General features: G+C 42.8%; 1 protein-coding gene and 1 long non-coding RNA gene across 3 annotated transcripts; both read left to right on the top strand.

Moving 5' to 3' along the window:
- The first annotated feature begins 20700 nt into the window (after positions 1-20700).
- On the top strand, positions 20701-82227 carry LOC130087802 (protein O-glucosyltransferase 1-like). Its single transcript, XM_056254279.1, has 16 exons — positions 20701-20848; positions 21306-21396; positions 21506-21649; positions 21739-21874; positions 37816-37937; positions 38121-38180; positions 38258-38357; positions 45007-45065; positions 45184-45351; positions 53684-53911; positions 59537-59702; positions 59911-59999; positions 60386-60453; positions 60569-60647; positions 81838-81948; positions 82050-82227. The coding sequence occupies exons 1-16, from the start codon at positions 20773-20775 to the stop codon at positions 82198-82200; spliced, it is 1848 nt and encodes a 615-aa protein (XP_056110254.1). The 5' UTR covers positions 20701-20772; the 3' UTR covers positions 82201-82227.
- Positions 82228-87268: 5041 nt separating this feature from the next.
- Positions 87269-88126, top strand: LOC130087812 (uncharacterized). Of its 2 annotated transcripts, XR_008807401.1 has the most exons (3): positions 87269-87316; positions 87432-87483; positions 87616-88126. It is a non-coding gene; the product is annotated as an uncharacterized LOC130087812 (long non-coding RNA). The 2 variants fall into 2 exon arrangements; XR_008807400.1 differs by lacking the exon at positions 87269-87316 and having other exon boundaries at positions 87377-87483.
- Positions 88127-127567: the final 39441 nt, after the last annotated feature.

Below are 127567 nucleotides of genomic sequence, written 5' to 3' on the forward strand. Positions count from 1 at the left end.
GCATTGGGAAACGGCCTGGCTGCATGTCAGAACTGCTCCGACGACTCACCTGCTGCGATGCTAGACACACCAGAGCCCCAACAGCCACAACTGACCTGTCACAGGTACTTTGACAAGAATGCGTGCGAAGGCATGCCCACAGCTTACGTCGACGCTGCTCCTACAACCACGAGGGCATCCTAAAGGCAGGTGCAGGGGTACTGTGGGTTGACAACCACCCACGCCCACCACAACGCTTCAAACTGGGCCCCCAGTCATCCCAGTATGCAGAGGTGGCAGCCATTCTCATAACTCTGCAAATCGCATCGGCCCATAACGTCAGTGAACTTCTCATCTGCACAGACTCTAACTATGTCAGACTCAGTTTTGTGTGCCATCTCCCGATCTGGAAACGAAATGGTTTCAAAACAGCAAACAACAAGCCTGTCAAACACCAACACCTGTTCCAGGAATGTGATAACATCACAACAACACACGATGTCACCGTGTACTGGTAGAAGGTAAAGGGACATTCAAAACTGCCAGGCCTAGACAAAGACTTTAATGACCACACTGACGCCCTTGCCAAAGCGGGCGCCCTCCACGGTGAGCTGTGGTCTGCGCCAAACCCCACACCAACACCCGATGTGGCGGTACTAACCCGCAGCAAACGGCCCTTGCCTGCGACAGCACCAGCTTCACAGCCGCTATCGCTAACACCGCAAATTTCTAACAACGATATTGCGGATATGCAAGCCACAGACACTGCTATAAAGACAATTCTTGACCTCCTCTCTGACCCCTCCTGCCACCCTATCTCACCTTCAGCCTTGGCGGACGACTCATACCTCAGACAGCTACACAACTCCAGACATATGCTGCGTGTGAGGGACGACATTCTATGGTTTGACCCCGATGGCACCACACCGCCTAGGCTCGTGGTGCCACTGTGCCAAAGGGGGGTGATGCTAATGCACGCCCACAACACACCCTATGCTGGACACCACGGTACCAGAGCCACGTATGACACACTCAGACAGGTGGCATACTGGCCAGGCATGCAGCAAGATGTGGCAGAGTATGTGAGAGAATGTTTGGTCTGCTCTCAATTCCAACCAGCAAACCCAAATCACAGAGCCCCACTGCAACGCAGAGGAATCACGTTCCCATGGTCAGACCTCCAAATCGACTGGGTAGGACCCCTGCCCAGGTCAACAAGAGGCAACAAGTACTTTCTCACGGTGGTGTGCCAGTTTACCAAGTGGGTAGAGTGTCTGCCAGCACCTAACGACACTGCCCAAACAACGGCATACCTCCTGATGAACCACATCTTCTCCCGGTTCGGATTGCCACTAAGAGTCAACTCAGACAGAGGTACCCACTTCACTGCCGAGATCATGCAAAAGATCTGGAGATGTCTAGGGGTACAAGCTAGACTACACATCAGTCAAAATCCGAGATCATCTGGGCAAGTCGAGAGGTCCAATCAGACGGGGTCCACATGCTAAGGAAGTACGTGTCGACAAACCAAAAAGACTGGGATGTGAAACTCCCCCTTGTGCTGATGGCCCTCCGAGCCACACCGCAGGAATCAACACGGGTGTCCCCGTTTGAACTAATGACCGGGCGGCAGATGACTCTGCCATTACACCTGTTGTACCAACCAGGAGACCACAACCTCGTCACCGCCTACACCACGTTCCAGTACCTGGATGAGCTCCACAAACACCTGAAAACAACTTTCGCTTTCGCCCAGCAACACCTGAAAAGCAGCGCTGAAGGCCAGAAAGCATACTATGACCAAAAGGCATCTCACCACGAGTTCAATGTGGGCGACAAAGTCCTGTATTACATCTTCGCCCCGCCACCCGGGGGCTGTCAAAGAAGCTCCTGCCCCACTGGACAGGACCTCACGAGATTGTGAACAAACTCTCCCCCGTTGCATACCAAATCCAGCTAAAACGGGGACAGAAAGAACCAGTTCTCAAATGGGTCCACCGCAATCAGATCAAAAGACACGTGGCCACTAGCAGGAACAGACAGGGAGGGGCCAATGCAAGCTAAAACTCAACCGCCGTCATCACAGCGAAAGACTGTCTCACACAACCCGGGACAAACCTCGCTGACCTGTGCCTTTCTCTCTCCCCTGCTCCTCCATACCTCTCTCTCTCTTGCCTGTAATAGGATGCTGCTGTTGATCGTCCTCATGTGCCTTCAGTCGACCAGAGGCCAGCCGCCAGCCGACGTCATCTCACCAGGACCGGCCTCGGGCATCGTGTTGAGGGACCAACCAGGACTCCTGATCACTAACTGCCGAACGCACACACAGAAAGTGTATGTGCGACTCGGCCCCAGAAATGTCTACCGGGCACACTACCCAAGCTCGGTGGCACAGTACAGTTGGGCAGGTGCGCGATGGACAGAAGCCGCCCTCAACCACGCCGAAGCCGACGTCGAGCACATGCTGAGCCAACTCGAGAAGATGACCGTCACCCAAGCGGAATTGGGAGGACACAACAAACGTTCCAAACGGTTCCTGGGAGCGTTGCTCGGAGCCGCTGCGGCCGTGGGCACGCTGTTCAACATTGGCATGTCCAGTGTCAACGCCGTGAACATAGCCACGGTGCGACGACACGTGGCCGAAATCCAGACCGAGCTTCCACAGTTGAAAGAACAACTCACCACACAGAGCGAATCCCTGCGAACCATTGGCAAGACACTGAGAGGAACCGTGACGATCCTCAACACTCACAGCGTCATGCTGAATCAGACTGTGAGCTCCATGAAGCAGATGTTCACAGTTTTCCAAAATGACTTTGCCCAAACACAGTTGGTCACAGCATTAATGACCGACATGCTCCGAGAAGTAAGCTCCTCCATAGACAGCTTAGCTATGGGTCGGATCCCGCCATACCTGATACCCCTAAGCCTGGTACAAACCGTGCTGGCTTCCGCCATAACCACACCCATTGACCCGATCCAAACCCACCTTGCCTACTCCTTGGGCAGTGCCATTCCACTGTACGTTGACCCCGCACAGCGAGAGGTAGGCTTCCTCTTGAACTTGCCCATCATAGAATCAAGCCGAATCTACCGACTCAAAGACATTGTCAACGTGGGATTTTGGCAGAGCAATACCTACTTTAAGGTACGGACACCTGACGTGGTAGCCTACCACGACAGCGACCCTCAGCTGTACCTAGCCCCAAACCTGCACATGTGCACCCGCACCAAAGATATCCACTATCTCTGCCCTAGCAAACCATTCCTCAGAGACAACACTGATGGGATCTGCGGCCTGCAACATCTGGCCAGCGACGCACGTTGCCCGGCGGATGCTAAACCCCGCAGCCAAGTCACCGAGACGCAAGCCGAGATTGTGGGAAACCGATGGCTCGTTAACACCCCAGTACGGACAGCGACACTGACCTACGACCAACACGACACCGCTACGCGTGTCAACCTGCTGAACCAGACCATGTGGATCCAAGTTCCACGAGGAGCCATCCTCCACCTGGACGACCTAGCCTTGTACCACCTCCCTAGTGAAGAATACCAAGCCGAACTAGAGATTCCATCCTTCTTTAAGGATCGCAACTTCACCCTCGACCCAGAGCTGGAGAAATGGATTCAGGAAGGGGGGGGTCACAGATCGTCGACATCGCTCCCCTGGACACCGCCCTCCAAGCCTTGTCCAGAATGCCTATCCTGAACGCCTCACCAGTCGTCCAAGCATGGACCGCCGCTGACACTGCCGTGTGCATTTCAACGATCATCGGACACGCCCTAACCTTGGGCCTTGCCTACGTCCTGTACCGACGAGTCAACGAGATGCGAGCCTCTACAGCCAGGCTCACCCAAGCCATGTCCGTGGGGTTCCGTAAGACCCCTCGGAAAGAAGACTCCCCGCTAGCGAACGCGGAGGACCTCATAGAGCTGAGCCCTCAGCCCTAACCATCATCTGCCGAGTCCGACCTCCATGATTTACCTGCCATCTGACCAAGGCAATCGTGATGGTCCAACGAGGTCCACCCCCACGGGTCCTGTCGAACCATCAAAGGGGGAATGTAGCTATGGTCAGATCTGCCATTTTCTTAAACTGCTGTTTTTGCATTCTTCCCATTTAGCGACTGTGACAAAAAGCAGATGCCATCTGCCATTTTGATTAAATCACTGATTTCCACAAGTTCTTATCTCTCCACGCCCTGCTCACAAAGCAAATGGTGTTTGGACTTAATTGAATTACCGGTACAAGTGCCCCGTGGCGCTTTTCTCTAATGACTAAACAATACCCCGCTTACCACATTTGATCAAGACACATGACCAAAAGGCAGATCACGTGGAAGAACCCCTCCGAAGGTGACAAGACGAACATTGTCCATTCAGATAAGCGCACACACGTGGAAGCCCCTTTGGGGTTTTTCGCTTACTCACACAGAAGAGAATTGTGAGATTAGACAACTGGCCATTGTAGCCGTTGTTAAACTCATCAAATTCGAAGCACCCACGCTCACACGGGACTGGCCATCGGTCAATGAACTCTGGACATACATACATACGCCTGAACACCCATTTACACACACGAAATACTCTGAACACATGGGATCAAAAATCCCCTTTTGTAAATGTATAATGTTTTGTGGTTGTGTTTTCATGATTCCCTTGTTACCAAAAATGCATAACTGTAAGTTTATAATATGTAATCAGACTTGATATGTTTAATCACGAAAATCATGTATCGAAATCTTACTAACGCTATCGTGCGCGATATCGTTGTAATCAGAATAACCAAAGAAGATTGAATCAGCAACTCAAAATTTAATATGAGGCATGATTTTATTAATACCTAGTTTAAGAAGTATAGTGTTACTAAGTCGTTATCTGCTATGCACATGACCGGGAGGCTGTACCTCGGGAATCACAAGGTCTGCCGACCCGCCCCCCGGCAGCACGATTGGATCAGGCACGTGAAAAAGGCGTGTCCCTCGACCCTTCAAAATAGACCGCCACCTGATCCTCTGTGCAGTTTCCTACGCCAGAGAGAGATGCCTAAACTTTCCTGCTAAACTCCAGCCGGAGTTTTCCTTCTTCGTCGTTTTTCTACTTTGTTTTAAATCTAAGTTGCTTTCTTTCGATCTACCTCAGTTGATAGTTCGGTTTCATTCAAGAACGAAACAAGTTTAAGATTAATCGCCTCTCGTACGGGCCGCAGCTGAAGCAATCGCAAACATCTGCCTCCTACCGGAAGACGTGCCAGACAACGCCAACCACGCTGCCTTTGTAACACAACTCAACACAAAGGGACCGTGTTTAAATCAAGTAACGTACAAATCTCAATTAAGTGCTGCTTAAAGTTGTCTCGATTAATATTGGAATCCTTTGGGTCTCTGTTGAACTGTTTTGAACTGTTCTGTCATTCTCTCTCTCTCTTCTCTCACACTCACACACTCTCTCTCTCTCTCTCTCTCTCTCTCTCTCTCTCTCTCTCTCTCTCTCTCTCTCTCACTCTCACTCTAACTGTGTCCTTTTAAATACGTCATATTGCAATCCTGTATTAATTGTTTGTTTTGATATGCATATTATTTACTCCTGCGTGATTTTTAGTAGTCTATATAACCCTTAGTATTGTGTTATTAAAATTCCATAATCTTTGAATCGAATCTGTCTCATTGTCCCATGATTGAAGTCTCTGTAATATGTCAAAGATCTGTAAGTTACCAAAGCTCTACCTCGGTTAACTATTTTAAACATCTGAAAGTGCTGTATACGAGCAGATACTTCCGTGTGGCCAGCGGAAAGTATTCACTCGGTATACAGGCAGGTAATCTTGTGATATAAGGAAGTTTTCATCTCCGATTCGCAGGACGAACCAGGATGCATGACAAACTAATTTGGAATCACATGTAAATTGACCCTGACAATAAATCTGACTTAACCAAACCAAATATCAATAATTACTACGATCAATCGTGTTAATTATTCATGTATGGTAATGTTTAGTCCATTCCCTATTTGGGATAATTTAATTTATGTATGCGATTACATATTCATTATCTAATGAATAATATTCCCCATTTGAGTTAAATAATTTCCCCAAAACGAACTCATTTCCGCTACAATAGGCAGGGCTTACATGGCGGCAGGTCGGGCTGGTTCATGTCTGCACTCTATGGCACTCTTGCAGGCATACCAGGCCGACCTCCTGAAAGATTTGGATGAGGGGGAGGGGCCAACTCCTGAAGATATTGCGGAGTTAAGGAGAGCCACAGATCTGTCTCTTCGGGCCACAAAAGAGACGGCCCGCGCTATTGGCCGCTCTATGGCAGCTATGGTGGCCACGGAGAGACATCTGTGGCTAAATTTATCTGGCATGAAGGAAAAGGATAGATCCTTTCTGCTGGATGCGCCGCTTTCGCCTTCTGGCCTGTTCGGCGACGCCGTTACATCGGTCGTCGACAGGTTTCAGGAGGCGAAGAAACAATCTGCGGCGTTCCAGCAGTACCTCCCCCGTAAGGCGAAATCCAAATCGAGTAGGGTGGGGCCAAAAGATCAGCCCCAGCCATCAGCCGGCTCCTCACACCGAGCAGAGCAGAGAGAGAGCGTTTCCTCTAGAGCCCCTCCTCCTGGAGCTTGGCAACAGAGGAAACACTCTCAAAAGTCGAAGTCCTCCAACCAGAAGGGCGACCTGAGGGACGTCATTCAGGCTAGGAGGGCTTCGGGGAAGAGGTCCTAACCGAAGTGGTAGGACCTCTGAGGGCTGTCCCCTCCGCTGTAGGGCAACCGAGGTTGTTCTCGCAGCGGAGCCCTCTAGGAAACGATGTATGTTGCCCGCCGTCCACGACGCTTCGGGCCGCATCTCTTTCCAGCGAAAATATTCTAATAAAGAAAAAGCATCAATTATGGTCACAAAAGCCGTATCGACTACACCCTGCCGGTATTCCGCTTCAGGGAGTCGAGAAAGATGCTCGAAAAACACCAGAGGCCAGTCTCGAGAGGCTGGTACCCCTAGTAGATTTTGTAGAGGCATGGTATCATCTTCCCAACATATCTGCATGGGTCCTGCATATAATAAAATCAGGGTACAGACTGCAGTTCGCGCGCTGCCCCCCCAGGTTTTCAGGGGTAGTGCAGACTACAGTGGTTCCAGAGCAGGCTCAGGTGATGGAACAGGAGGTACAGACTCTGCTGCTAAAGGAAGCCATAGAACGTGTTCTTCCTTTGGACAGGGAGTCCGGGTTTTACAGCCGGTACTTTATAGTTCCAAAGAAGGATGGGGGGTTAAGGCCAATTTTAGATCTCAGGGTTTTGAACCGGTCTCTGAGGAGGTTCAGGTTCAAAATGCTAACCATTCCTGCAATCGTGAGTCAGATCAGGTCCGAGGACTGGTTTGTCACGATAGATCTAAAAGACGCTTATTTTCACATCTCCATCCTTCCATGTCACAGGAGATACCTGAGGTTCGCTTTCGGGGGCGAAGCTTACCAATATCGGGTTCTTCCGTTCGGCCTAGCTCTCTCTCCCCGCACATTCACCAAATGTATGGATGTAGCCCTTGCTCCACTGAGACTTCAAGGCATTCGTATATTGAATTATCTCGACGACTGGCTCATTCTGGCTCAGTCTCGGGAGATGGCAGTTCGGCATCGAGATGTCGTCCTTGGCCACATTCAGAAATTGGGGTTGAGACTCAATACAAAGAAAAGTGTGCTAGAACCATCCCAGTGCACGATGTTTTTGGGAGTCGTGTGGAACTCGATTACGATGCAGGCACGAATGTCTCCCGCACGTATCGAGTCAATTCTGGGGATGGTATCCAGGTTAAAGCTAGGCCAAGCCATCACTGTAAAGCAATTTCAAAGAATGCTGGGCCTCATGGCAGCGGCATCCAACATCATTCCTTTGGGCCTTCTACACATGAGGCCCCTTCAGTGGTGGTTAAAAACCAAGGGGTTTTCTCCCAAGGGAAATCCGTTTCGTATGATCAGAGTAACGCGCAGATGCCTTCGTTCTCTACAAATATGGAAGAAACCTTGGTTCCTGTCCCAAGGGCCAGTGTTGGGAGTGTCTTGTCGCCGGAAAACCGTTTCGACAGACGCCTCCCTCACTGGCTGGGGCGCGGTCATGGACGGCCGCTTTGCCAGGGGTCTGTGGCAGGACCATCATCATTCTTGGCATATAAATTGCCTGGAGATGATGGCTGTGTTCAGGGCTCTGAGGAGCTTCCTCCCAGACATCAAAGGTCACCATGTATTAGTACGATCAGACAATACGTCAGTGGTAGCCTATCTGAACCGACAAGGGGGACTCAGATCGCGCCCTCTGTGCAGACTGGCGCATCAGATTATTCTTTGGCCCCAGGGGAAAATACTGTCTATCAGAGCAATGTATATTCCGGGGGTTCAGAATCAGGGAGCAGACATCCTGTCGAGGCAGGGGCTGAGGCCCGGGGAATGGAGACTTCACCCAGAGGTGGTGAAGTTAATATGGGAGAGGTTTGGACCGATGGAAGTGGACCTGTTTGCGTCTCGAGAGACGTCCCACTGTCCACTTTGGTTCTCCCTCTCACATCCAGCCCCACTGGGGTTGGATGCCATGGTACAGGCCTGGCCGAGGCTTCGCCTGTACGCTTTTCCCCCGATCGCTCTGCTTCCGGGAGTCCTGGAGAGGGTCCGTCAGGAGGGCATCAGTTTACTTCTGGTTGCCCCAAGGTGGCCGACCCGAGTATGGTTTTCAGACATAATATCACTCCTGATAGCTCCGCCATGGCAGATTCCTCTGAGGAGGGATCTGTTGTCTCAAGCGGAGGGCACAGTCTTCCACCCTCACCCAGAGCTGTGGAAGCTGTGGGTCTGGCCTCTGAGGGGGTTCAGTACCTAGATGCTGGTCTATCAGCCGGAGAGGTTGAAACCATACTTAGTTCTAGGGCTCCATCTACTAGGAGATTATATGGCCTCAAGTGGAATGTTTTTTCCGCTTGGTGTAGAGAACAGGAGTTAGATCCAGTTAACTGCCCAGTGGCTTCAGTTCTGGAGTTTCTTCAAAATCGTTTCTCTGCGGGTCTCTCCCCTTCCACACTTAAGGTGTACGTGGCTGCCATTGCGGCTTTCCATGCACCATTGAGTGAGGGGCCTCTGGGGAGGCACCAGTTGGTCATTCGGTTTCTCCGTGGTACTCGGAGGATGAGACCGACAACCAGGTCCAGGGTTCCTACCTGGGACCTGGCAATAGTTCTTGAAGGGTTATCCCTGGCCCCCTTCGAACCTTTGCAGTCGGCTTCGCCTAAGGACTTGACGCTAAAAGTGGTATTTCTCTTGGCTATTACCTCACTTAAGAGGGTGGGAGATCTCCAAGCCCTGGCAGTGACACCAGCTTGCTTGGAGTTTGCCCCTGGCAGAGTAAAAGCTTTTTTGCACCCGAGTCCGGGCTATGTGCCTAAAGTTCCATCTAGTACGGCTCGGTCTACAGTCCTTCAGGCATTCCATCCTCCACCTCATGTGTCGGCAGAAGAAGAGAAGCTTCATTTGCTCTGCCCCGTCAGAGCTTTGAGCGTGTACCTTGAGAGGTCCTCTTCTTGGAGAAGGTCGGACCAATTATTAGTATGTTTTGGGTCACCTAAGAAGGGGCTCCCGGCATCCAAGCAGACTATTAGTAATTGGATTGTTCAAGCTATTACTGAGGCTTACAAGGTGCGCAACTTGCCTTCACCTTTAGCCGTGAGGGCTCATTCAACTAGAGGCATGGCTTCCTCTAGGGCCCTTCTTTCGGGAGTACCCCTACAGGAGATCTGTGAGGCAGCCGGTTGGGCTACTCCACATACTTTTATTAGGTTCTACAGTCTCCACCTTCCTAGTATGCCTGGTGCACACGTGCTTAGTCCTCGCTGAGTGCCTAGACAGTTTCACTCCGGGACAGGCCTATTCGGTGCGTGGCCTAGTGGGCACTCGTTCCCCAAAGAGTCGATTCTCGACGCAGTGTTAAGTTCCCTCGAAAGGGAACGTCTCGGGTTATGACTATAACCCTTGTTCCCTGAGAAGGGAACGAGACACTGCGTCGTTCTGCCACGCCCCTTAAGGCCTGAGAGCGGCTTGCTTCATCGCTAGGCTAGTTTGTGTTTGTTCCGGCGTAGCTTTTATGCATCCGGTTATGCCGTCACATGTTACGTCATGACGCAACACCAATCAGGATTGGAATAGTTTCATTCATACTTCAGAGGCGCACGCTAAGGGAGCGTCCCCAAAGAGTCGATTCTCGACGCAGTGTCTCGTTCCCTTCTCAGGGAACAAGGGTTATAGTCATAACCCGAGACGTTTTCCAGTCTTACAGATTCCCTCCTTGATCCCGTGGGTCACATTCAGACACTTAAGGGGTCACAGTAAGACGTTTGTCGTGATTGAGATATAACTCAACAATTGTCTTTGCAATGTCAGCATCTGTAGAAGCTCAGAGGGCTGTGTTCACCTGCAGAACACCTGTTCTCACCAGGGGTATGTAGCATGAGTCCAGCAGGTGGATGAGTGCGTTCAGGCTTTCTTCCGGTGATCCTGTGATGTGAGCAAAGTTCATATAGTCAATCTGGACCTTTTGACTTGTTCAGTTGACGTGTCATTCCTTCATGGAGAAACTTCCGTTTCCCTGGCACCTTCCCCATGATGATAATCTGTCCCTTCTTGACCAATCCTGTCACCTCCAGCGGTGCGGTTGTCTGGACAGACCTCAGTGGGTGAAGGGGTTCTCCTTGGCTTCACACTGCTTTGTGTGAGACACCTGAAAAGCATCTTAAATGTCCGCTTCACGATTGAACACATATGAACTTGAACTCCCGAAGAAATCCATAGAAACGCATAATACAACAAAACAAAATCATGTCATGTTCAATGTAAAATACCATGTTCTTGTCAGCAGGTGTGAATGGTACATCTGTCTCATATGTTTCTCATGGTCCCGAATGGTAAGTTTGTCTCATATTAAATATCCAATTCTTAAATATATATATATTTTTTGGTCTGAATTATACAAAGGAAATGCAGCAAGAGGTCAGTGTAATCAAAGCAATCAAATAAATGGTATGCATCAATACGTCTTGTAATAACAATAATAATATTCAAAAATAAAAAAAATATGAAGAATCACTGTTTGTTCAGGAATCTTCCAATGTAAGCCACTTATGCAAATCTAAGAAGTGACTTGGAACATGAATGGAGATTGTTCATTCCTTGTAACAGGTGTGAGATTGTGTTTGTGTGAGTGTGTGTGTGCGTCTGTGTGTGAGAGTTTGTGTGAGAGAAAGAGAGAGAGAGAGAGTGTGTGTGTGTGTGTGTGTTGTTGGCTAAGTCACAGTCAATGACAGGGTTGAATTGTAAATTCTGTAATTGTTTGAAGCGCTCACACTTCAGATCTATTAGTTATGATGTTTCTGTTATTAGTGGTTGTTGAGAAATCAGGGGCCCTCTGACCTTCCAACCACCCTAATAACAATCAGAAGTTTAAACATTCTTAAATTTAATAGCAGGTCTGCCTCTGCTTTAATTTTGTTTTTGCATCATTGATTTGTGACTGTAGCCATTCATATGTATATTATAGTGTTTTCCCATGAGTTGGCAGAGTGTTGTGAATAGCGTATGCTATGTGTGCCTCGGTCATCATGGGATCAGCTTTACCATCCTATGTGTGTGAAGCTATCTGGATCTGTTAGTGTGAAGATGCACAATAGATCTTTAGTGAAGTGACACTTTTGGACTCTATGTCATCTTTATCTTCTCATGATGTGTAGGGTTCAGTCTGAATAGACTTTGATCTATTCCAGGTGATGATGCTGTGAGGGTGTAGTGATGGAGGAGTGTGTTCAGTGTTCATGTTTAGGAGATGGGTGGAATCTACTGGATAACAATTGTGTTGCAAATTTTAGTTCCAGTTCTAAACTGGGAGGCCATGCTAATGTAGTGATGTGCTATTGTGAGATGTAAATGGCCTTTGAAGTGTCTTTTCACCCATCTCCCGAATCTCAGGTTATGTTCTAACAATCGTGAGGTCCGGCCGTCCTGGCATCCGTCCCCTGAGGAATTGCAGAAGTAAACCTGACAGAAACAAGTGCAGAGAGAACCACAGTTAATTCTGATGTTTTCAACAGTTTCAAATTCAGACATGTGGAATTCTTTTGCTTGCTCCATTATCATGTCCATTGCAATTTTAATTCCAGCTGTCACATGAAACCGAGTTTCATTGACCAGGTCTGAATTATTGCTGTTGTTTCAGTGCAGTGTGCGACACCTAAAAGCTGCTCTTGTAGTCGAGCCTTCACAGTCTGCTGTGTCACAGCATTAGAGATCCCAGTTTTCGGGTTTTACGTCAAGTTGCTTTCATTACAGCCAGATCTGTGGGCATGAATTATTTCATGGTGTCGTTCACACATTTGGTTAGTGCAGATCTCTAGTTACCTGCAAAAGGCTGTGGTCTGTCTGATGTTTAGTTCACACCCTCCTTCTAAATTTGGTTCCTTGATCAGTTGGCTATTACCTGTGCCACACTTCTGGGAGTGTTTTTTAAAGGCAAAAATTAATAAAACACACCTCCGCCCTTTTGGCACTGGATAGCAGGTCAACGAAATCGAACTGTAAGGATTAATGTCACACTTCTCCAATTAATGCCTGCTTGGCGATTACAATATAATGTATATTATAATTTGAGTTATAATACAGTTACATTATATTTAAGAATATAAATTAAATTATATTATTTCTGGTCTTCTGAAGAGTCTCTGCTCGTTCGCATGTGTTTACATTTGAATATGAAAAGGCTTTCTGGCTCAAGGCTCATAAGCTGTACATTCGCTGTTTCTCCTTTCTGTTTGCTAGGTTTCAAATACCTTTTCTTCTCATTTAGTCTTTTTAAATGGCCATTTTAACGTTTGATTATTCTTTTGAACTCTTAATTTTAGTTTTATCTGTTTAGATCAGGGAATCTATATCGCTCAGCGTTCCTTCTCCCAAGGCCGCACGGCACACTCCCGTCAGTTCCAATAACCAATTCAGAGGTAATTTGGCTAAATATCTGGGATCTGCCGTAATTCACACGTGCACAATCGAAGACATATTCATAGCCCCCTTGAATGCCACCTCAGGAACTTAATTCAATAATTTACTTTAGCACTTATCTAAAGTAACATTAAATTAGGACAGAGGTATTTAGACGTACCCAAATCTAGGTTGCAGCATTAGCTGATTCTAGACGGAAACTACCCGTCTCCTCATTCAAGTACACTTAAAATGGTATCGGATATTAGCCGTCGCTAATCTGACGTGAAAGATGTGGAAATATACGAATCCAATAATCTATGGAAAAAAAGTCTTTCAGAGTCATTCAGAATTAATTCAAACGTAACCATTTACAAATTTGGTATGCGAAACAGCTCCCATAGAGTGGAGAGGTAAAGTCTACGTTCTCTAAAGCTTTGAATATGAAAAGGTTTTTTGTTTCAGGATTAATGAGATGCGCGTTCGTGGTTTCTGACTTTCAAATTCATTGTGAATCACATTATAACCACATTCAGCATAGAGACACACGCGTTTAATTCAGTTCACACAGGATACATAGCCTAGAATACAACATCAACAGCCTTTACCTAAGTGTTCCAAATACACAAACAGTAAAGCAATCCTGTGTTTAAAGAATAAACTTACAATTAGCCTATGTGCACATATTGCACAAACAACTATAAAGTGTGTTCTATGAGTGCATTACAATGTTTAAAGCACAACTCCAAATTTGAAAATACAAATTATTGCATTATTGCTTTTTAATCCCATCTGTGTTAAAGTGGAAGCTTTCAAATGCAATATAGAGTTTGTCAAGATTAGTTTAGAGTATCATTCAATGTGGCTTTTGTGCCCACCGGTGGGCCGGTCACGCAAAGGGTTAAGCATTTCTGAATGCAGCATGGCATTTAGCATTTAGCATTAGCTTTGTTTAAGTAGCATGGGCAATACCGTACTAGCATTTAGCTTAGTCTCCTTTTGGAGGCAGCATGGAAAATAGCATTTAGCTTAGCCATGAGATCTGCTTTTAGCCTGTAAATCATATCATCCTGTTTTCCCAAATTTAGCTTTTTATAAACAATGCATCGATCTGCCTTTTTATTTAAAAAAATCACGTGTTCTCCGATTTCTCCGTTTACAAACTTAGATTTTTCTTTCTGTTGTTTGCCGATTCTCTTATTGTTGCTAGTTCATTTCAACAAAGCCAATACCACAATGGCGACAAACATGCGGCTGATTTGAAAACTTTTAAGCTGTTTTACAGCTCCTCATCAAGTAACGTTACACGAAAAACATTTGGAAGATGTTATTCCGATTTTAGGTTTCGTTTTTTGTTGCTTAGGCAAACAAGGATATCTTTAATCTATTAACAAGGGTTTTCATTCTTCATCTGCGCTGCCGCTTATCACGTCCTCACGTATTTCAGTTCCGGACTAAACAAAGGGCTTTCCTATACCCATAACAATGCAAACAACATTTTCTCAACACTTCTCAAAAGGGAAGAAAAAAATGACTTACCGCAGCGGCAGAAGAAAGTGAAGATGTTCAAACCTCGTTATGATTTTAAAATCCCCATATTTTGCTGGAAAAGACGTTGCTCGCGAATTCATCTGTTGCGATCACGTCCCGGGGGTCACCAATTTGTAAGTCCTGCTAATTCGATCCAAGGGCGGCATTCAAATTAGCGGTGAAGGTCTCAACGCGCGTTCCGTCTCTTCCAATGGCAAAAGGATTTTTTAATTAAATATAATATATTTTGTCTTATGTATTAACTCGTTTCATCTGACTCCATAGAATGAAAGTGTTTTAATGATATCTGTGCATCATTAAATATACGTTAATGTTTGACTATTCCTTTTAACTCCAATGAAAATAAAGTCAAAGTCTGTTAGAATAATCAAATATAACAATTTATTATGTCAGGTAAATGTATTTTAACAATTCCATAATCAATTGAAAGATAATCAATGCAAATCATCAAATGTTTTAGGATTAGAGAAATAGATGCAAACCCAACATGAACTACATGAGCTAAACCTCACGGGCTATCTGAAATACAGAAAAAGCCACGATCCCTTGCTGCATTCCATTAAATAGCCAGAACTTATTTTCAATGGTAATTTGCATTCAGGTGACACCTTATTTTGGGGGTAGGGGAGAAAGGCCATTTGTCCACCTTTCTTTGTGTGCCAGTTTCTCTAAACTTCTAAAAAACCTTATTACCTTTTGTTTTACTTATTTGGAATGAGACATCTGAACCAGCCACCCTGAGACCTTTAAAATGATACTAAACACAATACTCAATGATAATCATTCACATTAAAACCATACATATATTCTTATGTGAGTTTCAGGTGATCTGCAAGAGTGGGGGGAAGCTGTGTGTGTGTGTGTGTGTGTGTGTGTGTGAGAGAGTTGTTCACATGTTAATTTGCAAGCAAGGTCCTTTGTCTTCGGAGACCAGTGGTCAGATAATTTCTCTTTAACCAGTTTTCCAGTCTTACACTAAGAAACATTAAGAGCCTAAACAATTTAACACATGTGAGGAGATAGGGGTGCCTATCGCCATTAGTCAAGATAGTTGTCGTCCACTTATTAGATTTAGGTCTGTGGTGGCCTCGCAGGTTAGAGTAGGGCGCCGGGGTGTCTGGTCCGAACGTCCAGAACCTACATAGAATGTCATACGCACACACACAAATAACAGAAACTAGCAAATAACAGCTCCCATCAAGGCTGAAGAGAGTCTGAGCTCCTTATTATCAGTTAAGTATACCAAAACATAATGCTAAAACATTCACTCATTTGGGAGAAAAACAGATCACTGGCATTTACTCCCAAGGAAGGAAATATACTGGAAAGAATACATACAACAATTAAAGTTTGATAGTAACGCTCAATATAGCTTGACCATATGTCCAGCGAAGAATCATATGTGTCCACGCTGCCTTTAGGACCCTCTACTGATACCAGAGAAAGAGACAAACGGCCTTGTGGGTTACGTGGCCTTCGTGTCCTGCGTGTACTACGTGCAATCTCAAAGTAAGATTGGAATGCACCTAAAAGAAACTGGTTACTTACATCACATGCATTTAAGAAAATATAATTTCACAAGCACAAAGAATATAAAAATTATTATGTGATAATGAATATATTTGATTATTGATTTTTTATAAAGGAAGTATAACCATTCAAAAGGATATATGATTATAGATGTATTTGAAGAGGCAAGGGATTTTGACCAACCCTTCAACGTGCCAAGAAGAGAAGCGACCAAACACCTCCACGTTTTCCCTATTTAAATACAGTTACACGAATAGTGTAACTCGACCTAAGACGGTGACACAGAATAAAACGTTGCGCTTTTCTAAGCGTGTAAAATGGATAACTACATTGTATGGCAGAATACCATAGCAAGTGCTTGGGAGCACTTCGACTCGGCGCAGTAATATCATCTCTCGTGAAAAGTCCGCTCCCGTTGAAATGAGAGGGAGGAGGAGAGGGAGCGGGGGGAGAGGACTTTTCACTCGAGGCCGAGGTCCTCCACGGCCTTAGTAATGAGGCGGAGAAGTTCCGCGTCGAAGCTAGCCCGCACACCGCTCGACTCTTGCAGGGAAGGGGCGGGGTCCGGAATGGAGCCCGACCATCCTCCACTCTCTGAGGCAATGAGAGAACAGCTGTCCTCTTCGGCGTTGTGCCCGTCGAACCCGTGTTGCACGGCGGGAGAGGTAGGGCACTGGCCGGCCGTGATCGAGGTGGGGGACTCAGGAGGCGATGCACACGGGGAGTTAGCCGGCGTGCATTCGTCCACAGGGATGACCTCCGGGGCTCTCTGTGAACGGCGCTTCTTACGGCGCGGCCTAGACGAGAGAAGCAGAGGGGCGGGGTCCACGCTGAAGGTGGCTAGTCGAGCCTGCAGGGTCGACATAGTCATGGCGTCGCATTCCGGGCAGCCGCCCTTGGAAAGCACGGGGTCCGCATGGTTGAATCCCTGACAGGAAACGCACAGGATGTGGCGATCCCCATCGCTGAGGGCGGCTCGGCAAGAGCCGCACTTCGAAAATCGAGGCATTTGAAACAACGCCTCGGCTCAACGCCTCGGAGAAGGTGTGTTGCGGGGCGAACACGGAATGCAATAAAGGATATGGGCGACGGATAGCGCAGCAGGAACAGTGGTTGAAGCGGCGACGAGATGGCAGGCTTCTGGTCTGCGAAGCAGATGGCTCGTCCCGCTGTAGAGCTCGTCGACGGCGCAGGCTTCTCTGGAGAGTCAGCGATGTGTACACTTCGCTGAAGAGATGAAAAAATTAAAGAACACCCTATCTGGACTCTGCTTATATAGACATAAGCCACGTTCATTCTGGCGGGACATGACGCGCATGGGCGCCCGCACCCTCATTGGTGCTTATGTCACGAACAGTCCCTCGATAGGTTGCAGCAGTTGCTGCAGAGCAACAAAGCACGCGAGCCGCCTTGCCTAGGTCTGCTCTGTGCAGCAATGCATTTTAAATTAATGCAAAATTAAGGATAATTTTTTGGCTTCAGTATTCACGAGAAAAGGGATTTTCCCATAGCGTAAGCTAGCTTACGCAACACGAGAGTACTCGCGTAAGAGAACTAGGTCACAGGACTAAACCAGGGGGGGGGGGGGGGGGGACACAGAACATACATGTCACACAGTAATGGACAGTTATTTTGTATTTAAGTGAAAGAATGTGAAGAATGTGCTCATGTTAAAATTATAGATACAAATCTAATAATTTAGAGGTAAATAAAATTAAAAAAAATATCTCCCAAAAATTTTATTAAAAATAGAAAAAAACACTATGAAAATGAAATGATTTAAGCTTTCTGGACAAAAACAAATTTAATAAGTATAATTTTAAGGCTTCAGGTCATTCCCCCGAGGGAAGGATTTTTTACAGATACGGGAAACAAAAGAGATCAGGTGGCAGTAATGCAACATTTTGGATGCCAACTGCCGTAAAACACCAAGGAAGAAGAAGAAGAAGAAGAAGAAGAAGAAGAAGAAGAGAATGGAAGTGAAAAAGTAAACAAGATGGATAAAATTCGCTACTCCTGTCTTACTAACCCACCACACAGGCACGTGCACAGGTAGGGCTCAACCTGTGCAGAGCACATGCCCTTTTGAAGTGCCCTTTTTTTTGGTGATGTTTTTTTATTTATTTTATATATATATAAATTAATGCTATTGGTCATCCTTTAAGTCTATCTGTCTGTTTTAAAAATATTTAGCAAATGAAAGATCTTAAAAAGAGCTTCTGTAAATCATGTTCGATCCTCAAACGGTCAGTAAAGCTGATAACTCCGCCCACTCTATCGTGACTGAATGAACTGAAGCTCCGCAGCCGCCGCCGCACAGCAGACAGCAGCTGAACGAAGTTTTGCAAGGGTAAACAAAGATCTTGTTGTTTGAATAAGTACTAAACACGTTGTCTATAAAAGCTCATATTTTATTTATTTGATGTCTGACTAAGATATGTGGGACCTGAGAGAGAGGACTATATGCTAACATTTGCCATAGTCATAGCCAAAAAGCCTACACTTAAATAGCCTGTGCATACAGCAGCATTTCATTTTTTATAAAATGCGATTTTGACCATTGTATTTTACAACAGGAAAAACTGAGCGCCTATATAGCTATAACAATCTAGTTGGTAAGCTGTTGATGAAAATGTAATGATGCCGCCGGCGCCGTTTCCATCGGAGAATCATAAGCACATGTGCGCCCCCGCGCTGTTCGTACTGGAACTACACAAATCGACGAGTGATCCTCGTCACATATATTTCTAAGAAATGTGTTCTTTGATTTATGATTGCTGCTGATACACTTAATTTATTAACATTTAATCATGTTATGGTAATAATATTACATTATGGTTAATTCAAGGCTGTTAATATGGACGTATTCGCTGTCTAATTCTTGGATCTATAGTATTTTATATACTCTCCGGTCGTCCTCACATGTATAAATGTAGTAAAACATGGCTTTACTACAGTAATGTTGTAGTAGTAACTAAAAAAAAAAACACACATTACAGAAGATCACTGTGAAATCTTCATATTTTATTATCCATAATGTAATTTGTGATTTCATTCATTCCCAGGCTTAATTTATTTGATCCAAAATAAGCAAAAACAGTAATATTGTGAAATATTTTTACAATTTAAAATAACTGTTTTCTATTTGAATATATTTTAAAATGAAATTTATTTCTGTGGTCAAAGCTGCCTGTCATGTGATCCTTCAGAAATGCTTTTCACTGCAACTGTACTTTTCACACTATTTTATCATTTTTTTATTGCTGGCTTATTTTATGGGAAGTGTAGTGAATAAGAGACCTTCAAGAGACCAACATTGGTCCTCCACAGTGTCAGGTTTTTGCCATCAACTGCAACTGTGGAGAGATCCTTTTCAAAAATGAGGTTAAGAACCAACCCCGAAGCCTTTGCTCAGAGGAGAGACTAGACCTTCTCCCCATAGCCATAAAGAGGGACATCACAGTGAAGTCATAAACATTCAAGCATGGCTCACAGAAGGTTGCTGTTGTAATATGGTTTAAAGAAGCCTTGAAGCCCTGTATATCTATATTATCTATATTATTATTATTATGGTTGTTAATAATAGTGAATAAATCTAAAGCTTTTGAGACTATTATTTTTTTTGTATTGAATTTGTCATGAAGATGTGACCATTTCCTCCTTTTATGTAGGCTTACTAAATAATCTTGATATAAAAAAAGGGAGGGGGGTGCCCTTTTTCAGTTTCAGCACATGCCCCTAAAAAGGTCTGTGCACGGCCCTGCCACCACACCACACCAAGTAAAAAAAAAAAAAAAAGAGGGGAGGGAGAGGGAGAGGGAGGGGGAGAGAGGGAGAGGGAGGGAGAGAGAGGGAGAGAGAGGGAGAGAGAGGGAGAGGGAGAGAGAGAGAGAGAGGGGGGGTTAAGGAATAAATTGAAGGGAACACAATGTCAATATGCTCTCTAAATGTAAAAATATCGAGGGAGAAACACAGTATTAGCAACTTAGAGTAATACACTTTATAGAGGAAATCCAACTTCCAACAGATATCCATAATTTATAAATAATTTTTTACAAAAAAATGTAGCTTGAATACCTCTGCTCCCCACCTCTAGAATATGGAAAAAAAATATTTTTACTGTACCCTCTGATCACACCGCAAAAAAAAAGTGATGTTCTTTCTGTAGGCTATTTTTGTCTTGTTTTCCAGTGCAGATGTCTAAAGATTCTTACATCAAGATACATTTACTTGAGATAAAAAATTACAATATGAAGTCTTGTTTTCTGAGAAATTGATTTAAATGAACTGAGTTTGTTCATAAATATCTGCCTTTGGGCTAAAAAAATCAACTTAATTCGGGAAGTTCATATAACTCATTGACAGAAATTTGTTCTTGAAAAAAATTCACTTTTTTAAAATATTTTTCCAAGACTTCATTTTACATTTGCATCTCAAGTAGGATAAATGTATCTGCATTGTAAAATATTGATAGATTTAAGATTTTCTGCTCTGATTCAAGACCCTTTTAAGGCCTTAATTTGTGCAAAGGTGAATTAAGACTTTTTAAGACCCGCAGAAACCCTGTCATGTTTAGAGATCCAAAACACTACATTATATTTAAGAGCCGAGGCGGGGACTTTTAATATAGTGTCAGACCATACTAGTACATTGATCGATTTCTCCTCAAATCGAGCCAAGCACGGTTAATTGATGCAGAAAAATGGAGCTGCTGTGTCTGCTCATACCGTCTTTCTTTCTGTTGCTGAATGGACTTGAATTTTGTCTTTCTGATAACGGTGAGAACTTGAAGAATTTTGTTTTGATGCTGACAATTATCTATCTTTTGGGCGGTCGTTTTTTAATTTGTGAATCTTCATACTCACGTTACTTGCGTTTCTGTATCTGAGATATCTTAGCATTAGCGTCTCTGTAAGGTTAGACCCAGCAAATCTGTTAATTAATGTTTTTTGATATTTTCTTTTTGCAAAAAAGCTGAATTTCTTGTTTTAGTTGTCAACGGTCTGTGTCTTTAGGCTAAATATTTAATGAACAGAGTGTGTACAAACGTTATGATGATCACTGTGTGAACCAAGTTTTAAATCTCGAGACACGTAACTTGCGTCTTTCTTTCTTTCTTTCTTTCTTTCTTTCTTTCTTTCTTTCTTTCTTTCTTTCTTTCTTTCTTTCTTTCTTTCTTTCTTTCTTTCTTTCTTTCTTTCTTTCTTTCTTTCTTTCTTTCTTTCTTTCTTTCAGAAAAACGTTGGCAGTCATTCATCAGGTGGATCACAGAAGCCACAAATAATTACCAGCCATGCAGTCAGGAGAACTGCAGCTGTCATCTGAGGTCAGCAAATATAAATAGTATCTTACAATAGATTATCCATATACATGCAGCTGTACAGGTTGAAAGACTGTATAATGTAGACTTTCCTCCATCACGCTTTTGATTGCAGTGTCATGAAAGATGACCTTAGGCCATTTAAAAATGGCATATCTGAGGGGCTCATGGCAGACACAGTCCAAAGAGGTGTTGGTACGCACTACCAGGTAATAGGTAACAAGCTGTACAGAGAACAAAGCTGCATGTTTCCAGCAAGGTTGGTGAAGTGTAATTTTTTTAGTAAAATCATGATCCTGTCATGTGCAAATAGGTGTTGAATTTCAGACAATTATCCTTTCTTTGCAGATGCAGCGGTGTTGAGCACTTCATCCTAAAAGTGATTGACAGGTTGCCAGATTTGGAGGTGGTGATTAATGTGCGTGACTATCCACAGGTTCCTGGATGGGTTCAGCCAGTCTTGCCTGTACTTTCCTTCAGTAAGGTGTGTACCATGTACCCCAACAAAGTGCCTAAGAACAATCTACTTAAATTGATTTTATGGTATATCAGTAGCTTGACTATATTAAGGCATTTACTTGCATTACTTGTGACTCCGCCTTTAGATTATTAAAACTGATCCACTGAAACACCCCTGTTAAAACACCCCTCTTATTTGCTCCAGATATATTAAATTGCAAGGGCATCTCCTGTGCACAGCCCTCTTCAGGTCTCCCACAAGATTCAGGTCTGGGTTTTGGCTGGGCTATTCCAAAACATGAATCTTTATTTGCTGAAGCCATTCTTTTGTTGATTTAGATGTGTTTTTGATCATTGTCATGCTGAAAGGTGAAAGTTCTCTTAGCTTTCTAGCAGATGGCAAAAGGTTCTGTGCCAAAATCAACTGCTACTTGGAGCTATTTGTAATTCCCTCCTCCTCCACTAAACAACCAGTACCAGCTGAAGAAAAGCAGCCCCAAAGCATGATGCTGCCACCACCACCATGCTTCACCGTGGGTATGGTGTTCTTTTGCTGATGTGCTGTTGTTTTTGTGCCAAACCTACCTTTTACAATTTTGGCCAAAAAGTTCAATCTTGGTCTCATCAGATCATAACACATTTTTTTCCACTTGGTTTTGAGAGACTTTAAAACCAGGGTTGGTGTTGGGGTTGGGGTTGGGGTTGGGGGGGGGGGGGGGGGGGTGAGTGAATGCTCTCTGCCCACGCAAGGTCTCTCGCTCGCTCTATGCGGTTTGGAGCACAATCTCTGTCTCGCATGCACGCTCGCTCTAGATTGCGGGAGATTTTTAACGAATTTGCGGTATAACTAGTCGATCACGAGTGGCTCAACAGGTAGATCTGTAGATAAACTCATCTTTCAGGCATTTGACCGGCCGGGTTGACACTTCAGCGTGAGAAATCGGGAGTGTGGCGTGTGAGCTTGTGAAACCATTAAATGCGGGTGTCTCACGGCCAATGCGTGAGAGTTGGCAGCTCTGTTAGGCCGGAGACACACTGGCTGCGTGGCGTGAGCGTCTCAGCTGCGTGGCGTGTCCGTTTTTATTTCGGCTCCCATGTTAACAGGTTAGAGCTTGCACACTGTCTGCGTGACACGCGCGTCTCAGGCGCGGCATGAGCCGCGCGGAAAACGCGTGCATGCTAGAAATAGAACCGACGCCTATTTTTCACGCGACACGCAAGCGTGTTGAAAGCGTTTGCAGGCAAAATAGTATAGGAAAAGATGTTTATATGTCATTTTTTACACGAATACATATTAATAAATTACATTTTGATGTTTGAAAATCTAGGATTTGACATAAATTCAGATATAAATGTCTTTTTTTTTAATCCCATTATTTTTGCCTATATAATTTCATCCCATTTTATTTTTTAAACAGTCGAGTCCTGGTGTCCACTACAGAGGTCATAGCATATGAATAAAATATAGCCTATATATATTTTCATTTGTTTCTAATGATCTTAACAATGTGATTACATGAAAAAAAAATCAAAAAAATTCTTTGAAAAAAACTTTCTGGGCCTCAGGAGGATATAAAGTTAGGATAGGCTACCATAACATCGTGTGTCTTCTGAGTGACGGTCCAACATCAGGTAGGCTAAATATAGGCTCTTTAAAGCTACACAAAATTTGTAAATGTTATTGAAATAAACAGACAGCCGCATGTTTCCCTATTTTTCGGATTTTGGAAGATGCGTGATAAAAGTTGAAATTGTTGTCGTAAAGGCAAGAGCAACAGTAATCCAAATGTAGACTGGTCTGTCGGCGCCCTCCCTCTATGTCACATATAGCGAATATGTATTCGTGTACGCCACGCAGCGCCGCGTCAGACACGCTTCTGGTGTGCAAAGACACAGAAAACGCGATGCAGCCGCCACGCAGCTGACACGCAACAGAAACGCCACGCTCACGCCACGCAGCCAGTGTGTCTCCGGCCTTATCGTGTGGAGCTATGTCTACCGAGTGGGTAATACATCATACACAGTATCATAGAATTATGTCGAATTGCAATAAAGCAGTTTGTGTTTCTCGCTCGTTCTCGCTTCTCACGACACTTCTATTTCCAACTTACCGGGACGTTAGTCCCCATATTGCAAGGTTGGTTCCGCTGGGAGCAGCGGGGAAAGTCACCATTCTCTCCAGAACAGGTTATTGAACCATTCAAATTATTTCTAAACAGTTTTATTAAGTTGAAATAGTTGCCAAGTGCCCCTCTAAGAGATATTTTTAGCCGGGATTAGATATTTTTTAGTCAGAAAAGGCTTGCATCTTGCCAACCTGCCCCATTGCCCAGACAGATGGAGAATATGAGAGATCTGTGTCACCTGTAGGAAGCATCGGTACTTGGCAGAAACAGCAGCAACTATTTTGCAAGCCACTTGACAGCTTCCCTTACCAGTTTTCTCTTTGCCTTTTGGAGGGATGCTCTGTTCTTGGTTGTTTCTGTTCTTGAATTTTATAGTTGTGCCATACTTTCTCTACTTGTTAATTACTATCTTCACTGTGTTCCATGGTATATCTAGTGAGAGCACATTGATGCTACGTAAGCTCTTTGTGGCCCATGGCTCTTGTAGTAGTATGCAACCAAGAAGATGTCAGAAAAATCTTACAGGAACAGCTAAGATTTATTAGGAATAAATCAGTAATTTCAGGTGAAGCCAGGTGTGTACTATTTGATTTATTTTTATTTTGAATTAGGTGCAAAAGTTCTGACGTGATTTATCTTTGTTTTATTTTTTTTCATCACAAAAAACGTGTGTGTGTGTTTTAAAGCAGCTAAAATCTTTAAAAAACCCCCCACAATTTTGGCTTTGGTAATGACACCAGCATCTATCAATACTAAATCTATACAATAGGTGACAAATAACCAGCCTCAAAAGATAACCGAGTTGAAAGCAAATCTATTAAGAACACTGCATGAAACTGCTGTAACAAATGTGTTGCTTGTTTTCAAGAATAAATATAAATAGTTCTCAGTCCTCCATACTCAGTATACTAGTTTGTATATCACATGGTGCAAACTGGCACAATAAAATCAAAATGTAACAATAAAATAAACTTGTCGCTGATGGTACTTCTGGAAAAGTAAGCTGGTGACCTTGAATATGCTTTTATTCTTTTCTGTGGGTGTCAAAATGAGAAATAATGAAATGACATATAACATTAGCTGTTATACATCGAACAGTGAATGATCAGCATTTATTAATCTTGGTTTAGATTTAAACGACAAACAAATTGTATTAATTAATGTTTGAGTTAATATTAGTTTAATTCATCAAATAATGTTACCTTGCAAAACATGCATTATTTATAAATATAATATTTTTAGGTCAGGTTACCTAATGAATGTTGACGAAGGTAGCTTTATTGTAAAGTGTTATTGTAAACATTCATATTAATAATATTCATATTTTACTAAATTCAATTTAATAATATCTTTATTCATTCAAGCAAATTCAGTTAAAATCGCAAGTGCAAATATTAGGAGACCTAAACATCATTGGTTCTAGCGTGTGCGGAGGCAACACATTATTTTTAGCAACATTTATGACTTTTTTCATCTCTTTTGTAGGCAAAGTAATGCCAAATTTCTCTTCTACTGCCCTCCTTATTAATTACCTTGGGGCGTGTAGAGCAGGACCAGGCAGGGGTGTGCTGAGCCCACCCAAACGTCTGCTTTGCCCACCCAATTAGAATTTAGGCACAGATAGTGTTAATCTGTTTCTTACAATCTGAAGGGGGCTGTGTTCAGAAATTTGATGAAGGGTTGTAAAATGCCCCAACCAATCAAAAAAAATTAAATAAACTTTTGCAGTATTTCTCTTTTATTAGCTGAAAATAACGGCACGGTGCATCATACATTCAAGAGGCGGCTTCATGATTATGTATCTTCATATTTACTTGACTGACTGATATTTATCTTCATATTTAGGGATTGATTTTAAAATGTCTTTTGGGATTCTCTAAAATGGGTCATACCATTGCAATTACCTGAGCAGTTGAAATACACTAGAAAATGTCTAGGTTACGACTGTAACCTCTGTTCCCTGAGATGACACTTTGGGGAACGCCTCAGGCGTGACGTGTCAGAAATCACTATCAAATCACGGCAATCATATTGACCGGCGACAGCCCGTGAATCATTAGTGTGAATGATTAACGTGCGACCTGGAAGTATAAAAGGTCGCCTTGCAAACCTGGCAGGCCCCGAGGCATGGCGAAAGACGCAGTGTCAAGTTCCCTGTTCTCAGGGAACAGAGGTTACAGTCGTAACCTGGACGTTCCCTTTCGAAAGGGAACTCGCACTGCGTCGATGGCGCTTTGGGGAACGATATACCAACGCCACCATGCTAAGGGGTGGGCCTGCCATAGGCAGTGACAACTGTCAGAACCAGCAAGTTCAAATGAAATGCCAGAACCACTCACCCTCAGGTCACACTGAGCTGTCAGCATTCCCTACTGTAATAGCCCAAGCTATATGCTTCACAGGAAAACCTCCTTAAACTTTGTTTGATGAGAGGCATACCTAGGCCTGCTCAAGGGCCTAGGACCACAGCTTCAAACTAGAAGGGGTCCCTTCTAGGGAATGTGGCTAGGGAACCCTAAGGAACCCAGCCAGTCACTATTCAGGGGAACGTACCACCCAAAATGCCACCAGGACGGCCTGACCTGGTGTCACTTACATTGGACACTTCAGTCTGGCCACTTCCTTTCTGTCTGAAGACAAAGCCTCTGGACACTTGTCTTTAGGTAAGGCATCCAACCCGAGGGACTGCAAAGCTGGCAGTGAACCACTCGGCCCGGATTTCAGAGACGGGGTATCCTGGAGAGCATGACTCAGCATAGTGCTTACAACCCTTGCTAGCGAGGGGAGTTTCTCTGCTCGATCAACGGGTCTACCCAGCGCTTATGTTTCAAAGCACTGAGGAGGCCTGAGAAGGCCTAAGGACTGAACTAACTGGGAGGCTTCACGAGAAGCCTACGACCGTCTGACCAGACTCAGGAGGCTGAGTACTCATAGTGACCCTCAGTGAGGGGAGTACATGACCTGCCTGGTAGGCAAACCAGGCTGTAGGCTAGCTAGAGGTTCCAGGAGGGAGGCAGTAGCAGAAAGTGAACACTTTGGTCGTGCTAGGGCGCTAGGTAGCTTTCAGAAGCTGCCCGCTAAGGCCAGCTGAACTGATAGCAGAGCGGCCACAGTTGCCAGAACCCAGTATCACTGGGAAATCCACTCATAGGGAGGCCTGGTGAGGCCCATAGATATAAACACTAGATGTCGCCTTGGGGTTCTAAACATGCGTCAAAACCGCCGCCATCTTGGAACAGGGGTCTTGTCATAGGAAGTAGCTAGGTAACGCTGAATTCATGGATGATGCCGGACTTTTGTGCTGCGTATGGATGTTTACATTAACGAAATCTAAAAACCAGACAGCAAGGGATTACATTTCACAAGATTGTGAAATTTTTTAATTTTTTTTTAATTTCTCTGGGCTCTATAATAAATACATGTCTGACCGTTGGAACGAACCAAAACAACTAGAAAATCACATTCATGACGATTTATGGTGATTTTATTTCCGTAAGACCTTTTCCTACATTGACGCTGATGAGGGGTTCCCCTGTTTCAAGATGGCGGCTCTATTGACGCATTCGTTCCAATGAACTGCCGTAGCCAAGTCGACATCTAGTGTTTATATCTATGGGTGAGGCCTACTACCTAATAGCCAGTCAGGCTAGCTGTCCAGTTGCCCGTACTTGGGAACTCGCCTACCGGGAGGCCTGGTGCGGCCTACTACCTGTGTCAGTCCCCGAGCGGCCTGCTAAGGCCAGCTGTCCAATCCTGGGGCTCGGTCTCGGGGCGGCCTGTTAAGGGCGACCGCCTGAAAGTATCTTAGGTAAGAAACTGATTACCATGGACAGTAAGGTTGGGGACTGAGCTACATGGTGGCCTGATAAGGCCAAACGTCTGACAGTGGTAAATCCTATCTGGCTGGGGACTCGCTATCAGCGAGGCCTGGTTGGGCCTACTAGCTGATAGCCAGTCTATTCTGCTACAAGCATATAACGTTGGGAACCATACTACTACCAACACAAATATTGAGGCCACCGACACAAGGCCTAAATAAGGCTAGCTACCTGGTCGCAGCTATAATGTATGTCCCACAACGTTAGGACTCCCTTCCGAGGAGGCCTGTTTAAGGCCTACTACCCATCAGTGAGTCTACTGCCCGAAACACTAAGGCCAACCAGATGAGTTAAGCTGGCCTACAGCGCCCTCTTGGGGGCTGCCCAGTCAAGGAGGCCTGCGGAGGCCTACTACCTAACAGTGCAGCCTTCGTTGGCAGATAAGCTGTTTACACAGCACCTACATCATCCTGGTGCCTGAACACATTGCCCATGGCAGTGTACTCAGCAAAAGCGCAACACCCTTTAAGCAAGGGGAGTATAACTACGCCACTCTGCCTCAGTGGTGGCCCCAGATTGAGGGGCCTATCATCTATACGCATGGGCGTCAGCTCATGGCAATGCTCTGTCTTCAAGGGAGCGTAATTCAAAAACCGAAATAAAATTAAATTTAGAACTCTCCGCTCAACCCGAGCCAACGTGGTGTGAGGTAGATTGATACAGAGCTGAGAATGGAGTACTCATAACTACCCTGTATCAACGGGAGAGTAACAACCATCTGCCCCTGAGAATTTTAACTGGGTGCGTGCCTGCCAGTGTCTCTAGAGGTGACAGGGAATTTCCTGTGCCCAGCCTAGGGGAGTGGGGCTCGTTTGCAAGCCAATCCCATCGCTTTAGCTGTTTCTCAGCGAGCTGAGTGGAGCCTAATCTGGAGGCCCAAATCCATATTCTAGCTCTGTACAGCAGGGTCTGGCAAACAAAATGATCTCTTTGCAGCGCGAAAGACGGCCTAACCCTGCTCGAAAAGACCCATTGTACTGGGGAGGCCTTACTGAAGGCCTAACCCTAGATCTTTAACAATCATGCCTCTACTACCAACCTACATTACTTAACATAACTTAACACCCCCGAATGTAGAGAAGGGGGCGGGCCTTGGCCGAACGACTCCCTATTATGGGAGGAGGCTGTCATCTAGGAATGCTAAAAAGGTCTAAGCTCACGTAGTGAACGGCCAGAGGCAGAAATGCTTCAGCAGAACGCCTCCACTATCCCTAGTATAGCCTAGGCCAGCTTTTGAGGCGGCCCTAGTGAGGGCCAGCCTATAAGCATAGATCTACCTGAGGCTCAGAGGAGAACTAGGAAAATGTCAGACGGCCCCGTGGGCCGGGCATAAGATCTATCTGAAGCTCCAGCGTCAGTATCTAGAGAAAAATCTAATATACTCTCAAATAAAAGTATTATTACTAAGAGAGGAGACAAACTACTCTACCCTGAGGTGACTAATAGCCCGAGGGCTAAGACAGATGTGCTTGGAGAATAAACCAAGCGGCAGCATTCAACGTTACCATTTTTTAAAATGATGCTCTGCCGCTTAGTGCTCCGCTAACATTCCAGTAGGAATGAGCGGCGGCCTCAAAAAAGCTCTCATAATGAGAGGAAGCCTACGTTGTTAACATAGTTCACATCTAGAATGAGCGTTTGCACACCCTGTGAGTTCACAAAAAGGGAAGCCATCACATACTCACACATGAAGCCCATATTACTGGTGCTTCTCACTATCGTTCTAGCCACCTAACAGGGGGAACTTTTTTTTATGTACATTAGACATTGACATGACCCCATAACTCTATACAGGGAACGAGGTCAGTAGAGAGATACATTTTAGTGTTAGTTGCACACAAAAATTACTCTTAAAGAAAACCAACTCAGATCACCTGCGGTGTGCGAAGTGAAGACTCACCACACAGTTCTTTATGACCATGGGGTCTACCACTAATACATGCCTGAAAGAGGCACTCTCACTAACCAAGCCAAGGCGGGCCATCAGAATATCGTATTCCACTCATCATGGGCCCAACCTCAGGCCTGATGTAAGAAGCGCCTGGGGAGTCGTGGAAGAGGAGAGGGCTAAGCAATGTAAGATGTAAGAAGCGCCTGGGGAGTCGTGGAAGAGGAGAGGGCTAAGCAATAATTACGCCCTCAGGGAAGGTGATCCATCACCGATGCTGTATGCGTTTGTGCTGAATTACGTCCCTTAAATCGCACTTCCTGCGGGAGTCCCGCCTCTTCTGCGAACTACTCCTCCATGGAGGGTACAAGACTCGAGAGGCGACGCTGGATCTCTGGCCCTGTCTACCATGATGGGCCAGGTCCTCCCGCATGTCTGGGTGTGGAATGGGATCTCAGCGGTATGCAGGTCCTAAATGCAGCTGAGCGTGCCTTCGTCTCTTTGAACTTTCCTACCACCGCCTCCACGGAGGTGGCAAAAAGTTCTGAGGGCGAAACCGGTGAATCGAGAAGAAAGCCCTTCTCTTTCTCCCTGCTATCAGCCAGGTTTAACCACTGTTAACCACTCTCTCCGTGGCCGCCATCGACCGGCCTATAGCGGCAGCGGTTTGTTTAGTGGCCCGGAGAGCAAGATCTGTGGTGCGGCGCAGGCTGCGCAGCTCAGCAACCGTCTCAGGGGACATCCCTCCCCCCTGGTCAAGATCCCCCAGCAGATCGGCCTGGTACGCCTGCAACACCGCCATGGTGTTCCATGGCAACTGCAGCCTGACCGCAGCACGATCATTATCACCCACTGGCTCAGCATACACCGGGCAGAGTGGCTGAGAGGGTTCAGAATGATTATCATCCAGCAGATCCAGATCCAGCAGAGCACTCGCTGCTGGGCCAAGAGGAGAGAAATCCTCCACCTGCAGCTCACCCTCGTCAGCCGCCGGATTGTCTGAGAGATACCCCCCTCTCAAGATGATCGGCGAGCTCCATCTGGGAACCCCAAGATGTGAGTCGCCGCTCTGCCTCAGCACGAGGTCCAGATGCGAGGTCCCTTTTCACTCGAGAAGAGGGCTAGACGAGAGAGGAGTGTTCTCAAAGGAAAACTCTCGCAGTTTGCACAGGCAGCTCCCTCGAGAACTGCCTGTGCTTGCTCTTCACCCAAACAAAAAACGCACAGCTTGTGTGTGTCACCCGGCGTGAAGTATCTTGGGCACGGGTCCGCACACACAGCATTGTTTTGCTTTCTCTTTGCATTTCATTTTTCTTACCGTAACTGAAGCGCTTTCAGACAGAACAGTCCCTGAAGACGAAAAGATGATTGTCATGTTTGCAAAGGCGCCCTTTTATAATTCCAGGTCGCATGTTAATCATTCACGTTAATGATTCATGGGCTGTCGCCGGTCAATATGATTGCCTTGATTTGATAGTGATTTCAGACACCTGTCACGTCTGAGGCGTTCCCCAGAGCGTCATTGACGCAGTGTGAGTTCCCTTTCGAATGGGAACATCACTTATTTGAACGTGCATAGATAAAGCAAGAACAATGTAACTGTTGGCTATAAAATGCATATGCATAGTTCAGTTGAAACACTGCCCTGGCTTGGCTGTTATTGCTATTAAACTGAATGTACATGGTAAACTGTCTGCATAAATAGCAACAATGAAATAAGAATGTGCTGTTTATCTTTTAATCAGTTAGGGGCCATTCTCAAATAACATGTTCCCTTTCGAGTTTGGTTCTCTCAACATTGCGTCAGTAGCTGACACTAGGGGTGGGCGATATGGCAAAAATATCATATCACGATTTTTTCCTGGAAAATCACGATTCACAATTTATCACAATTCTTTTTCAAGTTGGTTTTACGATTTTGCAAGTGACTGAGCATTACAGCCAAACTAATGTCCCTATTTTAAAAACAAAGCCTTAGGTAACAAAATATAAAATAAAAAAGAATGGCTGACATTTAGGCCAAAGTGGCGAAGATAAAGATCTTTGTCATTACTTTCTTTGTTATTAAAAAAAATAAGAACAAAGATACATATTACTATTACACAATATGCAAATGAAATGAAAACAGTGAAATGAACAGTGCTTTATTTTTTTTCAGTGAGTGATTTTTCTATTTGTTTTGTTGTTTTATTAACATTTAAAGAGATAGTTCCCCCAAAAATGAAAATTGTCATAATTTACTCTCTCGAGTTGTTTTAAACCCGAATAAGTTTCTTTCTTCTTTTGAAAATGAAAGTTATTTTGAAGAATGTGGGTAACCACATTACTGTGGGTAACAGTTGCTGGTCCCCAGTGTATAGTTTTTTTCTCCTATGGAAGTCAATGGGGACCAGCAACTGTTTGGTTACCCACATTCTTCAAAATATATTTTGTGTTCAGCACAAGAAATAAATTAATACAGGTTTGGAACAACATTAGAGTGAGTAAATAATGACAGAATTTTCATTTTTATGGTGAACTATCCCTTTAAGGACAGGCGGCAGCATGTTTACTAATAGGCTACTGTCGCTTTAAGACCGGCACGCAACACATATAATATACACACATATAACACGCGCACCAGATTTTCTCTCAAATGTTTGCTTTCACTTTAGACATAACCAACTCTGTTTATGTAAACCTTGTATGTTTTTGACAGTATTAGCACAATGAGACTCTAAAGATAACTTAGTCCAGTAACCAGGCGCTGTTTGACAGGCTGTTAGTTCCTGTGAGCTTCGGGTGTACGCACTTAGAAAAGCGCACGTTAGAACAGCGCATCAGCACGCGAATTAAATGTTTAACCGGCAAGGCTTTAAAGCACATGCAAATAATGAACTTTTGTGAATTCAATTCAATTCAAATTTATTTGTATAGCGCTTTTCACAATACATATTGTTTCAAAGCAGCTTTACAGAAAGTGCATTTCAGAAATGTACATAGAAAAACACAGTTAGTTAATCATCATGTATTAATTTAGGGCATATTGCCGGCGTTGAGTCGTCTCTTCACAGGCGTCGAGTCGTCTCATCGCAGGTGTTGGGGCATCTGAAGTCTCCGTGAGAGGCTGGATACAAACTGGAGCTGACGAACGCTATTTACCTCGGGATTAGGGTCCCGAGATAACAGCAGAAAAGCAGATGGGAAATAATTAGCGTAGCTGCTGTTCATAATATTAATGCATTCGATCTGATTCAACAGTGGTATAAAAGGTAAGCATTATGTGAATGCTTGGCTGAAGAGATGCGTCTTTAATCTAGTTTTGAACTGGGAGAGCGAGTCTGAGCAACGAACAGTATCAGGAAGGCTATTCCAGAGTTTAGGAGCTAAATGTGAGAACGCCCTCCCTCCTTTAGTGGACTTAGATATCCTAGGAATGACCAGAAGCCTCGAATTTAGGGATCTTAAAGAACGCGATGGATTGTAGGGCGATAGAAGATCCATTAAATACACAGGAGCTAAACCATTTAGGGCTTTTTTCAGAATTGCAGTGTCCCGTACCTCTGCATTAACGTGTGATGTGTAGCAGAGTTCTGCACGGGTCCGATTTTGTAAATCCATACCCGCAGTGCTTAAAACCACATCCGACCCGTTTTCCGACAACAGCATTAATTAAAATCAGCACCTGACCCGACCCACTTAAAATAAAACCGAAACCCGACCCGCACCCGAAATAAAATCAGTTTAGCCTATCAGATTATAGACACACTTACAAAAATGTTTACCTTCAATTCTGTCCCCTTTGAAAAATAATGTTCGATAGAACTGCTTGGTTTGTTACCACAGTTATATGCGTGCCTCCTCAGCAGCGATGAAGTTCCACATTTGCGGCTATCCAACACGAAAACTTTAAGGCAGAGTTCTGAGAACTCCAAATTCCTCCCACACACTGGACTTGATTTTTGATGACGTATTGTCGACAACTTTACAATCTCCACTAGCTATTCTTTTCTTCAACTCCTCAGGATCCATCTCGATGACTGCAGGCAGATCGCGCGGTTGTGATTTTTTTTTTAAGTGAAAGTAGGCCTAGAGACTCCTGGGAGGGCGCGGGCACAAATAAACTGATATGTATTTTAAATTATTTTATCAACTTGAAATACAAGCATATTTTTGTAGATGTGTTCCTAAAAATATGCATATATTTTGACGTTTGCATGTGACTGTTTTAAACCCGTGTTTAGACCCGTGTTTCCCCCTTGTCCGACCCGCCCCTCACCCGTATCCGACACATTTGGATATTTTTCACCCGTTTCAGCAAAATTTGCGGGTCACCTGTCCGTGCAGGACTCTGTGTATGTGCGTCACATTACACAGTATGTTGAGACAGAGGCGCCAGAACTGCAACTGATAGAATGCACTGTAACACGATACTACGATATTTCTTTAAAAGCAGATTGTGGAGACATTTTAATCGTCCGCTATCAAAAATCATGATATCGCACACCCCTAGCTGACACTATGGGGAAATCACACCTTTTCTGTGTGAATACTGAAGCCCTATGAAAACTTGCAGACGAGAATTCGCCTGCCAATGGCGTACAAGCGCACAAAATAGAGGCGGGCTCCTCTGTTCTATAAGGCGCCGCTGAACGCCATTCCCTTCTTTCTCCTTCAGACAGATACACTGTCTTCAAGAAGCCATCTACAGCTCGCCTTTGAGGAATGCTCACCAGAGGACGGTGCCTGGATGGCCGCTCCCCTGTAGCGTTCCAGTAAGTATTTGATTTTTCTTTCAGATGACATCCGGACTACTGTTTTCTGCTTGAGCGTCGCCCTCTCAGAAACAGTGCTGCATGAGTCTGTCTGCTCTCTATCAGTGGTGGACCTCAAGGACTCCGGTGGTGAGTTCATGCCAACTAAGTGTCCGCGTTCCTCTCACCCAACCATTCCGGAAATAAACCTGGCTTCTCATGCTCCCTCCTCCGTGGTGGAGCTGCGAGCCGAGCGTGAAGACTACACTGCCCTACAAAGGCAAAAGACCTTAACTCGCTAGAGTGTGGAACTGAGAAAAAAGATTTTTAGATTTTTAAAGATTTTTAGTTGTCCCGCCGAATTAATTATAGGTAGGACACTGAAACTCTGGCAATTAGATGTTTAAGTAATGAAAATTATCTACATCATAAAATTTTGAGCTCAAACTTGACTTTTGACCACTATTTTAAAGTTACTGTACTCTGCCTTTGTATTGTCAGCAAAAAGTGAGAAGTCATGCAAAGGCAGTAACTTCCACATTATCAATATTTGGTTGCTGATCACCATTAACAAAATCATTATAGAACACCTGTATAAAATGTAGTGATCATGGCATTTATTTTGTATGATTTACAATTACCTAGCCTTCTAGTTATTGTGCTTTGGTTGCATTCTGGTGGCCCCATTAATACATTAGACATGACAAAATACCTCCATAGCGGTAAAGACTAAAGAGTATCTTCAAGTGGTACCGAATGGCATAAGACTTGCTAAACACGCGTTATAATGTAATGTGATGATCACGATAAAACAGATCCTCGCGCACATTCGACCCGGAGACTGGTTTATAGCGATGCGTGGATCTGAAAGACGCATACTTTCACAGGCGTTTTACCAAGATTCGTGTTCGAAGGTGTCACGCTCCGTTCACGAAAAGTAGCCTATGCATTGCTTGACCCCTTAGGACTCAGTAGAGCGCGTTCTGGACTACTTAGACGACTAATGCATTTATAGCACAACCTTCTGTGTTCTGCGTCTTTTCAGTATGCGTTGGTTTCAGCTGTCTGCCTTATTTTTGTGCGTGCACTTCGCTCGTCCCGCGGATTTATTCCGGACGCTGTGTTTTGTATGCATGCTTTTAACAGCTGTTCTGATGTTGTATGCACCAGCACTTCATTATGTGCTTCATTATGTTGTTTGCGCCCATATACCCTTGTTGCTTCATTATTATCACTCTGTGATATATTAGTCCCGCGTCGGCTCGACCGTGTAGGCGCCGGCGAAGTTTTGGCACTCTGCCAGCTAGATGCATGATTGTTTCAACTAGGTCCGGTACCCGAACTGGGTGAGGCGGGGCTTTAGTTTTTTGTTGTATTGACCTGCTTCGGCATGTGTAACATTTTTCTGTCAACTCTGCATATATCCTTCGCGGGTTAAGAGCATACTAAATGTTCTGACCGCATTAGTGCAGGACAAAGCTCTGAGGACATCAGAAGTTACAGGGACGGATGGTAGCTGTACAAAGTACACAGGCTACATCGTAATTTTAATGGAGAGTAAAACAAAGGCAGAACACCATATAAACTGATAGGTAGCATTTTTTGATAGAATTCCAGCACAGTAACTTCATATTGACGCGCGGCTAAACAAAGGCAGAGTGCCGTAACTCAATATGAGCGTTCCAAAACTAAGCCAAAGAGCCGTAACTGGTGTTACGGTGTTCTGCCTTGGTTTCTCATGGGCTTTTGGAAGTTACGGTTAAGACAAACCATTATTTTCTCGAAAAAACAACGTAATTGACTCAAGATACTTATCCACATGATAAAGGAGGTCTTGAATGTGCCAAAAATATCAATAACTCATTTTCAACCAAAAACGAAGTTACGGTCTTTTGCCTTTGCACGGCAGTACAGCTAAGGGTTCTCATCCCAGCACAGGTCCCACATGGCCCCTACTCTCGAAATGTGTAGCTCCCCACCTCAGAGCCGCGATCTGCCATGTAAAAAGCACAAATTGCTCCAGCTCCTCACTCATTCACGCATAAGCACCGGCTGTGCCGCTGTTTTTCAAATGGGTGTGTAGTGTTGCTTACACTAGCCAATGTATACATTGGTGCTGCAATCATTCATATAATGATGTTTTCAGCGCTCTTCCTCTGCACAGTGTTCTGTGCGACTTGTCTAGCTCTGCCTCAGCCCCTTGCATAGAGCCTGAGCTAGCTATGAAGATAACTCGTGGCCGAAACGCCATCTGTCCCCGACACGAGGAAAGTGCCTAGCATTGTACACGGGTCGACAGTAAAGTATAACCGCTCTCTTATTCCCATCACGGTTTTCCTGCCTATTGCAGGCATTGAGATCATTTGTTGTCTTTGTGCAATGGCTGTTCCGCTGTGTGGTGTGACAAAGCTAATAGACAGAATACAGAAGGTGCTTCTTTATCAGAACTCTTTTCTCTTGTACGATAAGCCCCTGCGGCAAGTATCATATAAAAAGCACAAAATGCTGCAGCCTTTGTCAGAATATAGGGAGGTGTGACATTATCTGCTGGGGCCTCCAAAGAGTTCTGGAAACAATACGAATGGGTACAAGATACATTTCTTCTGCCGGATGCCCCATTTTTAATGTCTGTTGTGCAAGCTCTAAAACGCCCCGGCGTTACGAATGCATTATCAGAACGCTCCCTGTTTGCAAAAAAACAGATCCTCTCGCAGTTTGGCCGGAGGACTATTTATCTCCGCGCATCTGGAGAATGCCTGCTTCCATATTCAGATCATCATGAGTGTTTCTGAGGTTGCTTTATGGGCACAGTGTTCCACTTCAGTCACTTCAAATGGACAAACTCTTTGTACATTCATTGAATGTTTGAACGCGGCTCTCTCCCCTCTAAAATTAATAGTTCATGTGCTAAATGATCTGGATGATTGACTGATCATGGTTCATTCAGAGAGTGTTTAACCACAGACTTCTGCTTCTCAACCACCCAGAATCCCCTGCTTAGGGAGTGGAGCTGGGTTTTATTTGCATGCCACCTTTCACAGGGGCTCTCCCAGTCTGTTATGTACACTCCCACTGAGTTCGAGCCGAGAAGCCTTGAGTTCTCAGGAAACACTCTGGCAGATCACACATTTGTCACAATTGACGGTTTTACATCAGTTTGGGTAACACACTGTCGCATAGCTGTGAACTTCGAAACAACAGCATTTCAAGTAACAAAATGACCAAAATCATGATATTGAACCACTTGAAATATAATATATACCAATGTTTTTCCAGTACCTGTATGCCGCACAACCCTACTGACGTGTATTGGTATAGTTCTACTTTTGTTCACTGTTTAGACACCAGACTACCAGGACATCATGTACCCTGCATGGACATTCTGGGAGGGAGGTCCTGCTGTATGGCCCATCTACCCCACTGGACTAGGCCGATGGGATCTCATGAGGGATGACCTGAAAAAGTTGGTAACAAAGTTAGAATATTTAAAGTCTCATTTCTTTTTAAAGTCTGATCTCATCCCAACATCTCAGTATATTATACAAATCCAGATTTAAGAATGCTTGAGAGTATACAGAGGATTAACTCCATTGTATTCATTTTAAGGCTATTAGATGTATTCTAATTTTTAGTTTACACTCTTCAGATCAGCTGCACGATGGCCCTGGAAGAAGAAAAGCCCAAAAGGATTCTTTAGAGGCTCTAGGTCTGTTGTGTCTCCATTATACAGTACAATGCAGAGTTGTTTTCAGCAAAGCTGATCAGTTTTTCCAATGTTTAAAGGACCAGTTCAGAGAGGGACCCTCTGATCCTTCTCTCAAGGGAAGCCCCTGACCTTGTGGATGCAGAGTACACCAAGAACCAGGCCTGGAAGTCAGAGAAGGTTTGTTTACTCTTTAATATACAAGGCATGTAAAATTAATCTAGATTATGTAGAATTAAGTTAAATTTGTGATGAAATGGAAGTAGCAAGAGATCTTGTGACAAACATTCGAGTGTTAAGGATTATCGGAAAAGAAAAAAAATGCAGGGCTTCTATTTATCGGTTGTTGGTTGGATTTTGAGATGTGGGCATTTTTACTCCAAAGTGGAGGCAGATGAACGTGAATTTGCTAGGACTGGTTTAAGAGAACAAAATTATTAGAAAAGTCCTGCATACGTCACCAGACAGATGTTATGACAAATGATTAAACTAGGGCTGCAACTAACGATTATTTTAATAATCGATTTATCTGTCGATTATTTTTTCGATTAATCGAATCGGATAAAAACAACTGAAAAACAAAAAAGCATTAATTTCCAACCCTTTATTCAAAAACAGAACTGACAGTGCAAATTCACAGTGCAAAAAATCTTTCAAAAAATCAGAAAGTGCACAAACGGGTTGCTCCTTGAACATTCCTGAGCTGTTAAAGGTGCATTGCGCAACATTTCATGTTAAAAATACCCGTTTTTCTAACCCATACATGCTTAAACAATTGCCTGATGGGCTGAATGAGCCCTTCTCTGATCACTGCGATTGCCTCTAATCTTGTACAGTAAAATAAATAAGAGGGATTCGGGAGGGAATTTGAGACTGGGCGTGACGGCATGCGCGTTCACGCTCACCTGGCTATGTCTGGCAGGTTTGTGTATTCGCCGCCATTCTCCGTATCAGCGAAGACAACTCGAGCGACAAAACTTTAGTCAACTTTCGACAAAAGTAGAAGATGGATTCTAAGAGACCGGCTTGTAGTTCATTTCAAACCCCAACGCAAACTCCACGTACGACAAAGAAAAGAAAACTTTTGTCTAGTGCCACCAAAAGGGCCAAATTGGAGTCAGACAGGCGTCGGAATAAGACGAGAGTCAACATCGGGAAGGCTTTCAACAAATGGAGAGATCTCCGGTCTGCTCTAGGGCTCAAACGGGATCCTCAGTTGGCTTAAAGTAATAACTTATATTGTTCATGAACGTGTTTCCATAATAATACAATCATACAGTAAACACATAACATGGAGATAGATAACTGTTCAACATGGAGATAGATGGAAACAAAAAACGAAGTTTTCTACTACCCCCGTTTTCCCCTCACACAATTTGTGTAAAGTGTAATTTACTCAAATGATTTTCCTTTCATATATTTAAAATGACTTGCAGATTTATAACTTTATTACCTCTGAAGACATTATGACTGTAAACAAAAGATTTGTGCGGCTGATGCTCCTTTGGTTATGAACAGCTCGTGCTCGTGCAAGCGTGCGTATGCGTGTGGTCCATGAGCCTGCACACCTCTGGTTGCAGTTTCGCTTGTCGCCAGAGGGGGCATAGTTCTGCAAAAACTCAGAGACTTGCGCAATGCACCTTTAAAGTAAAAAAAAAAAAAAAAATGGACTAACACAAAAAACATACACATGTATGCTTTACATATGCTTTTTTAAAAGCAAGTCCTCAAAAATATGTATATTTTTGTTTAAAGGGACCTGAGCTGTCAGAACAATAAATAATTTATAAAAAATAAAGAAAAATACAAATCAGAAAACTTAACAGGATTTGTTTGAACGTCAGAACTTGTTCTCTACACTACACTCACAGACGCACATGCTCACAAACTCTCACGACTCACACTCACAGACGAACACACTCACAGATGCAGACACTCACAAACTTGTGTTTTTTCTTTTTGTCAAATATGTTATTATCTTTAACAAAATGTTTGACATTTGACAAGCACATGCACACAAAAGACAAGTCTTGTGCAGTCGGATAATAGGTAATAATAATAGCAATAATAATAATTATAACAGAAGATAATATCTCTAGTCTATCCTAATATTAATTATAAATACAATGTATATAAAATATAAATGCAATATAAAATAATAAAAAAAACAAATACAATGGATTGACCACCTCATATGGTGTGTAAGGTAGGCCTATTTTGCAGCTCATCCTTTCCGAGGATATAGTGAAGTTTCTCTGAGTCATTTAGAGTTAAGAATGAAAAATTCAGGGCTGCAAATTTTGAAAAAAAAAAAAATAATTCCCTTGTAGTGGTACTTGGGACAGACAAGAAAGTGTTTTCATCTTCTGTCTATCTGATTCAAATCACAGTCTGCTAATTCAGTGGTAATAATTTAATTGTTGTTTTTATTTATATTGTTGTCATTTATCGAACTTCCGTGCCTCATATATAATAATTATATATTACTATGTACAATTTACTAATGCTCGGACACACTCGGTCTCTCTCGCGCACTGTCGCTCGCGCGCTGACACACTCGGTATCTTTCGCACACTGTCACTCGTGCGCAGACACACTCGGTCTCTTTCGTGCACAGACACACTCGGTCTCTTTCGTGCACAGACACACTCGGTCTCTTTCGTGCACAGACACACTCGGTCTCTTTCGTGCACAGACACACTCGGTCTCTTTCGTGCACAGACACACTCGGTCTCTTTCGTGCACAGACACACTCGGTCTCTTTCGTGCACAGACACACTCGGTCTCTTTCGTGCACAGACACACTCGGTCTCTTTCGTGCACAGACACACTCGGTCTCTTTCGTGCACAGACACACTCGGTCTCTTTCGTGCACAGACACACTCGGTCTCTTTCGTGCACAGACACACTCGGTCTCTTTCGTGCACAGACACACTCGGTCTCTTTCGTGCACAGACACACTCGGTCTCTTTCGTGCACAGACACACTCGGTCTCTTTCGTGCACAGACACACTCGGTCTCTTTCGTGCACAGACACACTCGGTCTCTTTCGTGCACAGACACACTCGGTCTCTTTCGTGCACAGACACACTCGGTCTCTTTCGTGCACAGACACACTCGGTCTCTTTCGTGCACAGACACACTCGGTCTCTTTCGTGCACAGACACACTCGGTCTCTTTCGTGCACAGACACACTCGGTCTCTTTCGTGCACTGACACACTCGGTCTCTTTCGCGCACTGTCGCTCGCGCGCAGACACACTCGGTCTCTCTCGCGCGCGGTGTCCAGTCCGGCGCCTCATAGCTCTGCTTCGCGCTCAACTCAACTTTTTTTTTGTACTCAAACATCTCCGCGACTTATTGATAGTCGCGTGACGCAACGAATCGATTATGAAATTCGTTGCCAACTTTTTTAATAATCGATTTTTATCGATTTAATCGATTCGTTGTTGCAGCCCTAGATTAAACATTATGAGGCCAAAACATGTGTAAAAATTAAAACATATGCATGGATAAATTGTTCACAATAAGATCAATAAAATGCATTTAGATTAGGGATGGGGCCGATCCGATCCAGTATCGGTATCGGGACCGATACCAGCGTAATTCACGTATCGGATTTTCCCGATCCAACCTGCGGAGATATCCGATTTCCATGAGCCATGTCTGCGCTTTAACGTTATCTGCTGAAATGACTCCAAATGTGATTCCCGCCGGCTAGTCTGCTAGCTGGCTGCAAACTGTGGAATGGATTTCCTGAACGGAGGCGCGACTCAATGAGACAGAGTTATGAGACACGCCTCCGCTCAGGAAATCCATTCCGCAGTTTGCAGCCAGCTAGCAGGAAAGCATTGAGCAGCATTATGTCCGCTGTGTGGAAATACTTCACACTGGAAACACCGCAGAGCAAGACAGCAAAATGCAATGCCGTAATTCAGAGAGGTGGAAGCTCCCTCACGTCGGTCAACACAACGAACGCAATCAAACATTTAAAAAAGCACCACGTTAAAGAGCACGAGGATTTTTTAGCCAGGGGGCAGAAAGACAACGGGAGCAGTTTTATTGATAGAGAGAGAGTGTGTGTGTGTGTGTGTGTGTGTGTGTGTGTGTGTGTGTGTGTGTGTGTGTGTGTGTGTGTTGCACACTGAGTCTGAAATTCGCGTCTGAAATTTTCGCACGTTAAAAAATAAATACGACCTCACGTTGTGTCAATCACGCTTGCACACTGCCACTGAAACTTTCGTCCGTCAAAAAAAAAAATCAAATCGGGTTCGATTTTCTGCGTTTTTTGCATCCGTAGTAAGCATTTTGAATGGAGTTTGAATGGTGTTTTGACAATTCAGAGCCACCGAATCACGAATACGAAAAGACGCATACGAAAATTTCGCACTTGTTGTGCGAGGGCCTTGAGTCCGAAAATTTCGAATGCGTTTTTCTGTATTCGTGATTCGGTGGCTCTGAATTGTCAAAACACCATTCAAACTGCTTGCTACGGATGCGAAAAACGCAGAAAATCGAACCCGATCCGATTTTTTTTATGACGGACGAAAGTTTCGGAGGCAGTGTGCAAGCGTGATTGACATAACGTGAGGTCGTATTTATTTTTTAACATGCGAAAATTTCGGACGCGAATTTCGGACTCAGTGTGCAAGGGCCTTCAGTGTGCAAGGGCCTTAAGATGTTTACAGTTATTGCACTTTTCTTATATTTCTAATATTTGACATTTTAAAACCTTGATTTGTTGATGCTACAAGAGCCAGTGTAATTGATTTGTGCTGTTCAGATGCACACTGTTTTATTGATAGTGTGTGTATGTAAGATGTTTACACTTGCACTTTTCTTATATTTCAAGACTCAAGTATTTGACATTTTGGGAATGTAATAAATATTGACATGACAACCAATTTGAAACCCTTACAGTTGCATATTTGTTTTCAGAATGGGATTTTTCCTGTTAACAGGATTTCCTGTTTTCAGGGATTAAAGTTCTCCGTCGCTACGACGGATTTCCGTTAATTGCAGCGAGTCTATGACGGATATCCATCAATTGCTGGGTTCCCGTCTGTCCTTATGTCTTAAATTAACTTTTCATAATTTTAAGGCCGTAAATAGGCTTTCATTTCGCAAACAGTGTGATAAATGTCTTAATTTTAGTTTGAATAGGTCTTAAATTAAGGAAAGATGATGCGTATTCACCCTGCTGAGGGGGGATGTGATAAAGCCTGGAGTGGAGCAAAAGCACGTTCCTCTCTCCACTCTAAGCATTCTGTAATCACTTTGCTCATGGTCCACTCCGGTTTTTCAATTCCCGCTCACGGAAAAACTGCTCCCTGGACCCTGTTCACTCAATCTTGTCAGGCGAGGCTACAGCTCGTTTGCTGCGGTCCCATGATAGAAAACAGAACGCGGGTCAATATTGGTCGTTTCTCAATACCAAGTACGCAAACTTCGGACTTGCGTCCTTGGTAGTTCGGACTTGCCAAGTTCGACTCAGGAGAACAAATTCCCGAGGACGAGAGGACGCTGCTAACAGCGCGTTCTTGATCGCGTCACTCAGCACGCGGCTACTCCGGTTATCAACTCTGCCTTTTTTCATCAACACCACTGTGCCTCTTTTCTTTTATAAATGAACATAATTATTATCATAAACATATAAATGGCCACACAAATGTGGTTCAGGCAACGCACATTGATTTATCATATAGTTATAACAACACGAAATATAGCTAAAACACAAACCTGCTTCTTTTTGTTTTCATTTTAAAAATATGAAACCTTATTTATCATTAAAACTGACATTTAACAAACAGACAGGGTTGTATCGTTTTATTGTATTATGCGTACACATACAGTGAAGAGAATGCATAGTAATATAATATTTTATATATTTTAGAATATATAAAATTACACAACCATGTCTCTTTTTTGTTAAATGTCAGTTTTAATGCTAATATCCCGTTCAAAAGTAGTAGCCTAATAGGTAGGCTATAATAAGCTATACAATGAGAAATAAAGCAAACAATTCAATTAAACATAAGTCAGCTCTGTAATAGGCTACAAAGTTAAAGTTAAATATAGCCTACATAATAAAGTTATAAAACTTCACTTTGCCCTCAGCCAAAACAATTTGCATTGTTTGGTCTCATAAGATAAATAAAAACATGCACTGAAAAGTTATGTAGATGGTTGATTATTTGTCAAGATAAGTAATTGTTTTTCATAGATTAAAATAGCTTTTAAATTACTCAATATTAGATCGGTTTTAAACATCTTCCCTTAAAACGCTATTGGTCTCGACTATTTAAATAAAGTTACAGGAATATGACTTGGCCTGAAAAAAATTTCAGTCAGAAGAATTTTTTTCACTTTAATCCCTGTGTTTTTCTGACTTCCTTTTCTGACCTTATACTTACCTAAAGTTGCCTTTTGGGACATACATGCATACATACGTACATATCATACTTGCCTGTTGAGAGAAGTTTATTTCAGCATCATATAAAATCAACAATAATGATGATAATAATATTAAAGCAAACATAGCTCTGGTATCGGAATAGAATCGGTATCGGCCGATATCCAAATTCAGGGATCGGATCGGAAGTGAAAAAATGTGGATCGGTGCATCCCTAATTTAGATAATAGATTTTTACTCAATGGTTGGCATGACATGAAAAATTTGTATTAAGCCATGTACAGGGGCCTACAAGGACAGGCTTGGCAAACACTAATCTAGACTAAGCTCCAAAAGCTTTAATATTTTCTGCGAAATCAAATATATGTTTTTGCCCTTTTGTTATTTTTGAACTTCTGTTTTTTTTTGTTTTTTTTAGGACACTCTGGGTAGACCCCCGGCGAAGGAAATTCCCCTAGTTGAACACTGTGAATACAAGTATGATCAGCCTCATTTCTGCTTTTGCAAGAGCTGTAGCACTGAATCAGATGTCTGTCCATGAACCAGCATTTAAGATATTCTGTTAAAGATTGTCTGTTCTCTTGATCTCTCTCAGATACCTCTTTAACTTCAGAGGTGTTGCTGCTAGTTTCCGTTTGAAGCATCTGTTCCTGTGTGGCTCACTGGTTTTTCACGTCGGGGAAGAGTGGCTTGAGTTCTTCTACTCTCAGCTCAAACCCTGGGTTCACTACATCCCTGTCAAACAGGACTTGTCTGACCTCAGGTAACTTAAACATGTTACTCAGGCTAGCTGATATCCAACTTTTCCTTAACATACAATTTCCTTTTGTGCCTACTGTGATAATTGTTCAATGTGTTTTACATTCACATGGCTTTAATTCTATTAGTTGATTGAAGAGAAGTTTGTTGTTTTTGCAGAATAAACTTAAAACACCCAAAATGCTAATTTTTCAACAATGAATGTGATGACTTTTCACTAATTATATATTACAAATGAACAAAAACAACTAAATCCATTCATTTGGAACTGAAAATAACAGTATTACACACAAATACAAAGTTCCATTTCAGCACACTGGGCTTTACGTAAAGTCCTTCGATAAAACAACCACAAGGTTTTACTTTATAAAAAAGCAAATCTGTCTTAAAGTGAAATATGTGACGTGAGCAGACCTAGCCCAAAGGGTTCAACTCTAAATTAATGCTCAAAATATTTTGCATTTCAAAGTACACTCACCTAAAGGATTATTAGGAACACCATACTAATACTGTGTTTGACCCCCTTTCGCCTTCAGAACTGCCTTAAAGGGATAGTTCACTTTGAAATTAATTTTTGGTATGTTTTAGCTTACCTCAAGGGCATCCAAGATGTAGGTGTCTTTGTTTCCGCGGTAGTTTCAATTTTGTTATTTTTAGGTCAAACCGTTCTTGTCTGTCAGTCATATAATGCAGGTCTATGATCACCACCTCAAAGAGCATGCACAGAGAAGTCCAAATTAAACATGATTTAAACGCAAGTACACATTGATGGCCGGAAAGCGGCGGAAGTGATCTCTCTGAAAAAATTCAATGTTGTCTGTTGATTTATCGAAATCGTCTTCCATTTCGATTTCCTGTATATCTAAATATGTTTAGATCTTCACGGTGAAAGGTAACACTTCCGAAATCTCTGTGTAAACAATGAGTGACGTACACGCGCGAGAGATCACTTCCGGCCGGCGCTTGCGCAGACCGAAGCGCCTGCGCCCTCAGATCACTTGGACGTGGCTGTGGTTACAAGAGGTAAAAACGATATAAATACTGTTCGTTTTCTCACACAAACCGCTCGTTTCGTGTCTTAGGCCATCAATGTGTACTTACATTTACGAGTCATTAAATCATGTTTAATTTGGACTTCTCTGTGCATGCTCTTTGAGGTGGTGACCATAGACCTGCATTATATGACTGACAGACAAGAACGGTTTGACCTAAAAATATCAAAATTGAAACTACTGCGGAAACAAAGACACCTACATCTTGGATGCCCTTGAGGCAAGCTAAAACATTCCAAAAATTAATTTCAAAGTGAACTATCCCTTTAATTCTACGTGGCATTGATTCAACAAGGTGCTGAAAGCATTCTTTAGAAATGTTGGCCCATATTGATAGGATAGCATCTTGCGGTTGATGGAGATTTGTGGGATGCACATCCAGGGCACGAAGATCCCGTTCCACCACATCCCAAAGATGCTCTATTGGGTTGAGATCTGGTGACTGTGGGGGCCATTTTAGTACAGTGAACTCATTGTCATGTTCAAGAAACCAATGTGAAATGATTCGAGCTTTGTGACATGGTGCATTATCCTGCTGGAAGGGATAAAGGGATGGACATGGTCAGAAACAATGCTCAGGTAGGCCGTGGCATTTAAACGATGCCCAATTGGCACTAAGGGGCCTAAAGTGTGCCAAGAAAACATCCCCCACACCATTACACCACCATCACCAGCCTGCACAGTGGTAACAAGGCATGATGGATCCATGTTCTCATTCTGTTTACGCCAAATTCTGACTCTACCATCTGAATGTCTCAACAGAAATCGAGACTCATCAGACCAGGGAACATTTTTCCAGTCTTCAACTGTCCAATTTTGGTGAGCTCTTGCAAATTGTAGCCTCTTTTTCCTTTTTGTAGTGGAGATGAGTGGTGCCCGGTAGGGTCTTCTGCTGTTGTTGCCCATCCGCCTCAAGGTTGTGCGTGTTGTGGCTTCACAAATGCTTTGCTGCATACCTCGGTTGTAACGAGTGGTTATTTCAGTCAAAGTTGCTCTTCTATCAGCTTAAATCAGTCGGCCCATTCTCCTCTGACCTCTAGCATCAACAAGGCATTTTCGCCCACAGGACTGCCGCATAGTGGATGTTTTTCCCTTTTCACACCATTCTTTGTAAACCCTAGAAATGGTTGTGCGTGAGAATCCCAGTAACTGAGCAGATTGTGAAATACTCAGACCGGCCTGTCTGGCACCAACAACCATGCCACACTCAAAATTGCTTAAATCACCTTTCTTTCCCATTCTGACATTCAGTTTGGAGTTCAGGAGATTGTCTTGACCAGGACCACACCCCTAAATGCATTGAAGCAACTGCCATGTGATTGGTTGATTAGATAATTGCATTAATGAGAAATTGAACAGGTGTTCCTAATAATCCTTTAGGTGAGTGTATGTTATGGCCATATTTTTGTATCAAATTAAATGAGTCAAAGTGCCAATTTTTGAAAATGTTGAAAGTCTATTATTAGGCGGATATATGTAATCTGTGTATAGCATCTTAAGCTGAAAATGGTGTCATTGTTTATTCACTCACATTTTGTTCCTGACCTGTTGAAGAAATGTAATTATCATCAGACAAACAAGGGAATTGAGTGAAATATTATTCATAGAAATGTCACTGAGAACACCAGCAGAGAACTGCCTCTTTTCTTTACATGTTATGTAAATGTCAATGTCATGTTATGTAAGTACTGGACAATTGGATTTATTTATTTATTTATTGATTGATTGTTTGTTAGAGAGCTGCTTCAGTTTGTGAAAGAAAATGATGCAGTGGCAGAAGAAATTGCTTTGAGGTAACAATTTAAGCCTTTTAATTAGAGGTCGACCGATTAATCGGTCGGACGAATAATCGGCCGATTTTTTGCATTTTTTTACATAATCGGCATCGGCCAATATCCAAGTATATCAAGCCGATTATTAGGCAGGCGCATCTGTGGGCAGCCTAGTGTTGTCGTGGAACACGTGTTTGACGCGCGCTGCCGCTTGAGTCATTTTCCAGCCGAGTGAGCAGACCTCATACAGTGCCTAAGGCAGGAGCTAACTAAGTGCTTTGGAGAAAACGATAAGGATTCAATTCTTATAACTCCTTTATATTTAATTAAAAACTTTTGATATGTTACTGCCAACTTCGAGAAAAAACCTGAATAAGCGACACGACATTCGGCTACTTTGGATCGTAGTTGAAGTTGCATTATCACAGTAGAAGAGTTGCGATCATGTCACAATAAGTAAGCAATAATTTTGCAATTACAGAGTGAATCTGAGACTTTTATTTGTTCTGTTTGTGTGGCATTTGAGAGGGTTGTCACTCAATGCAGAGAAATAAGTAACGATGATATCAACCGCACCGAATATCAACACGGATTTCTGTGCTTCAGTTCGGTGCTACTGTTATGCCAGTGCTTCTCTTGGATGCTCAGAAAACGGACGTTAGAATAACAGAAACATCGCTTTGCTGCACATGACGCTAGTCAGCAGCGAATTTGATCATACCGTTAGTTAGTAGCTGGATTAAACATGGTTAAAATGCTGGCCAAACAGTGTAAAGTGTGACTGTATTTCACTGTAGACTAAAAGGTCCAACAGCGGGATGCCGTTGTCTGAAGAACAACAGACGGACGGTGCGTTGTGGGCATTTAAAGTTTTTGTAAAATATAATTTTCCCATCTGGTGGTTGTTTTTGTCGTTCAACAGCAATTTACTAGTGAAATACGTTATTGTTATAAGTTAAATAAAATAAAATATAATAAACCTTATATATAAAAAAAGTTTTTTTCCCCTTTTTGTGATAATTAGGTTATGTTCATTTGGCTTTGTCCGTCAACAAACAAAACAAACAAACCAAAAATACAGCTCATGTTTCAGGACAGTTTTTGGGAAGAGGATAGAAATGTTTTTAGCCTTGTATTACTTACAATGCACTGACATTATACATTTTTAATTTAAGTGTACAAGTGCAGATTGTTCATTGTTCAAGTGTTCAATAAATGTTTTTGAGAAATTTTGTCTATATTAATTAATTATTATTTCTGTTACATTTTATCTTTCAAATAGAGGTTAAAAACAAGCACATATCGGCCAAATATCGGCCAAAATAAATCGGCAGCATTAATCGGCCATCGGCCGACCCAGATTTCAAAAGATCGGCATCGGCCTGAAAAAAAAACATATCGGTCGACCTCTACTTTTAATGATTTTATTCTGTCAATGGTTTGTCAGGCATATACAGCTTTAAAGGGATAGTTCACCAAAATCATTTACTCACCCTCATGTTGTTCCAACCCTGTATTTTCTTTTTCTTCTGTGGAAAATAAAAGAAGATATTCGTTTAGTTACCAACATTCTTAAAAATATCTTCTTTTGTTTTCTGCAGAAGAAAAAAGTGTGAACAGGTTCGGAAGGATGTGAGGATGAGTAAATGACACAATTGTCATTTTTGTCTGACCTATCCTTTTAAAACATTGTCTGTGCAAATACTTATAATGATATTTTTGGCTCTGTATTTCTTTAGGGGCCAGCACTTTATTCTGGAACATCTCCGTATGGAGGATGTGTCTTGTTACTGGGAGAGATTGCTCACTGACTTCAGCAAGCTGCTCAAATACAAACCTAAGAGAAAATCAAACTACAATCAGATCTTTCACAGAGCCAGCCGATCAGAACTCTGACTTGAAGAAATGAATCCTGCCAAATGTCTCTCAGACTATCGATATTGCTCTAAAGGTTAAGACTCAAGTAAAATCAATTAAACATGTGCTTTAAGCTACCATATAGCAATCTACATATTTAAAAGAGAGAAAAGACCCTTATCCTCTGGATGTCAGCAATATTGCACACCTGAAATATGCTTGGAATATCCTTTGTGTCTTCATAGCATTCAGCAGTCTCAACACAACTTCTTAAGGTCATACATAGTCGGTTTGAGGTATGTAGAAGTCTGTTACAGCTGCAATACACTAAAAAAATAATTGATTGTGAAACGGTATAACATACAACAACCTGCCAAAAAAGTTTCTTAAAAATTAACTGTTTCATCATGGCCTTGGTGTAAGTTGTTGGGGTTTTTACAGTACTGTACACTTCTCTTCCCTCATAATCAAAGTGACTCAACATGATCAACAAGTGAGAGATATTTTTTCAGCACACACTTTTTTTCCCTGTCAGATGTTTTATTAGTTTGTAGATATTTTTCAATTGCAGATTTATGTGGTTACTATAGATAGGGGTTACAATCGTCTACCATCATTTTTAGAGGTAGCATAAAGGACCAGTTATTTAAAGAGTAAAAACTGGAGCCAGTTCAAAACATCCTGTAACATAAGACAACTTCCAATACATTTTTTTTTACATGAAACAGTCAATAGATTACTTTGAACCAGTGCAGAATGTATTTTTTTTGTTGTGAAAAGGAATCTCCAGGTCCAGATTATTAGTATTTTTGGATCTTACCAAGTTTTCTAAATTTTTTATAGGAATGTAACATGTCCTCTGTCACTATCAATGAAACAATACCAGCAAAATCTCAGTACAACAGTATTAGGTGTATTTATTCAACACTTAATTGCCACTAAAGGAACTTGAATGTAAAACAGTGTAATAGAGCCAAATTGATACTGAGGTGTTGAATATGCTCGAGTTTTGCTGTGGATAATTTTCTGTAGATTTTAAATTGTTTTCAGTCATTTTTGTATGTCACCCAGATCAGGGGCGTCATGCAAGCCAAAATTCTGGGGGGGCACAATCTGAGACGTTGCAATTGTTTTCTGACGGGTGATATGGATCATGTTAGGGGTCAGGGGGTTTCTCCCCCTGCAAATTTTTTAATTCTGGCTGCGAAACATACTATTTCAATGCAGTTTGGGAGGGACAGAAATACCTTAACGGAGCTAGCAGCAACCCTCCTCTATCTGAGGACTAAGTTAAAGTATATGTGTATCTTATATGTGCATTATAAGATGTTTTGAAGGCCAAAAAAACTCCTAAAGTTGAGCTTTGACTGATAGGCTTTTCATTTTTGTCTGTCAGTGAAGAAAGTAAACATAGGGTCAACTGATAGGTTGATTTATGAATCATTTTCTCAGACGAATTTATTTACTGAAAGCTACTAGGAAAGCTAGGTAGCCTAACTAAGTTTATTAAATTCATTCACAGTACACATTCATTATTGATCTTATGCCTAATACAGGGCCGTAGACAGGGCTTTATAATCACAGAGGTCCTAAATTTGAGGTGGGTAGGGGGTTCAAATTTCTTTATTTCTCTGATATGTGCATTTCAAGACGTTTGAAGGCCAAAAAAAGGATAAGAAATAGCTTTAAAAACATGTCAGTGGGCAGATTATTTGGCAATACCTGCTCTCACTTCTTATCCATCACTCTTTCTTTTTCTCTCAGTCTCCTGATCTTGCCTTCCCCTCCTAAAGCTGAGCTTTTTTAATTTACTTAAGGCTACAAATTGTACTATATTAATTCTCAATATGTACACATTCTTTATTAATCTTGTGCCTAACAATGAAAACGTCTTTTCCCCTCAAAATCACAGTAAACTAATTATTAGCCTACATTACGAGTCACGTTACATAGGCCTATTTTCAGTTCAAAATGGCGAAATTAGACAAAAGTATATTCGTGTGCCTGATTATTTTTGTCATTCGTTTAACATTTATGAACTAAAAAAACTGTCAAATATGAAATGTTTAGTTTAGCTACTTACATCTCGCACTTGACTGTACACTGAAGCGTCGAGCCTCACTGCTAAAATTCGCGCTCAGCTTCTGTGAACATAAAGCCCGCCTACTTTGATTTGATTGGTCATCTCAAATATTCTGACATTGACGAGCAGTGACAGACCAATGAGGCTCAGATGAACACGCACGCACACACACACACACACACACTGTCATCTGTTTCTGACGTGCGCTCTGCTCGGCACCGCTGCGGATTGAAGATGAACAACGCGCTGAATCTGATTATAACAAGACTGAAGTAATAAAAAATTATCAGGGAGGAAAAATCTGAGGGGGCACGTGCCCCCTCACTTTGAATGGGCATGACGCCACTGACCCAGATCTAGTGTGGAGCAGACAGTCAAACTCACTTGTGCCAATAAAGGTAATCATCACCAATAAAAGTTGTTTTTTAAATCATATATATTCCTTTTTCTATTTTGAATGTTTTGTTTATTTGATTTTGGCAATAATTGAAGATCCAGAAATGGAGTTAAGTTTCTTCGAATTCGAGTGCATTTAGAACACCATTTTATAATATTTGGCATTTGAAAACATGTAGGTAACCCCTGAATAAAAAGACATTTGAAAGATCTTTTTCGAGCAAAACTGGGCAAACGTTTTATTTCACACGATGAATTGTTTTAGTGTGTACTATTTGAGTTGGGTCCTCCACCACCAGATGGAGCAACCGGACCATTGTGTAAGGAAGACTGTGAACGTCATCTTGACATTGTAATGGTCGCCGAAGAAGCGTTGAATGAAACAAGGTAAGATGTCGGATTTTGTGGCATTTAGTCTAGATTCTAGAACTGGATTAATTTATGCTAATTTATCATCAATGTCATGCTGAAAATACTTATAGTCAACTCTCTTTGTGGAAGAGAATGCACGACTAGAATTCTACTTAGAATGTAAAATATAATTTGATACTCGTTTAAAGCATTCACACTGCGCCGACAATCACCAGATTAAAGTAAATTACGTAATTTCTCAGACATTCCTGAACGGCGCTGAACACCGCGCCAACAGACACTTAGCTGCTATTCTGGTTTTGTCGGATCTGTGTGTTTGTCATAGGTTTGTTACCCCTGTCGTAGGCTTTTTGCGTCTTTCGGAGCTTGTTTTCAAGTGACGTGTTGTAACGTTAATCCCGACGTGGGTCTGCGTCTGACGGTGTATTATGAATTGGCAATTTTATACATGCTTCTCTGCTCTTGTTTAGAATTTTGTGTTCGACTTTTTGCCTACCTCCAAAGTAGCGTTCATATTGTCTTTTTACGGTTTAATGATTTGATTTGAGTGCATTGTGGCCAAGGACGTGGGAACTCCAACTCTCAATTAAAAGTCACGGGCAGTTTTTTTCCCCCCAGTAACAGACCCTTTATTCCTCTGTGATGCAAAAACTCTTGTTGACAGCTGCGTTGCTTCAGGTGTTAAAATGAAGCCTGTCTGAATGATTCTCTGTCATAACCATAGGGCATGCATGTCAGTGTGGATGAAAGTGCATAAACATGATCTCATATACCTCTGGCCTTGTTTCTCTCATTCATTGACAGCTTGTTGATGTGTACCGCACGGCGGCAGGATTTATGTGGGGGGACAGATGCAAATGGACCTGGGGGCTCACATCTGGGTCCTCTCGAGGCTCTTCTTGGGCTCACTCTTCCTCGTGTGTATGCGGCTGATAGTACCTCTGCACAGGTACTATCCACACCACAACACATAGGCAAGCCAGAGTTCCCTGACACAGGATGGGACCGCATCAAAGATCTTTTTAGCAGGGGGTGAGTATTAGTAATGTGTTCGTAATTCATCAACACAGGGTTGTAGTATTTATCATTTAAATGTCTGCATGATAAACTTCCCTTCCCTTTGGCAGCGACATCTCGGCTGCGACTGAAATCTCATTCTCTCTTGAGTTGGTACTTATTTTGAAAAAGTAATTCATGACCACATACAAAATACATTCTATATAGTGGGAATGTGTGAAGAATGACCATAATCTGGGCGTACTGCATTTGCCATGTCATTATCATGTGACCTACCAGCATCAATTACATCGCTTTAAGGCTGGAATACACTACATGACTTTTAAAATCTGAACAGATTTTTAAACGGCAGGCATCATACACTTGTCGACTTTTGTAAATGGTTAGAGAGAAAAGCTGGGCATCATACACTACACGACTGAGGATCATACACGACTACACTACAATACACTAAACAGAAACCGTGACGCATTCTTCTGATTTTTCCATATTAATAAGGATTATAAATTGATCTGGATGGTATGGTTTTCCTTCTTATTTTTTTACTTTACCCATTCTCGCAAGTCGTCTCTTTTTCTCTATCTTTATGACTTCGCACCCTTGATTTCCATTGTCTGGTCAGCGTATTATGACTGTATTATGTACAGTATTTATTAGCGATGCATCACACACTATATGTGTTCTAAAATCGGCTCAAAATATCGAAAATGTTTTGATGTCCTCCGACTGGATGGAATCAAAGTCTGAAGCTAAAAAATCGGAGTCTGTGCCCATCATACACTACGTGATATTCTGTCAACTCCGAACGCACAAAATCTGCAGGCTGGCACAGACATTTGGCAACTACTGCCGACTCACCCAGATCTCAAATCGGGGCAAAAATCTGAGCAAAAGTCGTGTAGTGTATTCCAGCCTTTACTGCCATTCATTAAACCTCTCCCGTGGCCTCAATCGTATGCACACTTCAAAATCTCGCTGGACGTAGTAGGTCAACCGGGTACTTTTTGCCTACTCTTTTATGATTACTGTGAATTCGGACATACTTTTTGTCACATACTGTTTTTCGCCTACTATATATTAGGGAGGTATACGATTGCGGATGCTCATCTCTTCTCAACCTGCCACCCACATGAGATCAGCAACAGCAAATGACAACGATTCCTGACAACAATTCCTGATGGACAAAATCAAATCCCAACAATCTTTTCTTGTTCAAAAAGCCCTTACACCCGAATATACGTCACAATAGGCAAGACAAGGCTATTGCTGCTTCTGTTTCATGTCGCAACTGTGTTTATATATTTTATATATATATATGTACTTTAAATATCAGTTTCAAAATCATTCTAATGGTACATTGACTTCTAATAAGGCCAGAGGCTCCCCCAAAAAATCTGTTCTGGTAGTGTGTACCATTAGAATGATTTTAGGGAGGTACGTATGTAAATTCAGTGAAAAGGGTGGATAGTTTTATACCTTATTCACATAATACCATATTGGTGTTGACCCTTTCTCACACAGTTTTGTAGTTTGTGCGGCATGTCAATAGTCATCTTACAGTCCCGTCTCAAGATATCATGCAAATAAATTCATCTCATTTGCAGGTAAGCTTCGAAAGTTTGCAGCCTTGCAAACCTATCTGCTAACTTGTAATATTCTATACTGTCAAATGTATATTATGTGCAATGTGGCCTATCGTGTCGCCAACATTTGATTACAATCATACAAGCATACTCTTAGCACACAATGTATATGTGAAAACAATGGCAGTATTTCAGCAAAACTAAACATTTCTGTCATTCCTGTTATTATTTTTGTTATGGTGTAATACCTTATCAGTCAATGTGGTTCTTTTTGGCTTTTGAAATCATTTAGCTTGTCAACAAATTCATGTTTACCGCTATCCACTAACGACAGTAGTATAATTATGACTGAATTCCTCTCACTTAAAGGAGTAGTTTCACTTTAAAATGAAAATTAGCCCATGATTTACTGACCCTCAAGCCATCCTAGGTGAATACGACTTTCTTCTTTTAGACGAATACAATCGGAGTTATATTAATAAACACCCTGACGCTTCCGAGCTTTATAATGGCAGTGGATTGCAACCATCAGATTGAAGCTCAAAAAAGTGTATCCATCCATCCATTATAAAAGAACTCCACACAGCTTCGGGGGGTTAATAAAGGCCTTCTGAAGCAAAGCGATGAGTTTGTGTAAGAAAAATATTCATATTTAAAGGGATACTCCACCAGTTTTTCTTATTAAACTATGTTATTCCCTTAACTAAGTCGAGTTGATACATACCTCTCTCGTCTCAGTGCGTGCACTATATCGCTCTGTATTGCCGCAAAACTATGTTAGCACTTAGCTTAGCCCATGCATTAAATATGGGCCAAGCAGAGAAGCGACCAAACACTTCCACGTTTTCCCTATGTAAACACAGTTACTCGAGTAGTGTAACTTGACCTGGGCTGGTGACACAAAATAAACCGTTGCGCTTTTCTAAGCGTTTAAAATTGATGACTATATTGTATGGCGGAATACCATAACAAGTGCTTTTGAGCACTTCGACTTGGCGCAATAATATCTTCACTCGTGAAAAGTCCCGGCTCCCGCTTCCTCTCCCCCTCCCTCTCATTTCCGTCAATACAACCAACGTGACATGCGCCGGTAGTAGTAGTTTGAGCGGAGTTGACGAAGTAACAGGTTGTTGGAAGCTAGTTTGTATACAATCATGGTTAAAACGTGCATCGTAAAGGGTTGTGAAAATAAGGAGAATGTACATAGTGCTGTCATTTTTCACCGAATTCCAACACACCACATACAGCGGAGAGCTTGGTTAGCTGCTTTCGGGAAAGCTCCGGTCTGTTCTGGATCATATCTTTCCCTCTCACGGTCCATAAGAGCTAATTCCTCCTCTGTGTACTCGGGTTCAAACAGATATGGCTCTGGGTCTTCTACAAAGAAGTCATAATCATCTACAAAGTCCGCCATTGCAAATGATCTGCAGTTTGCTAATAGCACAGCACAGGTAGTAAAAGTCACGTTGGTTGTATTGACGGAAATGTCAGAGGGAGGGGGAGAGGAAGCGGGAGCCGGGACTTTTCACGAGTGAAGATATTATTGCGCCAAGTCGAAGTGCTCAAAAGCACTTGTTATGGTATTCCGCCATACAATATAGTCATCAATTTTAAACGCTTAGAAAAGCGCAACGGTTTATTTTGTGTCACCAGCCCAGGTCAAGTTACACTACTCGAGTAACTGTGTTTACATAGGGAAAACGTGGAAGTGTTTGGTCGCTTCTCTGCTTGGCCCATATTTAATGCATGGGCTAAGCTAAGTGCTAACATAGTTTTGCGGCAATACAGAGCGATATAGTGCACGCACTGAGACGAGAGAGGTATGTATCAACTCGTCTTAGTTAAGGGAATAACATAGTTTAATACGAAAAACTGGTGGAGTATCCCTTTAACACGCTACAAAGTAAAATTCTAGCTTCCGGCCAAATGGCCATACGCCCATGTACTTGCGTATAAAGCGCAACTTACTTACTTTAAACTTAGCGTAGCGTGTCATGGCGTAGCGTAAATATCAGCAGTACGTTGCATTACTCTAATAAGTTGCGTTTTACACTTAAGTCGAGTCAGTATGTTCGTTTGGCCAGAAATTCATATACACCTAGGATGTCTTGAGGGTGAGTAAATGGGCTAATTTTCATTTTAAAGTGCAGTCAGTAACTTTTTTTTGTGTTCAAAATGTATATAATAAACATTTTTAAATCATTTTCCTAACCGTGTTTTTGTCTTATCCTGAATCACCACGGTACACCTATAAAGTGTTTATATTCAGACTATTTTAGACTGGTACCACTGCGGAGTAGCCCAGTACCTGTGTGGCTCGTCATAGACCTAAACAGAGAGAAGTAGCTCAGACTACAATGTTCTTCCGCAAGACGCATGCGGTTCTGTTAATTAAGAGTGCCAATAGTTATGCAGCTTTAACTATAGGGGGCTTTTTAAGTCACAAAAATACACAAAACTGCATACAGTTGCTTTAAATGTGTATTTCTTTACCTTTCACTGGCCACATTTGAATTGTGATAAGAATATTTCTTTCACAATTAACTAAGCACATTCCATGTCAAATTCTCTAAATTTCAAGAACTTCTCAAGACTAAAAGTTTGATTTTTTTTTTTTTTTTTTTTGAAGAAATATGGTGATGAAAGCCAAAATATAAAATACCATAAATTAACATTTGCTAATTAATCCACAATTTTGTAGAGGGGGGTCAAAATGATACTTTTCACTTTACAGGAAAATTATTATCCTGCCAAATTACAGGAGTAGGAAAATAACCTAAAGTATAATAACCTAAATATAATTATTTTATAACATAACTTTGCATGTCTAACCCAATGAGTATTAGATATCTTAGATATTTAGATATTAGATTCTAAGATATATTAATATCCTTTTAGATGTTGGTTTTTAATCAATGTTTAATTTGGAATCTTCATTTTTAAGGCCCTCAATGGTGCAATTTCAGAAATATGGTGATATCAGTGAGTAAATTGTACACATTTTCATTGGTCAAAAATGGGTACACTTTGCATACAGCTGATTCTTTGGATGCGTTCCACTTCGTTTTTAGACACACACTCTTCCCTAAGCACCTCACCTCGGGGGAATCCCTGTCGCCATTTTGAAGTGTGTTCCACTTCGTGAAGTGAACAAGTGAAGTTTATATGGACAGACCCTCGACCCCTCGATTTTTACAGAGGGAGCGAGTCTACTTGATATGTGCACTTCAGGCAGCTCCATATACCACAATGCAACATGATTGTGACGTCACTGCAGATCACCTTTAATTACCCCCACAAACAACTCTGTTATAGGCAACATTGCGTGCAATATAATAGGCTATAATATATTAATATAATAATTTCTTAATTCCGCCCTTATTTTATCGTTCTTAATTAAAAATACATATTATTATAGGCCTATCCATTTTTGACAATGAGAAATAGATTTAGTTCCCTCAACATATGAAGTCGTGGCCACGTGAAAAATATGTCATTCTCTCAGCATAGAATCTTAAGGCTACAACTTAACATCGTGTGGCCACGGCATAAGGATGACGTTATCTCAAAAAAATGTGTGGCCATGACTTATCACGTTTCCACGAGTTTATATGTCGTGGCCACAACAAAACTAAGTGAACCGAACATGTCCTCTCCCAGTCACCTTACTAAAGTAATTTTCCATCCTTTAATTTGCTGCAGATCTTAGGTGAAAATTTTGTTTTTTCCCTCTACAAAATAGTGGATTACTCAGTAAATCCATGGCATTTAATATTGTGGTTTTGATTTATTCATATCAAGTGTACAGAACTCTAGTGGTGGTATAGTTAAGGTGAGTGTGTTTGTGAATTACTGCGTTGTGATCGCAGAACCTTCGGGAATATTTCAAAATTGTGTGCAAAACAATGCACCTCATGTTTCAGGATGCCAAAACTGGGATTGTCTCCAGAAAACCAGAGACATCTGGTTACCATATTGTGTGCAATATCAGAGACAGTCTTATGGACTATATGTGGTGCATTTGCTTCTCTTTAATTATGTTCTGCTCTCCACACAGTGAAGGTGAGATGTACTCAGAGGAGTTAAGGAATATAGTAAAGTGTGGAATTGCTGCAGCGATAGTAGGGATGGTCTATGGAGGCCTACCAGGAGCCAGACATGCTCGTGAGAGATTTATTCAGCTCAGCCAGGCTTCAATGTACCAGAACAGAGTGGATGCGGTGGTAAGACACAAGACAGGCTGAAAATGTATTCATCTGTTTGTAGCGGAGTCATGTTTTGTTCATACAGATATCTATTCTAATTTCCTATTGTTTTTTAAGGCTTCAATTGCTTTGTTTTACATTTTATATAGCTGAAAATCACATTATTGTATGTGGTTAAAATATGCAAATATTGATGTTCTATATACTTTTTTTTTTGTCTCACCAGCGCTCTGCACATAATGCAGCTATTCGTGGGTTTGTGAGCCTTGGCTCGAGGTGGAGCTGGAGGGTAGCAGCATTTGTGACCCTGTTTAAGTAAGTATAGATATATTGAGTTTTAATTTGTGAATCAGTTAAATTACACTTTTGAATTAACTTGTCTTACTTAGTGTTAATGGTAATGTTTTTGTTTGTTTATTATTTATGAGCATCATTTGCGAGTTTAAACACAGTTTAAAGAAAAGTCTTCAATTTGGCAACAGAAAAACAAGAATCGCAATATTGCTTAAGTTAAATGTGAGCGCTGCATGTTTAGGATGTTGCCACAGACATTGCTCTACCTCACCCATGCAGGTCTTAAAAAGCCTTGAATTTGATTTTAAAAACCATGCAGATACCCTGCTGTCAGTTTCACCAATTATAAGAAACACTTTGTTTATGCTATTCAAATATATATATATATTTTTTTTTTTTTTACACAGCACTGTAAATACTGGCTTGACAGTGTATAGAAACAAAGACGCTCTGAGCCATTTCACTGTTGCAGGTGGTAAGTTCATAAACTTGTTTGTTGTCTCTGGCCTTTAGTAGGTTTTTTGTTAATTTTCATAGAATTTTTGCTTTATACTAAGATGACAAGAATGAATGACAGTGTTTGTGTTTAGCTGCAACAGGAGGATTGTTCAGGCTGAATCTGGGACTTAGAGGGCTGCTGGCTGGTACAGCCATAGGAGCTGTGATGGGGTGAGTAGAACACGGAGAGAAAAAGAGAGAGATAGTGTGTGTGTGTGTTTCCGGTTAGGGTTGTGCCGATAGACAATAGTATCGTGTATAGTCAGAGTTCCCTTTCGAACGGTCACTTCGCAGTGGGGAAATTCCTTTTCCTCGATTTACTGAAGCTTATATGTAAAACGCATTTGCGGCTGCACAGCTAGCACATTGAGCGTCTGGCTAGCTTATAGGCTGTGCTGCGGCAACTGCACATCCAATGGCGCGGGCGCCTCAGACGTGCGACCAACGAGCTAGTCCTACGTCATTACACGTCAGAGCCCGCCAAGAGGGCGTGGCCTTAGCCTATAATAGTCCCCCGAATTCGCCATTATAGCAGATTTTACTCCTTCAGCGACAACTTCATGTCTCTGACTGTTTACTGAGCCTTCGCCGTTTGAACAACCCCTTCAGCCTGAGCGAGCATCATATTCAGCAGACTACGCCTTCTCAGCCGTTTTCTCCTGACGCCGTCTCACCTGTGGCTATCCGGCGACGACGCTATATCCTTTTTAATATTCTACTGTGAGTGTGCGAGGCATTGTTAAAGCAAATGCCTTGCTCATCCTGTGCCACGTGCGGGTGCAAGCTGCACGAGGCCGACGAACACGCGAGCTGCATTTCATGCCTGGGAGTCGACCACGCAGAGAATGCACTCTCTGCCGGCGGATGTTTGGTCTGCGAGAGCATGCCCATCTCCGTGCTGCGAACACGGCTAGCTCTCTCACGAGACGGCGACGCCGCTTCACCCGCGCTTCCCTTTCCGGCCTTACTTCAGCCGAGGAAGAAGAAACGGCGCAGCCTGAGAGCATGGATGCCAGTGAACGCACGCCAGCCACGTCCCCGCGTGCCTCACTTTCTCCAACGCAAACACCTTCACCGGTCCTGTTCGCGGGAGACCAGCGCCCCCCCCCACCCACGTGGTGGGCCTCGTCTCCTTTGGTGGATCCGTCGAGCACGACGACAGCGTCTCTATTGTTGCGTCTGAGGAGGAATGACCGGGCTCTCTCGACCCCGTCACTGCTTCCCAGTCAGCTACCAGGACCAACTCCGACGCGGAAATGCTTCGGATCCTGAGTGGGCCTCGCCCGAGGAACCTCCTCGAAGTCGGCTGGATGGCTGGTTTCTGTCGGGGCGCCAGCAGGCCCCTTGTCACAGGCCTGCGCCATTTTTTCCGGAGGTGCACGAGGAGCTGACTAAGTCGTGGCACGCTCCTTATTCAGCACGTGTGGGATCTTCAGTTTCCGCAACGCTCTCCTCCGTGGACGGTGCGGCGGAAAAGGGCTACGAGTCGTTGCCGCCCCTTGAAGAGGCCGTGGCCGCTCATCTTTGCCCGAACACAGCTGCTCCTGCTGCTTGTTTACCCAAACAAACCCTGCCGAAACACTTCAGCCCTCGCTGGACGCGCTTATTCCGCCTCCGGTCAGGCTTTTTTGGCCCTGCACACGATGGCCGTGCTGCAGGTCTACCACGCCTAACTCCTCCAATCCATGGACGAGGCTAGCCTGGCCCCCGAGGCCTTCCAAGACCTCCGAAGCGCCATGGACATAGCCTTGCGGGCTACCAAGGCTGCTGCGCAGGCTATCGGGAGGAATATGGCGAGTTTGGTCGTGCTAGAGCGCCACCTCTGGCTGAACCTCACCGAGATTAAGGACGCGGACAGAACAAGGTTCCTCGACACCCCTGTATCCAGCTCTGGCCTCTTCGGCCCGGCGGTGAAGGGGTTCTCGGAGAGGTACACCGAAGCGCAGAAGTCGTCCCAAGCTATGCGACACTTCCTGCTGAAACGCTCGAGCTCCGCTTCCAGCAGGCCCAAGCCCGCCCCGCCTTCGCTTCATCCAGCCAAGCCGGCGAAGCAGGTCTCTCAGCCCCGCCCTGCGGCTGATACCCACCGCCAGCCGCGACCAGCGAAGCGCTTCCCGCTGCCCCGGTGCCCCGGTGCCAGGGCCCGCGAACCAGCGTCATGCTTGATGCTGTGCCGCCGAAGTCGTCCGAGCACCAAAGATAAAAAGAGAGGGCTCGTGTCTCGCGCTAGCCGGACCACCCTCGAAAAAACCTGCAAAACTTCCCACAGCTCCCTGTTCAGTTCAGGCGGCTGGGGATTTTATTATTGTAAACAGGCCCACAGCAGTGAGCGCGTCTCTACAAACAAACAGCGTTTTCACGGCGACCCAAATAAAGCACAAAAAGAGTATGTTTTACAATCACAACACATGGGTTCACAGTCCCCCTCCACTAGGTGGCCCCCTGACTTCCCCTCCAGGCAAAAGCTCAAATCACAATATAAGGGTATTAGGTCCCCCTATGTTAGGCGACCCATCCCAATCAGTGTGTCAAACCCTAGCCACACGGGTGCCGGCCTGGCAAGCCATCCCAGATGTGTCGAGTTGGGTCATAAACACTATAAAGCGAGGCTACTCGCTCCAATTTGTTTGCAGACCCCCAAAGTTTCAGGTGGTTATCGAGACTTCGGTGAGAAGGAACGTGGGTCACAGTGCAGAATTTATTAGCAAAAGGGGCGATAGAGCTGATCCCCCCTGCCCTAAAACATTCAGGTTTCTACAGCCGCTATTTTCTAATCCCGAAAAAAGACGGCAGTCTCAGACCCATACTAGATTTGAGACATTTGAACAAGGCTCTCATGAGAAGGCCTTTCAAAATGTTAACTATCAAACACATCCTCGTGCAAGTCAGTACTCCGTATGGGATTACTGCACATGCGCCCGCTGCAGCACTGGCTGAAACGCCGTGTGCCAACCCATGCATGGCAGTCAGGCAGCCTGCGCATCATGGTGAATCATGGTTGTTTAAGAACCCTGATTCCCTGGCAGGCTCAGGGCTGGTACCACAAGGGTGTGACTATGGGAGAAGTTTCCAGGAGGAAAGTGTTTTTTACAGACGCATCCAACCTGGGTTTGGGAGCGCTACACGAGGGCAAGCCTGCCTCCGGCCTCTGGTCGAGCACGGAGCAGAGGTTACATATCAACTGTCTGGAAATGAAAGCAGTTGGTTTGGCCCTGAAAGCATTTCTGTCAAACCTAAAAGATCACCACGTCTTGGTCCGCACGGACAACATGTCAGTGGTATCCTACATAAATCGCCAGGGTGGCATCAGGTCAGGCAACCTGCATGCCATGGCGAAAGACCTCCTCTTATGGGCTCAGACCAATCTGAGCTCTCTGAGAGCAGCACATATCCCTGGCATTCAGAATCTGGGTGCAGATATGCTCTCACGGGGCAATGCTCCCCTAGGCGAGTGGTCCCTGAACTCACAGACGGTCAGTCTGATATGGAGTGTGTTCGGAGAAGCCGAAATCGACCTTTTCGCCTCAAAAACCAACACCCACTGCACAGTGTTCTTCTCGAAGAACAGGGACGCGCTGGCTCATCTCTGGCCCAACCGCCCCCTTTATGCTTTTCCCCCCGTCTGCCCAGTGGATGCCCAGTCCTTCTGGTGGCCCCTCTCTGGAAATACAGGCCGTAGTTTCCGGAGCTGGTTCAGCTATCGGACACAATCCCTTGGCCTGTTCCAATGAGGAAAGACCTCCTCAAACAGGCCAACGGGATAATATGGCATCCTCGACCCGACTTATGGGTCCTCCATGTATGGCCCCTAAACAGGTACCCAGGGACCTTCCTGAGAAGGTCTTAAGCACTATATCTGAAGCCAGGGCTCCGTCTACTCTGCGCCTTTATGCTTTGAAGTGGTCGGGTTTTTCCAGCTGGTGCTTGAAAAATCGTTCTGACCCAGAGTCATGTGAGGTATCTGTGGTACTCTCCTTCCTGCAGGAGCTATTGGATGCGGGCCGCTCCCCGTCCACGTTCAAGGTGTATGTGGCAGCCATTGCAGCGCATCATGCTCTGGTGGCTGGCCAATCACTAGGAAGAAACGACTTGGTGGTACGGTTTCTAAAAGGTGCTAGGAGGATTAATCCCTCCAGACCTCCTTCTGTGCCTCCTTGGGACCTCTCCACGGTCCTTGGGGTTCTGAAGGGTCCGCCCTTTGAACTGCTCCAGTCGGTTGATCTTAAACCTCTCTCGCTAAAGACTGCTCTCCTGTTGGCACTGACATCTATCAAGCGAGTGGGAGATCTGCAGGCTCTCTCAGTGAGCCCTTCATGTTTGGAGTTTGGACCAGATGACTCCAGGGTCATCCTCAAACCCAGGCATGGTTATGTACCCAAAGTGCTCTCAATGCCATTCAGAGCACAGGTTATTACGTTATTAGCCGAGGATGAGGAGGTTAATCTTCTCTGCCCTGTCAGAGCGCTGAGAATATATCTGGAGCGTTCTGCGTCTTTTAGAGAATCAGAACAGCTTTTTGTCTGCTTTGGTGGCCGATCTAAGGGTGATCCAGTCATTAGCAAAGACTGTCTAGATGGATATTGGATGCCATTTCTATGGCTTATACCTCAGTGGGTCAGGTTTGCCCCATAGGTATCAAGGCCCATTCGACCAGAGGCATGGCTTTGTCATGGGCTTGGTCATCTGGCTTTCCCATTCAAAATATTTGTGATGTGGCCGGCTGGTCCTCGCCTTCCATATTTATGAAGTTTTATAATATGGAGGTGCCTTCCCTGCAGGCGAAGGTGCTTTCGGTATGATTAAGGTCCGACGGTGTCTGGTCATGTCTAAAAATGTGAAAAAGGGAACTACTCGATTACTATCGTAACCTCAGTTCCCTGAGAGAGGGAACGAGTATTGCGTAGCCGGCCGCACTATAGTAACCTGGCGAGTTGTCGCTTCAGTCGTTAAACCTGCTATAATGGCGAATTCGGGGGACTATTATAGGCCAAGGCCACGCCCTCTTGGCGGGCTCTGACGTGTAATGACATGGGACTAGCTCATTAGTCGCACGTATGAGGTGCCCGCGCCATTGGATGTGCAGTTGCCGCAGGCTCGCAGCACAGCCTATGAGCGAGCCAGACGCTCAATGTGCTAGCTGTGCAGCTGTAAATGTGTTTTACATATAAGCTTCAGTAAATCGAGGAAAAGGAATTTCCCCACTGCATATAGCTACGCAATACTACGATAGTAACCGAGTAGATATCGCAAATGGCCATATTATCAGGATGATAATTGGCTCTTTTTCCCATTAATGTAGGCTATTAACCCTCTGGGGTCTGAGGTGTTTTTGGGGCCCTTGAGATGTTTTGACATGCCCTGACATTTGTGCTTATTTCAGCTACTTAAAACATACCATTTGCCAACATATAAATTTGCTGTATTCAGCACAAACTCTGCTACAATAATATGTGAGCAAAATGGATGTACATTAGGGGTGGAACGGTACATGTATTTGTATTGAACCGAAACGGTACGGGCGTCACGGTTCGGTGCACAAATTTACACGGAGAATACACGGTATAAAAATAAATAAAACTTGCGTGCAAATTAATTAATGTAATGCGGAACTACTGTTAGAAACGCGGGTTCTTTAGGGACACATAATCTGTACCCCCGGCTTTGCTCTGAACGCGCGTTCACTTCAAACGTTGGCTTTATACGCGCGTCCTATTCGCTTTGGACTAGCGTCGAACTAGACGCGAATTTGACGTTCTATTCGCGTTTGGTGTGACCGCATAATGAAGTTGCAGGCTGCGATGTCAAGATTGCGATGCTGGAGTGTGTGTGTGTGTGTGTGTGTGTGTGTGTGTGTGTGTGTGTGTGTGTGTGTGTGTGTGTGTGTGTGTGTGTGTGTGTGTGTGTGTGTGCGTGTGCGTGTGTGCGTGTGCGCGAGAGAGAGAGGCGCGATCGAACTGTGGAAACATAAAAAACATACTCCGTCATTTTTTTCATACAGATCATTAAACCTGCAAAGTGATTACTTATATTTGTGTACACTCGCAATAAAACACAACATTGTGCTTTTGTCACACTGTAAACTCTTGTGAAACTGTAACCTACAACTGTCACTCAACCAAAATCACACACACACACACACTGTTTTAAAAGCAAAACATATTTATCCAACTCCATTTCAAAACAGTCTGTGGGTCCCATCTTTTGGACATTCATCATATCGCATTGGTTTTCATTTCTTGTCCTCGGAGCAAATATCTTACACATTCTACATTGATTAAAAAAGAAAATCGAATGTGTTTTTAATGGTAGTATTATTTTATACAGAAATCAATTATTTATAATTCAGATGAGAATAATGTTACATTGTTAATTAATAATGTTAATTAAAATTAAGGAAAACAAATATATTGATCTGAAATATAGCAAATTAATTTTAAATTCATTCAGGTACAATTACCAAACATATCGCAAGGTCTTTAAACTAATTATATAAAACTATTGTCAGTGCACTACAAATAAACTGGTTCTATGCCTTTATTAATAAAACTTATTTAAAAAATACAATGCCTTATGCATTTTTGTTTTGCTTTTCCCTCCATTGTACCGAAATCGTACCGAACCGTGATGTCTGAACCGAGGTATGAACCGAACCGTGACTTCTGTGTACCGTTCCACCCCTAATGTACATGTTTGCATTTTATAGAAAAAAAATATTATGCGTGGTTAGTACGTTTTGGGGAAAAAAATGTCACCGCAATAAGGCCATTTAACACATACTGAATAGTTGTCCACAAGACTTTTGAGTTACTATTCTTGTAGGCTAGAATTTTTACTTCAAAATGAAGTGAAAATCATTCTGACCACTCTTTCACAAACATCAATATAATGATTTAAATTTCTTACGTCAGTTTTTGGTCAGCACTGCTGTATGCGTGGGAGTGTGAATGGCCATGAATATTAATGTGATTTACACCTGGGTGGGAAGACAAGACACTCCCCCAATGGCCCATCAAGGTGCTGTGAGGCAGCCTGAACTAAGAATGATTCACTGATGAATAAAAAGTTAAAAAGAACAGCATTTATTCAAAATAGAAATCTTTCCTAAGAACGTAAAGACTTAAAGTCATTACTATCACTTAACACATCCTTTCAAAAAAAAAAAAACATAAAAAGACCAAACTTGTTTTTTTTATATATATAAAAAAGTGGACTGCCTGTTGCTTGCCTGCTTGTTTGCCTTGGCTCTCTTCGGAACTGGTGGATGGACGTGTTCATTGTCACATCTGTTATAAAAAAGAAAAAAGCATGAGCATGCTGATAACACAATCAAATAAACTGTATTATTTTCATTATCAATCACTAATTGCCATGGATATTTTTATTTTTTTGTAATTTCACACAAGAATGGGTAGCCTACATTATGACGATGTAAACACAATTAGGCTAAATTTCATCTGTTAAATATTACGTCTGTGCACTTACTCAGTATGATTCTCGATCGCACTGAGAACTGATCAGTGAACGACACCTGCGTGTCCCTCTGCGAGGTGCTGGCGAAGTAGAGCATGATGCAGACACATTCCTAAAAAAAAAAAACTGTTAGCATACATTATCCAAAGTAAACTGATGGACAATTAATGGGTATGGATGCACAATGTATGTATATATCTCTTGATGGGCCATGGGATGGAGAAATATCTGTTGATGGCCCATATAGACCGCACGCATTTAGTGATAAGACTACATGCAATGAACGGATCGTTCGCGAACGACACATCACTACATTTCAAACATTTACACCTGTATTCAGTTATTTACGCATGATATAGTGTCATAACCAAAACTGAACATTTAATTATATAAAAAATATATTGTATTTAGACCTCTTTTACCGGAGCCTGAAATATATTTCTCGTTATATAACCTAAGCAGTTATTCGCAAACAAAATAGGCTACATTACGCATAAGGCACTATTTTAGCATAAGTAGTGTCATAGGCTAACCAAAACTCAACATTTTTATATAAAAAATATATTGTATTTAGACAGTAGGCTATCACATATTTTACCGGAGGCTGAAATATATTTCACTAAATCAATAGGCTATACCTAAACATGCAGTTCTTTTCTGTAAGATGTCAAAAGCTAGGCAAAATATAGTCTGAAAATTAATTTGAGCTCTATACGATCAGAAAAGAAATTATAAAACACTAAACAACTTACTCCGAACTTGTAGGCGTATCCTCGGCGCGGGATCAATTCGTTCTACATGCAGCCTTTCCTCGTCCGAGTTATAGGCTAAACTTCCTCTGAGGAAAAGTGAATTCTTCCTCGCTGTCCAGAATCATCTGAAGGGCCTCTTTGTCGGAGTACCGTGCCATCCTCAAAACGCAATGAATCTATCAGTGAAGAAACTTCGTGTTTTTATGCCATTGATCGCTGGGCGTGTGCTATGCATAACGTTAGATCACCTATTTACCATGTGAAAAGCGCTAGGGGCGTGGCGGCCTCGGCTCATTAAAAATAATGAAGGGAATACGAAAAAACTGTACCTCTCCTTGGTTTTTAAACGGATTACATAAACTGGAAATATTTATTTATTTAATAAATTACTTCATTTAAAAGAAGAGAATACAAGCTTTAAAAAGACACATCTCTCGTGTCTCTGTGGCAAGTATTGACTTAGTTACAGTTAATTTTTCGGACGCGTTTCAGAATGGACTTCACTGACAGAGAGAACGCAGAACGCGCATCATGTTTATTTTTCTTTATTTGGCGAAAAGCACAACACTTTGTTTTTATTGTGAGGTTCCACAAAAAAAATGCAAACTTAACAGGATCGAATGATGTATAACACTTATATGTAAGATCAAAATCAACAGAGTAATTTGAGTCTCTTTTGCGAGGGTTAAATTACTATTATTATTATAAGGCTAGTGTTATTATTAATATTAGGACTTACAATTCATTTGCCTTCCCTAATTTCATAATGACATCACCACATAACCACACTTGTGACATCACCAACACACGCGTATGAGGATTAAGGACTCCTCAATGAAAATGTTTTTAAAACTGACTATAAAACTACATCCCGCATCAAAATTAAATTTGCAAGGTGATCTATCCACAAATTGTCAGGAGTGCTTGTTATAAAAGAGACGCATCATACAGTTGTAACCGAGTGTCCGTGCAGTGTTCGAATAAGCACTCAGCTAAATGATAGCCGTCTGAACTCTGATCCATTTTAAGTGCAACACGTGCGTACTAGCCCAAAAACCCGTGACACTCCAGTACAAAAGTGTGCATGACCTATGCCTATCTACGGCAAGCCCTGATGGGGAAAACAACCCCACATACACATACACACGTATCATACACAACGAGCGCCAGAATTAATGCATCATAACAGAATCAACAAAGTTGTTGTTTGTCAAGATGAATATGGCATCGTTGTTCGTCAGCGTTTTGTTTTCATAGCACATTAACAAAACATTTAATGACACTAAAAACAATACATTTACAAATTAATAACAATATCACCAAAATTATAATGACTTAATAACAGTCTTTAGCTCTGAACACAGCACAAAGCATTTTTCAAAAATCAAAAGCATTTTTCAAAAATCAAAAGCATTTTTCAAAAATCAAAAGCATTTTTCAAAAATCAAAAGCATTTTTCAAAAATCAAAAGCATTTTTGAGCCTTGTTTATTATTGTTTTATATTTCAAAATGTATTTAATTGATACACATACACACACACACCCCAAACACCGCACCAATGCAGATAGTTGGTCCACTGCGGTGGTAAAAAACTGCCACAGTCACAGCCCAAGTGGTCATGTAAACGTGTTAACCCGTTTTCCTTAATCGGAGTAATAAAGCATAATGTTCCTTAAAGGTGCTCTATGTAACTTTTCTACTAAAATGAATCCTTTTTTTATTGCCTGTGTGTGAAGGGGTTGTAATCACACATTAAAATGATCCTCTTGTCGAGTTTTGCTATTACCTCTGAGGGCCAGTATTCCTATTTCTATGTGAAGTCTCCGGGTCGGATTTACCGCGAAATCCAACGGATGTGACGTGCATGCGCGCTCCCGAGCCTCTCTCCTTATATACAGTCTATTGTAGACGGTCAGGGAGTTACGTCCGGTTAAAGGCGCACGTTTTTCGGCTTATATCTCAGTCAATCTTTGATCAATATTCCCAAGACTCTAATCGTTCGTAGTGCTGGACGGGGCCTTTCGAACGAGCCCACCCCCGAGCTCCAACTCACCCCGCTCCCCGAGTTATAGCCGTTCGAAATCGGGGGTCCCAGCGAACGGCGATCCGGTAGGGGGCATCCCCGAGGCCCGCCACTCTAGCGTTCGGGCAAGGGTTCCCCTGGGACCTCCTCCCCCGAATTTGAGCTCTCTGGGTCTTTGCGTTCCAGAGATACGAGCGATTTTCTTCTGAGATCGTGACGTCACCGGCGTCCGCAATTTTGCAGCGCGCCCGATGGTTTTCTGCTAATATCTCCGCGAAAACACCACCAAAAACTATGGACCTTATATGGTTCTTTTCAGCTCGACTAGATGGTCCCAACGAGCTCGGTGCTCGCCGAATCCGTCTAGTATTCGCCGTGATATTTGCGTAATAGACGCTATTGTCTATGAGTTCGAGCACGAGCGCTCTTGTAAAATGTGGTTGCAATCTGAAACATCACCACTAGAGGGCGCTAAAAGTTACATAGAGTACCTTTAAAGGACAAGTTCGGTATTTTACACTTAAAGCCCTGTTTCAAGATCGTTTCTGATGAAATTTAACGGTTAAGATTAAAATTTGGACACATGTTGCTGGCCCGAGAATTTTCGGTTTCTGTGGCTTTAAGCATAAACCGATCGACTAGATTTTTGCCCCTTACCTTGATTTCTCCCGGCATGTAAACACTGCATTCTTTGGGCTTATTGAAGTGCGCACATGTGATAGGTTAAACAAAGGAATGTAAGGATGCCTTCCTGTCATATAGCCTGTTAACCTGTTAAGCTTCAACCCCACTTTTGAAAAATCCCAAGAAATGGCATACCCGAACTAAAACACATACAGTTCATGAACCCTTTGTACTAAAAGCAGAAGTATTGATATCATTTGAAAGCTGACACCTGGTAGTTTATTGTAAATGTAGAATTCATTATTGTCATAGTGAAAAAATAGTTATAAATAGCTTCAAAGTTTTGTAAAGTTATTAGAAATTTATTTTTTATTAAATATCTTCATAAAAATAATATTGAAGTTGGCATTGTATCAATCTATGAAAGCACTGCAGCTAAAGCCACATGTCTGACCATGTTATATTTAAAATCTGAAGATGACAAGTCTAAAACTCTGTATTTAGTTAAATGTTTTTCAAGATCATGTCATATGACTTTATTTTGATTAGACTCTAAAATGCAAACTGATGTTTATTGTCATCTTCTAATATCTATTCAGTCTATTGTCTCTATTGTTTTGTGGTCCAAACGAGCCTCATTCAGTGTCAGTCTCCCCTGCACACATTCACACCTCTCCGGCCTGGTTATGGCTCTAAATATGCTTTTCTTTTGTCTGCATTATAATTACTAACGACTGGCTATTCACACTGTTTCAATCCCTTTTTTCTTTTATCAAGTTCTCACTTCACATTTGAAACTGTATCAAATGCCCTTTTTGAAAAAAGAAACATTTCAGTAAGCATTCCTATTTAGAAAAATTCATAAAAATAACAGCTAAGTGGTGGCAGGTGCACCTAGAACTAGCTAGCATGTTAGCTTAGCACACCATCAATACTAGGGATGCACGATATAGGATTTTGGCCGATATTCGATATGCCGATATTTTCAAACTAATTTTGCCCGATGCCGATACCGATATATTTGTATTTTTTTTAAGTGCAAAAAAAGCTTATTAAAGCTTCTATTAATGTTCTCAGTCAAGAGCAGTGAGTGATTTCCTCTGTGTTTTGTTGTTTTATTAACATTAACGGGATAGTTCTCCCAAAAATTTAAATTGTCATCATTTACTCTCTCAAGTTTCTTTCTTCTGTTGAAATTATAAAAGTTATTTGGAAGAATGTGGCTAACCAAACAGTTGCTGTACTCCAGTGACTTCCATCGTATATTTAAGCACAAGAAAGAAATGAATCCAGGTTTGAAACAACATTAGATAGACAGAATTTTTATTTCTGGGTGCAGTATCTCTTTAAAGACAAGCGGCAGAATATTATGACTGTCTCTTTAAGAACTGCACGCGAGTAACGCGACGCGTCTAATATACACGCATTTGACAAGCAGATTTTCTCTGTTTGCTTTCACTTTAGACATAACCAACTTTGTTTATGTAAACCTTGTGTGTATTTGACAGTATCAGCGCAATAAGAATCGAAAGATTAGTCCAGTGTGCAGGCGCTGTGACAGGCTTTCAGTTCCTGTGAGCGTCGGGTGTATGCGCTCAGAAAAGCGGATGTTAGAACAGCGCATCAGCACGTGAATGACATGTTTACCTAGCAAGACTTTGACGCACATGCAAACAATGAACTTTTGTGAATTGCGGTTTCCCGTAAGTGTAACTCTACCTCTGCGTTTACATGTGATGTGATGTGAATGTACGTCGCGTTGTACAGTATGTTGAGATGAAGGCGCCAGAATTGAACTGATAGAATGCACGATGAGAAACCGTGAGACGCACACCCCTAGTTGGAAGTTTAAGTTGCTGGCGCTCATGCTTCGTTCACGGTCGTCACGTGCGCATAGGAAACACGCCACCCTATCGGCAAGACTCATCGGCAGAAATATTCATATCTGCCGATGATGGTCATTTTAAGCTTTTATCGGCCGATACCGATGTTGTCCCGATATCATCGTGCATCCCTAATCAATACACGACAATTTATGAGATTAAAACCATGTTTGTGCTCAAAACTTACTTTATAACGCAAGTCGAGTGTTTTAAATAACCTTCTGTGATCTGATTTGGCTTCAGATGAAAAAATAAGACAGAAAATATATTATTTTATAGTATTCTGCACAATGATAAAGTCTATATCGATTAGCATTACATTATAAATATAATCTATTATTATGAAAATACCTGACATGGCTCGAAGAACACAGGTAAATCAAAAATCATTGCAATCATGTTTATTGTCTTCAAAACATCTTTATCTGCATGTTACAGCGATCTCTGTTAGCTTTGTTTATGCCAGGGACTTCCTGGAATGTCACATGGTTATGGCTCTTCTTCATGTGTTCCATATATGGACTTTACTGTGCACACAGCGCCCTCAGGCTGCCAGTATGGATTGAAAACACAGTACATCAGAGTATCCAGCGCTCATAATGATTACATCGACGCATTTGGGTATAAATTCAATAAACATTATTCCTGTCTATAGAAATATGATGTAAACCTATGAGAATCTATCAATATTTCTCCACATCTGCACATTGTTGAGCTAAAAGCCCTCAGGGACGTTGTTTTGTCAAGCGCTGTCATGACGACAGCACAGGAGTTTTTTTCTGAATGGGAGCGGCTGACGCTCATAATTCATATTAAAGGTATCGACTCTTTTTTTAATTACATAACTCCTGGCACAAATTAAGACATAACTGTCATTACAAGTTTCTCAGAATACAATAGTGGTCAAATACTGAAACTTGAGTCTTATATCTTTTTAATGATGTATAGTTTGTCAAGGTAATAACATTAAATATGATAGTAACTTTGAACTATTTAAAAAAAAAAAACGCTTCAGTGCGCCGGCGCTCTGGCAACGGTTAAGAGGTGCCCTAGAATGTGTTGAAATAATATTTTTATTTTGCCTCTGATATCTACATAGAGGGTATGTGGCTTATTTAAGGGCATTTAAAATGTCCAGATATGGTTTTACAGGTCCATTTTCAACTCTAGAAATTGGCCCTAGAATGAAATGGTCTGTTTTTACCTTATTTGGAAGGGTCATAAATAGTAATTAGGAGTTCTGCTCTGATTGGCTGTTTCACTTCACACACTCTGAAATACAAGCGTGCAAAATAATCATACGTCAGTTTTCAAAAATTAAAACATTTTAACAAATGGACTAACGTTAGATGCCTTGTCAAATAAATATAGCTTCAATTTATGTGGTGGAGAATGTGACGTTAGCTAGAAGGATCGAGTGAGCTAACATTATCTGTGAGCAACTAAACTAACGTAGTTAGCCCCTGATGTGTTGTTGATGTACGTGTTGTTCCCCATGTAAAGCGCTTTGAGTACCCATAAAAGCGCTATATAAATGTAATGAATTATTGATGAAAAAGACGAAAGTAAAATTATTTGACAAAAGGGAATTTACATATGTATCTACAGTATTATTTTGTAGATTTATATGATAACACAGACAAGAAATATTAACCTCAGCGTAAATACTTTGTCATACTATTTAGTTTTGTATGCTCGTTACTTGGAGTTTGCTATTTGTTACTGTACTAGGATCTTGCGCTGGATCTAGATAACATAGTGTAAATTATCATTAATAAAATCACCACTTACCGCTTGCGGGAATATAGTTGGAATGGCCCCCTTCACTATGAGACTCTGAGAGAAGCCTGCTTGATATTGTCACATGTTAGAAAATAAGTCCGTGGTGAAATGGGCAGAGCAAACTAACAACTTCGAATTAAACTGTTGCACTATCCGATTATAGATAAACATCAACCACGCCTGTTGACATTTCTTTTCTGTGGGAAGGGTATGAAAAGTCCTCACATCCCCTGCACAGCCTGGAACATAACATTTGTTTCCATGATCTGCCATTTTCCCTATGATCCTCGCTTGTTTCTTCACCTGCAGAACTTCCGATGATTCGGCTGCGCAATTCCGCATGGCATTGAACATGGGCTGGCATATGCAAATTTTTGGAGGCGTACATATTAATGATCCCGACTGTTGCGTCACAGTCGGTGTTATGTGGAGATTCGCCTTTTTTTCAGGGGTGTTTTTCAAAAATGAGATTTAAATGAGAAGGAGAAAACAATGGTGTTTGAGACTCACTGTATGTCATTTCCATGTACTGAACTCTTTGTTATTTAACTATGCCAAGATAAATACAATTTCAAATTCTAGGGCACCTTTAAGCTCATCCAGACTGAGTGAGCTTTTCGCGGTGGCGGAGGAGATATATGGCAAACTCCGACTTTTTCTTGACGCAAGATATTATTCTCATCTAGTACAGAAGTAGAATAAAAATGCTGTATTTTTTAATGAGTTGTTTAACATCACAACAGACATAATAAATGGAATACTTTGAGTCAGATACACAAATGATTAGGCTATGTTTTTACCTCACTATACGAGAAATAACCTGATTTATTAATAAACACTCCACCTTTGCTATCAAAATAGAAAAAGATTACCATATTTAAAACGAAGTAATTAAATAAGCAAATTATTGAGTAAAGAAATAAGATAATAAATAAGCAAGTTAATGATCAAATAAGTAACCACCCCCCGCACGATAATGGTGTGTATCACCAATCTCACAGGCTGACGATAGGACAATATGATTACGGAGCATATCGCCCAACACTAGTTCAAGTATTCCCTACATCCCCACTAAGATGGCAATATCTGAAATCCTTGTCCTAGTGGGGCAATTTTTTGGGCCCTATGAGGAAAACGGCGTATAAATCATATGAAGTGATGTTTTTTTATTTATTTAAAAATGCAGAAAGTTTTCTGTGGTGGGTAGGTTTAGGGTTAGGGGATAGATTATACAGTTTGTTCAGTATAAAAATCATTGTCTATGGTATGTCTCCATAAAACATGAAAACCCAACGTGTGTGTGTGTGTGTGTGTGTGTGTGTGTGTGTGTGTGTGTGTGTGTGTGTGTGTGTGTGTGTGTGTGTGTGTGTGTGTGTGTGTGTGTGTGTGTCTCAGTCAGGCAGGCAGTCAGTATCAGTGCTGTCGCTCTCTCTGGGTAGATATGTCTGCCCTGCAGCAACACTGCCCTTACACTACCCATCTATATCCCCATCCAGTCCCCCTCTCTGAGGGCATTCTGTCAGTTAGCTGTGGCCTCCCCTCTAATTCTCTGTCTTGCATCTGCATCCTCAGCCAAAATAATTCCCTTTCCCCCTTTTGCTCTTCTCCTCCAGTCCTCCTCTTTTCACTCTTCATTTTGCATTGCCAGAGGTACCCATATGCTAAACAGAGGTCTGTGATCTGAAGAACTATCAAGCTGGGCTGCATTTTTATTTATTTATTTGTGCAATTTTCCTGTTTTTCTTTTTAAGTTCATTAGTTCTATTTCACTCTTTCTTGTTCCCCCGTTTCCCTTAGATATTCTTAAGTTAGAAGAGTTTCACACAGCTGCTTAGCACACTTACACCTGGTGCACAGTGAGAATGCAGACATACTTTAAAGGGTTAGTTAACACAAAAATGAAAATTCTGTCAGTAATTACTCACCCTTCCAACCCCGTAAGACTTTCGTTCATCTTCGGAACACAAATTAAGATATTTTTGATTAAATCTGAGAGCTGTCTCTCTCCTCCATAGGCTTCTATTGTAATTGAAACTTGCCGGCCAGGAAAGTTAGTTAAAAGATAAAATAGTCCAAGTGATTACAGTGGCTCAACCTTAAGTTTATCAAGCGACGAGAATACTTTTTGTGCGCAAAAAAAACAAAAATAACGACTTTATTCAACTATTCATTTTCTTCTGTGTGGGCCTGTGTAACAGCGCAGCGCTTCTGGGTTGTACGTTAGAACGTAGGCTCACTATTGGCTGACGCTGGTCGTGTGTGATGCGTGTTATGCTGGCCAATAGTGAGCCTACGTACTGATGTACAACACAGAAGCCCTGCGCTGTTACACTACGTAAACTCACTCAGAGGCCCACACAGAAGAAAATGAATTTTCATTTTTGGGTGAACTAACACCTCAGTCAGGTGCAACAAAATGGACAGCAAATTGAAAAAGGCCTATACATAGTTCAGCATGCTCTACATAGTGTGAAGTTAAAGACACTAACATGCTCACTGTTATTGGACTTGGAAATGGAAACGAAAAAACTAAATGAAAACATGCATTTAAAAATACAACTCCAAAATTAACTAAAATAAAATGAATGTCCAGACATTCTCTTTTTTTTATTATTATTATTTTTTTTGGATACATGGTGTATTATAAAACCTAAAAAGCTTTACAACTCACCTGCATTAAACATGAAAAAAACACTAGATAATACTAGACTGTGTGCAGACAATTAATACTGTTAAATGTTTAAATAATACCAGTTATCACAATAGATTGTACACAAAAGGGCTGCACAATAAAACTACAGTGCTTAGCATAAGTGAACACACCCATGCTAAAGTTGACTAAAAAGAGGAATAAAAAATCATCTTTTGGAAATTGATCTTAATGCCTTAATTAAAAAATGAGGAAAAATACAACCTTTAAGGACACCAATTTTCTTTGTGAATGAATAATGTATCGTAAATAAATAAATGTTCTTCCTTAAAATACAGGGGGCATAAGTCAGGACACCCCTATGTTAAATTCCAATAGAGGCAGGCAGATTTTTATTTTTAAAGCCCATTTATTTCATGGATCCACGATACTATGCATCCTGATAAAGTTCCCTTGGCCTTTGGAATTAAAATTGCCCCATCACATCATCACATACCCTTCACCATACCTAGAGATTGGCATGGTTTTATTTCAGTTAGCCTAATAGCTGGTTTGATTTGCATTGAGAGGTGATCTTATGGCAAGTACCCCATGCCAATCTCTAGGTATGGTGAAGGGTATGTGATGATGTGGGGTATTTTAATTCCAAAGGCCAAGGGACCTTTATCAGAATGCATTTCGTAAAATACGAAAATTAAAATGACGGGTAATAATAGATTATGATGGAAATTTTACGACATTCGCAACACTGCATGATATAGAATTATGCAGTTGAATGATGTTTGATTATAAGTTTTGCATTGGTTTGGAATGATTTGATGCATTTTATGTTTTTTTGGATTTCAATCCTGTGGTTCAAGAGTTCAGGTCAAACCGAGGTCTTTGAGAATACGGTCTGTCTTAGGGGTCGAACAACCTCTGGCGTTATCTTTGTGGTTTTCCTTGTGCAAGTCACGATGTCTCGTCCTTTTGACCATTAGTCTTGGGTTAACTGCCTACCATTGACAACGTTCTTCATTTTAGCTTGGATCATCTCTTACAAGCGTGCATGGCCATACAGTACTTAGCTGGGGGTTTCGTTAAAGTCTTAAATGACAGATCTTCTGATTTAGGGTGTGGAGTTGTAATTTGTCTCTTTCTCACAGTCTGAAAGAGTCATTGCTGTCTGATTCACTGTCAGATCCTATAGCTGTTAAAATATATTGTTGCAATTAGCTATCACAACCTAAAAATTAGGGTCAAAATAACTTTCCCGGATTTAACTTAAGATAACTCAAATATCCAAGTTGTTAATTCAACTTCACATTTTAAGTTGACTAAACTTAAAATTTAAAGGCAGCACGAACAATTTGTTGAAATATTTACTCTATAGACTCCCAGCATCTGAGCCACTGAGAACACAGTGGATGAATTTTATTTATGAAGGAAATGTGCCAAAGAAATTAGGTAAAGTTTTATATGCTTGATCAAATTATTTTACGCATGACTGCTTCGCAAACAAGGGTCAGTTCAACGCTGGATTTGCACAAAAGTTGATTCTGAAAGATGGGTCGATACCCACTGTTTGTGCTCAAACTTCATAAACTTAAGTATCGCACTTCATAGTTTGTGAATGTTTCCAAAATCTAATTTCTGAATGTGCTTGTTAGCATGTTGTACGGCTAATGTGGTTAAAGTTACCATTGTCTCTGACTATATTCACTATGAGCTATGTCATTAGTTTTATCCCGAAAACACTCACCGTCTGCATAATTCATAAACGCACATTTATTATGCACAATACAGTAAGGTGACTGATTTTTAAACAGTGTGTTTTCTGTAAAGATAAGAGACTTATCGACTACTAAGAGTGGTAATTAAACAACGATACCTGTTCTATCTCCGTGCAGCATATATTCTCTGGTTCTGTAGGCATCCAACTACAGTTCTACAGATGAACATGACGGAACATGCTAATTGACAAGTTGAAAAAAGTTAACTCCACAACAACTACATAAATTCATCAACTAAATCATCACACTTCCAGAAGTCAAAGCAGGATCAAGCATTGGCATTCTATGTAGCAGGGACAATCAAACGTTTGATTAAACAATAAAAACAACAAATTGATTAACATTGATTTAACCCTCTGGGGTCTGATGTGTTTTCTGGGCCCTGGATGTGTTCTGACATTTGTACTTATTTCTGTTACTTGTGACATTTTCATGGCTAAAGTCTTATTACACTGTATTCAGCACAAACTCTGCTACAATAATATGTCAGCAGCGTGTATGTAAAAGTTTGTAGTTTTGAGATAATGACGTTTATGCGTGGTTTGTGAAAAAAACAAATAAATAAATTGTCACTGAAATAAGGTCATGAAACCCATACTGATTATTTCTTCACAAAACTTTTGAAAATTGTATCACGTAGCCTAGAATATTTGCTTCAAAACTATGTGAAAATCATCCTGCATACTCATTCAGATAAAACAATATATTGATTTAAAATTTGTAAGACATGTTTTGTGTAAGAAAGCTCTATGCGAGGAGGGCATGAATCATCATGAATATGCGTGTGTTTTTACACCTGAGAAAGACCCTCCCTTAATGGACCTATCAGGTGCTATCAGGCCCTATCATTATGAGGAACCTTGCACAAAGAATGAGGAGAGATTTAAAAAAAGAATGGCTTTTTGATTGTTTGGATTTATTTACAACACAAAATAATCCAAAGATACACAACAAAGGACAAAAAAAAAAAAAACACATTATTGAACACACTGATCTAAAGACAGAGACTTGAACAGTCGCACACCTTTGTGCCATTCCTGAAACATAGTACATACCTGTCATTTCAAAGGTGTTTGATTTTTCATTTTACCATGTTCATGTACAGAGACTCATGTGCATGTTGAAGTCAGCAGGACTCATCAGTCGCATCTGGTCCCTGTAAAAAAAAAAACTATGAAACATTATTGTTACCATATTATACATATCTACGTCTGAGCAGATCTCCAAAAACACAGTATTTAACAGTAAACACGGGTCTAAACAAGATAATAATATTCACCATATTAGAGTAAACACTCATACTAGCCTACTTTTATATCATACTGTGTTTTATTATCGAACATAAAAACATCCTTGTGTCGTACATGTATAGAAATTTAGCATTAGGCTTCATGTTTTTACTCCAATCTCATTTCATAACGTACATTTTAGTCTGGCACCAGTTTTACTAGTTGCTACAATGTAAAGTTTCTATAACAATAACATGCTTACTATTATGAGTGGACATGTCTTACCTTAAAAATCGTACTCATCTTCAAATCGCGTTCTTCTAATTCTTCTGAGGTAAATCCAAGGTAAACAGCACAAACACAACATGTCTTCCAAACTCGATGAAAAGCAGACGAATACTGAAGTCTTTGGTTCTTAGTTTTTGAGGTGATGGGGCGTTTTCAGGTCTACGTTCCTTCACGTGGACTATTTGCATGTCAATTGCTTGTGCGCGTTGGTGTGGTCACATTAGATTTAATGGCCAAGGGCTGAAGAAACTGTACATGTCGTTGCTTTCATATGGATTACTTAAACAGAGAATATTTGTTTTTGATATAATTTACATCATTTAAAAATAGAGACTTCAAACTTTGTAAAGACATATGTCTCAAGTCTGTGTGTCAAACATTCACAGAGAAACAGTTCATTTTCTGTCGCGTTTCAGAATAGACTTCACATTGAGAGAGACGGCAGAATGCACATCGTTTATTTTACGAAAAACAAAACATTTTGTTTTTATTATGAGTGTACACAAATAAAAGAAGACATTTAACAGTTTTGAATGATGAATAACACTTATATGTAAGATCAAAATCAACAGAGTATTTTGATTCTCTTTTGCACTGATAAGAAAAAAGTGAGCTGGTACCCAGGGGGTTAACAATAAGAAAATAGCTGGCCATATTGAGTAATATTAAAAATGAATATTAATTATGCTATTATAACTTACTGTTTATAAAACTGTTGTATGATAGCAGTATCATTGAGAACAGTATGCTGTTGTTCTGAATATCAGCATGGCCATGATGTCCTGTGCCCCTTGTTTCTATATCTGTGCTGATATTCAATATAGCAGCACTCTTTCTCATGTGATATTGCTTAATTTAATTTGTAAGAACATGTGATGATGTTACAGGTTGCCGGCTGGAGTTTTAATCATGGGTCTGCAGAAGCTGGGGGGCGAGACTATACGTGACAAGAGGCGACGAGAAAGACAAGAGTTATATGAGCTGAGAGTCACTGAATGGTTAGTTGAACCAAGAAAAGGGAATCTTTTTAAATGCACAGATTTTATGAAGAGACGCATATCCTTTTGAAAATATAATTGAGCTGATATTTCCATTGCAGGAATGCTCGTCTAAAGCTTACAGAGGATCTAATTGGAGAAATGAGGAGTGAGAAACACCAGGACACTGATAATGACCTTCAAAGAATAGAGGAGCTGCTTAGTCAACCAAGGAATGAGAAAGGGGAAAACGCAGTAACATCAGAGACTTGAGAGTGCTAATAGAAAAAAAACTCAATGTTTTTTTTTTCGTCCTCAGGATGTTTAATCCTGAATCAACAGCATGCAAATAAAATAATTTGCTGAACATTGTCTAGGATGTTGTATGTGTTCATGGTACCTGCTCCCATTATTATTTTATCAATGTGATGCTTATCTTTAAATGTAAATGTTACATTTACCATGTGAGCTTCTAAAGTATAGATAAGATAAAAGACAATGGAATGGCTGAATAGGTGACAGGAGATTGAAGATGTAAATGAAATGGCCTTTTTTGGTGTGAATTGTTTTGCTTTGTTTAATGAAATAAGAAATGGTTTCACTGTCTAAAACGGATAGATCTGAAATTGTAGGATGGACTTTTGGGTTGAAATTGGAAGCGATGGCGAGTTTGGAACACCTGAGAAAACCGAAGAAGGCTATAGATGAACATTGCATCAAGTGTGCAGGCAGTATTTGTTGAGTGATGGCCTAAGCGAAGGGTGGAGATACCTAACTAAGTATATCGAGAGTTATGATTTTTCTGGGCGGGTAGGTGTTTTTTTTTTTTTTTTAATACCTTTAAATGTCTGCACATTGTTTATCTCGGGGAGGCTGTGCCATACATTTTTATGAAAGAATTGTATTCCACCTAAGTAGCCTCTAATGGAACCTTTTTGGAGATTTTTTATAAATAAGAAATGAATAAGGTGACGGAAAGCAGGGAAAAATCGAGAAACAGCCAATTGTACGTGATATGGAATGTCTTAAGCTCTCCATGCTGTCAGGTATGATTGGAGGGTTCTAGAGGAAAAATGGCTTGAAGGGTGAAGTCGAGCGATGCGTCGAGAAGAGGTTCAGACTGATCTCATGAAATGGCGTATGTATGACACGCCAATTCGTATTTCCATTTTTGGCGTGCTATCAACACGCATAATCGCTTTTCAGCGTGTTTATCAACGCCGTTGACTTAACGTTACATTACTGTATATATAAATATATGACCTACCCCAACCCCGTCCCTAAACCTACCCGTCACTGGGGTTAATACCATTTATGAGTCTTCCCCTACCATCCTAGGAAAAAAAATATCGCTCCCCAGATGTAGATCTACATTTTGCTTCGTTTCGCTCGGACATTTAACGGCGTGTACATACACGCGGAATCACTCGGACATTTAACGGCATAGACATACACGCAAAAGATGGCGGTTCGTTTCGGCGTGGACATACACGCGGATAGCTCAAAATGCGTATAGATAACATGCCACTTGACTTGAAAGTGGCGTGTATGTTTACGCAAAGTCATGATGTCATGTTGAGAGGTTGTAGAATGTGATTTATGAAAAGATCAGCTTTCAATAGTGAGGTACTGGGGTTGGGCCAGCAGCCTAAATTTCTGAAAAGAATGCGAGAGAGGGTGTCACCATTTTGTTTTTTTTAACCCCGGGGACATGTTTGGCTGTTATAACAAATTAATCGCAAGCTGAAATCCAAATGAGTTGTCTTAGAAGCGGCACCATTGCAGAGGAGTGAGAACGGCCTTTATTAATGCAATGCATGGTTGCTTCATTGTCACAATGAACTAGAATACTGTTGGCAGTCTATTTTTCCCCCACAGGAAAGCTGCTACGACGAGAGGGTAAAGCTCAAACAGCACTGAGGAGGCTGGTTACTTTGGCATGTCCAAAAGCTGGGGTGGCCAAGGAGATGCAAAGAAGTACCCTTGATATAGGCTGTTGTATGGGTTAAGGAGATTTTGTTTTCTAAAGGCCCGATATACTCACAGAAAAGTTCTTTTTCGTTCTTCGTTTAGGGGTAAAACAAAGTTCAAAATACATGACCACCGATACTGTTATCGAACATCTGACGCTGCCCACACTGCTGAGAGTTTAGATGAATATATAAATATTTGCTGCATGCTTTTCATCTCAATAACAAAATAAACACAAGAGTTGACACAACAAAATTGAGAAAACAGGAAGCATTTTAATAAAGCATAAGAAAAGCAGCTGATCATAGCAATGTGGATGTTTGGATGAGCTCCACGGCACTCCAGTAAAGGCACATAACATTTATTTATATATCACTTTACAATATATAGCTTAAAATCAAGCCGCTTTTCCGTATTCAACATGAAAAACAGTGTCACTGTCTCGTTTCATCAGAAGTACAACTTAATTTTCTACTATAAAGCAGCTCTCCAGTGTGCTCATGTTTTTACTCACGGACGTCTGACCTGAACCGACTGAACAGGCCAAATGAACCAGAAAAGATTTTCACGTGAAAGAGGGCGGGGTAAACCGGCATAGACCAATGGTAGTACAAAGGTGTTTAGCAGTCGGAACAAACTTTTCCGGAAAGTTTACTTTGGCAAGCTTTTTCGAACTCCCAAAATGAACTCTGAACGTTCTGAACTCTGAATGAAAACTTCGTTTTGGCCTGATTTTGTTAGAAATTACACATCAGTTCGTTCTTCGATTTCGCTTGAAGTATATCTGGGCCTTAAAGCGTGGACCGGGGATGCAAGCGAGAGAAGGTGTGATATATAGGGGCGGCCTTGTGGAATTAATCTTATCACAAAATTAACGTGGCCGAGCAAAGATAGCTTGGAACAATTTGGGCTGTCTAGGAGGGTAGACACGACCAGAATTATTCTGGTGTTCATTCTTAACCTGTTTTCATCTCCCAAATCTTGATCTGACTTGTCTGATGCTTTTAAACTCAAAAGTTTGGTCCAGAGTGCAAACATTTTTCCTCCTCTCACCATAAATTACTCGTTATCTGAGTCACATGGTGTATTACCTTTCCCGCACTAGTAGAGTACAATTTGGACAGGTTTTTTTTTTTTTATAAGAAGAATGTGATACAAGTCATCATCTGAGTTAAGAGCAGACAATTATACTGACAGGAAACAGGAAACACTTTGTCAGCCATTCAATAGTTATATTGAATATATAAAGAAGTGGTTTGAGAAGTGGTCATGAACAAAGGCGGAGTTTAGCTGAGTCAGGAGACAGTCAATACCGTTGCTCATTTCCCATGTTATTATATCGGGCAACCAACCAACCTTGACATTTAAGACATTTTAAAAAAAAAATAGCTCAAAACTCACTTTCAGACATCAGCGAGTGTTTGAAATAACTTCCTTGCGAAATAAATATATTTATATGCGATTCTAAAGTCTACTTGCTAACCATTCCAATAATAAATACACATATGTTTATGGAAAATACTAGAGACTGCTCGAAGAACGTAGACAAATCATATATTATTATATAGTGCATTTATTTGGTTTCATGTTTTATCTGTATCTTTTCTATGCCTTTGTTGATAACGGACTAATGCATCTGCATATATGTCATAAAAACCATGTACTCCAGTTAACTTGTACAACTCATAACTCTGTTTTCAAACAGTGGGTAGGGATGGCGAAAACTAAAAATTTTCTTGACCGACCACCGAGCCTCATTAGCCGGTTGAAACCGGTTAACCGATTAGTTTAAAATATGCTACGCTATTTGAAAGAACAGCCATTTCGAGCCACGCCTGCAATTTCGCAACTCTGTCGCATCTCTCTGTCGCTCTGCCTCCCGCTCACACACACACTGCTCCGGCGCCGCCCTTCCACTCACGTCACTTTTTTAAAATTCCCTACAGCGCGAAACATGAGTCCCGCAAATGCGGCACCGCGCCGAGGAGCTTGTATGTAATCGGAGGACAAATGGCTCCTTAGTTTCGAAATGGTTTGGGTACAAGGTGATTGCGTTGAAAATAAAGGCGTTAGTCTAGCGTTAGAAGCTCATTTGAAACATTGCCGCGGCTCATTTAATAAAATGACAGCTCCGAAGAGACGCCGCTTTAGTTTGAGGTAGTGCTAATGTCACGGGGTGACTAAAAGCGGAACCTTAGTTGCAGAAATTGGGCCCGGGGAACGTTTCCGGCGTAACACGGGACCGGTTCCGGGAAAACACGGAAGTAGGGGGTGCTTCTCATTTCTTATTTGTGCATCCTCGTTTCCTTTCCTCGCTTCCTTTCCTCGCGTCTCAGCTCCACCCCCTGTAGGACGCGAGGGAAGGCTGCAAGGGAAAAAAACGAGGACGGAGGAATTGAATGAAAGCTTTTTTAATACATTGGAATACTTGATCACTCGAGCGTCACTTCACTGCGTCATCGGCAGTGCTCAAAGGATCTGCCCTTATGTTGTTAAAGTTAGTTTATTTAAGAAATTCATAATAAATAATAATAAAGCAATATACCTTGTTGAAATATGTGAGTTGTGTGGTTTTTGTAAACTACAAAAGTAAAGTATAAATTCAAATGATTGTGACAGATGTGAAGGGGGAGGAGAATTGATACGTGCGTCATGTTTAGTCGATAAAACTCTTCCGCAAAGGGTACACCTGTGTATCCTCGCTCATAGCTCCTCTGGAAGCCTCCTCACTCCTCGATCCTCACCTCCTCGCGGTGCAATTAGAGAATTGAGATGTCCTTCAAGATGGCTGAGCTCGATTGGTTTCCGGGTCATAGGATGGAGGACGGAGGAGCGAGGAGACGAGGAGGGATATTGAGAAGCACCCAGGGAGAAACAGGGAAGGAGAGTTGATGAGCGTGATTGTTGTCAGCTGTGCAGCGGGGAAAGATCCTGAAGGGCGATTGGACCATGAGGAACATAAAAGAGGTTGATACGGAGAGGAAGGACGAGCGGCGGAGCGGGAAGCGAATCGCAGAGACGCAACGGAGGTCGGGTGAAGAGACAGCGAGGAAGTGGCCAGCGGTGGAAAGTACGAGGCTTAAAAGAGATAAGTGATGGTCTCTTTTCACCGAACATAGTATTAGGGTCTGTCATAGTATTATTGGGTGGAAGATTTACTTCGCTTTGTTTCTTGAAGAGGTTGTAACGGGACTGCGTCTGCAGACATTAATTTGGGGGAAAGAAGAGGAGCGCTTCAGATGCGACATTGCAGTGCAGAGTTTGTTTACACCTGTCATAGAGATTCTGTTCGCCGAGGCTGCCGTCAGGGGCCCACATGCTGATTTCGAACGAACAGACCTACGACGAAATCGCATTCCTCATTGTTGTCAACTGAGCCACATCCTCGCTGCTGCATCCAGCCCTGTATCTGAGAAGAGTGAGCATATTGAATCCATACTAACACACTGTTTAATAGTCTATGCTGAAGTCCCGCTGAGCCAGTGAACCAAGCCACATCCTCGCTGTTGCATCCAGCCCTGTATCTGAGAAAGAGTGAGCATATTGCATCCATACTAATCTGCTTGTTTACCAGTCTATGCTGAAGTCCCGCTGAGCTAGTGAACCGAGCCACATCCTCGCTGTTGCATCCAGCCCTGTATCTGAGAAGAAAGAGTGAGCATATTGAACCCATACTAACACACTCTGTTTAACAGTCTATGCTGAAGTCCCGCTGAGCCAGTGAACCGAGCCACATCCTCGCTGTTGCATCCAGCCCTGTATCTGAGAAAGAGTGAGCATATTGCATCCATACTAATCTGCTTGTTTAACAGTCTATGCTGAAGTCCCGCTGAGCCAGTGAACCGAGCCACATCCTCGCTGTTGCATCCAGCCCTGTATCTGAGAAAGAGTGAGCATATCGCATCCATACTAATCTGCTTGTTCACCAGTCTATGCTGAAGTCCCGCTGAGCCAGAGAACTGAGCCACATCCTCGCTGCTGCATCCAGCCCTGTATCTGAGAAGAAAGAGTGAGCATATTGAATCCATACTAACACACTCTGTTTAACACTCTATGCTGAGCCAGTGAACCGAGCCACATCCTCGCTGCTGCATCCAGCCCTGTATCTGAGAAAGAGTGAGCATATTGCATCCATACTAATCTGCTTGTTTACCAGTCTATGCTGAAGTCCCGCTGAGCCAGAGAACTGAGCCACATCCTCGCTGCTGCATCCAGCCCTGTATCGGAGGAAGAGTGAGCATATTGCATCCATCCTAATCCGCTTGCTTACCAGTCTATGCTGAAGTCCCGCTGAGCCAGAGAACTGAGCCACATCCTCGCGGCTGTATCCAGCCCTGTATCTGAGAAAGAGTGAGCATATTGCATCCATCCTAATCCGCTTGCTTACCAGTCTATGCTGAAGTCCCGCTGAGCCAGTGAACCGAGCCACATCCTCGCTGCTGCATCCAGCCCTGTATCTGAGAATAAAGAGTGAGCATATTGAATCCATACTAACACACTCTGTTTACCAGTCTATGCTGAAGTCCCGCTGAGCCAGTGAACCGAGCCACGTCCTCGCTGCTGCATCGAGCCCTGTATCGGAGGAAGAGGGAGCATATTGCATCCATCCTAATCTGCTTGTTTACCAGTCTATGCTGAAGTCCCGCTGAGCCAGAGAACCGAGCCACATCCTCGCTGCTGTATCCAGTCTTGTATCCGAGAAGAAAGAAAGGCCCGCTGAGCCAGCGAAGCAAGCCACATCCTCGCTGTTGTATCCAGCCCTGCTTCCGAGCATAAAGAGGGAGCATACTGAATCCATACCAATCCACTCGGTCTGCAGTCTCGTTGGCCTAGCGACTCGAGCTCAATCCCCACTGCTGTCGTCCAGGTCGGACTTGTCGACACAGGAGGAGCGGTTGGCCTGTTCTCTCCCCTTGAGATTGCCTTTTAATTAAATAGAGATTACTTTTACTCTGTTGTCCGTCGTCCTTGAGCTGCGGGGTAGCTCCCCAGAGGGGGAAGGTACAGTAGAAGGAGGGAGGGGCGGTCGACAAGCAGAGCCCCCACACACACCTCCCTCCGGCCTGTGACACTAACAATAATAAAGAAAGATGATGATCATCATCACCTTATCTGTTACCACTGTTACCCCCGCAACTTACATCTGTGTCATTCTTTTTGGTGAAATGGTCTTTCTTTTCTTTGCACGCTTCATCCTGTCGTCTGCCCTGGCTCTAACCTCGAGTGTTTTAGCCTGTAGCCTTTACTTTTCGCAAACCTTGTGAGCGCGCAAACCCAAACGCTGTGACCTCGCGCCAAATGTTTTTATTGGTTTAATAAGTACAAACAGGCGAGTTATGAAAAATTGAGTGTGAGGGATTAGTTCACTTCACACAAAAATATCTTGGAATGAGATGGCTAACTGTAGTAGCGTTTAGTCCACTGTCTATAATAGCCTAATTTAGAGATCACTTTTTTTTTTAACCGACTACTGACAACTTTGATCGGTTAACGTTGATACGGTCAACCATCGGTCAAACGGTCATCGGTTAACATCCCTAACAGTGGGTTCTCCCCACTCAGTGATGCACCCACTGAGAATCCTGTTGAATGTGCCCTAGTTATTGGCAATTCTATGACACGGAACTTGAAAATAGAGACACCAGCCACCATAGTCACATGTTTGCCGGGAGCCAGAGCGCCTGACATCAAAGCAAATTTAAAAGTGTATACTGTAGCTAACTGCCAGACACTGTAATTTGCTCTGGCCCCCTTCCTGTTCGCCGGAGTGATGAGATACTGTCCTCACTCAATTGCATGGCTGTCTAAGTGGTGTCCGCAAAATAATATAGGGTTCATAGACAATTGGAAAAGTTTTTGGGGCAGACCTGACCTGTTAAAAAGAGATGGTATTCATCCCTCCTGGGATGGTGCTGCTCTTCTCTCTAGTAATATGGCTCATAGTCTTAAAGTTGAACCTTGACTATCTGGGGCCAAGGTCAGAAAGCAGACACACTGGCTAAACTGACCGTCTGCTAGCTCTCTTGTGTCACAGAAGTCAGATAAATCCCAACACACAAAAGACTTTTACCTAGATATCATCATATAGAGACTGTGTCTGTTCCCCGAATTAGTAAATACAAAAATTCCCAAACCCATTTAAGGGTAAGAACTTAATTGATGTTCAACAAATAAAAAACAGATATAATACAGATGAAGCTCAGGTTGCTTAATATTAGATCCCTTTTTTCAAGAGCACTTATTGTTAATGATATGATTACGAACACATTACAGTGTTTGACAGTAACGACTGAGACAAATCAGACACATAATTATTTGTTACATGTAACAAACAAGCTTTAAAGCCCACTCTTCGTAATGAAATGTCCCCCCAAAAAGAGACACGAGAGCAGAAAAGGCCTCAGTCACCAGGGCGACCATCAGATAAGATGGTTTTATTGCTGTGAAAAATGTGGTCATGTGGTAAAACAGAGGCCATAGGAAAGACCCATAGCCCTTAAAGGTCCCCTGACATGAAATTTTCACTTTCTGAGGTTTTTTAACATTAATATGAGTTCCCCTAGCCTGTATATGGTCCCCCAGTGGCTAGAAATTTCAATCGGTGTAAACCGAGCTTTGGCTATTTTTCTCTTCTCTGCAGCTCAGACGCGCTGATCTTGAATCTCCTCCTTATGACGTCATAAGGAGGAAAGGTTACCTCCCCTTTCTCTGCTTTGCCCGCACAGAGAATTTGGCTGGCCCATGAGAAAATGAGCTCAGAAGTACGAACGCGATTTGAGTTTTTCCTCGAGAGATATCATGGCTTGCAAACGAGCGAAGCATGGCAGTTGATCAGTGTTCGGATGTACAAATGAACACAAAGGTATTTTTTAGTTCCTTCATCCGAGCCTCTGAAGAAACAATGGGTTAATTTTATTTTCTCTGGAAATGCGCCGACACAACTTCCCAAAGTTTTGTATGGTCCAAACATTTCACCGACGACTGTTTCCTCAACTTAGGCCAATACAGAGCTGGCCTCGATGAACGTCTGAAAATAAATTGATCGAGCTACCAAGCAACAATTTCTGATGTGTAGCCTAATTGTTCAAGTTCAGACACAAGTTCAGAGAAAGGTAATCTTTCTCTCAAAATCGTTCAATACGGTTTATGCATAAGTCAAGCCAGTGACTAAAATATCAACTTCACATCGTTTCTTTTAGTAGGATGAAAATAATCTTATTTAATCTGTGAACAAATTATACAGAAAGCGGTCAAAAGAACAATCTTTCCACACCGTGCGAGTTTATCTGACAACTCGTTATGAAATCAATGACTCACGTTACACTGCACAACGAAGCTCTTACTGTATCATCGTGTTTGCATTGGTGAAAGCATTAGAGAGAGTGCAGAAACTGCGTTGCAATGATAAGATCTTTATTCTCGCGATCAACAGACTGTCATCTGCTTGCTCAATGCTCATCACGGCAACATTTTATGTGATGGGAATAGATCTAAATACTTTAAAAACTTCTCACGATTCGTTAATCTCGATAGCTGTAATAGTAAAAACGTATAATAGCTGTATTAAAAGTATTCGAGAGAGTTTCACACACTGTAAAAAATAAAATCGTAAAAAAAGGGTCAAATGACTGGCAGCTACGGCTGCCAAACAAAAACCTTAAAAATAAAGTAAAATATCCTAATTTAAATTAAGTGCAAAAACCTTTTATAGATATTTTTCTTAAATGTTTTACAGAAAAACACTGTTATTTTACAGCTATCATCTGGATTATTACGATCAAACACCCTAACTGTAAAAACAATCCCATAAAAAACAGTCAATGACTGTCAGCAATGGCTGCCATGCAAAAACCATAAAATTAATGTAAAATATCCTAATTTAAATAAGTGCAAAAGCAGAAATCTTACGCTACGGGTAAAGTCATCTTTTCTCGAGATCTGAAGCCAAAACATTATCCTTAATTTTGTATTTATTGTCAACGCAGTGCAGCGGACAGCAGACCATAGCAGGCTGTATAAGCGTGCTCATTGGCTGTCCTGCAGCAACTGCAGCAGCCTATCGGTGAGCCCCGCATAATGTCGGGCCCTTCTACGCGTCACAGCCCGCCAGAATGGGAGTGGCTAGCGTATATAAAAGTGGGGCTCGACGGGCTGAACTCTGGTTTTCATTGACTGAAGCGAATAAGCTCATGGCGCGAGCACGGCAGGTTACGCAATAGTCGTTCCCTCTTCTAGAAAGAACCGAGGTTACATTAGGTAACCGAATACGTTCTCTTTCGAGAGGTTCTCTCGTATTGCGTAAGTTGCTTACGCTACGGGAACCCCTTGTCAACGCCGTGCGCGCCAAGCATCCGCTGCATGAGACCCAGGGAGACCCGTGGAACAAAACATGCAGAACAACAGGCGGCCAGCAACGCGGGCCAGCACATGTAATAGACACTTGATAGGAACACAGAGCGGCTCTGCTGGTCTATGTATAATGTAGAATAAAGGCGGCCAGCAACGCGGGCCAGCACAGTTCACAAGCACATAATAGGCAGATAATAGAGCGGCTCCGCCGGACTATGTATAGTAAGCATTACCCCTTCGCGCAGCTGTATGGGAATAGGGGGCCAGCAAAGCGGGCCCGCGCAGGTATACCGGCGCGTCATAGGGAAATACAGATCGGCTCAGCCGGTCTATGTATAGCTCGCCTCACCGATATGAGATTGGCCTGCACATAAACAACTGGGCAGAACATACACATCACTTTAGACTGACAAAAGTTTAGCCTGCAAGGCGGGAACTTCCAGGTTATAGAACCTCACGAATGTCGAGGGGGAGGCCCAGCCTGCCGCCATACAAATATCGTGAATAGAAATCCCACTGGACCAAGCCCACGACGAAGCCATGCCTCTAGTGGAATGGGCCCTGATGCCCATAGGGCACTGCAGGTGTTTGGACGCGTAAGCTGCTGCGATAGCGTCCACTATCCATCTGGATAGGCTATGTTTCGAGGCAGCGAGACCTTTGGTGCGCCCTCCAAACGAAACAAAGAGCTGCTCAGAACGCCTGAAGGTGGCGGAGCGCGTGATTTAAATTCTCAGCGCCCTGACGGGGCACAGAAGGTTACCATCGTCCTCGCTATCAGATGCTGGCAGAGCCGATAGGGAGATGACCTGTGCTCTAAAAGGCGTGCCAATCGCCTTGGGGACGTAACCATGTCTCGGTTTGAGAATGACTTTAGAGTCATTTAGTCCGAACTCGAGACACGCGGGGCTGATAGACAGCGCGTGTAGATCCCCCACACGTTTTACTGATGACAGAGCTATCAGAAAAACGGTCTTGAGCGAGAGGTATTTAAAGCCCACGGATTCTAATGGTTCAAAGGGAAAAGCTTTCAGGGACTCTAAGACCAAAGAAAGATCCCAGATCGGAACCGAAGGGGGCCGCCGGGGATTCATCCTCCTGGCTCCTCTGAGGAAGCGGATGATGAGCTCATTCCTTCCTGCTGCGCGTCGACTCCGCGAACGCCGCAATAGCCGCAACGTACACTTTGAGCGTGGAAGGGGACCTGCCCTTGTCCAACAGCTCTTGGAGGAAGGAAAGTACCCACGAAACCCCACATGTGCGCGGGTCCAGGCTCTTAGTAGCGCACCATTCGGAGAACACTGACCATTTAGACGCATAGAGCCTTCTCGTAGAAGGAGCTCTGGACTGCGAGATCGTGTTCATGACCCCTTCTGGCAACGCAACGGGTATCTGGATGGGGATGGCACACTGATCCACCGGCTTGAGAGAGAAGATCTCTCCTCACCGGGATCGGCCACGGGGCTATGTGCGACAGCCTCACCAGCTCTGGGAACCAGGTTTGGTTTTCCCATCGCGGGGCTATGAGAAGCACTGAGAGGCACGTTTCCCTGATCCTATTGATTACCTGTGGTAACAGCGAGATCGGGGGAAAGCGTACAGCGGGCAGCTGGGCCAGGTTCGGGCCAGCGTGTCCTCGCTCTTTGAAAAGAATCTTTGGCAATGAGCGTTGTCTTTAGACGCAAAAAGGTCGACTTCCACTCTGCCGAAAAGGCGCCATAGTGACTGGACCGTTTGGGGGTGCAGGGACCATTCTCCCGGGGGAATGTTGTCCCTGGACAGTCTGTCCGGGTCGATGTTCTCGTGGCCCGGTACATGAGCGGCTCTCAGCGAGCGATGGGCCCACACAAGAAGGCGTTCCGTCAGCTGCAGAGATTCCTGGATCTGAGACCGCCCTGGGGATTTATGTAGGACACCACAGACATGTTGTCCGAGCGGACTAGAACATGGTGGCCCCTTAAGTGTGGGAGGAAGCGCTTCAGCGCGTTCTCGACCGCTATCATCTCCAGACAGTTTATATGAAGGCATTTCTCCTGGTCTGACCACAGGCCAAAGACCGGTCTGCCCTTGAAAAGAGCGCCCCAACCTAAGTTGGAGGTGTCCGTCGAGATAACCTGTCGGTGTGAGACAGCTCCCATTGTCACTCCCGCTGGTACCAGTCGGCCGCTAGCCAGGGTCTCAGTGCTGAAACACAGCTCTGAGTTACTCTGATTTGAATGCCGCCGGACGCCCAGGCTCGGTATAAGCAGCTGAAGCCATATAACCTAGCATCCTCTGAAATGTCTTTAGAGGTGCGATGCTGCCTTTCTGGAAAGACGTGGCCAGGAGCTGAACACGGCGCGCGCGCTGTGTCGACAGCCGGGCCGTCATTGCCACAGAGTCCAGTCCTATGCCCAGAAAAGAGGCTGACTGGCTGGGCAGTAAGGAGCTCTTGGTCCAGTTGACCGTGAGACCCAGGCTTTCCAGGTGGCTGAGAAGCACCGTTCTGTGAGAAACGAGTTCTTCCTCTGATTGTGCTAGAATCAGCCAATCATCCAAATAGTTCAAAATTCGCATGCCCTGACCTCTCAGGGGAGCGAGAGCCGTATCCATGCACTTCGTGAAAGTACAGGGTGCTAAAGACAGGCCGAACAGCAGGACAGTGTACTAATATATATATGACCGAAGGCGAATCTCAAGAATGGCCTGTGACGGGGTATTATCTGAATCTGAAAGTATGCGTCTTTCAGGTCGAGGGAAATAAACCAGTCCCCGGGGCGAATTTGCGCGAGGATCTGTCTGGTTGTGAGCATTTTGAACGGTCTTCTCATACGAGCTTTGTTCAAATATCTCAGATCTAAAATCGGCCTGAGGGCTCCGTCCTTCTTGGGTACGGGGAAGTAACGGCTGTAAAAGCTTGACTCGCTCAAAGAAGGGGGTACTGGTTCTATGGACCCCTTGCACAGAAGTTTCGCTGTTTCTGCGCGAAGCAGGTGTGCTGCTTCCCCATTCACTCTCGTCTCTGCAGTGCATAGCCTTGCTTTACTGTGCTCAGCACCCATTTTGAAGCGCCCGGAATAGCTTCCCATGCTTTTGCATGCAGGGCTAGGGGAAGAATGGACTCTGGGATCTGATCGCCGCGTACTGCGGGCTCGAGAACCTTGCTGCAGGACAGCCAAAGAGCACGCTTATACAGCCTGCTATGGTCTGCTGTCCGCTGCACTGTGTTGACAATAAATACAATATTAAGGATAATTTTTTGGCTTCAGATCTCGAGAAAAGATGACTTTACCCGTAGCGTAAGCAACTTACGCAATACGAGAGAACCTCTCGTAAGAGAACTCAATGCGGCGCTGCCATGCTGTTTGAAGCGGCATTCTGTACGCGCGTTCTGGGTGTTTGTTCACAGAGAGATGCTTTACAGACAGCACGGTATAGATTTGAGTTCTTTTTGCATCTTATCGTGCTTGAATAATTTAATAGCACTTGAATGAATGATAGCGTGATCATATAGCCTACCATAGCGCAGCCAAAGGATGAAATAAACAGATGCTGCGTTAATTGCGTTAAATATTTTTAACAAGTAAAACTGAAAAAACTAATTGCATGCGTTAACACATTCATTTTGACATACCTTATATATATATATATATATATATATATATATATATATATATATATTGTAATAACTGGTAGTTATTCAATCGAACGTGGGACTGACCGGAGCCAAGTTATGCTATTTATGTTATTTCTGCAGGTGGAGCATTGGTAAAACACACCAGCAGGAGGCAGTATGTTGTCTTTCTACTCCTTTTATTCTGAACATAGAAAGAACTACATAGGCAAGGCCCTATCGCCAAGTCCCCCGGAGACCTGTATTCGATGCTCGCACAGAACGGGGCAAGTAGGACCGGGTGGAGGGGTTACATTGGTGCTGTGACCCGATTGGGAGTGAGGTTAAGGGGATGAGTGTAACGGAGGCCAGCTACTAGTCGCTGTGTGAGTAAACCTCACTCCTCTGATCTCAATAGGTGCTCTAGCGACACGCTAGAGGCTGCAGTCTTTAGCCTCCTTGTTAGAGTGCCTGACTCTCACGCCAGCTCGGGTTCGAGGCCTGCACAGAGCAGGGCGAGTAGTATATATACAGTAGGTACTCAACCAGAATGCCTATTACCGGCGCGACTTGTGCCGTGGCAAATCCACCGCGGCTAAAATAAACCAGTAGCATTTCAAAGTCGTTCGCGAAATGACCGCCAGGTGGTGCAAAGGGGCATTTAGCAAATGAGCCGCAATTGCCGCATTTGAAACATAAGTGCGGGGCTAATGTCAATTAACAGTAAGGATCATGAAATACTACAACTATGGTAATTTCCAAATAAGCCTACAACAAACATGAAAAATCAAAACAAGAGCTATTTGCATTTGCTGTACAATAATGAAACAAACTAAGATTTGGTGGAGTTGAAACTGCATGTTAAAGTAATAATTTTATTATCAATTAAAGAAAGACTATTTGGTTAATGTTATTTAAACAAACGATCATAGAATTTATAGTATACATAGTATACATATAGACTTTTATTTGTATGAACTATATCTCTGTTTTTATCTGTTTATTAAAAAACAGCACAAGCTCTTGTAAAAAAAAAACAAGAATGAGACTGATTGAATATGTAAAAAAAAAAAAATTACAAATAAACAAACGAAACAGAATAGAACAAACTTTTAGAACAAAAAAATAATACAACTTTTTTTTTTAAGTAGCCTATAGGCTACAACAGATTCAGTTAAATTTAACGAAAGCAAAACGTAATTTAGTAAAAGTAGCCTACATTTTAAACAGAATATAACAAACTTTTCGAGCAGAACATTTTATGAATCAAAAGTTAAAATAGGCCTATCTCGCAGTCAGTGAAAATAAATGAGGTGCAATGACGCTAAACTATTGAGGAATGAGACGAATGAAGAGCGCTTCTCTTGTGTGCGCAACACTGACTGCTGAACAACAGAACTTCTGGGCATTTCTCAGTGAGAAAAGTCGTGGTCGAGTGGTAGAACTTGTAGAAATTGTTCCCACCCTTCCGCTGACCTGAGCGTCAAAGAAGCTCTGACCGCCCTGTCAAGGACGCTTGTCAAAAAGTACGGGGAAGCTTGTTGACGCTTTGAACGCTCTGACGTTGCAGGGAGAATAGAAGTGTCACAACATGAAATGTAATAAACAGAAAAAAACAAGCAATACATTGAAGAAACCTTTTATAATGACAGCATTTTTATAACCGTTTTGGTCACATTTGGTCGGGGAAAAAAGAATAGTTACCATTCGTAAATATTTCAAATAAAAGTTGCGCTCATGCGGTCCCTATAAGCAAACAACGTCATGTCATAAATGATAGGAAACCTGTAGGAAACCCAGCAACGGCGATTATTAGCTTCTCTTCCATTTTCTCCGAACTAATGTTTTGGTAGGAACGAAAGGTTACATTGTATGTTTCTCCGGAATCAGCCAGCGTGAAGGACGTCTATATTCCGATTGGTTGCTGGCGTTTTGCCGCTGCTTGCCACTGAACCGCGTCATAGCTCATTACCATAAAGTTGAGCTTCTTTCAACTTTCTGATTGACGCTCAAAACGCCCAAAACGCGACGCTGATGGATTTGACGCTCCTGCAGCTGAGAAAAGCCAGCTTCCATTGAAAATGAATGACTTCCGGCCGCTTTGGAAGCTCAAGTCGGCGGTGGTGTGAACGTACAGTTAGGTTTCAATGATTTAGATGACACAGATTCAAATCCCGAATAAACATGGTATTTATAAAATACAATTTCCATGCATTTCCATTTTACACAAAGCCAAAGGAACAAATCTTATCCAACAGATTGACTGAATTTACATCTGTATAATAATTCCAATCGTAATTTCAAAAGCAGTTCTGTTAAAAAAAAAACAACAAAAAAAAAAACATTGGGGTTCCATATCAGAAAGAGTTTTTAAAAACATGGTTGCGATTTGCCGGTGGGGGATTTCCCCCCTCCACAGTAATCAATGCTATTAGCCTAATTCACCAATAGACCATATCAAATATATATATATATATATATATATATATATATATATATATATATATATATATATTTAAAATATGCAACACGCACGTTTAAACAACAAACAATAAAATCTGAACCGGTGCTTCTGCTCCTGTATTGAGAGATAACATGCAGCGCGTTTCAGTTACAAACCTGGTTCCAGTGGCCTTAACCTTCAATTGGTCCTTGGGGTCTATATGACCCCAATCGACTTTTCCTTAGTAAAAAAAAATGGTTCCCTTCATCTCAGTGGAATAAGATTTTGTAACTTTTTCTACATTATCTATCTATACACACACAAAAAAACTGGGCTTGATTCGGTTGTTCTATAGGTATGTAAAAAATTTTTTTACACTTCTGGTCTTTGGGGTCAATATGACCCCACATTGAAATGAATGGGAAAATCGAAAAAAATGTGTTTTTTATTTTTCATTTGTCAAAAAAAATCAATAAATCCAGAATAAATCAGAAAATTTCTATACCGCAATGAAGTCCTGGTACTAGAGCACAAATGCAATGTGGAACGAACATGATCACTTGCACACACACGTGTACACGCACACAAACACACACACATGTCTGACTCCAATAGAAAGCATTTTTATTTAAATTGGCAAATAAAATCAATAATTCCTGCATAAATCTGAAAATTCTCACACATAAATGAAGGCCTGGTACTAGATCACTAATACAATGTGGAATGAACATTATCACACACACATGTGCGCCCACACAGACACAGACACAAATACACACACAGATAGAGAGAGGTGTGACTGCAATAGAGAGCATTTTTATAGAAATTGGGAAATAAAATCAATAATTTCTGCATAAATCTAAAAATTTTCACACACAAATGAAGGTATGATATGAGAGCACAAATGTAATATGGAAAGAACGTGACTACACACACACAACATACACACAGAGAGACACACAAACAAACAAACAGGTGTGACAGCAAAGGAGAGCATTTTTATAGAAATTGGAAAATAAAATCAATAATTCCAGCATGAATCTAAAAATGTTCACACATAAATGAAGGACTGGCATTAGAGAAAAAAACAATGTGGAATGAGCATGATTACACACACACACACACACACATGCACGTGTGCACACACAAACACACACAGACACAGGTGTTTATTCTTCACTCCTGTTCATATCCGCCTATAGCTGTTTTTTTGTGTTTTTTTTCCTTTTAAAAATTAATTTCTTATTCTAAAGTTAATCATTTTATACATTTCGATTATTGAAATAATATGAAATTGCAATCAAGTATTTTCTTTTAGTGGTAACTTGTGGCATTATTGCAAATTTATTTGCCATTACTGCAAAATTTATATAGCATTATTGCAATAACAAGATACTTCAAAAGACCTCAAACAACAACAAAAATAATTCTAAACTTTGACAAAATACTGATTTAATGTATTTTAAGCGTTTAAATATATATATTCATAACAAAAGCTGGTATAAGAGCAGTAAGTCGCATCCAGAAAAATGAATGGATCTCTATGGGGCCTCTGCTGGAAGTATATGGTAATTACACTTTAAGGCTAAAAATATATTATCTACAAAAAAACATCTAACCAGCAGATGGCAGAATTTGGCATCTAACACCTAGATCAATATCCAGAAACAAATTAAATTAAATTAAAATCACAATTTAAGTGATTTTTTCATAAAAATGTAATATTTCATATGCAAGCTAATGGTGTAGTTGAAGAATTGTGTGGTAAATGGGTACAAAAGTACTTCATATCTCCCAAAACACAGCATTAATGAATAGATGAGAAGTAAACAAAAAAAATTATATATTATTTGTATGATTAAAAATGTATATTTTTTGTACAATTACTCTATCAATTTTGGGGTCATATAGACCCCAAAGACCAGAAGTGTAAACAGGAAACAAAGACCATTTGATTAATACATTCACGGCTTTTCAAAATGTCACAAAGCGGTTTTGAACGAAATATTGAAGTTTATAATTAAGTATTTTGGCACACCAAGCCGAGCGCTATGCATTATTCTAAAATCGGTTTTATTCTGGCATGTTGGATTAGTGTTCGACAAACGCGGCGGCGCGTTCACTTGAATTTATTTTTTCTCATAACAGCTAAAAGAACTTAATAGGCTATAGCCTACTCTGTAGTTTTTGGTCATACAGATAAGATATAATCTTTTAAAACTGTAAAAGGTCTACAATAGGCTAACGATAAAACGTTTTTTTTTTCGCGCATGTGAGCGAACACACACAAATAAACGTTTGGGCATTTCACAGAGAGTAAATTCATGGCCGAATGGTAGAACTTACAGTTTGATCATTTAGATGACATGGGTTTAAATCCCGAACAAACATGGACTATTGCAAATTTTATATTAGCCTATTAATGCATTTTATATCCTATTATTAATGCAGAGAGATTTGTCTATTGTCTAAAACTCTGTTACACCATATAGTTTTTTGCTTATATTTATAAAATAAAATTACCATGCATTTCCATTTTACACTGGAACAAATATCCCTGCTTCTGCTGAATTATTTTAATCCCCCACCCCCTCCCTCCACGGTTATCAATGCTATAGGCTACTTCACCAATAGACCATATAAAATATAAATATATAAAATAAAGATATGCAACAGGCACGTTTAAACGAAAAACAAAATCAAAACCAGCGTTTTAGTTACAGCACGTGCATGGTTCCAGTGGCCTTAAAGCATGCACGGCTTTTCAAAATGTCACAAAGCGTTTGGAGATTATTTTGAATAAAATATTGACGTTTATAAATAAGTGTTTTGGCACACCACGCCGAGTGGCGCTACGCATCATTCTAAAGTTGGGTTTTATTCTGGCATGTTGAATTAGTGTTCGACAAACGCAGCGGCGCGTTCTTTTGGCTTTATTTTTCTCATAACAGCTAAAATAACTTAATAGGCTACTCCGTAATTTCTTGGTCATACAGATAACAGTAGAGTAGCCTACATCGTTCAAAACTGTAAACTTGTATTCATATTAGGCTAACAACAAAAGTTTATCTGTTGTCTCTGTCTTCGGGAATTGCGCGTCACAAAAATGACCCGAAAGCCACTTGCCTCAGCTCAGTCACGTTAAGAAATCAGCTATGTCTAAAGCCTTTAAATGTTATCGGATTATGTAATCCATCTGAAACCGAGAGGTACAGATGATCTACTCAAACATGTTTAGCTATGATGTGAGTGCTTCCCAATGAGGAAAGGACAAGGCAAGGGTGAAAATGTGAAAATCTCGCTCTAATTAAATGTAGGCCTAGGCTAAATCGTCCTGAATTAAAATGTAAAAACAGATCAAATAATGTATTTGTCAAAATGTTGCGATATTGTTTCATTCAAGTTAATAATTATTCTAAACGTTATTTAGTTTAACAGCAGCACCACGAAGCACTGTGGTTAGAGATTTATTTGAATAAAAAAGAAAAATAACGTGCAGTACAATAGGTGTTAATGTTCCTCTTTCATATGGAGATGTCGGATAGCCAGCCTGATGAGCAGGCAAAGGCAAAATTCTTTTAAGGATAAATCTCTCGATGTGTCCAAATGTAGGCCCTATATGTTAGTAAATTATAAATATTGTAGTTTATTTATTGTATTTAAAGTTTTTTTCACACAAAAATTCAATTAAATTGTTCAACCCAGTTTTAACTTGTTTTGTAGAGTTTTAGAATGTTTGAGCAGTGTGTGTGATTGTCAACAATCTGGCCTTATCTAAACATGAACTGTTGACAAAACGCGTTCATGAAATGAATGCGAGTGATCAGCAGATACAGAGCTCTTTAATTCGAGATCAACTTCGTTTTATTGTGAGGTGAATTCAACCAGGCATGCTGTGTCTTTGAAGCAACAAAGGCTAAATAATTTGTTACAGTTTTTTTGGTTTTTTTTGGAGGGAGGGAGACAAAATACATTTGCTAATTAAAGCTGCAAGCAGCGATGAAAGAGCCCTCGCACCCATGCTATTGCCACCCGGTGGCTAGGAAGACGGAGCACGGTGGGCAATTGTGCTTTTAAAGGGGGGTGAAACACTCAGTTTCAGTCAATCTCATGTTAATCTTGAGTACCTATAGAGTAGTATTGCATCCTTTATATCTCCAAAAAGTCTTTAGTTTTATTATATTTATAAAAGAAAGATAGGCTGTACCCAGGGGCGTCGCACCCGTGGGGGATGTGGGTGTTTTAACACCCACGCTTTTCCTGGTGAGAGGGTTCAACACCTGCACTTTTTCTGCAGTTTTTCCGCAGTTTTGCACAAACGCCTCACTACAGTCGCTCCTCCGTTTCTCTGGCCGCTCTGTGTGCGCGCTCGCAGCGGCTCGTCCTCCTCTCCCCCTCCCTCTCGAACATGACACCGGCTTTGAGTGTGACCGGCTGATGATTGGCTGTTCTGCCTTAAGTCCCGCCTCTCTTGGTGTGTTAGAGATTTATCAGTCAGGTCGTGCTGAGGAGGCGGGAACTTATGGTTATGTTTATTTACATCTCCCTTTTAAAGGTACTTTGAATGAGTGTTTATGCTTTCGAGGTTTTTAAATAAGCTTGATATGTGTTTGGGAAGATCTTATGTTTATGTTTTGTTGACATGTCGAGTGTTTTCGGTATTATATTTCGTTTTTTAGACTAAACAGCACAAGACTTTAAGTAGGCATTCTGTTTGTGCTGCGTGATTTAAAGAAAAGTGCGCACTTTGCTCACTTTGCATGGTGGTGTTGATCTGGTGTTTTCTCCAAAATAAAAGCTCAAGCGTTTATTTCTTGCAAGTGGGAAATTAGGACAAAAGTGTTGTAATTTTCCTATTCTATACTTTTGAAATATTAATTTTAATTTATACTGTAGCATACATTTATAGGCTATATGGATTTTCAATCATAGGAATAATTATAAATCATTATTATATTATTATAATAAATGTTTGGCATTCTAAAACACCAGTGATAATGTAATGTAGACTGAGACTCTATATCATAACTAAAAAGATGTTTGAGCCCTCTTTAGGTACAAGTCAATGCTTTTTCTTTGTTCAGTGTGCACAGTTCATGGGTTGAAGCCGGTTGAAGCTCTTAATTTTGAGCTCTCAAAGTGCACCAGATTGATGCATTTAACCTTAAAATGTACAAATTTTTCTTTCGGGGGAGCATACCCCCGAACCCCCCTAGAGGGACAGAAGTCAACACACCATAGTTTTACAGCCCTGACCACATCCATCCCCCACACTTTTGAAAAGCTTGCTACGCCCCTGGCTGTACCGAGTCTTTTACGAAAAAAAAACGAGCGGGTGGAGGCGTGCCGTGTGGGCGGAGCTAAATAATCACGAGCGCGCAAAGCTTTTGCGTTGAGAGCGTCTGGAAGCTGTGACATCCCAAAACAAACCATGGCTAACAATCAGATTCAGCCACACATTTTTGATCCCGAATCAGATCCCGAGGCTGAAATTGAAGACGAGCAGCAGCAACGACTACAGCAGGATGTGGTGTGTACTGGAACTGTATAACTTATATTCACTTTATGTCGCTGTAGTTTTTTTTTTCTTTAAAGGTGTACATGTGGGAAGTTTAGTTTGATGCCGACTGAGGCGGGAGTTTTTTAAAAGTAGAAATGATTTGAACTTGAGCGCAGTGTTTTTAGAACACCATGTCATGCGCGAGTTATAACTTACAACATGTGTGCGTTTACTCGTGGTTTATGAGGACATGATTTGGTTTTACAATAAACAAACAGACACCTTCAGTGGCCAGCTAAACAAATGTATTTAAAGACATTCTTGAACAAATCCTATGCAGCGCTGCCGATGATTTCCTGTTGAAGCGCGTTGATGTGCGCGGTCTCGCTCTCCTCTGGTCGACGTGTGCGCGGGCGCGCTTTTCCAAAAGAAATGCTCATATAAGGAGTTCCACTCTCGTCCACGTCATTAGATCCACGATCGGAAAAAAAACTGCCGAAACTTGTACCAACCCGGAAGTGAGATTCTCGGCACAGAAATTCTCCGTTATTCGTCCAAAAAGTATTTTTTAAACTTTGGCCATGTTTAGCATAAGAATCCATCTCTTTAACACTGTAAACAACTCTGAATACATGAAACACCATTGTACCCCCCCTTTAAGTAGGTAGTATGTCAAAGTCAGTTACAAAAATGTCCTTTATTATGGGGATAATAGCATGCGTTATTACTCAGATAAGTGTTGCTAGCATGTTGTTTTAGCATGTTTCTAGCATGTTTAGAACTCAATGGCATATTTAATATGTTGGTAGTACTGCATCACACTGTCAAATATGTCACTTCTTGTTGCCAGTAGATGGCGCTATAACTCTATTTTGGAATGTAGATGTCTTCAGCCTAGGACACTTTGTTGTAAATTTGGAGCACATTGGAAATTGCATGCTTAAGTTACAACAACTTCCTTTTGCATGTATAGTATGCGTTAGCACTTAGCTAAGTGTTTGCTAGCATTCTAGTATATTGTTAGCATGTTTAGCATTTGGTGGCACTTTTTATATGGTTATTAGGAATCCAAAACAGTGTTAAACATATCACTTCCTGTTGCCAGCAGATGGCGTTATGACTAACTCAGTTTGAGTAGGGATGTGTTCAGGACAGAACTCTTATCAAACATGTGAAGTTTGGGGTAGATTGGATATTGTATGTTACAACAACTTCCTTTAGCATTTCTAGCATGCTTTAGAACTAGCTAAGTGTTGCTAGCATGTTTCTTGCATGTTATATATTAAGTTTGGGGTAGATTGGACATTGCATATCTGAATTACAGCTAATTCCTATTTAATTGCAGTAATAACATGCTTTAGCACTTAGCTAAGTGTTTGATAGCATGTTTCCAGTATGTTGTTAACATGTTTAGCAGTTGGTGGCACTTTTTTATATGTTATTAGGAGTCCAGAACAGTGTTAAATGTCACTTCCTGTTGCCAGCAGGTGGCGCTATGACTATAACTGAATATGAGCATGCACATGTGTTTAGGAGATAACTCTTATCAAACGTGTGAAGTTTGGCGCAGATGGGACATTGCTTTTTTGAGTAACAACAACGTCTTGTTTCATTGAATTAGCATGCTTTAGCACTTAGCTAAGTATTGCTAGCATGTTTTAACATGTTTCTTGCATGTTTAGAACTCAATGGGATTTTAAACATGTTGCTAGAACGGCATCAACGTGTTAAACATGTCACTTCATGTTGCCAGTAGGTGGCGCTATTACTATAACTGAATATTCTCATGTAGATGTGTTCAGGCCATGACTCTTATCAAACGTGTGAAGTTTGGGGCAGATTGGACATTCCATGCCTGAGTTACAGCAAATTCCTATTTAATTGCAGTAATAGCATGCTTTAGCACTTAGCTAAGTGTTTGCTAGCATATTTTATCATGTTTCAAGTATGTTGTTAGCATGTTTAGCACTTGCCGGCACTTTTTTATATGTTGTTAGGAGTCCACAACAGTGTTTAACATGTCACTTCCTGTTGCCAGCAGGTGGCGCTATGACTGTAACCAGGGCTGGACTGGCCATCGGGCATACCGGGCATTTGCCCGGTGGGCCGACGTGCTTTGTGGGCCGATACATCTCATACTTAATTATTTTTTTTTTTTTTTTTTGTCTGAACGGCCCATAAAACTCGTACATCGGCGGCCCATTGCGTTTAGTTTTGTTTAATTGGCGGCTCTGGGATCTTTGTGCCGGTGTAATGCATTGGACAAAAAAGTCAGCGTAGGTTTTTCTTTTTCTCACAGACCGGCGCATGATGAAACGCGTAAATCAGCAGCCCATTGGTTATTTTCTTGATTGACACTGGGCTGGTCCAATCACATCTTTAAACTCCTCCCCCTTTGAGCTCTGAGTGAGCGAGCAGTGTCAGTGTGTATCTGTCAAAATAGTCAGAGCGATGGAGAAGAAACGCAAGGAATGTGCAGAGAAATAGCGTGAAAAAAGAAACTTCAAAGGCCCTTCAAGTGTCTGAGGAGGATAAGGAGAGAGATGAGTGAGTGCAGAGAACTGTGGTAAGCAGAACTAGGCTACTGTCACAACAATTATGGTGTGTTCACACCGAACGCGAATAGAGCGTCAAATACGCGTCTATCGCGTTTAGTTAGACGCTTGAACATTCGCTCGAGTTCACATTTTTCAACTTGCGCGAAGACATTCGCGGCAAACGCGTCGCACAATTCGCGTCATTCGCAACGCCCGGCGCAAATGATGCGTCTATTCGCGTCTTTGCATTGACTTTGTATGTAATCTACTCGCCCAAATAATTAAATTCGCGTTCGGTGTGAACACACCATTAGGCTATGTAGGAACCCACTACCCAGTTACGCATTATTTACACATCTGCATATTTGATGATTACGCATTTGATTAGAATTGTAATGAGACAATAATGAGTAATGAGTTTGTAAACCATATTATTCTTCAAAATAAAAGCTCGATGCCGTTTCCGTCAAAATAAAAGATCATGTGCTTATCTCTGTATAGAAATTAGTACGAAACTATTTATGAAAGTTGCTTTTATTTTTCAGTGCATTTGTTTTACAACATATGGCTATTACTGCCATGGGATTAATATTATAACTATTATTATGTAGTAGTGTAATGTAGACAGACACTATATCACAACTAAAAGAGTTTTGAGTTTTTCTTTGTTCAATTTGCACACTGAATATGGGTTGGAGCTCTTTATTTTTAACTCTCAAAGTGCACCAGATTGATGAATTTAACATTAAAAAGCACAAAATTTTCTTACGGGGGGAGCATGCCCCCGAACCCCCCTAGAGGGACAGAGGTGCACTCGCCACAGATTTCACAAAAACCTGTGGGAAAAACCCCTATTGCTATCCCAGCTTATAGCTTTCTTTAGGATTCATCACTGTGTGGAGTATAGTTCAACTTAGTAGTTATTTCATCGGTTAACTCTTACTCACTCCTATTCACTTATGGCATTAGTGGTTTTAATAGGAGTTGGTATACATATTCAAGGGCGTGCAAAGTTCGGTTGTGTTATATAGTGGGCCAGTCTGGGCCAAAATGCCCGAGCCGATTTTTTGTCCCAGTCCAGCCCTGACTGTAACTGAATATGAGCATGGACATATGTTCAGGACAGAACTCTTATCAAACGTGTTAAAGGGATAGTTCACTTTGAAATTAATTTTTGATATGTTTTAGCTTACCTCAAGGGCATCCAAGATGTAGGTGTCTTTGTTTCCGCAGTAGTTTCAATTTTGATATTTTTAGGTCAAACCGTTCTTGTCTGTCAGTCATATAATGCAGGTCTATGGTCACCACCTCAAAGAGCATGCACAGAGATGTCCAAATTAAACATGATTTAATGACTCGTAAATGTAAGTACACATTGATGGCCTAAGACACGAAACGAGCGGTTTGTGTGAGAAAACGAACAGTATTTATATCGTTTTTACATCTTGTAACCACAGGCACGTCCAAGTGATCTGAGGGCGCGGGTGCTTCGGTCTGTGCGTTAAGCTAAAACATATCAAAAATTAATTTCAAAGTGAACTATCCCTTTAAGATTGGGGCAGATTAGACATAGTTTGCCTGAGTTACAGCAACTTCCTGTTTCATGGCGAAACATCGAAATTTGTCAGGCCGCCGAGGACACGCCCTTTGACGAAAACTCAAGATCTTCGCAATTTAACGTTGCAAAGGCCTTAAGATTACACTCACCAAATTTGAAGATGATCAGATTAAAATTGTAGGAGGAGTTAGTTAAAGTACGAGGCCTGAAAATGGCAAAAACTGCACAAAAATCAGAGAGGAAGATCAAAATGGTTGTGTTCCTGTTGTGTTTAGGGCTACGCTCCAAGAGACTTTTTTGTAGGTATTGGGTCATTACATGTATGTACCGAATTTCGTATACATACGTGAAACGTAGCGGGAGGCGCACTCCGTTGAACCTTTATAGGTGGCGCTATCGAGCCATTTTGCCCCGCCCAATTCTGAAATGCATATCAGATAAATTTTCGATTTCGATTAAAATTGCGATTCATTTCGGAGAAGATGAGAATAGAAATATAGCTGGAAGCAGCCATTACCGGGGCCTAGCGCAAAAGACGACAAGACATTCCAACATGAGCAACAAGAAGCGGCAACAGATGCCAAAATGGCTGGGAGTGTCAGACCAACTGCAGCAAGGAGCAACAAGCGGAAGAAGCGGCAACAGATGCCATCATGGCTGGGATTGTCAGACCAACTGCAGCAAGGAGCAATTAAAGACATTTTAAGAGGATTTTGGGAAAATGGCACAAAACAAAATCTTATACATAAAGTAAAAATATGTTTTAATGGATTATCACTTTCGACCAATAGGTGGCGCAGTTACGAAATCGATGTGATGTGGTCAGAGGGAGGTGACAATGACACATACAAAGTTAGTCATCTTGGCAGCATGCCTCAACTTTGCAGCTGCGGTATATGAAAACGGTTTCGTCTATTGTCACGAAATCCATAACTTTTAGTCGGCATGGTCTGGAGATGATATGATTCGATTTTGGTGAAAATCGGACAAATGATCTAGGAGAAGTTTGAAAAACGAGATTTTGAAAGTAAATAAAGATGGCGGACAGGAAGTTCGTCCAAATACGTCAAACTTGGAATCCATGTTCTCGGCATGACCCAAGGAATCTATTAAGACCAGTGTCATTACAATTGGCATATTTTTTCAAAAGTTATTAGCATTTTTGGAAATTTTATTTTAACTTTTGACCACTAGGTGGCGCTGTTTCAAAACTTCACAGGCTCCTTCAGGGCATCGTACTGATGACCCATACCAAGTTTTGTAATGATACCTTCATGCGTTCAGAAAATACAGCATTTTGGTACAAAATTAAAAATGGCCGACGGCTAAATTGGTCAATATGGTAAAATTGGATATCAGTCGACTCGGCATGAGATCCTGAATCTAATGAGACCAATTTTATGATTTTTGGACAGATTGTTCAGCAGTTATAAGCAAAAATAGCAACTTTTCGTATCTCTGGACCAGTATGTGGCGCTGTGCCGAAACGCAGCATGTAGCCTCAGGTCATGATTGTGCTGACATGGACCAAGTTTGGTCTGAATACAATAAAGCGTTGCGCAGATACAGCCTTATGTCTGTTTTTGTAAGCGCTACGTAAAATTAATTTGCGCGGTATTCGAGAACGGTTTGACGAATCAACTTGAATTCTATAACTTTTTGTCAGCACTGCCTGGAGATGATTTGGTTCAATTTTGGTGCAAATCGGACAAACCGTCTAGGACGAGTTTGAAAAAGTAGGTTTTTTGGACAATTCAAAATGGCGGACATATTTGTATGACGTAAAATGACGTCATGGGACCCAATCGAATTGGCATGAGCTCAGAAATCAGAGAAAAAAAGAACTTTGTTTCTACCTATTATGGTTCAAAAGTTATTAGACTAAATATGAGTGACACTTTGGACAGGGGGTGGCGCTAGAGGGATTGATTCTGAGATGCCAAATTTGCACTAGTGACTTTTTAGACTGTCCTCTATCAGTGTGCCAAATTTCACAACTTTCCCGCAAGCGGTTCTATGGGCTGCCATAGACTCCACTGGCGGAAGAAGAAACGGAAGAATAAATATAGCTGCAAGCAGCCATTACTGGGGCCAAGTGCAAGAAGCGGCAACAGATGTCATCATGGGTGGGAGTGGCAGAGCAACAGCAGCAAGGAGCAATAAAAAACATTTTAAGAGAACTTTGGGCAAATGGCTATAAAATCGTATACACAGCAACTTTTAAGATGATTTAATGGTTTATCACTTTCGACAAATAGGTGGCGCAGTTACGAAATAGATGTGATGTGGTCAGAGTGAGGTGACAATATACAAAGTTTGGTGTCAAAATATGAAGGCATTGCAGAGATTAAGACTGAATAGTCATTTTGGCAGCATGCCTCAAATTTGCTACTGCGCTATACAAAAACGGTTTAGTCTATCGTCACGAAATCCATAACTTTTAGTCGGCATGGTCTGGAGATGATATGATTCGATTTTGGTGAAAATCGGACGAATGGTCTAGGAGAAGTTCGAAAAAGAAGGATTTGGAAGTAAATAAAGATGGCGGACAGGAAATTCGTCCAAATACGTCAAACTTGGTATCTATGTTCTCTGCATGACCCAAGGAATCTATTAAGACCAGTGTCATTACAATAGGCATCTTTTTTCAAAAGTTATTAGCATTTTTGGAAATTTAATTTAAACTTTTGACCAACAGGTGGCACTAACTCGAAATCTTTTGAGTACCTTCAGGGGATGGTGTTGGTGGCATATTCTGAGTTTCATAATGTTACAGCAATGCATTTGTTAAGTATAGCATTTTACATCACAAAACTGTATTGAAGTCAATGGGAATTTCATGTTTTTTTCTATTATAGCGCCACCAAGAGGCAAAATCTCACAATTTTTTTCATGTGTCCTCAGACTGAGCCCATACATATGTGTGCCAAATTTGGTGAAAATATCTCAATTTGCTTCGGAGTTATAGACATAAATATGAAAAAACACGCAAAAATGACTGACATGTGACTTTGATTGAATTTTACTACCGCTTACTATCAATATTTTGGCATTTGGGCATTAGTGTTTACCCAGCGACCTATGTTTCCAAACTTCTGACGGTGGTTTCGTCTCGATCGGACTAACGGTTTTGAAGATATTGGCAAATGTTTTTAAAGCGCTAAATCACAACGCTGCACAAACCGTAAGAAGAAACCTAGCATGTTTGGTATCTGTGGACTCGGCAAGGATTCAGAGTTGACTCTCGTGAAAATAAGTCAACCACACCCAGAGTTATAAGCATTTGAAAAATAAATTGTACCACTAGGTGGCGCTGTTTCGAAACTTCTCAGGCTCCTTCAAGGCATCGTACTGATGACCCATACCGAGTTTCGTAACAATTCGTTCATGCGTTTAAAAAATACAGCATTTTAGTACATAATTCAAAATGGCCGACAGCCAAAATGGCCAAGCTGGGAAAATTGGATATCAGTCGACTCGGCATGACGCCCTGAATCTAACGCGACCACTTTTATGATTTTTGGAAAAAACGATCAGAAGTTATGAGCAAAAACAGCCATTTTTCATATCTCCGGACCAGTAGGTGGCGCTGCGCCAAAGCGCAGCATGTAGCCTCAGGTCATGCTTGTGATGACATGTACCAAGTTTAGTCTGAATGCGATAAAGCGTTGCGGAGATACAGCCTTATGACTGTTTTCGCAAGCGCTACGTAAAATTAATTTGCGCGGTATTCGAGAACGGTTTGACGAATCAACTTGAATTCTATGACGCGGTTCAGCGGCCAGCAGCGGCAAAACGCCAGCAACCAATCGGAATATAGACGTCCTTCGCGCTGGCTGATTCCGGAGAAACATACAATGTAAAATTTCGTTCCTACCAAAACATTAGTTCCGAGAAAATGGAAGAGAAGCTAATAATCGCCGTTGCTGGGTTTCCTACAGGTTTCCTATCATTTATGACATGACGTTGTTTGCTTATAGGGACCACATGAGCGCAACTTTTATTTGAAATATTTACGAACGCTCGTTTTAAAGCGGGAATGCAATTGATTTGCTCATGGTGACACCGATTTGACCAATTGCATTTATAGCCTAATGCAAATAATAATAATAATAGCTAACTATTCTTTTTTTCCCGACCAAATGTGACCAAAACGGTTATAAAAATGCTGTCATTATAAAAGGTTTCGTCAATGTATTGCTTGTTTTTTTCTGTTTATTACATTTCATGTTGTGACACTTCTATTCTCCCTGCAACGTCAGAGCGTTCACAGCGTTCAAAGCGTCCAAAGCGTCAACAAGCTTCACCGTACTTTTTGACAAGCGTCCTTGACAGGGCGGCCAGAGCTTTTTTGACGCTCAAGTCGGCGGCGGTGTGAACGTTACAGTCATGGTGGATCAGCTTCAGCAGGAACTTCAACAAGACCTCAAAACCCTGCAGCAGAACTTCCAACAAAGCCATGACCAGCTTACAACTGAAATCCATCAGTGCAATGTCCAAATTGCTAGTCTTTGTACAGACGTTAAAAAGTTTCAAACTGAAATGGTGGATCGAAGCAAGATGCACGAAAAGAAATTAGCAGATCTAATTAAAGGTGAAGTAAGTAACTTTTTTACCTTAACCGAACAGCTTTGGAGTCATTGTAATGTTTATATTACTGATTTCGTGTTGAATGGTGGTCGTCTCGCACCCCCCTGGTGCCTGTGAGCCGCAAAACCACCCTTGCAACTTTGGGCCGGCGAGCCGCCGGCCTGAGTGTTAGGAAGTATCGTGTGATATCAGGTCTCGCGAGGTAACGAATTGCTTTACGGCAAAAAACAGATCTGATAAAATTCTGATAAAATGAGCATCAAACAGAAATAACCCGGCGCCGTATACATGTGGTGTTGGGCGCGTGGAGCTCTTAAAGGGGCCACACCTTATTTCCACTCGTTACAGCTTCCCACCTACTGAACAGGTACCGGTGTACAGGGGGAGGGGATCCGGCCGTGAGTGCGAGCCATCTCTGCGTGAGTGCTATTCACGACAGTACAAGTACTCCACAGCGACTCTAGGGGTCGCTGTTTGACAAAAACGGAATTCCTACTTAGTGCTGCTTTAAGGAGAGTATACCTTCACCACCTGGCACTACCTCCCTCTCTTCACTACCGTCCGCCTTGACTGCTCCTGCAACTCCTCCCACTACCACAGTGGTAAGAAGTGACCACCTTAAGATAACCTTTCCCACCTTTGGAAAGCCATCAGATGACCCAGACCCTTTACTATATTTGAAACGCTGTCAAGATTTTCTAGCTTTACATCCCTTGGTTGATGCAGACCTGCTGGCTACTTTCCGAACTGTACTTTATGGAACTGCCCGTGACTGGTGGGAGGTTGCCAGATCCTCTGTAACAACATGGGGTGAGTTTGAATCGGCCTTTCTTTCTCCCTTCCTGCCTGAAGATTACAAAGATGAGCTGGCTGATCGGATCAGAACGAGAACCCAGGGAGAGAAGGAATCCATCAGGGATTTTGCATTCTCATATCGAGCTCTCTGCAAAAGGTGGAAGCCTTCCCTAACAGAAAGTGACAGGGCTTTATATTTTTAAGGATCATTTTTACCATATCTCGCCAGCCAGTTACGCAGCAGGGTCAGCAATGTTGAGGAGCTAGTGAAGCTGGGACATCAGCTGGAGAAGGATTATTTGCAACAAGTACAATATGAGGGACGCAAGGATTTTAAAACACAACCTACAATGCCACAAAGACCGATCTCTAGCCAACCTGCGGAGAAGCCTCAAGTACAGTGCTGGTGGTGTAAAGGTTCCCATTCACCTGGAAATTGCCCTCACTTTATGTCTGCTTCCAACCAGCCATCTGTTCAGCAGCGTAACCCCCCATAACAAGCGTTTCTTCCAACCTATGAAGTCTGGAGGTCCGCCTCGACAGCCAGTTACTCCTTCCAGCAACACGGTATCTGCAACAACTACACCTTGGTCATCTTCAGTCTTGGAAGAAAGCACCCCCACTTGTTCCAATACTTCAAATCAGCTAACAGCTGTACAACAACAATTAGTGGTGCCCATCAGTATTGGTCCCTGGAAAGGGAAGGCCATTGTGGATACAGGCGCAAGTTACACCCTTATGCATGAGAGTCTTTGGACAGAACTCAATCCACCTGACAACCTTCACCCTTGGACCCTTGGTCCTCTTTATTTAGCTAATGGTGAAGCAGAAGTTCCATTATGATGGATAAACCTGCCGATTATTCTTCACAATAAGACTTTTCTAGTACAGGTTGCTGTCCTCTCCCACACCTTGCATATGCAGTGATCTTGGGATTAGATTTCATCTTCACCAGCGGACTGCAGATTGATCTGACAGATAGAAAATATTCCTTCAAGTCTGCCCCTGATGAACACTATCTCTTCCAACCCGGCCAGGCAAGTGTACCTGTGGTGAAACCACCACACCTGGAAAAGAGACAAGATCTGAACAGTGTTAATCAAAGCCTCTCCCTACTCAGTTCAATTCCTCCTCCCCACCCACCATTGCTATCACGGCCACTTGATGGCCTGGATGAATAAGCATTAATGGACCTCGCTGTGAATGGTGCTTACTTACCACCTGACGAGAAACAACACCTACGGCAAATCTTGGAGTCCAACTCTCAGGTGTGTACCCTCCAACCTGGACGAACTGATGTTGCATGAACAAAGGAAAAGGCTGTGTGTACAGTTGCTGTCTAATGAAGTCTGTGGCTGATTGAGGCTACTTAGTTGAAGGTGTGGTGAACTGCATGGGGGACTGAGTGGCAAAGTAAAATGGGCGTGGCAACTGCAAGACAGAGAGGAAAACTTCCAAACAGTATATATATATATATATATATATATATATATATATATATATATATATATATATATATATATATATATATGAAGACTTCAGATGCAAAAGCCTCTAAGTCCGTCTAAAGTTTTTGTTTAATATTAACATTTTTTGTCAGACTCCTATGTATAGGTTTCTACCCAAGTACCGGCATTTCTGAATGGGCTGAGGCTGGGATTTAGTGAGTTTGAAGTGAAAGTATTTGATGAACGTATACTATGCGCAGAGAGCATTCACTCAATATTATCTCATTTTGACAGAGGTGGCTTTTAGAGGCTTTTGCATCGGAAGTCTTAAAGATATGTATAAAGATATTAGTAGAAGTAAACATATGCTACAATGGTAGTGAAACCCGCCCCCCTCCTGCGTCATGAAATTGCGCACGTAAGCAGCTGACTGACAGTCTATGGTAGCTACTAGCTAAGTAGCATATCAGCAATGGATAAAAAAAAAGACAGCAGCAAGCGTCCCCTGCTTGTCCCTACAGTAAAGTTAGGACGAAAGAGAAAGTCATTAGAGGAACGAGCAGAGATTGAAATGTGAAGAACGCCGAACTTTGAGTAGGATAAATATATGGACCCTCCACCATTGACCGTTGGAGGAAGCTTCAGGAAGATCTGAGACTGAAGACCGACGCTGACACGGCTGACTTTTTGTTGAGCAGGTAAACATTTATTTATACTTTTATGGTGTGACGTGTTACATAAATAGCTTTTTATCAGTTTGACAACTTGCTCATGCTGTCGGTCGGCATTGGAATGTTAGCCGTTTAGCATCGCCTATCACGGGTCAAAGTAATTATATTTCTTGAAGTCCTTGAATATATTTCAGTAGGCCTAGCGGGTTTCTGTTCGAGCCGATCGAAATTTGAACAAGATGCGCTGTGTGCTGCAATAACAATTACTGAAAACCTTAGCAATACTAGTAGTATTATACTAATGGTGGTGGGGAGTTTAGAACATTTCATGTGTTGCTAATCTTGCGTTGACGGGAACTCAAACGTGACATTGAATTGTTGATGAAGCAACTAAGTTCAAGTGTCTAAAGGTAACATATGATGTGTCATTAGCGAGGTCATTAGATTGAACATTACATGAACTGACATTACATCTCAGTTCCGATGTTTACTACCGGTGATCACAGCTTGACTGAGTGACGTAGTTCAGTTCGTTTCCCGGTGGGAGAGATCAGGTAGCACAGAGGGGAGGGGTGTGTGTGTGGAGGGGCGGGATGAGTTTTTTTTAAAAATTCAGGCTTTCTCGACCGATTTTCAAAATCGTATACCATAGCTTTAAGGCGAACCTACCCCACACAACCTTCATTCATTGTGAACTGTTAATATACCAAAACTTCATGTGTGAAATGTTACTTTTTCTGTTTGTTTTGTAAAAGACGAAGAATATAAATATTTACTTCTAACCACTTTGGTGGAATGTTTTTGTATGGGTTTATTATACCTTTTGTTTTGTGTGTAACTGGTGGCTTTGAGCTATTCGGTCTAAATCATTGATGGTGGTAGACCTAAATCTACCTGGCGCCCGAACTAATTAATTTAAAATTTAAAGAATCTTTTTACAAGGGTGTGCCACCGTTACAAGACATTGTAAACTGACTGTGAGGAAAAAATTATGAATATGGGACTACTAATATAAACTTGAATTTTGTATGTACAATAAGCAGAATAATTGCAACATAAAGGGGAAAAAAGTGGATTTAAGATTAGAAAGCATGATGCTCAGTCTGTCAGTCAAGTCCGAAGCAAGGTGCAACCCACAGAGATATGGCAACGACGTCTCAGATAGTCTGACGACAGATAAAAATAGTAAATGAATGACTTTTGAGTGATTCTTTACAAAAGTGGGCATCAAATATGTTAAACACAGAAGCTTGAACCAGTGTGTTTGACGGGCTAGAAAAGACCTCATTGGTCACACACACAAATTTGAGCTTCTTAAGTTCTTCTTTTCCTTTTAATGGTGCGTGGTCGGCGGTTGGCAAACCCACTTGCATTACGCCACCTACTGCATGACAACTGATGTAAAATAAAGGATCGGGCTACCGATCAGTTGAAAAAATGCTTAATCGGCCCCGATCCCAATCCTTGAGATCGGCATGGGACACCCCTAGCTGTATTTTTGAGGGTGACTGAAAACTCGCTGCAATCAACTTGCCATTTAGACTCAGAAAGGGGATGCAAAGTCAATAAAGATAATAAGTCAATATCAGCACCAAGGCGATGACATTCAGTGGTACAGGCATCAGCATTGCGGTAAACAGGGAAAATGAGGATTTAGCCTGTAAAAGGAGAGTGACGTTTTTCAGCGGCGATGTCTGGAGCGCCGCCCAGTGCTTGAAGAGTGTCTGGGGTTGCACATGAGTGAGCCGGAGTAACTGCGCAATATAGTGCTGCAGGTATGACATTACTTTGTAGGCCAAAACGCGGAAGCAAGTTAGCATTTTAGCACTTCAGGTTCCATCGTCCCGAAGTCAGTGGGTTTTTTGAATGGGGTTTTGGTTAAATGGCTGAAATAAGGTCTGTAGGGAACACAAGCTCAAGATACTTTCATGTTTTATTCTATGACATAAAATACATCAATATTACCCCACTCGTGATTTTTTAAGCTGTTACGTGTCTTGAAAAAGGCGGTTGCTAACAAGTGGCTAAATGGGACTATAGAGGCTGTCGAGGAGAGTAAACGTCATCACGGCGAAAAGGTAAGCTCAGTCCGCTTTTACAGCCTCTTTATGGTTATAATTGTGCTCTTACAAACTATTCTAACTCAAATGTTCTGGAAAAATGTTTTTAGATAAAAACTGAAAGAGTTGTCGGAAGCTTAGTGAAGGTGACGTTGAATTTGGGGGACCGTGGTGTAGTTTGTTTATAGCCTACCTTTAGCTTTTTACAAAATTCATAAAAGTTGTGTTCATCTGTGATAATTATCTTGATGGACAAAACGTGCAAGTATCATGTAAAACGTGTAACTTTTGTTGATCACAGAGCTTGTTTTTAGCGGTAATCCAAAAGCCTTTGGGCAAATCCTATTGTTTTTTTGTTGAGGGAACCAGTGTTATGCTATCTGCCCGTTGGCCTACAAAGTGACGTCATACCTGCACCACTCTATGCGAGTTCGGTGCCCAAGGGGCTTTGCTCATGCGCTATGCTACCTTGGGGGCTGGAGTGGATCCTGGAGAGGGATATAGATCATACAGCTGAGCTTTATTCATCTTTCTGGAAAACTAAATGTCTGAATTAACTCTTTCCCCGCAATTGATGAAGCCAGGGGGTTAGCAGCATTGTCAGGCAGAGAAGGAATAGTCCTAGGGACGGTGGAGGATCCAGGGGGAAAAAAAGACTCATCATCAGACAGGAAGAGTTCGATCTCGGACATAATCGCAGTTGGGTAGGGCCAAATGCAGAAAAAAACTGTCGAGGAATATAGGTGAGTCGGCTATATATATATGCCTCCTCTCGTGCTGATTGGGTAGATCATTTGAAAGTGCTCCTCCCGAACTCATCATTCACCCTGCTTAATCCGTACTGTGCTCGTTCAATAAACCTATTTGTGAATTACCTGTTTGTGTCCTGACATTCCATGAGATGATAATGGCTTCTGTGCATTGGATGGCATGCTTAAAGGTGCTCTAAGCGATGTCACGCGTTTTTTAGGCCAAAACTTTTTTTGTCACATACAGCAAACATCTCCTCACTATCCGCTAGCTGCCTGTCCCCTGAACACACTGTAAAAAAACGCGGTCTCTGCAGACACCCCAGGCTCCACAAACGGCAACAAAAACAAACTGGGCTTACCCGCACCACGAAACATAACAAACAGTTCCAGCCAATGACCGACAAGAAGGGTTTGGGGGGTTAGTGTGCGGATGAGGAGGAGGGAGGGTCTAACTAGCCTCCGTTTTGTTTGACAATAGTTCGAACGTCAACAAGAAGTGACGTCACCCAGGATCGCTTAGAGAACCTTTAAGATTAATTACACTATCTATGATCCCAGTTTGTGACGAAGGACGACCCTTTTCAGGCAGATAAAACTGGCTGCTTGTGAATCAGCCAATCAGGAGCGTCAATGTGCGAAAGTTTCGGCGCGCGGAAGGAGACAGTTTAAGTTCTGGTTTCGGCGCGCAGAAGGAGACAGTTTAAGTTCCGGTTTCGGCGCGCAGAAGGAGACAGTTTAAGTTCCGGTTTCGGCTCGCGGAAGAAGACAGTTTCAGTTTCGAGAAAGTTTGGAAGAGAGCGCTGGCGTCGAAAGACTATATCTATATCTTTATATAGATTATTTAAGAGAGTGTTGCTGACTGTACTGATTCACAAGTTCCTAGAATTGTGTGCGTGCAACTATCAAAACACACACACATTTAAAGTTTTTCAATAAAACACCTAACTGAACATCTTGTCTGCATTCTAATCGATGCCCCCTGGTGGCCACAACCATTTAAAGACCAGTCAAATTATAGTCAAAAAAAAAAATTTGTATATCCATCCAAATAATTTATTTGAATGTATGGATTCAATACATGTGAAATAATCTGCTGCTAACAACTTTCAGTGTGAAGCTTAAAGTATCATAATCTAATATTAATTCAGATTTCAAATTTTTATTATTTATGAGCTGTATATTTTCCAACATCAGGTGGTCAAATGGTCTTTAAACAGAAAAATAATTGTGTTGGGTAAGAGCAACTATACCAGCCTGTGTCATGTGCCTCTGGCATCAATACCACTGCTTTAATATATTTGAATGAGGTTTTGACTATGTCTTACTTCTTCTGTGCTTCTGGTGTCTCCTGATGTTATGTCTGTAGCACTGGAGAAACAAAATTGGAGGCACATTGTGTGACGGGACGCATCTATCGTCACGGCAGCGATATGCTGCCTATTCTAGTACACAAAGACTGAGTGCAAATGTGACCTGTGTGTTTGTCTAGCACATTGATGTCTTCTGTTAATCTTTATACTGTTGCAAATCAGCGGTTAATCTAGCCTTTCACTACAAAATCTCATATATCCCGTAGCTTTTGTGTGCACACTTTTAACAGCTAATACTGCAGTGATTTATATGCTATACCCAGATAGCACAAGTCTATTTGATGTGATGTTTATGTCACGAGGTGACGAAATTCCACCTTTCTCTCCTTGCAAGGCGGAACTAATGTTCGCCGAGATTGCCTCCCACCGGACCCATAACAACGGAACACCGGGCTAGTTCCGGGCTAGCGCAAAAATCCTCGCGAATGGGGTGATTAATCAAAATTGCCGGCAGCTGCGCACAAGGGAATTGAAGCCCCGCGATTGGGACACGTTGCCATTAGGGGAGGATAAAAGGAGAGAGTACAGACCAGAGAGGAGAGTTGTTTTGGGGACTGTGATCTCGGAGGAAGCGTGAGCGTTGGAGAAGAGGAAGTGGGGCCGGCAAACAGGCGAAAGAGCACGCCGACTCAACCGGAAGGAGGGAATCGCTGGACAGTGAGATCGTTTGTGAGAGACTGTGAGTAGTCCAATCAATCTCCATCTTCCTCTCTCGTGTCTACGGGACTCCTTGATGTGAATGCCAGGTCAGAAAATGGGCGACGGCCCTCTATATGTCTATTTCCCACTGAGTGCTGAGATGAAGTGATGTGATGCACTGTTTTGATGTGTGAAGTGTGAACTTAAACCCGCTGGATGTCCATTACTTACCTGAGTTTTCTATCACGTTCTAAAGACAGAAGAACAGGCTAACACTGTTGTACTCCACAGACATTTTAGTGTATTATCTGACAGCCCATTGTGAAGAGGGACACGTAGGTGAATGCTCAACCGACTGCTTTGCAGTGAATTTCCTCCAGCCGTAAGTTCTCTGTCTGTCCTTTCTGAAGAAGAGGATTACGTGCCTTTATACTCACCTGACTGCTTTGCAGTGAAGCTTTCCAGCCGTAAGTTCTCTGTCTGTCACCTGCGAAGAAGAGGATTACGTGCCTGTATATTCACCTGTCTGCTTTGCAGTGAAACTCCCCAGCCGTAAGTTCTCTGTCTGTCACCTGTGAAGAAGAGGATTATGTGCCTGAATACTCACCTGTCTGCTTTGCAGTAAAGCCCTCCAGCAGTAAGTTCTCTGTCTGTCACCTGTGAAGAAGAGGATTACGTGCCCGTATACTCACCTGTCTGCTTTGCAGTGAAGTTCTCCAGCCATAAGTTCTCTGTCTGTCATCTATAGAAGGAAGAGGATTACGTGCCTGTATATCCACCTGTCTGTTCGCAGTGAAACTCCCCCGCTGCAAGCTCTGTGTCTGCCGGCCCTTCGAGAGGATCACGTGTCTGAATGCTCAACCGACTGCTTTGCAGTGAATTTCCTCCAGCCGTAAGTTATCTGTCTGTCCTTGCTGAAGAAGAGGATTACGTGCCTGTATACTCACCTGACTGCTTTGCAGTGAAGCTTTCCAACCGTAAGTTCTCTGTCTGTCACCTGCGAAGAAGAGGATTACGTGCCTGAATACTCACCTGTCTGCTTTGCAGTGAAACTCTCCAGCCGTAAGTTCTCTGTCTGTCACCTGTGAAGAAGAGGATTACGTGCCTGAATACTCACCTGTCTGCTTTGCAGTAAAGCCCTCCAGCCGTAAGTTCTCTGTCTGTCACCTGTGAAGAAGAGGATTACGTGCCCGTATATTCACCTGTCTGCTTTGCAGTGAAGCTCTCCAGCCGTAAGTTCTCTGTCTGTCACCTGTGAAGAAGAGGATTACGTGCCCGTATATTCACCTGTCTGCTTTGCAGTGAAGCTCTCCAGCCGTAAGTTCTCTGTCTGTCACCTGTGAAGAAGAGGATTACGTGCCTGTATATTCACCCGTCTGCCTTGCAGCAAAGCTCTCCAGCCGTAAGTTCTCTGACTGTCACCTGTGGAGAAGAGGATTACGTGCCCGTATATTCAACTGTCTGCTCTGCAGTGAAGCCCTCTAGCCATAAGCTCCCTGTCTGTCACCTGTGAAGAAGAGGATTGCGTGCCTGTATATTCCTCTGTCCGCTTTGTAGTGAAGCCTTCCAGCCGTGAGTGCTCTGTCCGTCACCTGTGGAAGGAGAGGATTACGTGCCTGTACACTTACCTGACTGCGCTGCAGCGAAACTCCCCAGCCGTATGTCTTCTGTCTGCTTCTCACCGTGAGAAAGAGGAGTACATACCTGAAACACGCACCTGGAGTGTCCTGTAGCAGCCCCCCCCTTTTTACATTGCGCCCTGTGGGCCTTCGGCGGGTCCGCCGAACGGTACGACCCTGCACAGAAGACTCACCATTTTAAATTCTTTATCCAATTTTATATTCAATAAAATACCGTTTTACTTGAAGTCTCGTTGTCTGTCCTCCTTGCCTGGCCTCTGTCCGACTCCCCAAGGGTGGTACGGGTCCCAGGGGTGGGTGCAGTCTGATTCGGCCCGCCCCGACCTGTGACATAATTTGGCGTAGTCGGCGGGATTCCACCTTGGGTTGAGAGGCAGAGGCGGAGCAATTGCAGACGAAGATGCACCGGTGGGTTGCCCACATGTCATGCCCATCTTTATGGGAGCCCCGTGGGCCCAAAAGTATGGAGGACCAGGGTCAGAACTCAGCTTGTCGGCATGGAAAACTCAAGTGGAGTACTTGGCGGGCCTCCAAGGGTTAAACGCCACACAGAAGACCCAGTTCATCTTAAATTCACTCGAAGGCGAAGCCAGGAGAGAAGTACAAGCGGCGCCGGAAGCAACCCGAGCCACAGCCCAGGCTATCCTAGACTTTCTAATGGAGCAACACGGTGATGCAACTCCTGCAGCTGTCCTCCGGACGCAATTTTTTAATTGCAAGCAGGGACCTCGACAAACCATACGTGCCTTTGCTTTACAACTGCGAGAACACTTGTCTCGGCTGAGGAAGAGGCCAGACCATGGGCTTGGAGAAGGAGAGGCCCTCCTAAAGGACCAGTTTCTTTTGGGGTTGCGAGATGGCCCAATACAACAGAGTCAGCTTCGACGCAATTCTACTCTGACGTTTGAAGAGCTACGCCAAGAAGCTCTGGCCCTCGAACGGATCAGGCAGATACCTCAGATCCCTCCCATTGTATGGCCACCAATGCTGCCAGTAGTCCTCTGCCTCCTGCTCCGCCCGACTGGAAACAGGCCCTACGAGAAGAACTGAGAAGAGATGTCCGTGATCAGATGACAGAGTTGTCTAAAACTTTCCTGGAAGAATTACGCCGAAAACATTACCGGCCATTGCCACTGGCACGAGAGCGAGCATCCTCCGAAGGTAGTCGACTCCCAGAGCGACGCCCATCTCGGCCATCCGGTCTCCGTTTCCAATGGGACGAACAAGGTCGTCCCATTTGCAATGGCTGTGGCAAACCAGGCCATTACGTCCGGCAATGCAGCGCACGCCGGGGATCGAAGGGGGGTTTTTAGAGTCTCCGGCCACTGTGGGTCAAGTGGTCGGGACCCCCCTAATCGACCCCCTAATCGACCCCTCTCCATTGGCGGCCAGGAACCGTCTAGTCGGGCGCTGCCCCCTTGTGGTGGTTCAAGTCAATGGAACCGAAGTCCAATGCCTCCTGGATACCGGGTCCCAGGTCACGCTGTTCTCCAAAAGCCTGTCTCGGGAGTTGTTCGGGGTCCAGGGCCATTCGGCCGCAGATGCCCCCTGGTTAACCCTGCGCGGGCCAAACGGTCTGGACATTCCATATGTGGGCTATCTGGTCACAGACCTGGAGGTTCATGTGACCCTGGTGCCTCAGAAGGGAGTTGTGATCGTACGGGATACATGTCTGGGAGCTCACCGTGCCCTACTGGGGATGAACGTCATCAAGGAATGCTGGGAGGAGTTGTTTAAAGCGAGAACCACACCTTCGGCCCCGAGGGAGGAAAAGCGGGAATGGGATCAGATCGTGGCCGATTGTCGCTGGGTCCGCATGGCTGATGCCCAAAGGAATCGAGAGAGTGTGGGGAGAGTGGGGTGTCGCTACGCACTGTCAGTCCCGGCCCAGAGCGAGGCCATTATCTGGGCCTGCCTTCCTGTCCAGTTTCACGGGTCCCAGGAATGGATCCTGGTGGAGCCTCATTCAGACTGCCAGGCTGTGGAAGTGGCCCGGGGATTGGCTTCTGTCTGTCGGGGCCGGGTCGCCGTAAGACTGAGAAACACGAATTCCTATGCAGTGGATCTGCATCGACACCAACGTCTGGCTCGGGTCACCATAGTAAGCTCCCAACAAGTTCATGAGGAAGGAGAGGTTCGGTTCTGCCAGGTGGGCCCAAAGGTAGTGGAGGTGGCCTTGACACAGACCGAATCCCCTGCAGCCAGAAAGGAGGAAACACTGCCTGCCCACCTTGCGGGAGAGTCCTTACGAGGTGACGGGTTGGAAGAAGGGCAGGCGAAGCAACTCCGGGACTTCCTGGTGAGATGGGAGCATCTCTTCTCCGCCCATGAGGAGGATTATGGGCGGACAGATATTGTAAGGCACCAGATCCCTACGGGGGATGCTCCTCCGAGCCGGGAACGCTACCGTCCCGTACCCCTGACTCTGTATGCTGAGGTTCGTACCCTCCTACGAGGGATGCTGGAGAAGGGAGTTATCCGAGAGAGCAGCAGCCCGTGGGCTGCACCGATTGTCCTCGTTTGGAAAAAGACCGGAGCATGGCGATTCTGCGTTGATTATCGGAAGCTGAACCAGGTTACCAAACGAGACACCTTCCCCCTGCCGCAGGTCGAGGACTCCCTGACCAGCCTTACTCGGGCCGTCTGGTATTCTACCTTAGACTTGGCTAGCGGTTACTGGCAAGTTCAAATGGAGGAAGGAGACCGGGAGAAGACTGCCTTCACCACCCCCTTCGGCCTCTTTGAGTGGGAGCGCATGCCGTTTGGTTTGTGTAACGCTCCCGCTACCTTCCAACGGCTCATGCAGCGCTGTTTGGGAGGCCAGCTTATGGACACCACGCTTGTCTATATAGACGATGTCATTGTGTACTCCCCCGACTTTGAGTCTCACCTCCGACACCTGGAGCAAGTCTTCCAGTCCCTGGAACGGTACGGATTAAAGCTACAGCCCGAGAAGTGCCAGTTGCTCAGGAAAGAGGTAAAGTTCCTGGGCCATCGAGTCAGCGCGGCTGGGTTTGCGGTGGACCCCGAAAAGGTGTCGGCCGTCCAGGAGTGGACTGCGCCGAGAACGGTGCGTCAAGTAAGATTGTTCCTGGGATTCGTGGGATATCACCGGCGGTTCTTCAAAGACTTTGCCAAGATCGCTAAACCCCTGAACCAGCTGCTTGGAGGCTCGGGCGGACCCGGGGTCGTGGGTCCCCTACCATCTCGTGGGACCCCGCCTGTGAGTTGGCCTTTCAGAAGCTAAAGCAAGAACTGCTCCAAGCCCCGATCTTGGCCTATGCTGATTTTTCCCAGCCCTTTACGCTCTATACGGACGCCAGTAATCTGGGGTTGGGGGCCGTACTAGCCCAGAGGCAACAGGGGGAAGAGAGGGTCATTGCCTATGCCAGCAGGAGTCTGCACCCAGCTGAGCGTAATGACGCTAACTACAGCTCCTTCAAGCTTGAACTCCGACCTGACCAGCCCGTGTACGTCCTTCGCCCTGAAGGGGACGTCGGCCCAGAACGAGTATTGCATCGGAACCTGATCCGCCCGTGCCCCAACTACCCAAGGTCTGCAGATATCATTGTCCCCACCGAAGAGAGAGCCCACCAAACTCCGATGATAGGGTGGGCATTGGTCCCAAGGGGACCAGCCATTGAACCTGAGCAAGCAAATTTCCCCTCGCCCCCAAGACGGTCCCAGCGGGACAACCGAGGCCAGCCTCCGGCACGGTACGGAGACTGGGCGGAGTCACCACGTTCTAGGGACTAGAACGGTTTGGTGGGGGGGTATGTCACGAGGTGATGAAATTCCACCTTTCTCTCCTTGCAAGGCGGAACTAATGTTCGCCGAGATTGCCTCCCGCCGGACCCATAACAACGGAACACCGGGCTAGTTCCGGGCTAGCGCAAAAATCCTCGCGAATGGGGTGATTAATCAAAATTGCCGGCAGCTGCGCACAAGGGAATTGAAGCCCCGCGATTGGGACACGTTGCCATTAGGGGAGGCAAACGGGCGCGGCACTGTGAGTTTAGGAGAAAGAGCACGCCGACTCAACCGGAAGGAGGGAATCGCTGGACAGTGAGATCGTTTGTGAGAGACTGTGAGTAGTCCAATCAATCTCCATCTGCCTCTCTCATGTCTACGGGACTCCTTGATGTGAATGCCAGGTCAGAAAATGGGCGACGGCCCTCTATATGTGTATTTCCCACTGAGTGCTGAGATGAAGTGATGTGATGCACTGTTTTGATGTGTGAAGTGTGAACTTAAACCCGCTGGATGTCCATTACTTACTGAGTTTTCTATCACGTTCTAAAGACAGAAGAAGAGGCTAACACTGTTGTACTCCACAGACATTTGAGTGTATTATCTGACAGCCCATTGTGAAGAGGGACACGTAGGTGAATGCTCAACCGACTGCTTTGCAGTGAATTTCCTCCAGCCGTAAGTTCTCTGTCTGTCCTTGCTGAAGAAGAGGATTACGTGCCTGTATACTCACCTGACTGCTTTGCAGTGAAGCTTTCCAGCCGTAAGTTCTCTGTCTGTCACCTGCAAAGAAGAGGATTACGTGCCTGTATATTCACCTGTCTGCTTTGCAGTGAAACTCTCCAGCCGTAAGTTCTCTGTCTGTCACCTGTGAAGAAGAGGATTACGTGCCTGAATACTCACCTGTCTGCTTTGCAGTAAAGCCCTCCAGCAGTAAGTTCTCTGTCTGTCACCTGTGAAGAGTATTACGTGCCCGTATACTCACCTGTCTGCTTTGCAGTGAAACTCTCCAGCCGTAAGTTCTCTGTCTGACACCTGTGAAGAAGAGGATTACGTGCCTGAATACTCACCTGTCTGCTTTGCAGTGAAACTCTCCAGCCGTAAGTTCTCTGTCTGGCACCTGTGAAGAAGAGGATTACGTGCCTGAATACTCACCTGTCTGCTTTGCAGTGAAACTCTCCAGCCGTAAGTTCTCTGTCTGACACCTGTGAAGAAGAGGATTACGTGCCTGAATACTCACCTGTCTGCTTTGCAGTGAAACTCTCCAGCCGTAAGTTCTCTGTCTGTCACCTGTGAAGAAGAGGATTACGTGCCCGTATATTCACCTGTCTGCTTTGCAGTGAAGCTCTCCAGCCGTAAGTTCTCTGTCTGTCAACTGTGAAGAAGAGGATTACGTGCTCGTATATTCACCTGTCTGCTTTGCAGTGAAGCTCTCCAGCCGTAAATTCTCTGTCTGTCACCTGTGAAGAAGAGGATTACGTGCCTGTATATTCACCCGTCTGCTTTGCAGCAAAGCTCTCCAGCCGTAAGTTCTCAGCCTGTCACCTGTGGAGAAGATGATTACGTGCCCGTATTTTCACCTGTCTGCTTTGCAGTGAAGCCCTCTAGCCATAAGCTCCCTGTCTGTCACCTGTGAAGAAAGAGGATTACGTGTCTGTATATTCCTCTGTCCGCTTTGCAGTGAAGCCTTCCAGCCGTGAGTGCTCTGTCCGTCACCTGTGGAAGGAGAGGATTACGTGCCTGTACACTTACCTGACTGTACACTTACCTGACTTAAGACTCACCATTTTAATTTCTTTATCCAATTTTATATTCAATAAAATACCGTTTTACTTGAAGTCTTGTTGTCTGTCCTCCTTGCCTGGCCTCTGTCCGACTCCCCAAGGGTGGTACGGGTCCCAGGGGTGGGTGCAGTCTGATTCGGCCCGCCCCGACCTGTGACATTTACATCTGGAAGACGTATTTTTAAGAGTGT

This window comes from Rhinichthys klamathensis, unplaced genomic scaffold (genome assembly GCF_029890125.1).
Source record: "Rhinichthys klamathensis goyatoka isolate OS25496 unplaced genomic scaffold, OSU_Roscu_1.1 h1tg000111l_1, whole genome shotgun sequence".
Lineage (NCBI taxonomy): Eukaryota > Metazoa > Chordata > Actinopteri > Cypriniformes > Leuciscidae > Rhinichthys > Rhinichthys klamathensis.

Excerpts from the sequence above, each read along its gene's own strand:
- LOC130087802 (XM_056254279.1), top strand. The coding sequence starts at position 20,773 with ATGGAGCTGCTGTGTCTGCTCATACCGTCTTTCTTTCTGTTGCTGAAT. Across the intron at positions 45,066-45,183 it reads GTTGAACACTGTGAATACAA|ATACCTCTTTAACTTCAGAG; the intron begins GTATGATCAGCC and ends GATCTCTCTCAG. Across the intron at positions 81,949-82,049 it reads GAGCTGAGAGTCACTGAATG|GAATGCTCGTCTAAAGCTTA; the intron begins GTTAGTTGAACC and ends TTTCCATTGCAG.